At 34.0% G+C, this 142,222-nt stretch overlaps 15 protein-coding genes, 1 long non-coding RNA gene and 1 other non-coding gene across 17 annotated transcripts; 7 read left to right on the forward strand and 10 right to left on the reverse strand.

The window, feature by feature from the left end:
* Positions 1–3,414: 3,414 nt before the first annotated feature.
* On the forward strand, positions 3,415–8,577 carry LOC133701888 (probable leucine-rich repeat receptor-like protein kinase At2g33170). Its single transcript, XM_062126059.1, has 3 exons — positions 3,415–4,006; positions 4,580–7,568; positions 7,878–8,577. The coding sequence occupies exons 2-3, from the start codon at positions 4,634–4,636 to the stop codon at positions 8,261–8,263; spliced, it is 3,321 nt and encodes a 1,106-aa protein (XP_061982043.1). The 5' UTR covers positions 3,415–4,006; positions 4,580–4,633; the 3' UTR covers positions 8,264–8,577.
* Positions 8,578–14,235: 5,658 nt separating this feature from the next.
* LOC133701990 (uncharacterized) lies at positions 14,236–14,640 on the reverse strand. Its single transcript, XM_062126177.1, has one exon. The coding sequence runs from the start codon at positions 14,638–14,640 to the stop codon at positions 14,236–14,238; it is 405 nt and encodes a 134-aa protein (XP_061982161.1).
* A 968-nt stretch (positions 14,641–15,608) lies between these two features.
* LOC133701159 (S-protein homolog 21-like) lies at positions 15,609–16,524 on the reverse strand. The gene has a single exon (XM_062124988.1). It carries the CDS (start codon positions 16,284–16,286, stop codon positions 15,861–15,863), a length of 426 nt encoding a protein of 141 aa, XP_061980972.1. The 5' UTR covers positions 16,287–16,524; the 3' UTR covers positions 15,609–15,860.
* Positions 16,525–18,354: 1,830 nt separating this feature from the next.
* Positions 18,355–23,281, reverse strand: LOC133701991 (uncharacterized). The gene is made up of 6 exons (XM_062126178.1): positions 23,189–23,281; positions 22,998–23,084; positions 21,949–22,098; positions 19,802–21,399; positions 18,503–19,383; positions 18,355–18,414 (listed from the first exon to the last, which is right to left on the reverse strand). The coding sequence occupies exons 1-6, from the start codon at positions 23,279–23,281 to the stop codon at positions 18,374–18,376; spliced, it is 2,850 nt and encodes a 949-aa protein (XP_061982162.1). The 3' UTR covers positions 18,355–18,373.
* Positions 23,282–26,024: 2,743 nt separating this feature from the next.
* On the reverse strand, positions 26,025–27,515 carry LOC133700371 (uncharacterized). The gene is made up of 2 exons (XR_009843385.1): positions 27,264–27,515; positions 26,025–27,040 (listed from the first exon to the last, which is right to left on the reverse strand). It is a non-coding gene; the product is annotated as an uncharacterized LOC133700371 (long non-coding RNA).
* Positions 27,337–27,532, reverse strand: LOC133702429 (U2 spliceosomal RNA). The gene has a single exon (XR_009843722.1). It is a non-coding gene; the product is annotated as a U2 spliceosomal RNA (small nuclear RNA).
* A 5,538-nt stretch (positions 27,533–33,070) lies between these two features.
* Positions 33,071–33,475, reverse strand: LOC133701992 (glycine-rich protein 23-like). Its single transcript, XM_062126179.1, has one exon. The coding sequence runs from the start codon at positions 33,473–33,475 to the stop codon at positions 33,071–33,073; it is 405 nt and encodes a 134-aa protein (XP_061982163.1).
* A 3,899-nt stretch (positions 33,476–37,374) lies between these two features.
* LOC133701993 (uncharacterized) lies at positions 37,375–38,274 on the forward strand. Its single transcript, XM_062126180.1, has 3 exons — positions 37,375–37,494; positions 37,923–38,024; positions 38,170–38,274. The coding sequence occupies exons 1-3, from the start codon at positions 37,375–37,377 to the stop codon at positions 38,272–38,274; spliced, it is 327 nt and encodes a 108-aa protein (XP_061982164.1).
* A 3,335-nt stretch (positions 38,275–41,609) lies between these two features.
* LOC133700454 (LRR receptor-like serine/threonine-protein kinase RGI1) lies at positions 41,610–45,866 on the reverse strand. Its single transcript, XM_062123994.1, has 2 exons — positions 42,446–45,866; positions 41,610–42,361 (listed from the first exon to the last, which is right to left on the reverse strand). The coding sequence occupies exons 1-2, from the start codon at positions 45,465–45,467 to the stop codon at positions 41,841–41,843; spliced, it is 3,543 nt and encodes a 1,180-aa protein (XP_061979978.1). The 5' UTR covers positions 45,468–45,866; the 3' UTR covers positions 41,610–41,840.
* Positions 45,867–50,914: 5,048 nt separating this feature from the next.
* On the forward strand, positions 50,915–56,562 carry LOC133701003 (inosine triphosphate pyrophosphatase-like). Its single transcript, XM_062124754.1, has 9 exons — positions 50,915–51,140; positions 51,229–51,293; positions 51,385–51,448; positions 51,548–51,557; positions 53,754–53,785; positions 53,869–53,981; positions 55,905–55,981; positions 56,078–56,199; positions 56,290–56,562. Exons 1-9 carry the CDS (start codon positions 50,999–51,001, stop codon positions 56,307–56,309), a joined length of 645 nt encoding a protein of 214 aa, XP_061980738.1. The 5' UTR covers positions 50,915–50,998; the 3' UTR covers positions 56,310–56,562.
* A 1,962-nt stretch (positions 56,563–58,524) lies between these two features.
* Positions 58,525–63,485, reverse strand: LOC133701629 (probable pectate lyase 8). The gene is made up of 7 exons (XM_062125619.1): positions 63,246–63,485; positions 62,657–62,710; positions 62,017–62,094; positions 60,042–60,684; positions 59,848–59,951; positions 59,486–59,624; positions 58,525–59,376 (listed from the first exon to the last, which is right to left on the reverse strand). The coding sequence occupies exons 1-7, from the start codon at positions 63,362–63,364 to the stop codon at positions 59,155–59,157; spliced, it is 1,359 nt and encodes a 452-aa protein (XP_061981603.1). The 5' UTR covers positions 63,365–63,485; the 3' UTR covers positions 58,525–59,154.
* A 24,966-nt stretch (positions 63,486–88,451) lies between these two features.
* LOC133700899 (purple acid phosphatase 23) lies at positions 88,452–93,316 on the forward strand. The gene is made up of 8 exons (XM_062124630.1): positions 88,452–88,855; positions 88,991–89,182; positions 89,730–90,066; positions 90,698–90,915; positions 91,054–91,244; positions 91,847–92,128; positions 92,725–92,850; positions 92,938–93,316. The coding sequence occupies exons 1-8, from the start codon at positions 88,585–88,587 to the stop codon at positions 93,064–93,066; spliced, it is 1,746 nt and encodes a 581-aa protein (XP_061980614.1). The 5' UTR covers positions 88,452–88,584; the 3' UTR covers positions 93,067–93,316.
* A 5,328-nt stretch (positions 93,317–98,644) lies between these two features.
* LOC133701447 (uncharacterized) lies at positions 98,645–103,590 on the forward strand. Its single transcript, XM_062125368.1, has 9 exons — positions 98,645–100,775; positions 100,865–101,203; positions 101,291–101,377; positions 101,765–101,917; positions 102,177–102,340; positions 102,420–102,567; positions 102,736–102,858; positions 102,976–103,063; positions 103,217–103,590. The coding sequence occupies exons 1-9, from the start codon at positions 98,772–98,774 to the stop codon at positions 103,402–103,404; spliced, it is 3,294 nt and encodes a 1,097-aa protein (XP_061981352.1). The 5' UTR covers positions 98,645–98,771; the 3' UTR covers positions 103,405–103,590.
* A 4,352-nt stretch (positions 103,591–107,942) lies between these two features.
* On the reverse strand, positions 107,943–109,838 carry LOC133700500 (9-cis-epoxycarotenoid dioxygenase NCED6, chloroplastic). The gene has a single exon (XM_062124046.1). It carries the CDS (start codon positions 109,823–109,825, stop codon positions 108,011–108,013), a length of 1,815 nt encoding a protein of 604 aa, XP_061980030.1. The 5' UTR covers positions 109,826–109,838; the 3' UTR covers positions 107,943–108,010.
* A 7,586-nt stretch (positions 109,839–117,424) lies between these two features.
* Positions 117,425–125,358, forward strand: LOC133701467 (3-ketoacyl-CoA thiolase 2, peroxisomal). The gene is made up of 17 exons (XM_062125394.1): positions 117,425–117,655; positions 117,795–117,866; positions 118,870–118,958; positions 121,257–121,402; positions 121,678–121,754; positions 121,846–121,930; positions 122,073–122,199; positions 122,287–122,385; positions 122,478–122,545; positions 122,657–122,764; positions 122,842–122,919; positions 123,053–123,185; positions 123,268–123,364; positions 124,138–124,261; positions 124,343–124,451; positions 124,844–124,927; positions 125,008–125,358. Exons 4-17 carry the CDS (start codon positions 121,313–121,315, stop codon positions 125,115–125,117), a joined length of 1,389 nt encoding a protein of 462 aa, XP_061981378.1. The 5' UTR covers positions 117,425–117,655; positions 117,795–117,866; positions 118,870–118,958; positions 121,257–121,312; the 3' UTR covers positions 125,118–125,358.
* Positions 125,359–126,995: 1,637 nt separating this feature from the next.
* On the reverse strand, positions 126,996–134,949 carry LOC133701466 (uncharacterized). The gene is made up of 9 exons (XM_062125393.1): positions 134,794–134,949; positions 132,807–133,847; positions 131,902–132,478; positions 131,718–131,804; positions 130,382–130,612; positions 129,205–129,281; positions 127,677–127,773; positions 127,441–127,539; positions 126,996–127,343 (listed from the first exon to the last, which is right to left on the reverse strand). Exons 2-9 carry the CDS (start codon positions 133,835–133,837, stop codon positions 127,278–127,280), a joined length of 2,265 nt encoding a protein of 754 aa, XP_061981377.1. The 5' UTR covers positions 133,838–133,847; positions 134,794–134,949; the 3' UTR covers positions 126,996–127,277.
* Positions 134,950–136,032: 1,083 nt separating this feature from the next.
* On the forward strand, positions 136,033–141,845 carry LOC133701783 (dihydroxy-acid dehydratase, chloroplastic-like). The gene is made up of 14 exons (XM_062125870.1): positions 136,033–136,643; positions 137,377–137,448; positions 137,665–137,712; positions 138,364–138,518; positions 138,600–138,794; positions 138,864–138,975; positions 139,139–139,208; positions 139,315–139,373; positions 139,481–139,604; positions 139,725–139,795; positions 140,508–140,609; positions 140,923–141,003; positions 141,219–141,377; positions 141,452–141,845. Exons 1-14 carry the CDS (start codon positions 136,125–136,127, stop codon positions 141,500–141,502), a joined length of 1,818 nt encoding a protein of 605 aa, XP_061981854.1. The 5' UTR covers positions 136,033–136,124; the 3' UTR covers positions 141,503–141,845.
* Positions 141,846–142,222: the final 377 nt, after the last annotated feature.

The following is a 142,222-nucleotide window of genomic DNA, read 5'->3' on the forward strand; positions in this document are numbered from 1 at the left end:
TCAAAGTATTTTGTGTTTAGAAATACATTAAAATAAAAAAAAAAATTTTAAAAATTATTTTTGATATCAACACATCAAAACGATAAAAAAATATTTTAAATAAAAAAAATAAAAAATTTAAAAAATACAATTTACACTGTGTACGTAAAGTGCTTGCTTATTTTCTCTTACTTCTCCTGTTCAAACATAAATAATTAATATCTAGAATTTACTTTTACTTTTCCAAGCACACCAAATCAAGATCAAGGTGAAAAATATGTCATTAAAGGCAGTCAGGAAGAGAATTTGATTTCGAACTAGTAATTATTTTTTATTTGTAAATATATTAAAATGATTTTTTTAATTTTTTTTATATTTAACACCAACAAATTCAAATCATCATAAAACATTTTTTTAAAAAATATTAATTTAATATTTTCTTGAAATAAACACCTTTTTAAAATGAATTCAAATGCAAAAGCAACCAATATTGTCTGGATAGAGAAGAAATAATTATCTATTAAAAAGGACAAAATAAAAAATACTGATTAAGCATCCACTAATTCAAGTTCAGCTAATAGATGACACCTTTCTTACTTTATATTTCATATAATAAAATTCGAAACATCATCAATTTTAGTCTCACGGATTACGCTAAGACCTCTGCAAATGAATGAATAATGCAGCATATCTGAATATCTTCAAAACACGGGTCAACACCGACTTCAAGTGGTTAATCAGCATGCGAAATCAAAGAAAGAAGGCTCGTCCTGCCGAATCATGTAGAATTTTTGCACCAGAACCATGACTGCCATTTTTTCCTTGTCTTCCTAACGCTCAAGAGGTCGTTAACCTACCGGAACAGATTAGGGTTTATGCCAGTGGAGAAGAGCCGAACACAAAATGAAAAATCCATGGGAGTCAACAAGCAAATCCTAGTGATGGGGGCCTCGCATGTGCTTCAATTCAGTGTTTTTATAGAGTTATTTCAGGACCCACAGATTATCCTCTCTAGATTGCATGATTACTTGTCAGACAAGAACCCCCAAAACTGGATCGTCTGATATGGATGTATTGGACAGCTACTGAAGCTGTCTCGGCCATTTTGTGGGTCCCCACTCCTTACCAAGAGTTTGGTGGGACATTTGTATAATTCTGGAGGGCCCCCCAAGTCCCATCATTCATGACGTGCTCTATCTTAATCCAATTAATGTACGAGCATGATCTTAGTTTTCACACGCATATCAGGAGAGTGTTTTTTTCTTTCTTTCTTTTTCATGACATGATTATTGACTGTAAAATATAATTTATAAACCAGCCCAGTTCTTTTTTTTTTTTTGTAAGAAGAATTGCTTGGAGGATTTTTATGGAAAAGAGTTATCAAACGTATATTACCTTCTACGAGCCAAGATTTTATATGTATATTTTTATAAGTCTTTCCTAAAAAATATTGAATCAATAAAAACATATAAAATTAATAAAGAATAAGAAAGATTAGGTAATAAAAAATTTATCGAACACGACATATTCTAATGGAGGTGTGCCCGGTCTAGCGGTAGCTAGACCAAGCCATGGTTAGGTTTGACAGTGTGCTAAGCCCCGGACGTTGAGTTTAGCGATGTTCAAATCTAAAGGTTATGAGGTGTGACCAATGCTAGTCCCATATATTGTTGGGTTTGACAGATGATGCAAGACACAACTTGGGTCTGGTGCAAGCTAGACCTAGTTGTTGGGTTTGATAGGTGTTGCCAAGCCTAATAGCTTGGCATGATGCACTGGTTAGGTCAACAAGGTGGGCCTCACACGTGTTTCTCGAGTATCGAGCCTAAAGATTTTTTTCACTGGGCATGGCCAGATTCACTACATATATATTCAAGCATGATACTTGAATTTAACATCGTCAATTTAATAGATTTTTATATAAAATCTTAGAGGATTTACTTCTCAACAAATAGGCTTAATTAAACAAGTCTACACTCCGTCAACACCATTAGGTGTATTAAAGTCTTTTATGACTCGTCATGTCTCTCCTTTTTTGCCTGATAAAATGAGTGGATTACAACTCACAATACAATTTAAAATACACAAAGGTGAAATTATATTTTAGTCTCTCATCTCCATAAAAAGACAAGACTCATAGGTTCACAATCTTCATTTTCTATTGCATATATATTTTTAGAGCATCTCTCTATAATATTATTGTATTTCTTTCTAAAAAGGATATTTATTTGAGCACTGAAAAGTCCTCACATCCACTAAAAAAAATCTTTTACAAGTACTGGTCACAAGCTACTTTGATCTACCAAACATCAAGTATAAGCTATCAACTACATTGAATAAAAAGAATGAATGAGGTTATTAAAATCAATTGATTAACCAATTATACAATCTGAGATTCATATTCTTAAACTACTTGGATTTTTGAGACCTCATCATCATCTTTGTTTAGAAATTAGTAATGAAATCAATAAATAGCATATTTTCAGGAACATATCAAGCTTTAAAGGTTTACTCATTGTATCAGCAACTTGCTCCTGCATATGACAATGCACCATCATTAAAATTCTTAGCCTTCAAGTCCCTTTGGTTTGGCATCATCAATAACCTTCTTTTGTCCTTCTGTGAGTTTTGCTCCTGCTGCTGCTACTGTGGAGATCCCTTGTTCTATCAAGCTTTAATATTCATTCAACCGCAAAAAAATTATTTACGAGCATACACAAGTGATTGTAGTGTCCTTCAAGCTTTGGAATTGTTGGTTGTACAAAGTTATTTTTAGTTGTTATTAATATTTTGTTTGTTTTTGTGTTTCAAAAATATTTTTAAAAAAATTTAATTTTTATTTAATTTTTTTTACTTTAAATTAATATTTTTTAGTGTTTTTAATTTATTTTGATGTATCGATATCAAAAATAATTTTTTAAAAATAAAATATATTATTTTAATATATTTTTAAGTCAAAAACACTTTGAAAAATAACCACAACTACACTTCCGAATAGACTTAAAAATTGTTGCTTCTCAGGTTTAGATTAAATTATAAAAAATTATGGTTAAACTGTTTTTTAAAATAGTTTTCCATTTATTTTTATTTATAAAAAATTTAAATTAACATGTTTAGATTTTTTTAATAATTTTAACATGCTAATATTAAATGTAAAAAAAATTATTTTAATATATTTTTAATTACAAATTACTTTTGAAAACATCTTCCATCGTATTACGAAAATTGTTACTAATCAGGATTTTCACAATTTCCCTTTTCAGTTTTTACGAATTAGAATGTGGAATTTGGAGACTGCAGCCCCAATCTACCCTGGTGAAGAAAAAGTCCAACTTTTTTTTTGGATTTGGACAAGAAAACTTTTAACTTTTGTTGCCTAACAAAAAGTCAGTAACAGTTGAAGGCACTAAAAAAAAGGAGAGAAACTAGCCAGCCAAGCCCACCTCCACCTCCACCCTCCACTCCCTTCCCCAGAGAGAGAAGCTAACGATAACGCCAAGCAGACTCACCCATTCCTTACATATATTGATAGAGAGAGTGAGTGAGTGTGAAAGGTACAACCTTTGCATCCATATATAGGTTAGAGAGAGAGAGAGAGAGAGATGAAATGAGAGCTTGCCTTGTCAGCCATTAGAGCTTCAATTCGTAGCTCGGGCCCGACCCTTTTTAATTTACATAAAGATTACACAGTTTTCACTGTTTTTGTTTCAATATCTCATTAGAAAACCATAAAAGATCTCTCCCTTTTCCTTTTGCTTGTTTATTTTTTTGAAAAGCAAATAAGAAAGAGAGTGGGAGAAGGAAGAAAAAAAGATATCTTTCTTGCTACAAAATCCTAGGCCTTTTGATCCTAAGATCCCCACCATTTATGCTGAAAGCCGAACTGGGTTGGCTGCAGTTTTCTCTATTGATTCATGAATTCCATGGTTTTTTTAGCCTTATGGTCTCAAGGAGTCACGGGGAACTGGTGCAGTTGTTGCCTTACTATCTCTTCTTCGACGAGTGATTGGTTATCTGGCTTTAACAGGTATATCTCTCGTTCTTCAATTGTTAGCTTATTCTGTGTGTTGATTTGCTTGCTTAAATTGGCGTCTCTGCTTGTCTGATATGTGAATTCCTGCAGAAATTTTCTCTTTGGTAATTTGGCTTCTTATATTTAGAGTCGTTGCCTTGTTTCTTCTAAATGAGTACTGTTGCTTCTATGTTTGTCCCGGGATTAGGATTTCTATGAATTGTACGTGATTGAATTTCCAGGCTCAAAAAATTCCTACAAACTAAAATTCCACATTAAGAGATTCAACAAACCAAATTCATATTTAGTTTGCCTTGAATTCTTTGAATACTGAAACGATTGGTGTTCTTTCTAGTAGTAATTACTTTTCTCTATCATACTCAGTACTCACAGTTGAGTTCCTTTTAACAGGAGAATGGTTTGTTAAACAATTTCTCATTATAAAAAAAATACCACAATCGTTTTAGAGTTCCCATTCTTCTTCCAGTTGTTAAATGTTGCACTATTTGGTTGATGTTTGTCATAGATTTGGTTCTTTGACAATTCACAATTGTGATCCAAATTTCTAAAGTATCCCCTGATGTGCAGGTGTTTAAATGATGATATTATTCTGAAATTTCAATAAGGTGGAGGGATACCAATATGTCAGCATATTTCAGATCAAGTGGAGTATTTGAATTGGGGATTGCTGGAATTTTGCTTGTTACCTTCCTATTGATATTTACCACAGAGGGGTTGAATTCTGATGGGCATCACCTCCTAGAGCTGAAGAATGCCCTCCATGACGAGTTCAATCATCTGCAGAATTGGAAGTCCACTGATCAGACACCATGTAACTGGACTGGCGTGAGTTGCACTTCAGATTATGAGCCTGTGGTCCGGTCTCTTGATTTGAGCTCAATGAATCTTTCTGGGACACTGAGCCCCGGTATTGGTGGTTTGGTCAACCTAAGATATTTTGATCTTTCTTACAATGAAATCACTGGAGATATACCTAAAGCGATCGGAAATTGTTCCCTGTTGCAATACTTTTATTTGAATAACAATCAGTTGAGTGGGGAAATTCCTGCTGAACTGGGTAGATTGTCTTTTCTTGAACATTTGAATATATGCAACAACCAGATATCTGGTTCACTTCCAGAGGAGTTTGGCAGATTGTCTTCATTGGTTGAGTTTGTGGCTTATACCAACAAGCTGACTGGCCCGTTGCCTCGTTCCATAAGGAATCTTAAGAATTTGAAAACAATCCGTGCAGGGCAGAATCAAATTTCTGGTAGTATTCCTGCTGAAATAAGTGGTTGTCAAAGCTTGAAATTGCTTGGTCTTGCCCAAAATAAAATTGGAGGGGAGCTGCCAACGGAGCTTGGGATGCTTGGGAACTTAACTGAATTGATTTTATGGGAGAACCAGATCTCGGGGTTAATACCAAAAGAGCTTGGGAACTGTACAAACCTTGAGACTCTTGCTCTATATGCAAATGCCCTTGCTGGACCAATACCAATGGAAATTGGGAACCTGAAGTTTCTGAAGAAGCTGTATCTCTATCGGAATGGATTGAATGGAACTATTCCAAGAGAAATTGGGAAACTTTCAATGGCAACAGAAATTGATTTCTCAGAGAATTTTTTGACTGGCAAGATCCCAACTGAGTTCAGTAAGATAAAGGGTCTACGACTGTTGTACCTCTTCCAGAACCAACTTACTGGTGTCATACCAAATGAGCTTAGTATCTTGAGGAACCTGACTAAGCTTGACCTCTCAATTAATCACCTCACTGGTCCTATTCCTTTTGGGTTTCAATATTTGACTGAAATGCTTCAGTTACAGCTTTTTAACAACTCTCTGAGTGGTGGCATTCCTCAGGGGCTTGGACTTTATAGCCAACTCTGGGTGGTTGATTTTTCAGATAATGATCTGACTGGAAGAATACCTCCTCATCTTTGCCGTCATTCTAATCTGATTTTGCTGAATCTGGATTCTAACAGGCTTTATGGAAATATCCCGACTGGGGTCCTGAACTGCCAAACATTGGTACAACTTCGTCTTGTTGGAAATAAGTTTACAGGTGGCTTTCCTTCAGAGTTGTGCAAATTGGTGAACCTTTCTGCTATTGAACTGAACCAGAATATGTTTACTGGTCCACTTCCACCAGAGATTGGGAACTGCCGAAGGTTGCAAAGACTTCATATTGCAAACAATTACTTTACTTCAGAGTTGCCAAAGGAATTAGGTAATCTGTCTCAACTTGTGACTTTTAATGCATCATCAAATTTGCTCACCGGAAAGATTCCACCTGAAGTTGTTAACTGCAAGATGCTTCAACGACTTGATCTCAGCCACAACAGTTTTTCTGATGCTTTACCAGATGAGCTTGGAACTCTTCTTCAATTGGAGCTTCTTAGGCTTTCAGAAAATAAATTCTCTGGAAATATACCCCTGGCATTAGGAAATCTCTCACATTTGACTGAATTGCAGATGGGTGGCAACTCATTTTCTGGTCGAATTCCTCCCTCATTGGGCTTGCTTTCAAGCTTGCAGATTGCAATGAATCTCAGTTATAATAGTCTTACTGGCAGCATACCACCAGAGCTTGGCAATCTTAATTTACTGGAATTTCTCCTGCTCAATAACAATCATTTGACCGGTGAGATTCCCAAAACATTTGAAAATCTGTCGAGTTTACTGGGATGCAACTTCTCGTACAATGAGCTCACTGGGTCTTTGCCTTCCGTATCACTATTTCAGAACATGGCCATCAGCAGCTTTCTTGGAAACAAAGGGCTTTGTGGTGGGCCTCTTGGCTACTGCAGTGGAGATACATCTTCTGGTTCTGTTCCACAGAAAAATATGGATGCTCCTCGAGGTAGGATCATCACAATTGTTGCAGCCGTTGTTGGTGGTGTTTCTCTCATTATGATTATAGTGATACTATATTTCATGAGACATCCCACTGTGACAGCCTCTTCGGTACATGATAAGGAGAATCCATCTCTAGAATCAAATATCTACTTCCCTCTAAAGGACGGAATCACTTTCCAAGATCTGGTTCAGGCCACCAACAATTTTCATGACAGTTATGTTGTTGGAAGGGGAGCTTGTGGAACAGTCTATAAGGCAGTTATGCGTTCTGGGAAAACCATTGCTGTGAAAAAGCTTGCTTCTGATAGGGAGGGGAGTAGCATTGAGAACAGTTTTCAGGCTGAGATTCTGACTCTCGGAAGGATTAGGCACCGAAATATTGTGAAACTTTATGGCTTCTGCTATCATGAAGGTTCCAATCTGCTTCTTTATGAGTACTTGGCTAGGGGGAGCTTGGGTGAACTGCTTCATGGGCCCTCTTGTAGCTTGGAATGGTCAACTCGATTCATGATTGCTCTTGGAGCTGCTGAAGGTCTTGCTTATTTACATCATGACTGCAAACCAATTATTATTCACCGTGACATAAAGTCAAATAATATTCTTCTAGATGATAACTTTGAAGCCCATGTTGGTGATTTTGGTTTGGCAAAAGTGATTGACATGCCCCAGTCCAAATCCATGTCAGCGGTCGCAGGATCATATGGGTATATTGCACCTGGTGAGCCCTTCCTCAATTCAGATTTAATAAAATTATCTTTCTTTTGTTAATGATGGTTTTATTTCTTTTTAAGGTTGTATAAGTTATTTATTTTCTTGATATTTCTCTGCTGCTGATATAGTTTAACTAAATAAAAACAGTAGTAGATGTCAACTTTGTTTATCAGAGAAGAAAACTTTCATTTCTGTTTTATTATGTTCTTAACATTCACACACCATCTGCTTAGCATAGTCAAACTCAATGGATGTTAGAGAAGAGATTATATATAAGCTTCTAACTCATTCGTGGCTTGTCTCTTATTCACTGCAGAATATGCGTACACAATGAAAGTTACTGAAAAATGTGACATCTATAGTTATGGAGTTGTTCTATTGGAGTTGCTAACTGGAAAAACTCCTGTACAGCCACTAGATCAAGGAGGTGATCTTGTGACATGGGCAAGACATTATGTTCGGGACCATTCATTGACATCCGGGATACTAGATGATCGATTGGACCTTGAAGACCAAAGCACTGTTGCTCACATGATTAGTGCATTGAAAATTGCTCTACTTTGCACGAGTATGTCACCTTTTGATCGGCCATCGATGCGGGAAGTTGTGTTGATGCTTATTGAGTCTAACGAGAGAGAAGGTAATTTGACTCTGTCTTCGACTTATGATTTTCCGTGGAAAGATGATATTTCACGAAAATAGGTGACCATTTCCCAGATTTTATTAACTGAGATGGTTTTTTGGTGCTGATTCTTCCTGATATGATTTGCAACAGCAAGTGATTACATCATGTACATTTTTTGATAAGAAAAGATCCTTACCTTTTCCGTTATGGCTCATGAGGGTAATTGATGTTACTCTCAAAATCTGTATTTTGTCTTGCAATCAGTATAGGCTCGACCTTTTGTACAAATAGAAGTACCAACCCCCCATACGTGTATTTTACTGATCTTGGTGTGATAAAGTTTCATGAGTACTCACTAAATACCAGTTCCTGTTATTTCTTCTGTCATTAATTTTAATTTTTTAAGCTATATATAGCTGTAAAGTCTGAATTGTAGTTACTGTTACTCTGTATCTCCTCTGATTATAATTTACGAGGTTAACATAACTTTCTGATGGTGTTGGTTGCTATGGTGAAATCTTACTAAATGTCCCTTCATATATGGATGCGAGAAGCGATTCTTTAGACATTGCTTTCCAAATTTCTTATATGGGCATGCCTGTAGCCAGATTGAAGAGGTGGACTTGGTAAACCAACTTCAATGGAGAAATGGGTAATTTGAATGGACTTTTAGTTTAAATAGTAATGGCTACTTGATAGGTATTAAGAGATTATGAATTCAATCATTATCACTTGGTTTCTCTGTAGATTTACAGGAAAAGATGGAAAAGAACACAGCAAAAATGGGTAACCATGAAAGAAAAAGAAAATAACAATCAACCAAGCAAGCAGTATTATTGCAATAATGTCTTCCTTATTATTTATGATTGTTTATTGAATTGGAAAACTTCCATTACCACTGATACGCCCGATTCCAATTGCCGTTCCCGTTGCTAGAATAGAACCCATCCTCCCTGAAAGGCCACATGAAATGCTTTCTGCTGCTTCTGTTCTCGTCTCTTTTTGCACTAAATGCATCAATATCTGTTTTACGGTGGAACTGTTGTTTCTGAGACAGATATTGGACTCCGAGGTCCTTGGTTTTTGTCCTTGCAGTAAACCATCAATTTGTTTGCCGGGTCACCAGGCAAGTCATTAAATCGATGGATAATAATTATTAATCAATAAAAAAGAAATTAAAAACTACACAACCATTTGTTATCAAACTGCTATCTCATTGACAACCAAAACTCTGTGATACAAATATTATATTCATCATATTGTACGTACATGCTTATTTTCCAAACAAATTCAACGACAACAACATAAGTAATCTATGGATATAAATGCATTTGGTACGAGAGTAGAAACTAAAAATCACTCAGTTTCCCATCTGTATTTTCTCACCCACTTGGCTTTATCCCAGCTAATAAAGAACCCATCTTCTTCCACCATCCAAAACAGAGTTTCATGATTCCCATCTCTACGAGGTTGAAATGCATGCCAGGATGCAAAAAATCTTTCCCAGATAGCTACACAGTAGTGTAGCTTCCTCTGTGACACCCTCCATTTGTAGACTTCACCATTAACAAGTGACTGCTCTCCGATATCAATATTGTTGGATGAGCAGCTGACATTCATTGCTTTTGAGCTTTTAGGCAAGGCATTGATAACGTGAACAGTGGGTAAAGGATGGTCATCATGCTCATTTGTTGTTGCAGCACTCAAAAAGCACAGTTGGAGAACAAGGAAGAGAAGAAAGTTGATCCAAGAAGTCATTTTGTTAGGAGTGGTGCTCTGCCTGATTAGTCTGCTATCCTTTTTATAAGAACTTTGAAATATTGGAATTAATCTTAAAGTTTTAAGAAAATATAAAACTGAGTTTATTCAAATAATGAGTTTTAAAAAAATGCATGAATGATTGTTTCCACTAGAATAAAAAAGTTTAGTCAATGTACTCGTCGTGGGATTAGAAACTTAGCAATAATTTCTTTTTTGTTAAGTATATAAAGATTTAGTTTTTAAATCGAGATAGACAAAAATAGATAAAGAAGATATGTTTCTTTCATATCTTTTTTTTTTAAAAAAAAAGTAGAAATCCATTCAAATATCATCATAAAATATATTTATTTTATTTCCATTTCTTGTCTTTCTAATCAAACATATTTCTATATAATTACACCCTCCATTCAAGGAAGGAAAGAGACATTTCCTTTTCTTTTTGTGCGGCTCTGCATGTTGTTGATTAAAGGATAAGTACCGTTTAGAAATCATAATTCTTATATAATTAAATATTAATTCTCCCAGACAAAACTTTCCCGGCATGCGGTTCGAATCACTCAAGTGTTCATGGATAAAGAGACCGTAACCATGATTCCATGATGACAGTCTAAATAGTTATACCTAACGGGCTAACACCAACGAAGAACAAGTGGAGTAATCTCTTATGGGACGAAGAAACACCAGTTAAATATCCAGGGATTGTTGGGGAGGTGGGTTGCTAAGACAGTGGAAATTAAGGTAGGCATATGCAATTATGATCCTGCGGAGTTAGAGTTGGACTCAATTTAGCATGGATGGGTTACTAAAGAATAGTCATCCAAGAGCATATGGAGGGGGCTCTCAATGCTGCCGTCTCTGGGCGTTTCTGTGCTGATGGTGAGAGTGAAACTGCTATTCATTTTACTGTGAAGGAAATATGTTCAAAGGGAAGGGAGTTTCTGTGCTGATTTGCTAGCAAATATTGGAGCGAGTGGGAACTGTGCATCAGTTGTTTTTCACCTTTTTCTAGCAGTAATCACCCTCCTGGTCCTGCGTTGTGGAGTTTGCTCTGTGCGGGTTTTTGTGCCTCAGCTATATTGCGTGTAAGGAAATGCAGTGAAGGTTAAGATTGAGGTTAGGTATACCTTAAGTATGCATAAACTTCACCCATAAAAAATAGCTTTTCATGTTTTATTTTTTTATTTTTTTCATGTACAAATCACAATCTCTAATATAGTTACAAACATGCATTTAAAATAGGTTATATTTAGTTTTCTCTCATTACTTGAGATGTTTTTCTTTTTATTATCATCATCTTTTTTTTTTATTATACAGTAAGGAATATTTTCGGAAGCTTATTAAAACCTCGTTTGTTTGCTGGAAAATAGTTTCAATTTGAAAAATAAATTCTAGAAAAGTGAATTATTTTTCGATGTTTGGTAGTATCATGAAAAATAAGTTGGATAACACTTTCCAGTGTTTGGTTATGTCATAGAAAATAACTTATTAATTTTTTTTTTCAAGTTTATTAAAATAATAAGGAACAAATCTTACAAATTAAAAAGTGAAATGAGAATGAAATTGAAAAAAAAATATAATTTCATAAATAATCTAAAAAAAATAAACAATAATCAAAATAATAGAGATCAAATTTAACAAATAAAAAAATTGAAAGATGATGAAATTAAAATAATAATAATAATTACAATTTCATAAATTATTTCAAATAAAATAAGTAACAATCAAAATAATAAGGACCAAATTTGATAGATAAAAAATTTTAATTAAAAAATGATAAGAGAAAAGCAAATAACAATCATAAAAATAAGGATCAAAGTTAATATAAAAATCAAATTCTAAAGGATGAAATTGAAAAAAAATATTCAAAACAATATATATATATATATATCGATTAAAAGTTAATATGACATTTCTAAATTTTTACAACTTCTGGAAAGTATTTTCTACCCAAAATAAAAGAAAAATACTTTCATATAAACCAAATCAATTTTTCTTTTGACTGAAAAGTATTTTTCGTTGATCAACTTTTCTAATGACAAATAAATACAAAAAAATTTTAAAAATAATTTTAAAAAAACTATTTTCCATCAAATCAACTAAACGTCTTTTCTCTGAATAATTTCAAAGGCAAATTCCCGTTTCAGTCTAGTATATTCAGAGAATTTATCTAGATACTAATCTCAAGGTTTGAACTAAAGAAGTTAAAAAACAAAAAAAGAGGAAGCATATCTTCTTAACCATCTAACCAACCCTTTAATATTCACTCATTATTTCTTTAATATAGAGACTAAAGTAACAATATTTATTTTTTTACTAAAACCTCAAAAGTAAAAATAAAATAAAATATAATTTTTTTATTTAAAAATAAATATAAAAAAGTAAGAGATTAATGTCTAGATTCTTATTAATTTATTTTCCAGATATACAAGTTATGTAATTTGTTTTACATCCTTAACATTAAATCGGTAGATATGGCAGATTTTAATGAATCATGATACCAAGTTTTTTGGGTACCCAAGATCTTATACTGTAAATCATATATTATCGCTGAAATTGTAGTATATATTGTCTTATATTATAATGACCTTAATATTAATATATGATAAATAATAATAACTAAAAGTATGTTAATCACAGAAATTAATCCGAGTTAGATATTTGAAAAAAATATTATTTTTTAAAAAATATTTGATAAAATACAATATTTGATTTTTTGGCTTAATCCGCCTTTAGATCAAGGAGCTTATTAGCCTCCGGCTAATAAGGAAAAGGTTTTTTTTTTCAAATCCAAGTTTGACTCTGATTAGATCCTTAGCGCTTGCGCTAAGTAAGCTAGTTAGCACCTTATGTAATTTAATGTAAAATAAAAAAAAACCGAGGCGTCAAGTAGAAACGAACAAGTCTTATGGCATGATTACTATTTTTTCTCTCTCTCCTCTATGGAAAGAAGGGACGATACATGGTATACCTAATCGTTTGGTGTCAACTAGACGTACGTAAGTCGGCATAGCTCTATGTATATGTTCTTTGGAGCTAGAACCCATAAATAGAATGAAATGAACGCCATTTCTATGAAAGGTTTATTAGGTTTATCACTTGAAGATAAGTTTTTGGAATAATTTTACCTGCTCCCATACCTTTCATCTAATTCCGATCAAAATCCAGTCCGATTGGGGTTGTTAATATAATTTTATTTTATTTTTGTCACAGGAGTTTATTTTATATATAAAAGAAAGGTTCGGATTAATTTTGTTTTTTAAAAGGAGACGCTATTGTTAATCCATTTTTTATTTATTAATATGACTGTCCGGATCAGTTTACGCATACCTCAATTGATCCTACGAGCCTTAAAGTTAACGATCACGTAAGTCTCCAGTAGTAATAAGGTTTGTGGGACTCAAACTAATAATTTTTAAAAAATAAATCTAGAATCTGATCAGATAAGTTACATCCCTCATGATTTTGTTAATCCATTTTATTGACCCTGTGCATGTTAGTTACCACATTAAAGAGATTCATAATTAAATTTTAGAATTGCAATTCCAACATGTGAGAGTAGGAAACGAGTAGCCATGAACACACCTTTTAATATCCCTTTCGTTCCTTGCTTACCAAGGCATTGTTTCTTGGGTTATATATGAAAGATACGAGAAAACATCATTGGAAAGGGGAGAGGATAGAGGAAGGGTCGCAGTCTAGCCATATTTTAACTATAAAAAGCTTGATTTTAGCGCTAATTGATTTGTATTGGAGATAGATAGTAGTTCAATGAAAGTGATGGTTCTGATCTTAAAAAAACAAATCCATAATGACAATGTCTTCTTATCTTGCATTCAAAATCAATTCGAAATACTATGCACAGTGCAGTACGGTTACATCAAATAATACAAGTAGCAATAACAATACATTTATTATTATTATTATTAGATAGAATTGTCAAATAACCATCTCAACCTAATAACTTAAGCTTTTAGGTGAGGTCTTAGGATATAATTTATATTATTTTATAGCATACCCTCTCAAATGAAAACCATTTAAGTTTGAAACTTGCACAAATCCATTTTATCTTATGCTTAATTTTTATCAAATAAATGAGGATGATGAGATTTGAATTCGTGACTGCTTGGTTATCAAGACTTTGATACCATGTCAAAAAACCATCTCAACCTAATAGTTTAAATTTTTAGATAAGATCTTAGGATATGATTTATATTATTTTCTAACTAGAATTGGACGTGCTAGATTAATGCACTTGCTCCGACAATACAGCAAACACGAACATAAGAAATCACTCAGTTTCCCATGGATCTTCCAGCACCCAACTGGCTTTATCCCAGCTACGATAGAACCCATCTTTCTTCACCAACCAGTACACAGTTCCATGATTCTCATCTCTAGGTGGTTCAAAACCATGCCACGATTCAAAATATCGTTGCCATTGAGCTGCGCAGGAATATATATCCTTTCCCTTGACTTTAAATTCGTAGGCTTCACCCACAGAAAATGAACGCGCACCCAGTTTGATGTTCTTGGAAGAACAGCTGACATTCAGTGGTGGTGAGTTCGGTGGCAAAGAATTGATGATTTGAACGGTTGGTAGAATCTGCTCGGCCTCATCTTCAATTGGTCTCGCACTCAAAACACAGAGTGCAAAGTTGAAGAAGAGAAGAAAGTGGATCCAATCAGTGGCCATGATGTATTAAGAGAAAGCAAATTTCTTTCGACAGTGTAAATATATTATTTATCAAAATACATGCAGTAGATATCTTCTGTAGAGAGAGCATATATAATATCGAAAAACTTGCAATTATAGAAAGTTATAAAGTCCAGCATTAATTTTCTTTTATATTCTTTCTTTAGTAATTGAAATTTCCACATTTTCTTATATAGAAAGTCCAATAAGAATTCAAGAAATTTCTGAATGTCTTTCCAGACATCCGAAGATTTCTATTTACATGGTGGTTTGAGAATTAAAATATTAATTACTCGTAATTCAGTTAATAAAAATTCATAAATATATTGATTCTTATCATATCATAATTAATGAATTTTTTCATGTACTAAAATATTTCAGGAACTAAAAATTACTAATCAAATATGAATTTAATAAAAAAAAATATATTTTATTAATCAAACTTGAGTAATTGTACTACTTTGAGTTTGAAATTTTTATTATTCAAAGATTCTTTGAGAATAATTTATCATTTATTTTTAGTTGATTTTTAAATATGTTGATATTAAATATTAAAGTATTCATATTAAATTATAAAATTCAACATGGTTTTATCCCAAATATAAATGGACCTCACATGTTTTGATATCCTTGATATTTATTTGTAAGTATAGCTGTTATTAATAAAATGAAATTAAATTTAGTCCCGTTACTGTCTTTTGCAGGAGAAGTGCTTTTTGTGCAGGAGGCTGTGTTTGAAAATATAGTTGAAATTGTATTTTTTAAAATTTTAATTTTTTTTAATAAAAATTATTTTTTTATATTTTTAAATTGGTTTGATGTGCTAATCTCAAAAATAAATTTAAAAAAATAAAAAAAAATTATTTTAATATATTTCTAAATAAAAAATATTTTAAAACGTGGATGTAGGTGATAGAAGAAAAACTTATTATTTAAGCAAACACTAATTTAATTATTGAAAAACAAAGTTGAGAACTTCTATTAATTAATTAATTAATAATACTCTCCTGCAATAAACATGACTACAAGCTGGGACGATCTCTTGGATATCCGAACCTGTAACAAAATACAAGGGGGGACTCCTGCAATACTGCTAACATATATATTGCCAAATGCTGATAACTATTGCATCATTAGATTTGCAAATCCTCGAAAGTACATGATTAATTATTTTAGCAACAGCAGAGAAGCCATGTTGCCCAGAAAATGAAAACATATAATTATAACCATGAGAAGTCTTTCTTCCAGTTCACTTCATCATTGCTGAAATAGAACCCATCCTCTCTCACCGACCAGGAGCACTTCCTGAAAAGGCTGCAACGCTGAAGATCCCTTGGAACCTTAAAGGCATCAAATTTCCTCCTCATTGCATCCCACTTCATGGTGCACAAGAAATGAGTCGTGCCCCAGAAGTTGGTCTTCAGGCTCCAACTGAAATCATCACCTTCCTGGAGGGCACGTCCGCCGAGATCATCATTGTTTGATGAGCACCATATGACCAGTGGCAGTGATGAGTTGTTTTTGAACCCATTGATGACACGAACATCGTACTCTAGTCCATAGAAATATTCTTGTTGATATATTGACATGAAAATGATGCCTATGGCCAGGCTAACTACAAGAAAGATGTTAGTGAGAACCTTCATTTTTGTGACTGGTGAGATGAAAATCTCGAAGACTGAATATAGGCTGGCAGATAGATTTGTTAAATCGATTATAAGGGTAGGACTTGACTCCAATCCACCTCCCTCCAGATTCAAGAGATTGCCATTTAAAGTTGAAAACCGTTGGTATAGTTTTAAAGCATATATGAGCTGTATTTGGGAAGCCTGATTGTCGATGAAATCTCTTCGTATCAGAGTAGAGATTTCTTTACCTTTTCTAATGCATATTTTTTTGGTATCTATAGACTTTTCTATAATTTCAAAAAGTATGCATTACCATGATAATGATTGGTTTTAAGGTTAAATAACATTTATTTATTTGTTGGCACATGTCTATATGTTCCTTGGCCTAGTACTGTTTATTCCTCTGCATATAAAAGATACAATTAAAAAATGCATATAAGATTATAATCTAGGCTTGCGCCGCCCTTGGCACAGCAAAACAGAGTCAAGGTTCCGAGCTGAGCTCTGATTTTGTATCGGTTTAAATAATTTCATAAGCACGGTCGTTTAGCTCTTCTCTATTCTTAAAATGAAATGTAATTTGCCTCGTGTGGACTTCCTAATTTACTTCTAAAATTTGTGCTGTGTTATAGATAGGATTTCAAATTAATCTTTTTTTTATAAATATATCATGCAACAAAGATAAATTACAACAATAGCTTCGAAGCATTGTGAACTTCAAAAAAATTAATTTTTTTTTAAATTGAACTAAATAAGGGATACTAATTAAAACTTAAATAAAAAATAATGAAAAGAAAAATAAAAAAAATAAAGGAAAGGGTATTAATTAAACTTTTTTAAAAATAATCATAAGTTAAAAAAAAAAGATATATTACCCATGATTGATATATTAATCAACTCAATTATACTGAATTGAAAAGTATAATTGGAAATAGAATCAGTATAGAAAAATATTATTTTTTTTGTTTGAATAAAATATGACTTGTAATGGAAATAACAAGTCAAAAATTAATAACACATTTTTGTTTGCGCGAGAGAGGAAGCTTTTTCGGGTTTTTTTTTCCCTTGAATCAGATTTGCCTCCTTTCATCCAAATAAATAAATAAATCGGCTTCGCCACTGCCCCTAGATTAGCCCATGGCTTCGCAAATGCTATTGCGCTCTAAATATCCATTAGATTGACACACAGAAACCCAGCACTGAAACAAGGAAAAGCTAAGCCCACTGACCTAGGAAAGCATGCCTAGTGAGTGTTGTAGGATGAGCTAGGCCACTAGCGAAGGACAAAATTGATTCTCTTTGGAAATGAAATTGATTTTACAAGAATATGAAAAACAATGGGCTGACGGCCCATTTTATTACTATATTCTTGTTTGTTTTTTATATATATATATATATATATATATATATATATATATATATATATATATATATATAGAGAGAGAGAGAGAGAGAGAGAGAGATTTGCTTTTTTATATAATTCATTAAGATTTCTATCTTTCCCTTTAATCATATTAAATCACATAATACATGTTAAAAATATTTACATTAACTAATAAGATTATTACTTAAAAATAATATATATAAAGATAAGCTGTTCTTTTAATCCTTTAGTAACCAAATATAATTTATTTCCATTCGCTAAAGGATTGAGCATTGTAACCATAAGATCTTGTTGAACAGGTTTAGTCAGCCAGATTAAACATTGCATTTACTGACAGCCTATATTCCAAGCATAAGCTGTTGCATGTAAAAAAAAAACTCCAGTAATTAATCAAGGAATAACTAAATAATAAGAAATTGAAACCTAAAAAATCCAGTTCTTGAAAAAAACTACATAGAGAAGTCTTCATTTCTTGTCCATCAGGTTTCCTCAAGCAAACATGATTAAAATGACAAATCTATAATTAAGAATTAATACTCGTTTCTGTTAAATTTATAGCACTTGGAGTTTCGAATTACTGTGATTATGGGTCCGCTACATGCCTACATGGGTTAATTCTTTCAAACGCTATACTGGAGAGGGAGAAGCGATACCATTTTCACAGCACGTTAAATTTGTACTTTAAAAAATAAAAGAAAAGGAGGCAAATAAACATACCTGCTCAGCACTTAATTCTTTTATTTACATTCATTCCTGCAGTACCTGTACAATTAGAAGTCAGTAATTTGGTCCTTCGTCCTCTGTAGACAATTTTCCACTAGAGAGGTAAAAAATGGAACTTAACCGTTACCAGCCAAGCCTGTCAAGTGAGCAATGACATCTTCAAGGCGAGAAAGGTGGCTCGAAAATATGTCATGAAGTTCGGAGGATTCACAGTGATTTTCTTGCCACTGAGAAATACCATCACCAATAACCTTCAGACCATTCTGGAGTAATTCCAATCCCTTGCTGATTCCATCAGGGAGTTTCCTTCTCTTGTTTGATACTTCGTCAACATCAATCTCCATACTTTGACATTCCATAGCATCTATACCTGAAATCTTCTGAACCATTTCTTTCAGCATCATACCTTCCTTCACAAGCAACTCAAGCTGCTCAATGCTAGGTGTAGTGGTAAGAAGAGCTGCTTCCTTATCCAGAAATGCCTTCAACTCAGACATAAACCTCTCCTCGCTTGCTTCATTCCCTGACACCAGATCATAAGATAGCGATGCATTTTGTGGCACAAATCTCCATAGCTGATTGCAAGTAGTACGAGCAGCAAAATATCCAAATGCCGCAATTGAAAGATGGACAAGTGCCCAATGCCGCTCCCTGAATAGCATGTGATACAACTCCCACACAGCAGAGCTATTTGCACAATCATCACTCTCTGTCATCTCCATGTCTCCAAGTCCTCCCATAAAAAGAGCAAGATATGGTTTGCATTGATACAATTGGGTATTTGATGCTGCTGGCCCTGAGACAAACAGGTTCTGAAGCTCCAATAGGACTCCCTCCATCTCATCAGATTTGTATAGATGCTTCATATTTGACACAATTCCCAACATTTCACTTAAAAGCTCATGACAGTGTTCCTTCATTATTTTCTCGACAGGGTTTCTGAAGTTACGAATTATAGCAACTAAAAACTTAAGGGTCTTCACATCAACATCAGATATGCTAACCTGCCTAGAAAATATAAAGTTTCGTCATATAATTTTAACTAATAAAAAAAAAAGGCATGAGGATAAATCTGTTTAGGGTTTCTCTCACGCATTTACGATTTTAAACTAGAGGATCATTCAGAAAAGTTTGGTGATACCATTAGCAAGACTATGTTAAGAATAAGATAAAATGGTTTGAAAATAAAAGAAGGAATCAATCATCACATAAGAGTGAGAGAAGCGCTGCAACAGCAAAAAGGGGATGGTGAAGCTCTGATTTTAATCCTATATATGAAAAACTACTTGAGAGCTATAAATGTTAGAGGCAATGTATAAGCTTCGTAGTTTGGTCAGGATTGCAAAATGTAAATGAGAGAGTTCCTTTTCCATTTTATCAGAACAGCTTATATGTTGTATGTAAATAAAAGAAACTGGCTACTCACTGTGCCTGCAAGGAAGCAGATAGAGCATGAACTGGAATCCCAAATGCACCAGAACTACAAGTAGTCAACACTTTGTCATCAAAACTCCCTATGAAGCCAAAGTAGTCAGTAATGATCTTCTGTTTTGCAGCACTTCTGATGTTATCTGATAGTGAATTTAGAGGGAACCCTTCCAAGAGCAAGGCTGCATACAGAACTGATGACAATTGAGATCTTCCGTCACCAACAACAGAGCTGTAAACATGGTCTGCCATAGGTGGTGTACTTTTAGCAAGCAAGCAGATTATCCTTGCCACTTTCCTCAGAGGAGAACCTGGAATAAGAACTGATTCTGGTGATTCCAGTAGCTTCATTAATGAGCAAAGTTTATCAATGATGCCTTTCACCATGTCCATTTCAGCATAACGCACTAAGAAGCACCAAAGTTCCATTACAATCTCCCAGCAAAGAAAATGTGGATGGAAAAGATTTTCAAGCAGGAAAGCCTCAAATTCAGCCCAGGCAAAACTTGAAGACACCACAATCATGAAGGTTTTTAGTGCATGCAAAAGAGCTGAAAACATAGGTTGCCAAATCAATTCCAGTGTTTTCCCCGAACCATATGGCACAGGAATCTGCAAATCGAGAACGAAGGAGTATACATCTTCAACAACTAACATATCCAGAAACCATCTGAGTTTTCTAGTGATCATGATCTTTATGTCATCTTCAAGATCCATAGAATATCTTAGTAAATTATGAAACAATGCAATCCTGCCAAGCAACAATAATCTTGCTTCAGACATAGCTTCACAGCTCACAGAAAAGATTTCAACCATTGAAGTCATGTGATAAAAACTACTTGAATCTCCATGCATAGAATTTGAGCAGAAATCATCATTGAACAACCAGTCCAGAAGTTCAAACTTGAGCTCTTGTTTCACTTCAGCTGAATTGAGTAAAGAATTCAGCAATTCTATTGATGTCTTCTCCAAAAGTTCTGACAACACTTCACTAGCTGTGTTCAAAAGTTTTTCATAGCTCAGTAAAATTCTAAAGGATGAGATCATTATGACACAGAGGGTCACCTCCTTGTACACCAAATATGCTTGGCATGGATAGAGGGAAGATATTTTCACTGCGTTGGTAAGGTAAAACTTAGATGGAAGAAATGTCCTCCTGGCTTCAGTTAAAGAAATGGTTTCCTTCAATAAAGAAGACCAAGCCCCGGCTGCACACCTGAGAGGTTCATTCACCAGTGAAATTAGGGTTAGAATAATATCCTGCACGCTTAACATCTCTCTTAACACCCTCTTGCCTTGCTGAAGCAAAGTAATCACACCTTTCCATGACACATTGAGAATGGTTACCAGACTCCCACCATCATTTGCTGCAAGGATCCCCAGTTCACACAATTTCTCTGTTGTACATTTTGTTATGTTCGTAACATGATTCATTATATTGGCTCTCTCTGAATCTGTATTGTTTTCATCCTTCTCAGGTCTTGCATCACAAAGATCCCAATTCACAGCATCAAAATATCCTTTGCATAGTCTCACTACAGTATCAATCACAGTCTGTGCAGCCTTTAATGCTTCTGAGCCAAAGGAGTTGATCCTCTGCTTGAGAACGGTAACAGAATATTCTTAGAAAGAGATACTAACTAAATCCTCTAAGCAATGAATTAATATCATAAAGCGAAATTTCACCTAAAATGCAATTCAAATGGACCACCTGATGATAGCCTTGGTATGATCATTATGGTCGTAAAGATGTAATTAAATGCCTCGAAGGCTCAGAGTACAATTATGTTTCATGGTTGTAGACAGCTATGGATGTCACAAAGGCCATGCATGATGGAATTTACTCAGAAGAAAAAATTAGAGTGGGAAGGAGATGAAAAGGACTCACTGATATGGATCACGGTTTTAGGATTTTCCTAAAGATCTTCACTAAAAGACAGAATCATTGAAGATGTTAAATATTATGATTTCCTATAAGCCTGAAAACAGATAATCTACCATTGACTTTCACCGCAAGTAAAATTGTTGCGTGTAAAAATTGTTAATGAGGTTATGGGCAACAGGTATTTCAAGCAAGCAGCCTGATCCCAAGTCACAAGCTATTCGATGATGTAAAAGCACAGAAGAAAATAAAAGACCTGGTACCTTAATCTCTGATACTACATCTTTTATCAAATTTAGCTGTTCCAAAATGAATTTCTCAACAATAGCTGCTGATGCATTGTCAACAAAAACAGGGTGTCTTTTCAAAGCAACCATACTGGCAGCAGAGAGACTAAATAAATCCAAAAGAAGCTGCAAAAGATAACTTTAAGACGTCAAAAAACAAAACCAATATATGATAATAATCACTGGGATCTTATCACAAAAATCACATTTCAGCTCAAAAAGCCCATATTTTACAAAAGCATAAAACCCAATATTATTGTCAAGAAGAGAGGATGTTCATCATTGGAGAACTTGCAAATATATTGCACAAAAGGAAAGTTAACTAATTCAGCACAAATTAAGCACCTAAAAACGATATACTCAAGAAGTAGTTATGACCAGTTATTAGACACATCAGATCAGCATTAGTAATTTTCTCACATACTAAATATGCACTTCTATGGTTGGCTGCTTTGCAGCAACTCCAAGATAAGTTCATGACCTGTTTCATTTTGGTAACCAGTAGTTTAAAAGATGTTGGTTGATGCAAGTTAAATAATTTTCCCAAAGCTTTTAGCATGGAGACAGACATTATAGCGAACGACTCACTTTCTTCTTTACAAATTCCCATTGGGGATATGCACAACTTAATATGCAAGATTGTCATTTAATGTATAGCTAATGATATAACATAGTTAAGCATTGAGAAAACAAACATTTACATAGGCCTGCAACTGATTGAGTGCATTCAAATATTATTATATTCTGCAAAAGTTGTCCTTGCTAAGTAATAACACACTACTGGTTTCTAAAAGTTCAGAAAACATACAATTAAAGACTGTCAGTGTCATTTTAGTTTCTATAACAATAAACAAAGACCATAAAGTCATGTTGGCTCCAATCCAGCTCGTTCCGGGAAGCCTCTTTGCTCAAAAAAACACAGATCAAGAGTGGGAAACCACATGCTAATCATGGAGAAAAACCTAAGAATACTATCCTAAACAGAACAATCTACACCCATTGGCGCTGCAGAGATCAGTACATACCTGAAAGAATAAATTTGAATGTTCTTCTTGAGATTCTTCAGTTGACATCGCAGTCATTTTCAGATGTTTTCCACACCACCCACTTACCTAATGCACACACGGTCTCAATAAGGTCAAGAACAGACATACCACTCAACAGAATGTCTAACAAGAATACCAACAAACAGAATTAAGCTAAAGTGAAACTCTACCTTTGTCCCGAGAGCAAGAAACTGTACTAAACATCCAGACACATCTGAATCTACATATTTCGCAGCCACGCTCAAAATAGTCTTGTTTAACATGCATTGAGATATATCCAAGCAAGTAAAGTCCTCCCAAAATGTCCAGCTTCTTGTTAAGGCAAAATAATAATAATAAATCTAACGACAAAGATATTCAGAACATCTATCGTAAGCATCCAAAATCATAGGAATCCAAACTAATCTCCAAACCCTAATTTTTTATTTTACATCAGTGATGCATTTTCCGAATAAATAAAAAGTAAAAAAAATAGAAACAAGTAAAATGGAGGATACTGTGAGGAATTCAAGAAGAGAAGCCAAATCCGACATCTCCAGGAAATCAAAATCCCGAAGCTTGTTAACCAGTTCAATCTGGCTCTCAACAACCTGTATTATTAGCATTCGAAACCTCTCAGATTAAAAAATACACAAAATCATAAATGAGATGAATCATTTCGTTGCTGTTTTTGAGAGATCTAATTTCGATTTTGGTAGCCAAACAACAACAAAAAATAAGAAGGCAAGAAATGAAGAAATTGAAGGAGCTAGGTTACATCTGAAGATTTGATGGCTTGCAGAAGATCCTGCAACTCCTTGCTGGAGCTTTTTCTCTCCATTTTCCGCTTTCTTTGTTTCCCTGTTTGAGTTTGGTTTTTTGTTTTTTGTTTTTTGTTATTTTGTTATTTTGTTTTCCCGCCTTAATAAAAATTGAAGTGGAAAAGGGCTTGTCGAAGTTGTATTTACAATTGGGTCCTTTTTTCAGTTTTTTTCGCGCTGTTGACCTTATTATTAAATCTCTCTTCACAAACACACACACACACACACATATTAGAATCATCCATGATGAAAAGCTATTAAGCATTCCTTGGTTTATTGTTTTCATCTTGCTAGCTTGATTCCTTGTGTTTACGCTGTGGGATAGAGTTTTTTTTTTCTCGACACAAAAAAAAATTGTGGTGTTAAACTGTTACTAATGGATTTCTCACTAAAAACAAATTTAATTACAAACTAAAAGATTTATATATACATTCAATTAAAAATTATAAGTGTTAGTAATTGGATGGAAGGTTGAGGTAAATATATTATTTCTTAAAAAAAATCAATTTTTGTTTTGTTTTTAAATTAGGCTTTTAAAGTTTTAATTGATTTGAATTAATAAATTTAAATTTTATTTTCTTAAATTGAACATCGACTCAATATAAAAAAAAGTTATTTTTAATATCGTGAGAGACCCATATTTAACCTTCAAAAATAAAACATAAAACTCAATCTCATGTCAACTTAATATAAGAAGGCTAAATTAGAAATATAAAAACTCAAGTGATAAAAAAAAAATTATTGGAACCTACAATAAATTTTATCTTTTTTTTTATATTGCATTTCCATTATTTTTTATATTTCTTTATTTCGTATTGCTTCAAGTTTTTATGATTTATAGAGCATCAATTTTATAAAATCAAACTACAATAATTGAGAAGCAAAAGGGCTAACAAAAAGAATGATGTAAATGACAAAAAAAAATCCAGTAAAAAAATAATGAATGAAAAAAAAAAAGCTTTGAGGTGGTTCACTGTTGACAATCAAAACACAATTTCATGGTTTGCTAAATGCAAATTTCATAAAATCAAAACATAATTGTTAAATAAAAAGCAAAATGAATTAATAAAAAAATACAAATAAAAACAAGGACCAAAAGAAAAAAAAAAGTGTTAAATGGGAAGTAAAATGCCTTTATGTTAAAGTATTTACCTCACATCGATAAATCCACTCATCAAAAGAGCCCCGAATCAAACCCCCCTCCCCTTTGGACTCCCTAAAAAAAAAGGATGCAAATAAAAAAAAATAATTCAAAAAAAAAAGAAGGATGTGAATGAAAAAAGAATTGAGATGGTTTATTATTTATAATTCAAACACCTTTTTATGGATTACAAAGTCGATTTTATAAAATTAAATTATAATTATTAGATAATAAACAAAATGATCCAATAAAAAAAAGATGCTAGGATCTAGTGAAAAAAAAAAGAATGTAAAAGAAAAAAAAAAGATTCAAAGTGGTTTGCTGTTTTTAAGAACAGTGTCTTCACCTGATATCATTTAATGTTTATATATATTAAGTAATACTCTAAAAGGTGTGGGAAAATTACTGTAGTTTTTCCATGCCTTTTACTTTTTTATTTTTAATATATTATATTATTATAATTATTATTATTATATTATATACTAAAAATTAAATGAAACGCTAAATAATTTTTTTTAATGAATTTTTTTGTTTGATCCCGTGTTTGATGGGTTAATCTGGTTTGACAAATTAACTCGAATTTTTTTTAATTAATTTTTTTCATTTAGTTTAGTTTGTTAATGTTAAATTTCTTTATATTTAATTATCAAACTTTCATGACACGTATCTCGGACTTGACGGGTTAACCCAGGTAATTTTGAGTAAACCCGTCAATTGTTTTTTTTTATTTAGTTATCAAACTTTCATGACACGAATTTCAGGTTTGACGGGTTAACTTGGTTTGAAGGGTTAACCCAGTTAGTTCAGATTTTTTTTCTTTTTTTTATTAGTTTTTTTCTTCCTATCGATTTTTTTCTTTGTTTTTTTCTTTTTAATTAATCCATTTAATTATCACACTTTTATGACATGACCTTATAGTCAAACCCACATCCAATGCTCTAAAGTCCGGTGTTACAGCCAAACTCACTTAAACTTAAGTCATATAAGTTTAATGTTATTATTAATATTATAAATAATATTTTTAGATCAAGCGTTGCAGCTAGACCCAAGGCTTCTGAATATATATTTATAGAAAGACCTAACACTCTTAGATCTTAGCATTTTTTGATATTTTTTATGCAAGAAAAAAAATTAACCCGCGGTATATGCTTTTGTTTTTTTTTCTTTTTAAGCCTTCTACTTTGAATAGCACGGTGCAATCCACAGTAAAAAAACTTGTGTCTTTAGTTTATTTTTTTTGTCTATAGTTTCTTAATATTAAATTTTTTCTATTTAATTATCAAACTTTTATGACACGGATCTCAGGTTTGATAGTTTAACCCAGTTGATTCAGATTTTTTTTCTTTTTCTTCATTAGTTTTTTCATTCCTGTAGGTATTTTTTCTCTTTACTTTTTTCTTTTTAATTAATTTTTTTTTAAATAGTTCATTAATATTAAATCTTTTTTTCTATTTAGTTATTACACTTTCATGACACGAATTCCAGGTTTGACGGGTTAACCTGATTTGGCGAGTTAACCCAATTTATTCAGATTTTTTTTTCTCATTAGTTTTTTTTCTTTCTATTAGTTTTTTTTCTTTGTTTTTTCTTTTTAATTAATTTTTTTAATTATCACACTTTTATGACACGACCATACAACCAGACCTACATCCAATGCTATTCGGTCTGGTATTACAGTCAAACTCACTTAAACTTAGGTTATACAAATTTAATGTTATTATTAATATTATAAATATTACTCTTAGATCAGACGTTGTAGTCAAACCCAAGACTCTTAAATATAGTTTTACAGAAAAACCTAACATTTTTAAATTTTAATTTTTTTTGATATTTTTTATGCAAAATAAATTTATCCGCGGCGTCGCGGGTCATACAACTAGTATATATATAATACTCGCATGGAAATTCGTTTAGTTTTATATATATCGAGGGTGCAACTGTTTGTGTATTTTTACGCAGGGACTGTAGTCCACCTTCCTTCACTTCAGGCTTGGATCGATCCGAGCAGTTGGTTGCCTTACCAGACCCGAGCTCGCAAGTTGAGACAATGTCCAATCACACCATGAAGCCGAAGCCGTCACCTGGGTCACAAGCCCGGGTTACCAAACTCGGCGATTGAATTCAGTGTGCAGAGTTCTCATAGAGTACAATATGGTATATTTTTCTTCCGACCAGGAATATGTTTGTTCTTTATTAGAAGTTCGATTTTCACGTTTTCAAAGAAAAAAGAACAGGAAAGGAAACAAGACGGATCATATTTAACGTAGCAATAAGTATGCTTTAAGACTGACAGATATCACCAACCTCGTTCCGAAAATTGCGGAGTTACGCCTTGAGTTCTTGCCAAGAACAAACAACAACGCTTATACTAGACTTAGTGGGGCGCGCCAGGCTCTTGCAGTAGTGCAACGCATGAGCGACGCCCGAGAGCCCCAATAGCGAGCTACTGTGATGGACTCTCCCCCTCAAAACATTAATTTAATATCGTGTGGACCTATGGCCCACATATCAGATATTAAACTGATAAGAACAGATACTACACTTGATCTTAGCCAAAAGGCCGAGAAAGGTATGATTTGTTAAGATACTAGCTTTCGTTTATATACACGACTCGTCTCGCTTACATGGCCTCTTTAGCCGATGTGGGACTATCGAAACGCATTAACATGGCTTGTAAGTTGTAACTTGTAAGAAAAACCAAGAACCAGCAGTTTTTCTCACTTGCAAATTGCACAAATAAAAAGAGAATTTCTCTCTTTTGGATGCCTTCCAGTGTCGAGCAATAGATTAAGAAGCAGAATCACTGGTTTTTGGCTAGAAGGTGGCGATCTTGCTGTCAAGATCAAGGCCATGTTGGTCATGTATGGGCTAAAGCTGTTAAACGACTGTCTTTTTTAAGCTAATAAAGCTGCTATAGGAAACAGTGTAGGTAAATTTAAGAGGCTCCCAATTGGGGTCCAGTAAACAAATTTGCGGCAGAGGCATATTTGTTGGTGGGTTATCTCAAGAAGGCAAGTAAAACGTTTGAATTGCGATTGTCATGCTCATATCATCAAGAGAAGGTATCTTCCTTGTTAACTTTCCTTTGATTTCTCAGTAATTAAACAGCTAATTGGTGTTATGGTAACGCATGCCGTTAAATTGGATAGTTTGTCATAGAATACTTGATTGCTGAGAAAGTGGTGGGATGGGAGAGTTAAGTTGAATTTATCGTTTCAGTAGAATGAGAAAACTGCAAGCATAAATCTTCAAACAAAATTTTTGGCCCCTCTTGCTGCTAAGAACTATTGAAGTTATTGTAACTACGAAGGAATTGTTTTAAGGTTGGATGCAATGCTATTGATCAAGGACACATTTGAATTAGATATGGGCATGCACAATAACTAATCAGCCGAAGTAGCTAAAAGAAGCTAATCAAGCAGAAGCAAGTACACAGCTTATTTGATAATATTCCAGTTAAGAAGATTTGATAATTGTGAAGACTTGCAATGTTTGTATCTGAAAGGAATTTTAGGGAAATAAAACTGCACGCCAAGGTGTGAGTTCTGAAATACTAGGGCACATGATGGGATGACAAGAGCCACAGAGACAATTATACATAATCAATATTCGAAGAGAGCACTCTGGTACGAAAATCTCTAGTAAATGTTTTTGCCTGATGGATACATAAAAGTGGGCAGCTCTGAATCTTCTGATGGTATTAAAACTCTACTTAATGATTGTTTATCTTAATAGCCTTTCTTTTTGTGGGCTTCTCTTCATACTTCTTTGCATTAAAACGAGCCTTTTTTTCCCCTTCTAATCGGTCATCATGCTGGTAAGTTAAGCTTTTGCAGGTTGCATAAATGCTTGCACAAGTTAGTCTAATATGCTTTTCTTACAGTTTGCTTTCCTGTGTGTGTTTTAGTTCCTTCTTTGCATTTTGGAGTCATGAGGATGTGATTTTGAGTAATGGGATCAAATTAAACTAGCAGCTGTTTCCAATCCAGCAGAAGAGTTTTCATTGTGACGTTTCATCTTCCCCATTTTGCCAAGTTTAACTTGAGATATTAACAAATTCCGTGGGCATTGGATTTAGGAACTTCCAGTAGTTGAAAATGGTTTCGGTACAGTGAAAACTTACAGCAAAATGAAACAACGGCCTAAGAAGTGCCATATGTGGACGATGATGGTTTCAATCTAGAATCATGTGTTTTCTGTAACAAATACAATAGAAGAGCAATTGGCCATGTACAAACCTCGATCTATCCATTCACAAATCTTTTTTTCATTTGCTGCTTTTATTAGGGAGAATTAAAAGCTAAACAATTTTGATTGCCATTTTGATTTCATATGTTGTTTTGTAAATAAAAATTGACATCGTTTCATTTCTTTTGTACAACAATCCTTTTGTTTGAAGATGATCATCTGACTGTCCAGTCTTCCTTGCCAAAATGTTTGAATGTGGCTGCGCTATAACTAAATAGAATTGCATTTACTTGGAGCAAGGAGCATATGTCTGCTGAGTGCTAGTTTTATCAAAGAAGAGGATAGATCCCAAAGGGAAAATTGCCTTGGAGCCACTGGAAAATCATGAGAAAAGCCAGAGAGGTAGTGGAAGTTTTGAGTAAGATACTGAACGATGCCTTGCTGCTTGTAGCACATCATTTTTGTCCTTGATTTTGTTTTCATTTATTTTTTGTCCTGTTTTATTTTTATTGCTTGCCATATATGCGAGAACAATCTTCAATTGCTTTAGTGTTCTTTTAGCTATGATGGTAGATGGCTGGTGCCAGGGACTCAGGTTTGGGAACTCGAAGGTCAGCTAATGAGGGCAGAGGTGTACCTGTCCATTGCAACAATGAAATGCAATCGGGGCAGAGATGGTTATATTAAAGAATTATCATTTTACGTAAATACGCAGCTAATTAGAATTCTGAACTGTCAAAATCGTCAATTTTTTCCTAAACGCTCATTTCAGCTTCTTACATTATTTAAAAATTCTAACACAACTTTCAGTCATGCAGGGAAACCAAAATTAGATCAGGGAGTGTACCTCTACTCCAAGCTGTTGAGTTTGTGGAAGCTCCAGGATCTTTGTTATTCCACATGCTTACATGGTCATTGTGCAATCATTCCTGGAAAACGCACATGCTTTCACCACTCAAGTGCCATGACCATCGTAGAGAGAGATTTTACACACAGATGCAGAGAGTTATTCTTAGAGAGTTTTTTAGAGTCAAGTTCTGATCCATGTACTGGCTAGTTGGTTTTCCTTTTGAAAACTAGCTAGCAAGTTCATGGACTGGAACTCTCAGTCTGAAAAAACTGATGAGCTGGTTTTTTATTGGCAAAGTTCCCGTTGATTTAGAGGACATAATCCTGCATTATGCAGTACATGATCATGATATTACCTTTTCCCTCTGTTATGCATTGACAGTCATCAGTTTGCACATGTATTAGAGTCCGTCTTGCTAGTGGATTCTATATTTACATGTATGACAAATGCAATGTTTTTCCTCGAATTCGCTTCAGATTGGAAAGCAGAAGTTAGGGCATCGTGGGAGTATGTATGCATGCTCATTATGCCCCTACTGATGCATGCATATAATTGGTAGAAAACTGCATGCAGGTAATGTATGGGCAAATTTACCTTGGATTTTATGTCCCTGATGACCTGAGGTAAAAACAGTAACAAGGACCGAAGTCTTTCACAAGTTGTTCTCACGGGGATGGATTCATGTAACATTACTTTTCAGAGATACACATGTGCCACGTAATGGATTGATGTGCCTTCTCTTTGGCTTGCTTTCAATATAATGAACTTGAATTTCAAGCATAACCAAAAAACATTTTATATCAAAACTAAATTAAATATGAAGCAATTCTATTATTTGTTTATCGTCCTCTCTGTGCTGTACATTTTCTATTGTAGGGTTGATGGTTGTGATCCTGATTATGGTGGCTGTCGATGAAGTAATGATGCGAGTGGTTGCAATCGTGATGATAATGGCGGGGACTTTGACGGTGGACAAGATCAATGTGGTGGTGGTGGCCGAATGGGAAGGTGGAGGAGGGCAGGGTGGATTTGGCAGTGGTTTTGGTTTTGGATGTGGCAGTTATGGAGGAAGAGGAGATGCTGGTGGCGGTGGAGTTGGAAGTGGCAGTGTAGGTGAATGTGATCATGGTCAACGGTGCTCCTAGCTAGGATGTCAAATGTGTGTTGGATGCAGGGCCAGCTTGGTTTAATTTTTTAATGCTCGCATCAGTGCCTATTCCATGATGTTTCCATTTTGTAATACACGCACAAACCCTTCAATTTTGTGTGCATCTAGCAAAACTGTATTCTTTCATTATCTTAGTTAATGTCTTGTAAGTTTGTTTTCAGGTGGTAAGGTTGTTGCATTAGCAGTCCATCTCAAGGGTTGCGCATGCATATCACTCTCATACATGCTAGCTACCGTAATTCTCGTAATGTTTATCTTGTAGTAGATGACAGTGTCTTGAATAAATACACAATAATTATATATATATGTGATTGCTACTGACTTAATTATCTTACACTGTCTGAATTTTGCTTTCAATGGGTTATTTTAGTTGCTTTCATAGCATTTGACTAGCTAGCTAGACACAGTCAGGCCTGTGACAGCAACAAAGGCAATGCCTGTCTCCACCATTTTGACTTTTGCTTTTCTTTAATTTGGAGTTAATGTATATATACTTCTTCTGTCTGGGATTTATTGTCAATAAATGCACATTAGACTGATCTGAACTGCGCTGCATGACACTGCCTGTACAGGTGGTTTACATGCAAAATTCGAGTTCTGATTTTATCTGTAATAGTCGAATCGAAGAAACAACTTCTTAGAAAGATTAAATAACAAAAGCTGAAACTGCATGCAAATTTTATCCTTTTAGAGAGAAAACGTATGATTGGACTCTCTTATATATGATTTTAAACTGTGTTTCAATTCGCGAAACTACGTTGAATGGTGGGGGCTATGACATCCCAAACTTCAGAGAAAATTTTACATTTTAGTGTTAGAATTTTGAACATGTTTAATTATATTCTTCAATTTTATATTTTTTTTACACCCAAATTAAAATCAATTATTTTCTTATCCATCCTCCAATTCTAAGTTTTTGATTTGAAGTTGCGTGCAATACGTGTATTTAGTTTATAATGCTAATTAGGGGTATTTTACTTTGGACTAACAATGGAAGGGGGAGGGGATTCATTAATTTCTTGGTATTTGACTACTTCTCAAGGCTTTGCTAATGTTGTTTTCGTGTTTGTTATAGGAGTAAAAATAGCTTTCTCTCTTTTTCATTTTTTTTTATTTTTATTTTTTAAATTTTTTTTATAATCAAATTGACCGTTTAATTAAATCTTCAAACATTATATAAAATAAAACCAGTTACTATATAAAGAACATATATACAGAAAGAAAAGGTATTTTTTTGTCTTTTATTTTTATTTTTTTAGAGATTTAAAAGGTTTAGTTATATATGGAAAATATTGTTTCTATATAGAATAAATAAATTAAAGACAGTATTTTTACCCTTCTAAAACTAACTCTTTATTTATTTCCATCATAAATAATTTCTCTAATATATAGTTGTTGTGGTGGTCGGAGTTTGGGTGCTCATTGATGGATCTAATGGATGAAGTTTTAGGGTTTTGGTGGCAGGTTTGTGGGGTTGGGGATGGTGATACAGGTAGTTGTTTAAGGAGATGTGGTGGTGGTTCCAACTTCCAAGTGAGAAGATGGAAGGGTGTTTTAGTATTTTACTGGAGATAACCAAATCGCCAAAGCCTGGCATGCATGCTTGGTTCTGGTTTTGTTTTCTAGTTCACAAATCACACAACTAACTAATTATGCCAAGAGACATGTAATTACAATGACAAATCCCAGCTGGCCGGGACAAAATTAACACGAGGTTTTGCTAAAACACGAAGGCAACAACTACAATAATCATTGAAACATAAAGATAACAACACATACAACATAAGATGTGTCCAAGGAAACAACTATTTGACAAGGATAATAAGTCGCACTTAACACAACAACCTGTCTCAGATAGTTCACTAGAACACCAAACCAAGCAAAAGCATTAAGCTAATTATTGACTTAAGGGGATGGTAGAGTCGAACCACCAGCACCACCAGCTGCACCTCCTGCACCACCAAGACCACCAGTGCCAAGGCCAGTAGCACCTCCTGCACCACCAACCCCTCCAACCCCTCCATATTTGCCAATTCCACCAAGGCCACCAATAACTGGCAGACCACCAATGATACCAGCGTAACCTCCCATTCCAGCAAAGCCACCAACACCACCATAGATGAAATTCTTTTTGTCTTTAAGGCCAGTGCTGCTAGGTGAATCGGCAGCTGGTGCACTAGCATGCAATACTTGCTCTTCATTAGGGACAACATTATTGCTATCAAGATCAGCATCACTTGGAACATTACGTGCTGCAGTTGCATGCACAAATGCTAAAACAAGCACAAAAATCACAACCCAGCTAGCCATCGCCCTCTCTCTTTCTCTCTGATATACTTTTGAAGCAATACTTGAGCTAGTGTTGTTGCATGGATGTGGATTTTATAAGGATTTGAAGGGTGGGTAACGGTTGAGGATAATAAAGGGGTTATAGTAAATGACAATGAGACATAGCTCTCGTAATCTCGAAAAGGGAAATTCTTTGAAATTAGAACCAGAGAGTTAGGTGAATCAAAAGTAGTGAAATTTAAGGAAGTCATGTGTCATGTCATCCAAGTGAATTGCCAGTTTTTTCTGTGGTGTTATGCCTCATTAAACAGTGCCAAATACATACATTTTTGTCCTCTGGGACAGAGTACGGATTAACAGATTCTGAAACGATCATCCTATATATATATATATTTGCTAAATTGCAGAACTAAGCTATAATTAATTCAGATTTTTATCTATATAGTTATTTTTATACGATCCATTTAAACTCTTTCTCCAAAACAATGACTAATAAAAATAAAAATCCTATTCCTAAAAAGAAAACAGAAATCTTCAAGGATATATTGCTAATTTTTATGCACCAACGGCTCCTGATATGGAAGCATATTCTGTAGAGATCGAAAAGACTAACTGTAAACATATATTTTCATATCTTTTAAGTTTAGGATTCCCTTTTCAAAACTAATTTGAAATTAAGTTAAATAAATTCTATCATAATAGAAATTATTAATTTTCACACGTAGAAAATTGGGATTGAATTCTAAGCTGGGAAGGCTGAAGACTCTCTCGGACCTAGTATTGAAATCCATGCAGGTCTATTACGGCATAAATTGATTTTGGAATTTTTATCGTGGAGATGTGCTGAAAACCGTTTCAAAATACAAAACAAAAATGAAAAAGAGTTCTGCGTCAAATCTAGCCTAGAAAAGATTTTAGGGTAAACTATTTCATATCAATTATCTCCCAAAAAAAAAAAAGGCAAATCGATCAAGGAAGGAGGGAGTTGCAAACAAGTACTCCATGAATATGATGGCGGATGCTTTTTGTTAATAAAAAAAATTAAGATTTTATGGTTTTTTTTCCTTCAAAAAATACTAACTCCTAACCATGGAAATCTATATTATCGGAATAGAGACTTTTGTAGAATTTCCATTTTGTGATTAATTAAAAAATTTTCATGATGTTGAATATAAAAGAAAGTACATTATGGGATTAATTATACTGCCGATTAGTTTTTTTTTTTTTTCAAAAATAACAATTCGTACGTAATAATGGAAATATATATTCTAGGAATAGAGATTCTTCTATAATTCCTATTTTATAACCAATTAATTACATTTATATTTTTTTTCTTTTGTAATAGTCAACCGTACGTTGTGTTAACATGTGAACCAGTCATATAATGTAGAAATTTTTCTAGGATTGCTATTGTATGGCTAATTAAATCATATAATATAGAAATTAAGCTATATTTGGAAACGGTGAATATGCCAATAAAATTAATGCAGGGGATATGAATATATGGAAACCCTGCTGAACCTCTCAAGAAATAAAAAAGTGTACTGTACTGATAAAAAAAACTCACCTACACTACCATCGCAGAAAATCATAGATGTGAAACAAATGGCTGTAAGACATTCCTCTGTCAAGATATCGGCCATCGCAATCATGGTCATCGCTCTCCTCTTTGCAATAGGCACACACACACACACACACACAAATATATATAGAAACTGAAGCTGTTGCTTGTGTTTACTTATCTGTGATATATATATATATATATATATATATATATATATATATATATATATATATATATATATATGTTCCTGTAAACTTTCGTTTCTGTACGTCTCGTAATTAATCCCTTTACAACTTCACAGTGAACTAACATCCTTTTCTAGATCACACCAACAGTAATTGGTGAAGAGATTACATATAATTATAATAAATAAATCTATCAAACAGACAACTTTCAAAACACTTAATCTCTTTTGCAAGAGTACTCGAGCAAAACCTCGTTGGCTGCGTGCACTGGAACAATGATTTTCCGGGTTGTTATATATGTTTTTATTCACTTCTTAGTTTAGATAGATAGGATTATAAGTCAAGATAATTAGATTAAAACTTGAGGACCTCGCTCAAAGGCGTAAAGGGTTGGTTCTCATGAATCTTCTGTTCAGATGATGGACTAACAACGAAATATGCAAAGCTAGTGAAATCTTGAGGTATAAGGTTCCCGTGGCCTGTAAAAATGCCCAATTATTCTTTTTAGTAAACTATAATTCAGTCCCTGTGTTCTTTTATGATCAAAGTTGAAGGTTAATTATTTTTAAATGTATTTTGAATTTTTTCTATAGTAGGTGAAATTAAAGATTTTGATTATAAAATTTAGGACATTAATTTTAAGAAAAATATAATTAAGTTATCATAAGAAAAAACCAATAAAAGGACTAAATAACAAACAAATATGAAAATTGGGATTCAATAATGGGTTTTTAAAACCAAAGGATTAATTGATTATTTCACTAAAAACAGTGAGATTAAAAATAATTTGTTCTTTTTATTTTTGAGAGCACCCAATTATCCTTTAAGAAAAACTATCATATTGACATGCGTGTGTGTGTATTACCTTGTGGAAGTTAGAAAATTAATTTTCTCCTCCTCTAAATACAATCAAACTCTTAACAATAGAAGATTATGTTTATCTTTTCAGAGAAAAAGGAAAAGGAAAATTAAAAACGCTTACTGATGCTTTGCTTGCAGGAGAGGCTGCGCTGGTTTGCGTAGAAAGATGTGGAGTCCATCCTGACTGTAATGCCTTTTGCAATCGCCTTGGTTACAGAGGAGGCCAATGTCTTCCACCAGTTTACGTGCAATGTTGTTGCAATCGGTGATGGATTTCTCTTTATTATTAGTGGCAAGACAGTTGTTGTAATGCCTTTCTCGAGGAATAAAACAGGATGGTTATAATGCCATTCTCAAGGAATAAAATTCATTATTCGTCTCTTATATTTTTTTCACCTTGCTAACCTTTGCTGTGTTTTATTCCTAAATATAAATAAAAAAAGGGAAGAAAATATAAAGAGACATAGAAAAATTACTAGATTGGTGTTCCCTATGGTATGATGTAGATTGAAATAAAACGTTTTTTAATATAAAAAATAATAATAATTAGACTTGATTAGCGTATATTCTGTTAGTTTAACCATGGTCAAACTAAACCTAAAAGAAATCCAACTAAGCCAAAAATAAGCTTGATTTTGTTTAGTTTGACCAAGTCAAACTTAACCTTATATTGAGGTAGCTTTGATCATGATGAAACCAGGTCACAAAAGAATCCAACCAAACCCGTGTTAAACTAAATTTGATTATGGTCAAATCCAATTCAAAAAAAATACAACCAAGCCCAAGGTGGGCCTGATTGGATTTGGTTTGACCGAGTCAAATCAAAATCTATATTAGGCTAGTTTTGACCTTACAGAAGTCCACGTGAGGAAAACTAATGCTATATTTTATATATATATATATATTTCTTTTTGAACCCTTGTCATCCAGTCCCCCGGAAACAAAGTTATGATGAGAAGGTATGGACCGAGCCATGGAGGAGAGATGTCCAAACAATTTGACCTGGCACTCCTCAGCTCACTTACTATTCAGGTTAAGCCTCTAAGGATGAATTGATAAGCTATGGAAGCATAGAGAAAAAGGTGCACAGAATGTGATCCAATTCTCCCGGAAATTAAACAAAGAATGACCCGCGAAAGATGGATCACCACAATGGAGGTAACCGACCAGAGGGTTGAGAAGCATTCCAGAGACTGACAAGTGGAAGTGGTTCCATTAGGACCTGTGAAGTAATTTAACCTTGCTGGTTTTCACTTGAAAAGGAGAACAACAATCAAAAACTAGCTTAGCATATTTAGCATACCAAGAAGATGTCAACCCTGAAAATTACTTCGATGCTTTCCAAATTCCTTACTGCCAGAGGGAAAACGACAAGCATTGGGAGCCCGAGCCATCGTGTTTTTGTCACTGCCACTTCTAGACCACTGCAAGTGAGTTGCCTGTAATTTCTGGCATATATAAACATGTTTGTGTGTACGTGTGTGTCTGAACAATTTTGTTCAGTTTTTTGTTCACAGTCATTCATATTTTATACCTTAAAAACATGTAAGAAAGAGATTAGTTTTCTCGTACAAATTTTCTTCAATTCAATAACATTCTTGGATTACGATACATTGGTACAACAATGGCATGTTCCACTAAACCCGTAGAGAAGACAATGTGTGTGGTCTCTAACCAATTCAAATCCTGAAATCCATCCACTTTTTTCACTGAAAATTACAAAGTAAACAAACGGGCCATGCTTTTGTTTAACTAATTAAAACGCATCATGATCGATCATTCATTTTTATAACATGTGTATGAAAGATTTGGAGTATATAGTGCTTTTTTTCTCCAAAAAACTTAACAAGATCTGCAGGACAAAAAGGATAAACAGACAGCAGAGGCATGTCAGAGTGTAACAGAGGCAGCAGAATCAGTTAAAGATGGTGCAAGATCAGTGAAGAAAGCTGCTGAAACTGTAAGAGCAGTGTTAATGAACATCATTCTGTACAGAAATGTGGATATATATATATATATAGACTTCAAGCAAAAGAACGTATGAATTGTGCATAAATTATAGAGAATATTAATAAATCTGTAATTGTTTTGTGCGAGTTGATCAGGTGACAAATATGAGTAAGGAGGTGACAAAAAAAGTATCTGAAACTGCAGAAGCCATCACAGACAAGGCTGCTTCAATTATCAAGGAAAAAGTAGTTGGCAAGTAGATTGATGCTTGCAATCATGATCAAGAACACAAAGAGACTAATATTTTCATTTCTATTAGTTTCTTAATTCCTTCAACTTTTTGTAACTTGCCTTTTCGCAAGTTAATAAATGTTCGATTTTCTCTGTTTTTTACTTCTTAATTTAATTTTTTTAATTTTCTCTGGAATACTAACGTAGACATTATAATAAACTAAAGACCTTAAGCTAGATGAAACGCCTCTTGGGACGTTCGTGCATGATCTTGGGTTTAGATGCTCTGCTTCTGCTTCAAAATATATTAGGGCCAGGTGAGCTATGGCTGTATCATCAACAATATCATATTATACCTAGAACTGAAGTTGCTGCAATAAACATGCATGGGCCGGCAACATTTAGTGGCACCAGCACATGGCTAATTAAGTGATCCTAGGTGGGAATTCTGTGAACGGGCAGACACTACATCATCTAACCTGACGTCCATGCCCAATTAAGTGATTGAGTTGAGAGCTATTACCATCTATCATTAGAAACACCATATAAAGGCAAAGTAACCCTGCAATATATAGAACAGACAAGTTACATTACGTGGCAATATACAAGATGGTGCGCGCGCTTCAGCATTGCCAAGTCTCCCCACTGCCTGGCACGGTCTCTGAGAAGTCACAACAACTCTTCTTTTTTGAATTCCCCATTTCTGAGGATCATTTTCATCAGTATGTCATTCCAACCCTTAAGCATTAACACTTTCTGTCACTCTCTTACAGTTCTTCTCTTGGCTGGAAACTTGGCATTTCCTTCCAATTCCAGCAAGCCTGAAATTCGTTAAAAAGATGGCGACTCGGTCACACTAATCTTTGCTAAGTGTAGTAATGATTTTAACCATCTTGTAGAAAATTATGCCAGAAATGCATCTGATTTCCATGATCTTCTAGCTCAACTTCGCCAGGGTCCATGTCAAACGACACGCTGTTATGGTGCTACCATCTCAAATTTCATAGATGGAGAAGTGGTGCTTTTGAATTTTGGGTGGGAAGGTGTGAAAGGGTCGAGTTGCTTATGATAGATGAAGCAACCATATCACTTGGCGATTTCATAGATGGAGAAGGGGATACTGAAATTGGTTTGTCATTACCAAAGGCCAAAATGGACGCCTTTGCTTCTATCTTTGCCTATGGCCTGAAAGAATGGGAGCGTCAAACGTTCTCAGTGGAAGAAAATGTAGTAGACATAGGCCATATATATTTTTCAATTTCTCTACTAGGAAGAATTAGCCGACCATTAGGCCATGAATAAATTTGTCAGCTAAAGTCGTATACTCATATGTGTCGTAGTTTCATGTTAAATTTACTTTCTCACTTCTTTTTTTCTTCAGTCAATAGGCGATCTCTAGCAACTTTTCATTTCTTATGAGCAAGTTTTCACTCTTCCTTGCGCGTACATCGTCCTTTTTTGAGTCGGCCTCACTCTGCTTCTCAAACATTAAAAAAAAAAAAAAAACTCTCTCCCAGACTGCAGAACACTACTCTCGATCCGATAATGATATTATTAACCAAGCAAATCAGGGGTGAGAATGAAGTCAAGTCAAATATCTCTATTTTACAGGCCAGGATGAGCCTAAACTCGATTACGGGAAGGCAACTAACTAAATCTGTCTCCGTATTAAATTTCAAGTACAAGAGTTAACACTGATTTCCAATCAGGCCAGACCCAATCCCATAAAAGACTCTAAGATCCTTCACGGGCCTTTTTCCTTTTCTCTGATAATTTGAGACCGAGTAAAAATTTTCAGTCCGTCTTCGTTCTTATAAATCTCAATCCAACTCATAAATTGGTTTAAGATTAGAGCTGCTTGGGTTGAATAGATTTAACACCGAACCCATTTCTTATTCAATCTTATTCGAGATTAAAGAGGAACTGTGGACCAATTTATGTTTCAAAATTTGAAAGACGCATCTTCTAGATTGCAAATTTTGATATTAACATGAGTTTCAGATAATTAAAAGAATAATTTACATTGATCACTAGTTTGTTTTTAAACGGTAATGGTGTAGTGTCATGAAATAATTTCGCCTAAAAGGGCAAGAAGGATGGCAGAAAGGACCTAGCGAAGCAACGAAACTGGGGTTGAAGGGAAGCATCAAAAGTGATGAGCAATGTCCAGTTCTCTAGTCCGGATCAGCGTGCATCCACCTCAACTAATTTCATGGATCCTGAAATTAACGACTATGTAAACTTTCAGTTGTTCAGAAGTTTATGAGACTCGAATTAATGAACTTCAAAAGCAAATCTAGAATATGACTAGTTGAGTTACACCCCTCAGGATTCTATTTCTATAGTTCCTTTTTTTTGTTTTAGTTTAACGTGGGTGTCCGGGTCAGCTTGCGTGCACCTCGATTAATCCCACGGGCCCTGAAGTTAACGACCATGTAAGCCTCCAGTGGTCATCATATAAGCAACCACAAGACTCGAATCTAAGACCACAGAGAAAACAAATCTCTTGATTCCAAATTTTTTTTACTGGCCACCACTTCTTAATCTTGGCAGTGATGGTCGTGGACTCGTGGTCTATCTCTTGAGGCACAAAAACTCAAAGAGCAGCTGCAGATCAATTATCCAGTAATAACAAGCATAAGATGAAATTATGAGGCCATGCATTGGGCAACGTGGTTGCATATGATAGTGCAAGACACAAACTACAGTCTTCACTGCTGATGATAGTGCAGTCCTTTCCAGGCGTAAAGTTGTGCCTTTGCTAAAGTAGCTCAGCAGTCTAAGATCTTTGGAAAGGTACAAATGGACTGTGTGCGAATTTGGAATCTAATTCTTTGATGTTAATTGCCCAACTGGGAAATGAGAAAAAGGTTAAACCCAGACCCCGTTTATGCACGGACAGGGTGCCTGGTCATGAAGGGAATCAGAGACCCAACCCATCATGAGACCCACCCCATTGGAGTTTAATGGTCAATCCAATGACTTGATGTTTGAGTCAGTCAATCTTTTGTGAACTTTCCACTTGATAATTCCTTTCTATCCATCCTAGAAATGTCTTAATTTGAATACTCTTCTCACTACTCAGCTTTCTATACTCTCTCCAGTGAACCAGAAAGCAGTCCCGAGTCTTTGCTCAGCCAGCAGCAGGGCCCCTGGGAGAAACCTGAGCAACTAAGAAGAGATGCTAGCTTGGTGCTGGGGTCCAATAGACATGGCCTTAAACCCATCAATTAAAGACCAGTTGTCCAATGATATGATGTAATGTTTATCCATCTGGTTTTCCAAGAAGCTGATCACTTATCCTGTAATTGTATTGATCTTTATTCTATCACTGTCTATGCTATCTATAAATTGGGACTTAAGATTTGTAAGAAAGCAGAAGTTATTCAGTGTCAACCTGACCCTTGTGGAGCATTACAGTACCAAAAGCTAAAGCCTGCTATTATATTGGCTCTATTCGTTGTACTTCATGTAGTAATAACGAATGCTATTGACGTTTCCATCTTTACATTATAAAGAACAAAGAGTTTCAAACTGACGAAACATATAAGAAACGAGCTTCTCCTCTACATAGTTTTGTGACCATTCAAATTTCTCACTTGAAACCTGTTTTGGAGTTAGAAGACGATGAGTATAGTAACGAGGAAACAGAGAAACTTGAGTTTTTGCTCTTTGGATACAGACTTTGCGTTACTGGCTTTGATGATGATGTTGCTGGAACTACTCCACTCGATTTCTTATTTTCTTGATTATCAGTTGCCGGTGATCCCTTAAGGAGAACGTCAACCTTTGCATACTCCTCTCTTTCATGTTTGATCTCCTTGAGCATTGCAGCCACGTCTTTCATATTTGGCCTTTCATCAGGGGATGAATTTACACACAGCAAGGCGATGCCTAATGCTTGCATCATTTCTTCAATTTCTGACGCCGGTCGAGAGAGTAGGCTTGGATCTAACACTTCAATTCCTCCCCTCTTCTGTCTCACCCAATCCACCACATGTAGTCCATCTGGTATTGTTGGATCAATCGGTTGCTTGCCTGTCAAGACTTCTAATACCACCACACCATAGCTATAAACATCACTCTTTTCTGTGATCTTCATCATGTATCCATATTCTGCATACAACCGAGAAATATTAGTGCAGGATTGTATAAATCAAAAGGGACATATGAGAACTGAACTGTAGCAAAAGGACTTACCAGGAGCAATGTATCCGTAAGATCCAGCAACTGTATTGGATGACCGGGCAAAGTCACCATCATCAACAAGCTTGGCAAGGCCAAAATCAGCAATGTAAGGCTCAAATTCAAGGCCAATGAGGATGTTATTAGCCTTGATATCCCTATGAACAATTGGAGGGACACAATCATGATGCAAATAAGCAAGACCTTGAGCTGCTCCCAGCAAAATTTGGTATCTAAGTTCCCATTCCAATGCATTTCCTGTTTTTTCATGGAGGAGACTACCCAAGCTTCCATTAGGCATATAATCATACATAAGCAATCTTGTATTTCGATTCCAACAACAGCCCAAGAACCTAACAATGTTCTTGTGCCTGATGGAACCAAGTGTTTTCACCTCTGTCGAGAAGGAATCACGGACACTACATTTTTCATCATTGCATCCGTTGGATGCAGCCATTGTATTTGGCCAAAGTTTCTTTACTGCAATTACTTCACCGCTGTCCATATCAGCACGATAAACAACCCCGGAACATCCTTTCCCGATTACGTTGGTATCCACCAGGCATCTCAGTATTTGATCGACCGAGAAATTCAATTTCTGGAATGGAGTGAATTGCCAGGGCCATGAATCGCCCAACTCAGAATCATCATCATCTCTGATTGTTCTTCGTGCCCGCATAATTGCAATTGCTCCCATAATCACCATTGCTACAGTCAATGTGATCAACAAAGCAAGAGCTAGCTTAAGCTTTCGTGATTGCCTTATGTCATTCTCATTTCTTGGTAGCCCTGTCCTGTCAGCATCCTTCAAGAAACACGAGTCCCGGATTGAAGAACATAATCCTTGGTTACCTACCAAGTCTGTCGGCGATAACTGTCTAAACAGCTTATTATCAGGGAGATAACCGGTGAAGGCATTGTAAGATATGTTGAGAGAAACAAGGTTGTCAAGCTCTGCAAGTGGACTTAAATGTCCCTCAAGCTTATTATGCGAAAGGTCCAATATTGATAGCATAGTCAGTGAAGATATCTGAGGTGGGATTGGTCCTGTAAGTCGATTGCAGCTGAGATTGAGGGCAATTTCAAGAGTTTCAATTTGACCCAGTTCCATTGGGATGCTGCCAGTGAGCCCATTGCTGCTGAGATCAAGCAATTGAAGACTAGATGATAGGCCAAGAGACAAAGGTATTGATCCAGAGAATGAGTTCCTACTCAACATGAGCTTGTTCAGTGATGTGAGACGACCAAAACTTGCTGGTATCTGACCAGTAAATTGATTAGCTGAAACATCCAGGACCTGGAGGCCGGTTAGAGAAGACAATGAATTGGGCAGAGGACCCTGTAAGATGTTGTTGCTAAGGTCTATCATTTGCAGTTCTGTGCAGCTTCCAATCTCACCAGGCACTGGCCCAGAAAGGCGATTGCTGGAGAGATCAAGAAAGTTCAAGATCCCAAGACCTCCGATTTCTTTAGGAATGGTACCAGCAATCCTGTTGTTACCAAGCCTTAAACGCACTAGAGAGCTACAGTTACCAATTTCTGGTGGTAAAGCACCAGAAATGTCATTGGATATCATGAGAAGTTTTGTGAGGTTTTGAAGCTGAAACAGGCCAGGAGGAATGCTACCGGTGAGTGAATTGTGGGACAAGTCTAGTGCTTGGAGGCTACTGCAACTAGCCAAACTTGAAGGAATGCTTCCTTCAAGCTGGTTTTGCCAGGCAAAGAACACGGTGAGCTTCGACAACATTCCAAGTTCAGGTGGGATCAAACCTGAGATCTGATTTGTGTCAAGTTGCAGTTGCAAAAGGTTGGTAGCATTTGAAAGATCGGATGGTATTGAACCAGACACGTTGTTATCACTAATCATAAACTCTTCAAGCTGAAAAAGGCCTCCTATGGAAATAGGTATAGTCCCGGAAAGAGAATTCAAAGAAAGATCAATCATTTTCAAGCTAGTACAGTTACCAATCTCTTCGGGGATAGCTCCAACAAGACTATTTTGCCACAACAACAGTTGTTCAAGTTTATGAAGTTTACCAATCTCCGGAGGAATGGATCCAGAGAGACTATTTTCGTAAAGAAACAAGTTTACAAGCTCAGAGCAGTTACCTAAATCAGGAGGAATCTCACCAGAAAGCATTGTCGTATAAATGGACAGTGTTCGCAGCTTGCTTAGCTTTCCCAATGAAACAGGCAAAGAACCTGAAATTCTTGTATCAGCCAGTCCCAAAACAGTCAATTTGCTGCAATCTGCAAGCTCATCAGGAACTTTTCCGATGATGTCTTTGTTGCCTCCAGCTCTAAGGACTTCAAGATTGGACAGCTTGCCTAGCTCAGGTGGAATATATCCAGCAAGACGGTTATCGAAAAGAAGCAGATTCTTGAGTCGAAAGCAGCTGCATAGCTCAACTGGGATTTTTCCAGTTAACTGATTTGAGTTCAAAATCAAGTTCTCAAGATTTTGAAGCTTGCCAATACTAGCAGGTATGGTTCCAACAAGACTATTATAGCTAAGGTCAATAAACTTGAGTGAGAGACAGTCACCAATATCAACTGGGATAGTTCCAGTGATATTAGCATAAGAAATGACAAGTTTACTAAGAAAGTGAAATGAAGAGAGGTTCAATGAGAAAGGAATCTGAAGAGGAACTGACTGAATGTTTATCTCAGTGACAAAACCTTGTGGAGAGCAAGTTATGGAGGTCCACTTGCACGGTGTGGAATCAAGATTGTTCCAATTAGATAAAGAAGAAGGTATTGAAGGAGAGGAATGTAGCCAAGAAAAGAGAATAGAGGCTTCATGATTTGGTATTGCAGCAGCAGGAGCGAAAAGAAGAGCTGAGAGAAGAGTGTTAAGGATAAAGAAAGATAATGAAGTAGGAGGAGGAGGAGGAGGAGGAGGAGAGAAGAGGAGGATTTGCCTCGAGCTGGGTATCGACATTTGCCTCAATTTCCAAAACTTTCTCCTCGGGTTTGCATCATTGGGTTTTGCTACTTCTGCTTCTCTCTCTCTCTCTCTCTGGGCGCGCTGAAACATTATATTTCTTTCTCTTGCTTCGAACTCAAACTCAAAACAAGTACTATAGTGTTCAGCACCTTTGCCTAGTGATGCAAAACCAAAGCACAAACAAAACCGTAAACAAAAGAAAAAATAACCCTCTAAGATATCATTGAACAAAGTGAAAAACCAATGCCTAGAGATCAACAAACTGCTGCACCACCCCCACCCCCACCTCCACCACCATCACACACCCTCACCTATAGGATCCCACTGGTGTCTCACCCTCTTTCTGACATACAAAAAAATAAATAAGGATTTTGCTAGGAGGGTTCACGCGCAGAGAAGAGAGGCACCATATGGGCACATGACTTGTAATATCTTTCTTTGTTTATTTGCAGAGAATTGTTTAATTTGTATTGTTCAGCAGAAAAACAGGTTTGGCTTTATTCTAGTTTAGTTTCTTAGACTCCATTACACTGAAGCATACACACATAGAAACTGTAGTAAAGAAATGGAAGTGTGTGCATGTTAGCACCATCTCTTTAGGAATTTTTAAAAGAGAAACAGACAATGGGCTTACTCTAACACACATAGTTAAGTTTGCGGAACCTAGCTAGTTGTGTGGTGCCACGCTTGGAAGTGTCATAGAAGGAAAATATACAATACAATGTATACACACGTATATATTGTGTATGCATTGCGTCTGTGTAAAATTAAGATGCAATAGTTACCATTCTTTTCAACAAGAACATCCTGTTTTTTTCGTATTGTCTGATAATCAATCAATCAAAGGTATATAATGTGTCACTTTATTTTGAGGTTATGAAGGATAAGTATATGAGTAGCAACTGAATTTTGAGTAATACTATGAATAACATGAATCTTACATTGAACATGCCTTTTAAAAATAGCTAATCTAGGGTATGCATGGGAAAATTCCCTTATATTGACCATGGATTGTATTCCATGTGCTTTTAATGTTTTTTTTTTTAATGCATGTAGAATGATCTTGTTTTGTAATTATTATCATAGTTGTTAAACCTATTCAAGATTTAATATGATTATAGCTTAGGTTATTAGAATATTAAATCAACTCAAATTAATCTAAAATGATATTGTGATGAATTTTTTAACTAAAATAATGGAGCTTTAGATAAAGATTTTGAAAAAATTAAAATGATATTATTTTATATATATATTTGAATTGGCATGTCATCAAATCAATCTTTGTAAGTAGATCATATTTAATAATTATAATTTTTAAATTGAGTTATGTGGAAACAAATACCATTATTTGATAGTAAAAAGAAAATGTTGTGGAAAATATTCCTTTTGAAATCAATTGGATGGTTGAGAGGGTAATTGTGGTTATTTTTTAAAATATTTTTTACTCGAAAATATATTAAAATAATTTTTTATTTAAAAAAATTATTTTTAAAATCAGTACATCAAAATTATTTAAATATATTTAAAAATATTAATTTGAAGTAAAAAAAATAAAATTTAAATTTTTTTTATTTTAAAATACAAAAACAAAGTTCAAGAACTTTCAACGTCCCTTAGCTTGGGACTTTCCCGATGGTTTTCAGGCCACCTCCATTTTCGAATATCATGTGAGGTTTCAAACGGTTTCAAGGCGGTGGACGGTCAACATCAAAACTGTTAAGAAAGCTTCAGGCAGAATAGAAAACTTCTGAATAGTAGGATCAATCTGGGATTTTCTATACTTAAAATTAACCAACTCTTGATCGGGGGAAGAAGCGATGGAGATTGAAGAACCTCCTCTCGTCTGAACGGGAAACATACTTAAAGAACGGCACAGTAAATCACCAGATAAAATCGATCAATCCATCCAAGAATATCAGTAATTGAAAGGTAATTACCAAAGCACCTAACAAGTGTTTGTCAAAAAGTTCCCGACCAGATGAACAGGGGGGCTTGATAAAGTATTTAGTTCTGTCACCACCAAGATTATAAGATACATAATGCATTATGGACCACTTAATATTAATTAGTTCTCTAGTGCCAAGAATTTCTTCGAGGATAGAGAGTGTGCTAAATACATATTTTGATTTCGAATTCTCGTCAAGACAGAAAGCTTAGTACAGGGTGTTACAAACATACCTGTCCTCACAGTGGTGTACCGCGCGCTTCACTCATTTTAATTTCCGGAATGTTGGTTTATTTTAGAGGTGGATGTTGATTTTTGGAGGTGGAATTCAAAAAAAAATTTAAAAAAAAAATTAGGGTTAAGTTTTATATATAATTGGATTGTTTCTAAATACAGTTTCAACTATAAAAACTAAAACAAACATAGTATCAAAAGTTCCTTATATGTAATAAGGGGATTTGTTTTCCAGAAGAGCACAAATCAAGTTTGAAATCTAAATTATATTTTTAAGTTCATTTATTTATTAAAAACAACCCAAATCCAAATAAAATATTTTTCATTTGATTCGAGTCATCAAATTGTAACTCTAGAAACAAAAGTACTTTGAAAAATGCAACTATAATGTAAAATCTTACAACTAAGTTTGAAATTTGATAGGATGCTTGTGTCATGTTTGATATTATAGTTCAACCATTCTTTAAAATTTTTATTTTTTCATATTTATAGATTATTTTGATGTACTGATATCAAAAATAAATTTTAAAAAATAAAAAAAAATAATATTTTGATATGTTTTTAAGTGAAAAGTACTTTGAAAAGTAATATTTAACACACTTCCAATTATTTTTTAAAGTATTTTTTGTTGGAAAATATATTAAAATAATTTTTTTTATTTTTTAAAATTTATTTTTAATATTAGTGAATTGAAATGATAAAAAAAATATAAAAAAATATAATTTTTAACTTGCACTGAAAGTAAAAAAGTGTGATCAGGATGATGGTACGATGATCACTTGTTCTACAAGCTTGAATAGTGTAAGATCATGCGCAGTACTAAGCGTGGGTAAGTAATTAATCTACATTAATTAAGCAATTTTACAAATATTAACCTTATTTTAAGTTTGATTTATCTGCATTTTACTGTGTCCAGTCACGCTCTAACGGAGAAGCTACAGCCTACATGGGTAGCAATATTTTTGCTTTAAAAAAAAAAAGACCTGACAGACATATATTTAATATGCAGGAGCATCCTTCGAACGAAGAGATTAGGTAGAGATCACAATCAGATCCAATGTTATTAATTTGTGTGTTTTTAAATTTAATATACTACAAGAGAAGCTCCAAAATTTCTTAGGATCATGTATTTCTTTATGTTTACCTCTGGAGAATAAAGACTTTTAGGAGAAATAGTTTATTTTTGTGCTTTTAAGATATTTTAAGAAATTTTAAAAATTTTTATTTAAAATTATTTTTATTATTATTTTTAAATTGTTTTGATGGGTTGTTTTAATGTTTTGATATTAATAATAAAAATATATTATTTTAAAATATTTTAAAATAAAAAATAGTTTTAAAATAATATATATAAAAAAAAGTCAAGGTCTGCCTGCACCGGCATCTCCAGTACTGCGAGTCACCAATAAAGTAATATATTCAATTTAATGAGGGACTTGAAAAATATTTAACTAATCAGTCTAGTCAATTTTGATTGATAGTCAAGACTCAAGACAGTCCTCTCTTTTATTTATTGCCACTTGATACCCCCTTTTTTCTTTTTCTTTTTCTTTTTGATAATAAACTATCTTAATAGCAGAGGGATCTCCCATAATTTTTAGCCCAAAGTTCATGATCCATGTAAATGTTGACTGTGGTCACAAGAACAAGCCAAGGGCTAGCCATCACGAGGCCAAGGAGCTCCAACAAGCGACAAGTGGGTCAATCTTACACCCCACAATCATCAAAAGAAGGGGAAAGGGGAAGGAAACAAAAAGGAGGAAGAAGAAGAAGAAGGCAACCTTACTTGTGGGTAAAATAATTTAAAATCATGATATGAACTTGGAGCACCGGATTCGATCGGGGATTTTAGCTTTAACATCAGCACATCCCTGATTTTGAGGCCATATCACGTGAGGAAGGGAATCCAAATTCTGTAGCCCACTAATTGCCTGACCAAAACCAAATCCTGTTTCACAATCTTATATTATTATATGCCATAAACTATGCTGTAGAATTATAGTATATTGTTTTTATATGGATAAAGCAAATTATTTTGTTCCATTTAAGCCTTGATGCCCCCTCGGATTGTTTACTTTACTTTATTTAGGACCATAAAGGGCCAAAAAAATAAAGCTAAACGGCGCAGCTTCAAGCCCCCTGTTTCAAGGGTCGTGGCCTCGGGAAATCCCCCAATGGGAATCTATACACGTTTTTGTTTCTGTCACAAACCTCACAAGTTAGCCCGACACCAGTGGCCAGTGTTAACTTTGGAAAGTGGTTGGATGTGGGTATAAATAATATAGCTGGAAATAAGGGTGAGTAAGAAAATTAAAAAATTAATTAAATTGAAAAAACTGGAGAAAAAAAATTAAACCATGAAAAAAAATTAATTAAACAAATTTAAAAATTTTAAAAGATATTTAGTTCGATTCAGTTTCATAAACCTGAAACTAAAAAGCCAAACCAAACTGAAAAAAATAAAAAAACCAAACCAAACTGAAATCAAACTCATTAGAAAGTCTAAAAAAACCCAAAAAACAATATAGTTTTTTGTTTTTAATATAAAATAATTGAACCGCACCAAAACTGAACCGAAACTGGTCGGTTTGAACCTGTTTTGGTTTTATTTTTTGTATTTTACAAAATTTTAGTTTGGTTGTTTTTATAGATAAAAGTCAAATCGAACCGAAAATAATCGCCCCTAACTGGAAAACATGCTACGAAGAGAGAACTCACAATATCTGGCTGGTGGTTGACCTGGCCCAAGGCCCGGGTCACCGGGTCATCCCAGGTCGACCCCCAATATTTTTTATAAAATAAAATAATATTATTTTTGTTAAAAAATAAATAGTCAATGGATTGTTATTGAATTTTTGATCAGGTCAACTCAGATTTTTATCTTCCCTTATTTTCTTTTAAATTCAACTTGGTTTCAGCTCTAAATCAGCTGGTTCATGAATCGACCTGCTGGTCTTAAAACCATTCTATCTGGTCTGAGTAGTCACCGTTGGATTAGGTTTTTATTTTATTTTTCTCTTGTTTTCTTTTTCTGGTGATGATGTGATAAAAGAAAGCACCCACACAGTCACACTCGCTCACTCTGGTTAATACACTTGACGAGGTCCGGCGTATCACCAAGGCCTTCTATTACAAGTGGGCCTGGGCTGGGTCAATGTGTCGTCAATGACTTAATGACCTGGTTTATTATTTTTGGGTTTGTGAAGGCCTCTTGGGCCTATTGGAATAGGTTAGAACCTTGATTTCTGTGACCTCCTCCTCCTCTTCTTTTTTTATTTTTTACAGTATTACATGCTATGGCACAGCTGCAACTACGTGGATCTTTTTGCCATATTCTTAGTCCATTAAGCATCTTTGGACTCGATTATTGGGCCTATTTTTTCCCCTCTCTGTTCAATTAACGAATCCATTTCTCCCTGTCGTTTCTTACTTTGGAAAAGCAATGGAAATGGCGGCGGCAAAAGCAGCGTCTGGGGTGGTGGTGTCACGGCCGCTGACATTCGTGACCGGAAACGCAAAGAAGCTTGAAGAAGTCCGTGCAATCTTGGAACAAACCGTTCCTTTCCAATCTCTCAAACTTGACCGTACAATCTCTCTATATACATATCCCTGTCTCTCTGTAGAAAATATAAAATTTATGCTTCTGGGTTTGATTGTTGTTGGCGTTTACAGTACCCGAGCTGCAAGGAGAACCTGAAGAAATCTCTAAAGAGAAAGCTCGTTTAGCTGCCGTAGAGGTACATCATGTTCTATCTCTGTGTGTGCAATTTATTTTTTTGTTATGTGTAAATAAATATATAATGTTTGTATTTCTATTGGAAATTGAAGGTGAAAGGGCCTGTTTTGGTGGAGGATACTTGTCTTTGCTTCAATGCCTTAAAGGGTCTTCCAGGTACTAATGACCTTGTTTGTTTGATAACTTGTTCGTGTTTATTTATTTTTGTATGATTTTTTTTTTCCAGTTTATGATTTTTCGTGCATTTGTTTGCAGGGCCATACATGTAAGTTGTGATATTTTTTTCTTCTATTATCAAGGTGAAGTTTCGTTCTTTTAACAGGCCTTCTGATTATGGATTACATATCGAATTGCATTTCTTTTCTTGTCTACTTCCATAAATATCGATCAGAGGAGTTTTAGAATGATTGTTGATGGGAGGGAAAATAGTATCTAGGGAAATTCCAACTTGATGAAAGAAGGCCAAACATGCCCAAATCATACTCCCGTGCTAAGCTGAGATTTCAGTGGTTAGCATGGATTATCCCCATGACTGTATTCAGAACACTTCACCAGAGCCATGAACCATCCCATCTTTCCAATATTAGAAGGAATGTGATGTTGAAAAGAAAATACAGTCGCGAGGAATATTTCATTGGTTAACAGTTCAGGATTAAGATTTCTTGGATCTTCTCAAGCGCCTGGATTAAGCTTTCAGTAACCTTTTCTTCTCAAAAGATGTTCTGTTAAGTTGTTTAATCTTTTTCTAAAGAAGTATGATTTATCCATCATAATAACATGCAAATAGGCCAAGGTAACAGTGTTGACATGATAATCGACTCTGTCAACAGATATAACTCATCTCTTCACCTGCTTAGAATGTTCATGAACGCAAAGGTTCCATTTTTTCATTTTATATGCAATTCCAACCTTGTTCTGTTCATTGAGGTAGAGTAGAAAGAACTGGAGGGGGTCATTGTTCCTAATACTGCGTTGCCCTTGCCACATTAACTCCTCCAGAATATCTAAATGACATAGGAGATAAAGGTGTTTGATGCTCAACTTGCCTTATGCTTTTTGCACACCTCGTCTTTCGTTTTTTTTATCCTTTTGTGCCTGATGACTTAGAAGATCTTGCATGATTCTACCTCTTCCCTTCTTTTTTTTCTTCTTTTCAAAGGAAGATTAATGAGGTCTACCATTTTTGTTTGTATTTCTTTGTAATGATATTGGCAAGGTTCCTATCTCCTCTATTTCTTTGAAAATAAAAAATTATTAATTTTATCAAGCTCGACCTCGAGTTTTAAAAGATTCAACAGTTCAGTATCATCAGACAATAAAGCGTTCATCTAGTAGTTTTTGTTGGGGTTTCCGGCACCCCATGCGCAGACCGGTGGTGTTTTGATGGTTGCTCATAGGAGGGTTAAGCACACTGACACAATATTTTACGTGGTTCCCCAAAACCGGGTACGTCCACGGAGGCAGCAGATTGTATATTATTGGAGGAATGATACAAACCCTCACCTCAACCCAGTACAATCCCACAAAACCCAGTGTTTCACTCTTCACTCGGTGTTTCTCTCAACTCTGCATTTTCTCACTCTCACAGTTGCACTCACCACTCTTCTCTCTACACTTGCTTCTTGCACACTCAGCACTTTCTCTACTCTGCACTCTCTCCCGTCTCTCTCTTTATAGGTGAATGGAGAAGCATTGACAGCAACCCATGTGCAGAACCAACTACTACAATGACAAAAGTCATGGTGGTTGGAGAAAGGTTGACAAAAATATTGACAATTTGCTACAAATCTCCACCTTGACAAGATTTTTCCATGCAATCCTCGTGATCAATCAATGTTGCCTTTAACGCGCCATATGGCGCTGCACCCTAAAGGTGCTCAACACCGAGAGATGTTGACCAAGTCCAAACAATGTTGGAACTTGATCCCTGAGACACATTTTGTGAGCATGTCAGCTGGATATGTAGCAAATTGTCCATATTTTTGTCAACCTTTCTCCAACCACCATGACTTTTGTCATTGTAGTAGTTGGTTCTGCACATGGGTTGCTGTCAATGCTTCTCCATTCACCTATAAAGAGAGAGACGGGAGAGAGTGCAGAGTAGAGAAAGTGCTGAGTGTGCAAGAAGCAAGTGTAGAGAGAAGAGTGGTGAGTGCAACTGTGAGAGTGAGAAAATGCAGAGTTGAGAGAAACACCGAGTGAAGAGTGAAACACTGGGTTTTGTGGGATTGTACTGGGTTGAGTTGAGGGTTTGTATCATTCCTCCAATAATATACAATCTGCTGCCTCCGTGGACGTACCTTGTTTTGGGGAACCACGTAAATCTGCTTGTTTGTGTTTGCTTTCGGTCCAGTATGCACAACAGTTTTTTGGTAGTATTTTCAAGAATATAGTTGTAACGATCTTGTTTTGTGGTTTTTCTCTGCCATCATCTAACGAGACTATCAATTCACGCAGCAAGCAAGTGGTTTCTGCAAAAGATTGGTCATGAAGGTTTTTCTTTTCATAGTCTTTTGTTCCTATCATTTTTGTTGGTTTCTTGTACAAAACACCTTATGTCTTTTCTCCTTTCGTAGGTCTGAACAACTTGCTGATGGCATATGAGGACAAATCAGCCTATGCTTTATGTGCATATTCTTTTGCTCTTGGGCCTGATGCTGCACCAATTACATTTCTTGGAAAAACTCTGGTACATTTTCAATACTTACAAGAATGTAACAAATATTCCTACCCTGAGTCTCTTTTCTTTTAAGGCCATGTTTGTTTCCTGGAAAGTAGTTTCCGGAAAATTATTTTCCAAACTTTCCTGTGTTTGTTTGCCGTTAGAAAAAGTAGTCAACGGAAAACACTTTCCGGTCAATGGAAACCACTTTCCAGTCAAAGAAAAATTTGACTTGGTTTCTAGAAAAGTGTTTTCCCTTTTAGCTGTGTTTGTTTTTCGGAAAGTGGTTTCCGGGAAACCATTTTCCAAACTTTCATGTGTTTGTTTACCTTTAGGAAAGTTGGTCAACAGAAAACACTTTCCAGTCAAAGGAAAATTTGGCTTGGTTTTCAGGAAAGTGTTTCCTGGAAAATTTGGGCGGAAAACACTTTCCGGAAGTTGTGAAAAATTTAGAAATATCATTATTTGTTGATTATATTAAATTTGATCCTCAAACTTTTGATTGCTATATATATTTTATTTTGAATATTTATTTTTAAATTTCATCTCTTAAAATTTAATTTTTATATTAACTTTGGTCCTTATTTTTATAATTGTTATTTGCTTTTTCCTTATCATTTTTTTATTGAAATTTTTTATCTATCAAATTTGGTTCTCATTCTTTTGATTGTTACTTATTTTATTTGAAATAATTTATGAAATGTTAATTATTATTATTTTAATTTCTTCATCTTTCAATTTTTTTATTTTGTATTTGATCTCTATTATTTTGATTATTATGTATTTTATCTGAGATAATTTATGAAATTATATTTTTTTTCAATTTCATTCCTATTCAACTTTTTAATTTGTAAGATTTGTTCCTCATTATTTTAATAAACTTGAAAAAAATAAAACATTAATAAGTTATTTTCCAGCTCATTTTCCATAACATAACCAAACACTGGAAAGTGTTTTCCAACTTATTTTCCATTACACTACCAAACATCAGAAAATACTTTCCCGGAATTCACTTTCCAAAAGGAAATTACTTTCCAGTAAACAAACGGGGTAAGATTTAATGCATCTACAATGCAAATAACTGTTCCTGAATCTTTTATGCAAAATAATTTCTAGCCTATGTTATTTAGGAGGCCACTGTGCCATTTTAATTTGAAGGGAATTATGACCGAACTTTGACTACGATCTTTCTCTTAGCAGTAACTTATCCTATGAATTTTATGCTGTGTCAGTGATGCGTGTAAGAGCTGTCTATTAATAATGAATCAGATAACTTTGTTGGTGGCTATTTCAAGAAAAAGAGCACACACATGCTGCCTTGACCCTTTTGTTTCATATAATTTCCTGGTCAGTTAATCAAAATTTTCAAATATCAAAACAGATACTTCTGGCTCCACCTTTTCCATAACACTTGAAAAATGTTACGAAGAGTTGAAGGATTAATTGCATTGGGAACATGTATCTAGATCACTTATATCTACTTCAATTACGTTTGCTATTGAGTTTTTTTTTTCCTTTTCTTTTCATTTTTTTTTCTCACTTAGTCAAGGCCTACATCCCATTCTTAGTCATCTGAATACTTCTGGATGGATGATAATCTTGCTGAAGTTCTTGGTTGAAAAATGCAATAGTCTATCATAAGAATAAAAAAATCCTGGAAGAAGCTGCATGATGCTTTTTATTTACAATCCAGACAAATAGATGACTAAGGAAAATTCCATAAAATAGGATTTAGGAGTCACTGACTCATTGCTTTGTCCTTTCCTGTCAAGATTATTGAACTCAAATCAGGAAAATGATTTTCTGCTGTATGCTTAAGTTGAGAAATCATAATTATTTTAATGAACCAAAAATATATAATTTCAGATACAGCTATTTCTCAGGAAAACTGACAAATACTAGTTAAAAGTTTAAAATTAACAACATACAATCTGTGGCTTTATTTTTTAGGGGAAGATAGTTGCAGCGAGGGGACCTAATGATTTTGGATGGGATTCAATCTTTCAACCTGATGGCTACGAGCAAACGTAATTTTCCGCTTTGATTCCTGCTGTTTTGGCCCAGTCTTGCTTGATAATTGAACCAAGAGGCAGCTAGATTATATTAATTTTCTTCTTTTACAGTTATGCAGAGATGCCAAAGGATGAAAAGAACAAGATTTCTCACCGTTCCAGGGCTCTTGATTTGGTTAAATCCCACTTTGCTGAAGCTGGATACATTTTCGAGACAAATGACTCTAAAAGGAGTGAGCTATAGTAGATTTTTGGCAGTTAAAAAAGATTTACTTGTGCTGCAGGATCCACACTTGCTTATTTCCATGATTGTCTTATGTTAGGAAAAAAGGACGAGGAATAGAGAAGGGTTCTTTTAGAGGGGGGGGTCAAGAAGAAGGATTTCCGACAACTGTACTACTATTCTGCTGCGTAGAAAAAGTCAAAGTAGCTGTTTAACATATATGAATGATTTCCCTCTGAACTGAGGTGGAAAAGTAAATGTTAAAACCTTAATTGAAAAGCGAAATTTTACCTCTGACTCTCTTGGATGATCACCTGTTTTACCAGGAAAGGATGCTCTGGTTAATAGTTAATATGAATCTTTTGATATCTCATTGCAAGTTTGCTGATTATATTATTGCATGTTTGTTACCTTTTAATTATGATAAGTGTTTTTGACAAGGCTGGTCGGGTCAACCGAAGCACTAGAAACCTGGTCAGGTTAATTGGATCTTACCAGGTTAATATCTTGTTTGTTGTACCAGTGTTTTAAGACCCTGGATGAGTTCAGCTTGACATTGAATTGTTAGCGCTAGCGTTTGAACTCTGTAGCTTTCACCTCTTTAAGCAGAGATTCTCTATGTGAGCAGATATCACCAGCCTAGCGGCTTGTACCAAATGTTGCAAAAACAGGCGTTAAAATTTCCATTCCTAGGCCACCTTTTTCTGCCCAAACAAGTCAGGCACCATATGTAGGTGAAATCCAGAGTTTGGGATCCTTCTATGTCTGCTTAAAAAAACAAAGGGCACAAACATCATATCCATTGCACACATTTAGTCTATTATAATGTTATGATAGCAATTATAAGTCTATATTTATGTCTAAGAAAATTGTGAAACAGTTTTGGTTCAATTGCTGGGCACTTCTATGTGACAAGCAGCATTCAATCCTACTATTCTTACCCTACTCGTCCAAGTTGTAGCCATCAATCATCTTTTTCATAATAGAGAAGTTCGCCTGCCTTAACTCTTGGGATTTCTTTTAGATTTTGTGGATGACGATCATGACAATTGACAGATAGTCTTCCCCACAATCATAAACGGACAACTTGCTATCCTTTCTGGTATTCATCTCCTAGACTTGTTGTCCTAAGATTCTGATCTTACTAGAATCTCAGGATTCCCGAGAATAATGAACAAGCAGAAAGATGCCCTCATACAATTCTGTTCATGATTTCTTTGGTAGAATTCATTCGACACCTAGAAAACTTCCTACAAGGACTAGCTTGTGTTTCCAACATTTCAACAGTTTGTCATTTTCCATTTTGTCCATAACATTTCATTGTATTTTAAAAGGAATTCACTCCAATGGTGGAATCTGTACATTTTAGTGTGAAAACAATAAAGCCATACGGGGAATTAATGAAGCAGAGCAACGAACGATGCTAAATGTAAATGGCTAACTCTGGAGAAGGGACTGAGATGACAGCGCTAGCAACGTTCACATGAAAACCATGTATTGTTGTTACATGTACAACTTGGCTAAAAAATTAAATTGGCCCCATTTCTTACAGGTACAGAACTTCTCACATGCCATATGGGACCCTGACTCACAGCAAATCCATGCGTTTTTATCATCTTTCCATGTGAATCATACCTGCTAACCACCTCTCCTTCGGGTTATCCTCTTCCTTCTGTAGCCATCGGCTAAGAAGCATCACATGTTGAGAGACTTGTGCATAAATCAACAGTTCCATTATTGCCCAAAAACCATGGTGGTGGTGGTGCTTGTGAACCACATGGAAGGGGACAGGGAGTTCACCACGCCATTGTGAGTGGAGGGGCGTCAAATGTCCAGTCACTGTTTCTTGAAATGATTTTTAAGGGGTTTAATTAGCTGTATTGAGAAGATCTATATGCTCTGAAATTCCACCCAAAGCAGCAATGCAGAATGTGCCGTTCTGGTGGTGGTTCAACCTTAATGGAAGTTTTGCTTATTCAATCTACCATTTGGAAGTAGGGAAATTTATAGCATTTACATTACGGTTTCAAGCTCATGAGTGATCTTATTATCATAGATGCTCTGTCGATTTAGATTCAAGATATATTTACTGAAGTAAGAAGTCCTCGCTCCTCAAGGCCCTGGCCAGCAATGAATCACAAGGGATTCCATTGGACAGGTGATGATGTTAGTTATTAGTTGGTTAATAGCTTTATATCATGTGTAGGCAGCTGGTGCTCACATGATAAAATCATTTCTACCATAGAAAGAACAAACAAGGGATCATTTGTAAATTGCACAAGAAAAAGTAAAGATACGCAAAGCTTCCATTGCCAAAGAAAAAGCAGAAAAAAGGTAAGAGGTAAAGAACTTCATTGCTATTTCTTTGCACTCTGTAACAAAGTTTTTCCATCGACTCAGATTTGAAATCCATGGTACTGCTTGCTTGTATCACTAGACAGATAAAATTAAAAAAAAAAAGGAAAGGAAAGAAAGAAAGAAAGATCACAAATCATTCAAATCCTATAGACTCAAAAGCCTAGACAGTATGTGGAGATCGAACAAGACTGACACTGTAGATATAGATGCATGACTGGTAGCTAGAAGTAAAGGAGATGTGAAACTGGGAAGGGCAAAAGAAATGGAAGGAAAGAGGTGAAAGAAATAAAATGAACAACGCTTCCGCGCCTGCTCTTCTGGATAATGGTATAAGGTGTTGGTTTTCATCTGAAGCAGGCCGAGGTTGAGAAATAACAGAGACAAACTGGAATGGAGATGCCGAGATGGTATAGGTATGACATGTGTAAAAATTGTACACTTGCCAATATATGTGATGAATGCAGATAGATATGACTGAAACAATGGCTGAGACACGAGTAACAGGCAGAAGTAGCAGGACTATATAGTTGTAAGAAAAAATTAAAGGAAAAAAAAAGAGAGAAAACCAAGTGGCCTCTTTTTGACCACTTAAATTTGACTGAAAAGACTAGCACTGATGGCCCCTGCGGCAGCCAAGAACACCGGAATTAGCAGTCATTGCTCCGACCATGGAAGAAGACTTGGCACCCAAGCTTGAAGCGCGAGCATAGCTAGCTGAAGCTCCAGCCCCGGATGGAGTGAAGTAAGCTCCATTCGCCAACAGGTCTCCTTCTGACCTCCAATTCCAGCTTTTCCATTTGCCTGGAGCTGTATCCACCCTCTTTGTCACCTGGTCAAACCAATGAATCATCAATAACCAGCCTATGCAAGGTGCATTTCACCGCAAACATAAAAGCAAGGAGACAGAGAATGAGAAGAGTTAACTGGTTGTATAATACCTCCTTTGCAAAAGGGTTGGCTGGAGCATTATATCTGTTGCCCTGGCTGTTGATGGTGGGTTCTGCACTGCCACCGATGGCATACATTTCCCAGTGAGTGTAGTCATTGTTTACCACATGGAAGTACCCATGTCTACACCTGCATAATTCATGAATTCAAGCAAAAGATGGTTTAATTTCTTGAATTAGGCAATTTTCTCCCTTGGTCAAGTTAAAGAAACTATTTCTATATAATCACTAGTGGTCAATTATTGGGGTATAATTCCCGTCGTGTAAATTTTACAGGGCAAGTTCATAGTAATAAAGAGGTAATTTCGGGAAGCCAAAGTCCTTTTAATAAGAAAGATATAATTAAATGTTACCTTGGCATTCTCTGGATCAGTCCCTCTCCAAAATGGTTGTACGCAATGGTCACTTGCATTTGCTTGTCTCTGGTATAAGAGTCACTGTGGCCCAGGAGCATTACCTGTATTAAATGGCATGCAAAACAATATTAGCTTCCATCAACAAGAAAAATAAGTAACATTGAGAGTACCAAAAGGATCAGCAAGCTAACCTCATTATGGTGGGTGAAGTGATTGTTGGAGACGGTGATGGCAGTCGAACCCATAACAGCATCAACCAGGCCGTCAGCACAGTTAGAAAGGGAATTGTGATCCACCCAAATGTGACTTGATCCAAAAATAGAGATGGCATCACCATCAGCCATTGTCCTCCATCCGTAATGAGATGGTGAGCTACGCACCATAGCATTGCCAGTGGGTTTGCAGTCATGGATGTGTAGACCATGAATGATCACATTGGTAACAAATTGGATAGTGATGCACCCACCATTAGCAATGTGAACATTGACCCCACGGCCATCTATGGTCTTAAAGCTGTTCATGATAAGTTCCTGCTTCAATTGAATCACCATGTCCCTTTTGAACACGATCCATAGAGGAGCGTCCTGGATCACGGCATGGCGCAAAGTTCCAGGCCTTGGGTTCACAGGGTCATGGTCACTAGAATCAGTAACAACATAGAAGCGACCATCACGGCCACCGATGGCATTTCTGCCAAAACCAATGCCACAGTCAGCAAGGCGCTTGCGGTTCTTGTGCCAGTTGGGGTCACAACGCCAGCAATCATCAATAGGATTGCCTGTTCCACAAGAGAAGTAGCCTAACCTCCTCCTTTCAGTACTGTTGCGGATGTTCCTGCAATCTCAAATTCAATGCTCTATCAGTATCAACATTAATATCATGAATGCTATTCAACCAAAAATTAAAGCTCATATTTGATAATTACAATCCCATTTTTGAACTTCAACTCCGTTTCCCATTTCCAAAAGGCTACACAAAATAATTTTATAATTTTAATCATTAACATTTTAATTACTATTTTGCATCAGATAATTATTACCGATTTCATTTCAACACTAAAATCTGCTGACTTTTGTGTCGGTGGAAAAAAGGCCACAGCTAACTCGGACATATGATTAGTGGCACCAGGAAACAAACAATTTGTCATATTGTGAGGACCATCAGGTCTTTTCAGTTTCAACGGGTAGAATTATCTTGGCTTAGTGTACATGACATGTACGTTGTGTTTGTCCAGCTTCATACATGAATGAAGCTGTCACCTCAGATAGACAATGCGAATTAAGAACCCACATGCTCTCTGCAATCAACTCCATGAAATTTCACAAACCCATCTTCAGCTACTTGAAAAAAACCCAATTAAATAAATTGATCTGCAGCTGAGATTTTAAAAGGCCTATCAACAAAAAATGGAAAAATGACAAAAAGTAGAAAATTGGGTCTCTCCCTTTTATAAAAGCCAAACTCTTTTATATATATATATAATTTTATAAACTCCATACTGGTAGGTCACGGTCAATTAAATCACAGCTAAAAAAAAGCATCCGACTAAGACATCAATGGTTAAATTATGTGAAAAGGAGGTGTCTAAATCAGTCCCATGTTAAGTAAATACAGTGACCGATAGAGATATTAAGTATAATTGTGTTCATAAGAAATCAAAATCTGTACCTCTCAAGTATAATTTAATTTACATGAATAAAGAAAATATACAAAAGAATGATATTCTTGAAACACAGATCTCACTCATTCACTGCCCCTACTACAACAACTACAGTAGCTGGCAGGTAGTGGAGAGAAACAGCGTGAAAAAGGTCAAAATATGAACAGCATATCAGATTTAGGAGAGGAACGTGGGAGGAGGCTGATTCCACATATTCCCACTGTCCCTTTTATTAAAGTGCAAATCCCACAAGAAAGATTAAGGCAACAAGGGAAATTTCTTCTTTTTTTAATTTTTTTTTAAAAAAACATTAACTGGTCTAGTGGTAGTAAGTAATTACGAGAGTAGCATTTTCTAAACACCTACCATAAGCACCAAATCCTCGCTCAAGTAGTGAATTCAGTTAGATTTCAAGTGCCAAGTCGGAATGTAATTAAAGGGCAATAGCAATATTATTAATTAATCGCTCCTAAAACATTAACGAGAGGGTAGAGAAAGTGACATACATCTCTACCATTGAAACCACCTCTTCAGGATCAGCAGCAACTGCTTTCTCATTAAATGCATCAGCCTCTTCTTGAGACCTAAAACAACCACCAAAAATTAACAACCTTCGAGTATTAAGTTAAATCAACCAAACCCAATTAAGGACTAGTGGAAAGGTGTGAATCCCAGGAAGGGAGTGGACAACATGTGGGACACACAACGAAAGTAATATGTACAGAGAGGAGAGTGGAGTGTGTGCATTGCTCAAGGCGTCGGTCACTGACTGCTAAGTGACACCGTTAAAACGCGTTTCTCCAGGAAAGTAAAACCACAGGGTCGACTCGAGGGCGAGAACATATTTTTATGACTAAACTGCCCTTATTTTGTCCTCAAGTGAGCAGTGAAAACAAACGTGGAATTCGGGAAAAGGTGTGAGGGCAATATTGGAAAGCAGGACTCTTGGGGTTTCTCGTTAATCTTAACCGAGGAATCCAAAGGTGGTGGTAGTAGCAAATAACAGAATAAACGATCCAGATCTAATGATCTCAACGGCCAAGATTCCTACGGTTAATTTGGATAAATAGGAGACATCTACCTGACCAAAAAAAGACAGTACATATAAACAACGGCTCAGAGTAACCGTTAAAATTAACGTTATACCTGGCCGCCATTGTTGAGTTGCTTGAGCTCTGTTCCTTCTCTGCTTCTACATTCCTGAGAATACAACAAAAACCCATAATGTAAACATTTTAGGAGAAAAAGTAGTGGAATTGAACGGTCTCTCTCTGTTTTTTTCTCCTTCAATCTCTCTGTTAAGTTTGTGTGCTCCATTGATGAAGAGAAAGCAACTCCCCTTGGTTTTATGAAAATGGGCATTAATGGAGTTGAATCAACAAGCAGAGAACCGAAATCTTGGTTTTACAGATTTTCATTAAAACACCATAGATTGTAGCTTTGTTTTCTAACAATCATGAGATTTTCAACCCAAAAAAAAATCGAGTATATCAAAAATATTTCAATTACAAGCTCAAAAGAAGCTCATTGCATAACAGTTAACATAATTTCAATTTTGGCAGAAGCTGGGAGAACAAAAAATAAAAATACAAATCAGAGAAAGCTCTGTTTCTTCTAACCCAAATGCACACAAAGCAAGCACAAAGACAGAGAAGTTGAGCAGCTAATTCTGTGTCTTGACAAGAGAGAGGCGCATATGCGTAAACATATACATTTTGTGCGTTTATATGTTTACCTGGTAAGAGCAGAGATCCCAACAACATCGGGTCTTGAAGTAGCCACGACACCAACGAACAACAATACAATCACAGCAGAAAACACACAAACCCATTTCTGAGGCACCGCCATTGTCATTCTCTCTCTGCTTCTTTCTCTCTCTGCGTGGAAAGATTTGAGAATAGAGAGAAATAAAAGAAAACGTAAAGGGCAGGGAGAGAAAAAAGAACCTAAAGTATAGAGTCAGAGTTTAGAGCTCCAACATAACGGCCTTCTTATAGACCCACCCATGCAGTAACAACAGTACCTTACAACATAAAAGTCTCTAAACAGTACATTTAACGCCGTTAACTAGCTAATATAACCCGTATAACGTTTTCCTTTTTCCTTTTTCTTTTTTCTTTTTGAGCTTTGACGATTGACATTACCTGCTGGTTATTGGTTAGTTGTTAGGTTCCATTTAACCTAACCTAACCCAACACAACACCCTGCTCTTCCTCTTAACCACTAACCAGGTAACCCTTCTCCCACGTGCCACTCACACACATGCACGAGAATTTGCCTTCTTTTTTATGTTTATATTTGTTCTCATATCAAAATCAAATGACTACTTCAAAAAAAAAAATTGTAAGTGTTGTTATTTTTGTTTTACATGTGATAAAATATTTGAAATAAAATATATAAGTGTTGTTATTTTTTAAAATGTGATAAAATATTTTAAATGAAGATTAAAAACTCTACAAATATATCATAAACTTGACAAATTCAACCATCATATACATTAATAAATAAATAAAAATAAGTGTTGCTTGTTCAACGTAATGGGACAAGAGTGAACTTTTTGTTTTGTTTAAATGACAATCAGGTTAAAAATAAATTAAAAGCACTATCATTTTAACATTTATCTAACCCTGACTCAAATGTGAAATAATATGTTGTCAACCAATTAAATCACAACAAAAATTTATGGAGTGAAATAAAAAGATAGCAACACATTGTATTGACTCTTCATAACTCACGAAATTGATGACCCAAGCAATGGACACAACCATAATGGATTAACCCAGTTGGACAATATGCTTCTTCTTTTTTCCTTCTTTTATTCTTCTCTTGACTAAGCTTTGATCATATCTCAACTAGCCTCGGGTTCGATTAAATAATGGAGATGAGATTTAAGAAATAGATAAGTATTGAATGATGAAATTGAAAAAATATTAATTTTGAAAAAGAACGAAAAAAAATAAGGAAACGTGAACGAATCTCTTAGATCGAGGTTAATCATTTAAACTCGCAACTTGTAAAATCCTAGATTATGGTTTAATAAAGAAACTCAATCCTCAGCCAATTTAATGTTGGAGAATCAAATCATAAAAACAAACTCAATTAAAAAAAATCTCCAAAGCAAAAGGAATTGCAACAAAAAGAATGAAAACCAAAGCACATAGGAAAATGATTTGGAGGATGACATAGTAAAAAAACTTAAATTCTAAAAATCATCCAAAACAAAACTAATAGCAATTAAAATAATAAGGATAAAATATGTTAGATTAAAAAAATTAAAGGAGGATGAAACTTAAAAATAAATAAACGTTGAAGGATGAAGCTGGAAAAACATTATTTTTAAAAAAAAAAAACTAAACAAACCCATGTGAATCTCCTGGACCTGAGTTAATCCCTTAAATTTGCAACTCGTGAAATCCTAGATTTTAATTGAAAAAATAATAATGAGGATTAAATTACATAGGAAAAAAAATTCAAGGATGATGAAATCATAAAAAAAACTTCAATTCAAAAAATTATTCAAATCAAATTAATAACAATTAAAAGAACAGAGACTAAATTTGATAGATAAAAAATTAAAGGAGAATGAAATTGAAAAGAAATTATAATTTAATAAATTATTTCAAATACAAAAAAAATAATTAAAAAAACATGGATCAAATTTGAAGAAAAAACAAATTGAATGAATGATTTTAAATTTTGAAGAGACACGCGTGAAAACCGAGGATGAAAGAGAAAAAAAAAACTCACTAACACCAAACTAGAGCTAAGAACGCCACATGCACCGCCCGGAAGGGTATGGGTTGTTGAAACGTATTTGACCACACAAAAGAAGCTTGTTGTTAATGGCGATGGAGTTCTTGATGTACGTCTACCTATTATGCACGTATTAATGGTTTTTTTAAAATATATATTTTTTATTTGTTAAAAAATAAAATTGTTCCCAGGCAAACATAAACATAAACATAAAAGAATGAAAAGACAACATTGTCCCCGGTGATGGCTTATTATCTTGTGCTTTTTAAGGGTATAAACATCTTTTTACTATGCAGATAAAAATAAAAAGATGTAAATGACCTTTGATGATAATTGATTAGTTTTTGCTTTCTAAGGGTATTTATGTAATTTAACAGTGCAAACATAGCAAAAAAAAAAATCTTAGTTGCCCCCGGTTAATTTCACAATGACCGATGAACAATGCGCAGATATTATATTACCCTTAAAGACAAGCACATTTGTTTTTTTTTTTAAATAATCATTACATTATAACGACGTATAATAAACTGAGTCTTAAAACCACAATGTTTTAACCTTCCAATTTAGCTGTTTTGATATTTACAAGTATCAGGGGTATTTATGGGTTTTTCATGCTCAAAAACTAACTCTCGGCATCTTGGAAGTTACTGGGGTCATGTCAACAACCTCTTTGATCAGAGAGAGCTTATCGTAAATTTCTAGGAAGGTAGAAACTCCATGCTTGATAGTAAATAAAAATTGTTTGCGTAAGTTATCAAGTGCTAGTACATATGATAGTTACTGAATTTATAGTAAGATTTTTTTCTTGGACTTGATAAAAACAAAGTGCAAACATTAAGAAAGTCCCCTATCTATAAGGGTAATTTCAAATAAGTCCCTAACCCTTTTTCTTGTCTCGATTATATTCCCAATGTATCAACGGATTATTAATTGGATTCTTTTGCTGGTTTAAGTTAATGGAATAGTTAGGTATTCGTGTGAAAATCATGTGATTTTTTTTTATCTCGTTAAAAGTCAATTAATTACTAAAATCTTCTACATCACATGATACATCGTAATATTACACCATAAATTAGAAGATGAGGGGAAATTATTGTTACTCCATGCATCATAGTCTTTTTCACAATTCACTATGAACTTTCACAATTGATTTCTTTTTATTTTAAAACTTTTTTTAATTTTGCCATTAAATTGCCAAATTAGAGGCTAATTTGGGTTAATTTTTAAAAAATAGTGAGATTAAAAGAGATGGAATCAAGGTGACAAACACAAAGGAAATAAGTGGTTCTAACAAAGTTTACATGAAATGTACATTTTAATCCCCAAGCTTTCCCAGTTATAAGCATGCGGTTCCTTCAATATTCAAAGATTAAGAACAAAGTCAATCCGGGTCTAAAACTTTATTTTCTTTTCTTTTTGGTCCATTGTTTGAGAGAGGAGAGGGAAAATGGTCATATTCCGATAGTAGAGAGAAAAAATCATTATTTACATTGATTAGCACCATGAAAAAAGGTTATTTTGATGTTACTGAGTTTTTTTCGACGATGAGAGTTTATCCTATGTGTTTTTTTCCCTTGAACTTGCCTTATATGGTAGATCCAAGCCCTTAAATAATTTTGGTTTTGGGTTGATTGTGGGTTTTAAGACACTTTTTTTTGGGTTTTTTTTAGGCAAGGAATACATTTCACAAGGTGTTTAGGGTGTTTTTTTTTGTTGAAATATGATTGAAAATGAGTTTTTTTAATCCGAGACATCATAGCCTGATTTTTCGGCGACCATATGTCGCTGAAATTTGATATTGTTTTTATTAAAAAAATTACCCATCACAACTAGATTTTTTAATTGTTTTTTCCCCACTCTTGTCAGTTGATATTTTGTTAATTATTAATTAAGCAACATGATTTGTTTTGATTTTGTATTTTTTTTTATTAATTGCCTCGGTATTTAGCCAATTCTCAATTTTATAGGTGTTTATTTTAGATAAAAAAAATTGTTAAAAAAATTTATGTAGCCCAATTAAGTTCATGACCCAATATATGAGTTTGACGGGATAATTTTGATTGATTAGAAATTGAGTTTCATGATTTTTTTGGTTGCACAAATAGTTATTGGTTTATTTAATTAAATGCGTAAATGAACTTTTTTTTATTTGTGATTAAGATTTTTGTTATATTAAAAAACATGCAGAAAATGTTGTTGTATTAAGAGAGAAAATTATCTGACTCGCGATGAAGTACGAGTCAAGTAGCTAGTAGAAAGTAAAGTAAGAGTTTTGAAATTTTTTTATATATATAGTTTGGTATATCTCATAACAAAGATTTTAAAGAATTCATTGGTTTTTTTTTTTTAAAAAGGAAAAATAAAGAAAAATAAAGTGAATTTCATACGACTACTAAACAGCTTTGTCACTAAAGGTGAATTAAGAATCTAATTGAGAATTTATAATTAAAGATCTAGCAAAGATATAAACAAGAATAATAATAGGCTGGGGATTAAGTTGAGACAACCTTCTAAGGTAAATTTATCCGAAAACAAATCATATCTCATGTGGATTAGTATGTATAAAAATATATTTGGCAGTGTGGTAGTGATTATTTTTCAAATAATATTTTATGTCAAAATACATGTCAATGATATTTTTTTTATTTTTTTAAAATTATTTTTGATATCAGCATATCAAAACGATCTAAAATATACAAATCATATTAAATTTTAGTTAAAAAAATAATAATAGTTTTTTTGTCAAACATGGATGATTCAAATTAAATGAATTTTGGTTAGAATATGGGATATTGTCCCGTGAATGAAGATGTTTTTTTTTTCTCTTTCTATCTAATCAAAGAAGTATATTTATTTACTATTTGTTTTATTTTATTTTATCATGGATTGCTTCTCAAAGTTTTTTAATTTAAAAAATATCAAGTTAATAATTTGTATGTGTTTTTAAATAGTTTTAATATGCTAATATAAAAAATAAAAAATACATAAAAAAATTATTTTGATATATTTTTAATTAAAAAATACTTTTTATAAAATACAATACGAAATATTAGCATATCATAGACAAGTTCACTACAAGATATCATATATTATAATTGAAAAATCAACAAATTTGACTACACTGTCTATGCTCTAAAGAAAGAAAAAACAGAAGGAATTGGAATATAATTTGCAAAATATTTTCTATCAAAATAATATAAAAAAGCACTTTCAAGAGCTAAACAAAATTATCCTACAGTGTCTCTAGTCTCCATTTCACACCATTAGAATAGCTTCCAAAGGCATTTTGAAATTCTCTTCCAAGTTCCCATCTCTCTTTCTCTCCCTCTCCATGATCAGTTACTTGCCGTGGGGAGTCACGACGATGACGATTTACCGTGGAGATGCCACATCAGCGAGGGCAGCAACGGTGTCCGTACAGAACAGGCAGATTGTCACGGTTTCCTGCTGATTTTGCGGTGGTTGGATAAAAGCAAAGTCAATTGCGTGTTTACAAATAAAATTCCGAGGAAATGTGTCTTTATTTATTTATTTCCCTTTCCTCTCTATTATGTTTTCTCAGGCGCCAATCGCGGCATTTAAAGCCCTTTCCATTGACCAACCGAACTCATCACCCGCTTCAAAACTAGGTTATTTGGAAACGAAAACCTGTTTTTTAATAATTTGATTTTTTAATTGTTTTAATGTGCTGATATTAAATATATTTTTAAAAAAATAAAAAAAATATTGAAATGTATTTTCTAATAAAAAATATTTTAAAAAATTTCAATCTGAGTCAAAATCTCGATAAATTGAGAAATCTTGGAATACGAATCCATTGCGTCACATCTAATTATTAATTGGGTACATTAATTTTGGGTGCGTGCATGTGAATTTTACAACCTTTGACGGAGACCCTGACCATGCCATGCTGTGCATTTCGTGTAGACCTCTGCTTTCAAATTAAGGTGAAGGAATAAAGATGAACGTAGAGATCATGAGTGTTGACCTCAAGTACTCTCCATGGTTTACGAAAATGGATTTTTATTTGCAAGTGATTACGTAATTCAGTCGAAACTAGACATGTTACGTGATTCTTGTTTTGCTAAAGGTTAGATATATTTATTGTCTTTAAAAAATTATACATGTAGATTTTTTTAATATATTTTTATGATTTAAAAAATCTAAGTTCAAATAAAATTTTTTTATGTATACATATAATTAAAGAAATTGAAAATGATGTGTGTGAATAAATAAATAAAAAATCATTACCGACATCTAAAAATAAAACTTGAAAAATCAAGAGACAATTATATATCAAGATATTTAATTTTGAAAGACAGGGCGTTCATCCAGTTGTGTTTGCTAAAATTTTTTATTTACGCAAATAATAATATAAATAAAAACACAAATTAAATTGATCGAATAAAATAAATAAAAAATATATCATGTAAAGCTGCGCATATTAGAAATATTTTTTGATTTTTTTTATTTTCAAAAATAAAGTTTATCCATAAAAAAAATAGATGAATAAAAAAACTTTTTAAATTTAATGCATAATTAAAAAAAATCATCATTTAAAAGAGACTTTTGAAAATTTAAAAAAAAACAGAAGGGGTACTAATTTAAGTATAAATTAAAAAATAGATAAAAACCATAAAAAAGAATCATTAATTTTAAAAAAATAGAAAAAAACTCTTTCAATCTTACATTTTCATAAAAAAAAATTGAGATTAATTAGTTTTTAGTTAGAATTAAATAGCTCGAAAAAATATATTTACGAACCAAATTAAAGAAACACAAAATTTTACACAGCAGCACATCTACAATAATATAAGGAGATTAAAAATGAAACGAATAACCAAATCTTTTTAGAGTAATATTTTTTAATGAAGTAGTTTGTTTTTTCCAATGACAAGTAAAACTGATAAATCAAGAGATTTGGCCTGGACTCTCAATTTAGTCATTACGGAGGCAGCTTTTGACTGTAGCCTTTTTTGAGAGTTACTTCTCTTGGCTCAGGTTCTTATTTTTTTATTATTTTATTTAAAAAAAATGGTTTAGATTCATATTCGAATGGACAAAGTAACATTTTATATTGTAATTGATAGATAGTGATTGGCTACTGTATTTTAAGACAGGAAAAAGAAAAAAGCGGATGGAGACAGAAGGGACTGATTCTATCAACTAGCCATGTTAAATTCAGGAAGTGCCCAGTTCCTAATGGACCCCGAAGGATAACTACATTTTCAACACTCCGAGATATTAACAAAATTTTCAATTACCAGTTCAGATTTTAAATTTATTTTTTAAAATTACTAGTTTGATGGTAAAAAACTCAAAACTACTAGAAATTTATATAAAAAAATAATTGAGATAAAATATATATGTTTTTTTTATTTTTTTATTTTGAAATGATAAAAATTCATTGAGCAATAATTTAAAAAATAAATTTATTTTTATCATTTTAACCGAATATACTTATATTCTTTATATATAAATTTCTTGTATTTTAAGATATAAACCGAACATAATCTAAAAAGTAATATTGAGGCGCGCGGGTAACTCAAACAAGAATTTAAACAGGTGTTCCTCTTAATTGATGATGATTTATTAAAATAAATTATCCGTGGCCAGAAATCCAAGGAGGCACCAGATTTATTTAATTTTTTTTTACAGCAATTTAATTATATATATTCTAACACTACAACATGTTTGCTTTGAGGCCAGTTTTTCCATTTAATTTTTTCGAGACCTTCACTATTACCTTTCCGGGGGCAAGATTATGTTGTCACGCATCAATATTCCAAGTGGTTCCCATCATGGCTATTTCTCACGCTTGTACAAGATTTTATTACAGCTCGACCATCGATCATCATGTACAAAAAGGTACACACAACATTATGATCTACTTAGCAGAATGTGGACCATCGATTATGTGGACCAATCTACCACGAGTTAAAACGGGGTTATTATTTGTTTTGACTTTTGAGTTCTTGAAGTTAAATTCCATAATTAACTTGTAACTAATCTTTAATCATTGCATGGACCCATCTGTCCCTCAATCAAACGGTTGTCGTCAACTGTTGTGTGAGGGGATTGTCTGGGTAGCAAACGCAAATTTAAGATAATTATTATGACAAGCTTGTTATAAAGCATTTTAATCTCCAAGCACTGATTAATTATTATTTTTTTTATCAAAGCAAATTAGTTATGAAAAACATAGCTTAGTAATTGATCCATGCAATGACATACTGGGTCACTTCCGATAAAAAAAACCTAACTCGAACCAAGTTTTAATTTAAATCGTAAAAATATATATTGACCTGAATAAATTTTATATATATATATATATATAAAGAAAAGAGTGAAATGATTTCGTTTTAATAACAATGATTAACTTAATGACACAAAAGTCTAACAACTATGATAGTATATAGTTGAAATTATTAGTTGGATTTGGACAAAAGGCTTTATCAAATTTCTAGATTTAAGACGAAATTTCACCCAACCAATGCCTAGAGTTTTCAAGCCTATTGCTTTAATCACCGTCCCTTCTTGCCTAATTGGTTTCATTGATCACAGATAAAGCCCGCAATACCCATCAGAGCAAAATCCAATTTCATACGTAGATTTACACGCAAGAAAGACATCGTATGTGGTGGATAGATCACTTTTTACTCCATCGCATCCTTTACATAATGAAAAGGAAAAGCTATAGATTTCGTAGGCCAGGGATTCAAGGCAAAAACATGGATTTTATCTTTGCATCTGTGTCCAAAGCGAGGCGCAGCATAGACCCTGGAGTCTCTTGACCAGACCTCAAAATGTGCTACAAGGAATGTTTTTGTAATGGAAAGCAACAAATTATGATTGAGCAGGAATCCCGGATGCGAGCCAGAGAGTGATTGCATCATTATAAGTTGGGTCAAGTGGTCGGTCACCGGTGGCAATCTTGGATCCTCATGGGCACCAAGTCTTGACGTCCGTTCATAAAAAAAAAGAGGTTTCGATTCGTTTTTAGAAAAAAGGAAAACTACATTTTAGGCTTCAATTCGGCTTATCAGGTGTTCATAGCTTGGTCCAAGTCTTGCCGAAAATGTTGTGCTTGTCTGCAGATAGTTTGCTTATCCGTGAAGTGAACTTGTTCGATATCTCTATCATATGGTCAAATTTCATATCGGCACACATGATGAATAACAGACCGAATTATTCCTTTGGAGGTTCATGCAGGGACGGATTTAGAGGAGCCAACACGGGTCATTGTCCCTTTGAAGCTCCCAGATTTTCCAAATCTGCATGAACTGGCCCTCGTCGAAGCTAAAATATATATTTTGATCCATAAAGTTCGGGTCTTTCACTGGATTCGTGGATCCATCCGTTTTAAGTTTTTTTCAACACACGAGAAGGGGGAAATAATTAACTTGTAGCAGAAGAGATGGCTTGATAAAGTTACTGAGATGTTATCCCAATAAAACATAAACTTGAATTATTAAGAATGTTGTAGTCGATGGCATAGCCAGAAATTTTCTTTGATAGAGTCAGACAGTTAACATTATTTATTAAGAACAATTTAATTTCTTGGATGGAATTAGATGAATCTTATGATGGAGTTGATATTTTTTTTCAAAATATATCCAGTGTAGAGTTAGAAGCCAGTTAATATTTGTTTGTTAGGGAGCATATATATACCTTCAATGATATTTAATAATACCAACTACGTACAAAACAATTTATGATAGTAACTTAAAATTAAAAAGAACAATAATATAGCTCATTTAGGGTGATGCGGGGCCAGATTATTTATTTTGCATCAAAATTTTTTTTCAGGGACCGGGTGCATATTAAAAAAAGGAAGAAAAACCAACAATTAGGGTCATAGATATGACCGAGTGAAATAAATTAGTTTTATTTTAATTAAATATTAAAAAAATTAAACAATGATAACAAATAAAACAAATGAAAAAAAAGATCACAACATATTAAAAATAAAACAAAAATTTAAAGAACAAAACAAAAAAAATTTAAAATTTCTTTTTTTAAAGGTGACCCCATAAAAAAAAAGTTGAGTCAAGCCGAGCTAATCCGCCAAACTCATGGTCTAGATTATGAGATTGGAATAGTCCAATAAAAAATAAAATAAAAAAAATCATAAAGTCTGTATTAAAAAAAACCAAAATCAAATGATGAAATCAAAAAAAATAAAAAAAAATCAATCTCAACCCGTATTAACTTTTTAAATCCGTGATTCGATTAATAAAATCAAAAGTTTAGTTGGATCAACTAGATCACGGATATCAAGTTATCTAGGTCTCAGCGGGTCAACACCCATTGTAGTTCAAAAAATAATCTAGTTTGAGCTAGATTTTGAATTGGAAAGTTATTAAAATAATTTATTGGATTGAGTTTAATAACTATAAAATATTTAGTATAGTGCTTATTAAAAATTGAAAATATTAAAATATAAATATAAAAGGAATTTTTTTTGAAATAGTCAGGAGCAAGAAAGAAAAGACACTTGTTTTTTTTATCCATACAAGAAATATTTAAACGTAAGTTCCGTTTGGAGAATTGAAACAAAACTTTAAATGATGATACACTTGGTAGTTTTCCGCTCAAGGAAAAATGCAAGAATGAGAAAACATGGCAATTTGATTGTTTTATTATAATAGAATGCGTGCAAAAGATTAAAAAAAAAACAAGAAGAAAAAGAAGCACTTGGCATTCAATTTTCAGAGAAAACTACTGAATTGACCATAAATAGTTAAGTTTTACATTATTTTCAGCAGTGTCTTTTTGGTAATAACAACTTAAAAACCTAATCTGTCCAGTACATGTCTTAATATACCTTCAATTTTTTTTTGCATTCAGCAGTGTCAGTTGATCCCAGTGAACAATATCTGACCTCCCAGTGATTGTTGTTGAATCTAATTTTGTGTGTGTGAGTGTTTTAATACTTCTCATTGGTTTAAGATTACCTTGAAATGTAATTGAATTTTAAACATAATTTCTTGATACGAGAGATATAACGCCAACATGATTGAGAAATTTGATTAAGATATTTTCACTGATTCTGCTCATAATCCTCAAGTGTGGTTGAAGATTGTTGTAAGTAATGGACTCCATAAGAATTAGGTTTATGATTTGCCTATAATATCAGTCCTAGAACTAAATGCGAGCTACACTATTTCAACTTCAAACACGCCACATTCTGTTTTTAGTTATTCATTACATGAATTTGATGAGATTTTGTAGAAAAGGGTTTATGAACAAATAGCTATTGAGATGAGTAACATGAGTGTAGAAATACTGGAATACTGGAACAAAATATGATGTATTGAGCTCAGTTAAGTGTAGTTATATGTGTACTTTTTAATCCCCCCTTTGAACCTTTTGGTTCGGCATCCCCCCACTCCATCTTCAACACCTCTGATGTGTTGTATTAGATATATACAGTCCATATTATTGATCTAATTGTATTTTAATTGAGATTTGAATGGCTTCGTACTCTATTTTGTATTTAATTAAATTTGCTACTTAAATTTTTCAAATGTGAAAACTCATAGGCATGTGTAGTAATCCTTTAGCTTATTTGTTGTGATATTTGTACAAGTTAATTTTAAAATGCTTTTTGTTATAGTTGTGGGTTTATTATGAACAAATAATTGTTAATTCGAGGATCATAATAAACAAGAAAAAAATTAATTGAAATCTCTGATGAAATTGCCCTTTTCACCTGTGATTCCGCATAAATATTCATATGCCCGTTCTAGAACTTCAGGCAAAACCTATAGAAAGTGTAGGAACTCAGTGAGTGAATCGCCGACAAAATATTTTGTCAAAAAAACAAATGTTGATGAATTTGCTGATAAAAAAATGAGCGGTAAAATATAATATTTTTAAACTTAAAAATTACGTTCATGAATCTCAATGTATTAAAAATTACTGATGAAATAAAAAACTTAACGAGAAACTTTCCGGCTACAATATTTCATCAGCAATTTTCAGTGCCAGCAAAATATTCAGTACTAGATATATCGGTTTTGCTCGAGAAGCGACACAAACATGGAGGCAATATTCATCCCTTTTTTTTCTTTTTTTCTTTTTACGATGGGCCCTTGAAACACCTCTTTGTTGAGAAGAACCTAACCGGTATTTAATCGTAATTTTTTTTAAAAAAATTGACAATTTGTTTTATTTTAAAAATATATTTATTGATTAAATGCAAAATTAATTTGAAGGAAAGTTTTTCCAAGAAATCTCCAGCCTCCAGGATTGAAGCTAAGGGTCAAAGTCAACTACCACTAATCATCTAAAATTGATGGAAGTTCTCAATTAATACAATTGAAAAGGTTGATATCCTAATATTTTTTTATAAAAAAAAACCATCGTGTTCAATCGAAATACATGAAAATTTGGTGCACCAACAATGTACTTTTCTCTCTCTGTTTTTTATTTTCTCTACCTTTTTTACCCCCCTCCTGGCTCCTACAAGCGTGCACTTGGAAAAATGTATTAAACTCTCTCTCCCAGTCATCTGGGACCATTTAACAAACACCTAGTGCAAAATCTTCCTCTCGAAAAAATATCACAATAAAGCAACTTTAGACAACCCAGAAAGTCTGGGGGCGGTGGATGTTTAATTGGTGGCAACGGTTGTTTGCAACCTTGATCGAAGATTTGCGACGGTGGTGGTTGTTTGTGTCACTGGTGGCATTAGTTGTTTACATCAGTGGTGGTAATGGTGAAGTGGTTGTTTCAATTAGTAGTTTGACAGTGGTGGTGGTTTGAGATGATAGTGATAGTTTTGACCCGTCAAAAATCTGATTATTCCATATTGTTGTGTTGGTTGAATGGATTTGTTCATCCTATTGCTGGAGTTGATTGAATTTGATATGGGCTGTTGTTATGATGATATTTGGGTGGCAATATTATTTTTTAAAAAATGTTTTTGTTTTTATAAGATAATTATTATATTTAAACCCAGTATTTATTCAAAATCAGCCCACAGCTTTTCTTTGCAATAAGATAAAAAACCTTGATTATTTGTGATCTCCCTTCTAGATTTTCTATATTCGTAGCTTTTCTTTGCAATAAGATAAAAAAGAATGTAAGGATACATATAACTAGCTAGTCGTCCACAGCTTTACTAAGAATTTTTATTTTTTTTTTATTTTTTTTCAAAGTAGTGCTAGGGACTGGGGAGGGTGGTGTGAAATAAACGCACTCGAGTCAAATACAATCTGCACATTGAAAAGGTGAAATCCTCAGTCAAAGGAAAAGTATTTTGAAACTGGCTTTCCACATGCAAATTGTCAACGTTTCATAGTCACTAATTAAACTCTTCCTATATGGATTTATAAGCCATGACATGGACATTAATTGATCGTAGAGTTTTTCTTGGTGCTTGCATTTAATTTGCATAGTTTCATTTAATCTTTTCACAATTAATTCACATTGGTAGTGTCGAAATTGCTTTCCCATTACTTTATATATATATATATATATATATATATATATATATATATTTCGTTATATGCTTTTACATGGATGTCAAGCATGGATGGAATACGACAACGCATCACAGCTAGCCAATATGAGAATATTCGTCCCATGAATTTTCGCACATTGACAGATAATTGAATATCAATGGAAAATGTCCCTGTAAATAATAATTTGATTTGATTAAACATGAAGGAAAAAAATCTATTCATATTTAGGTATTTATTCTTATATATATATATATATATATATATATATATATATATATATATTTGATCTTTTTCTATAAGTAATTAACTCATTCAACTTCTGGTTAGATTCATGAATTTAGAATAATATGTATTATTGTCACACTTATGAGTATTTAATCAAATAATTTTGTCTAATTTAGTCAACTGAATTATAATTAATCAATATATATGAACAATTATTAGAAACATCGGTTGAGTATTCATGGGAATTAATTACAAGGGGAATGGATTCGTTTTATATTCACCGTCCGTTAGTTAATGATCAAATTGCTCAAAGACTAAGATTGTTTTTTATATATAAAAAAAATCGTTATTGAATTCTTCATTGTATATACTTGTGATTATAATTGCTGCGTTTACCATTACTAAAAAGCAGATTCATGCCCTTCAGTGCAACATGCAGACACGTTATGGAATCTCCATGGCTAATATAGCTAGCAAAGACATCATTGATCATGTAGCAGTTCGACCCATGCACTAACGCAAAGCGCAAAATTATATCATATATGTTAAATTGACAAAAATAAAAAATGATAACTAGATTATTAAAATTTACCCGAGTTAACTTACCAAACTCGAGTCAGAAGATTATGATAATTCATAAAAAATAAATAAAAAATTTACAAAGTTCAATTCTCAGTTAACTCGGTATTGAAGGATTAAATTTAAAATTTTTAAAAAATAACAAAAAGATGATTCAAGTCAACCCAAGTTGACCTGCTAAACTCAGGCAAGGAGATAATGATAATTCATAGAAAGCAAATTGAAAAAAAAATACAAAGTCTAATTCTCAATCAACTAAATATTGAATATGAATTTTTTTTAAAAAAATCAATTACAAAAGAACCATAAAAAAACTCAAGTCAACCTGACTTGATTGTTGGTTACATCAATTTTTTAACATAAAAAATATCAAGGTATTGTTAATGAGTTTTCTAGTAGATTAAAAACTTAAATTGCATGGGGGTTGACTCAATGTGACTCGATAAACTTGACTGGTTCAAAGATAACCCGAACACAAAAAAATAATCTGTGTTAACCAGAGTTAACCCGCGACATATTTCATGCTTCTCAATTAGTTTATGTTAAAAAATTAAACTGTATGAAAGTTGACTTGATATAACCCGATAAACTTGATCGGTTCAAAGATAATTCGAAAACAAAAAAAGGATTTTATTAAACCCGGGTTAACTGATGACTTGGATCATGAGATTGAAAAAAACAAACCCATTAAAAGATAAATTGTAAAACAAAAAAATTATTTAAGTGAATAATACTTTATAATGAGGAGAATAATAAATTCTTCTAGTCAATTAATTTATGTCAATTGGATATAGTAAACGTAAAGTATTGTTCCCTCCTAAACTTATAATTGTAGAAATATGGACCAAGTAAATAGTAGTACCAGGTGATAATATTTACAAAAAGCCACCGTCAAGGTTGGATAAAGAAATTTAATCAAATCATTTTTTATTTTAAAATTTTTAAACCAAACTAAATAAAAAAAACTCAATTCTATCCATTTAGTTTGATTTTATATTTGTTAAAATAAAACAAGTTCACTTTAAATTAATAAAAGTTTACACGATATATTTTTTATAGGTTTTGATTTAATAAATTTTCAATTTGTAATAAATTATTTTTAAAAAATAAAATAAAAATAAAATCGAACTAAACTGATGTTTTTTAATTTGCTAATTATTGAACAAATTTAAATAACCGTTCGATTTAATTAACTTCAACTCATTTTCTTACAAACATTCCGAATAACTCAGTTCATTTACTCAACTCTTAAGCATTGAAGCCAGCCAGTGTAGGAAAGTGGAAGGGACCCATAATTTTTTACACAAATGATGAAGCAACGACCACAATCACCGACCACACATGCATGCAGGATTGCAAATGTCTCCCTCGCATGCCCCACTCACCACTCAACTCAGTACCCAAAAATCAAATCAATACTCCAACGTACGCAATCCAATTACATCCTCCCCCTCCCTCTTGATTGGATGACAACTTTCAACTTTTATTCCTCTTTTCTTTCTATCCAACAAAGAGATTTCTTTATTTTTTTTATTCCTTATATTAAATTAAAATGTTCAGCCAATCATTTTTTTTATCGGAATAACATTATTTATCTCTCTATAGAAAAATAATATCAACTCGTGCTTGATCTAATAAATAATTTTTAAGATTTTAAATTGAGATTTGACCCTCGCGTCAATTTGTTAGATTGTACCAAATTTAATACTTATATTTTATAGAAGGAGGGGAGAGTCTCTAATCTTTGCTTGCGGAGTGATTTGCGGGGTTTTTTTATGCCACGTCAGAACCCTTCATCATGTTTCTTTATTTTAACTTAGAACCTTGAAGTAATAATAAAGAGCATGTGACAGAGGTGGCCACGTTGGTGTCCGGTCTGTTTGGTTGGTGGCCTTGGTGCAACAATACTAACGGAAGAATCTTCTCTCTAGAACAACAATGGCTGTCTAAACGTCTTATCCATACCTAGGGAGAGAAACTCTCTCTCTCTCTCTCTCTCTCTCTCTCTCTCTCTCTGTTCTTCTTCTTCTTCTTCTTTTCCCTTTTGAGTTGGGTGGTTGACAGAGGAAAAAAGGGCAATGGCTTCCTTTCTTGCAACTAATTTTCCGTTAGGTGGGAATATAGTATAAGAAAGAGGGGGATTCCAAATTGTAATTATGAAGGTGGTAAAGTCTTCATTTGTGTGATTTACAAGAACAAAAAAGGTGTAAAAGTCCCCACCTAGCTCCTACAGGAAATATTGTAGCAGCCAGCATTGCATAAAAAAGAGAGGTGTTTCTGGCCTTCTAGATCACTGCCTCCATTTCCTTGGTCCCCATAATTTTCCTGTCAAGTAATGTACGTACGTTTGAACACTTTACTGGTGCGCGTGTATGAGGTGGTCTTCATTTTCTGTGCTTTTCTTCTCGTCCTCGTCCTCGTCCTCTTCCTCTTCTTTTTTTCAGTATAACCTATATATTCAGATCACCCCACTAAAACTTGTCGCGACTTTTATGAATTGACCCATTAGCTTATTAACCTAGAAACTGTATCAAGTCGGGTTTTATTTCCGATTAATCTTGATATTGATCAAGTTGAAGTTGAATTAATGAGCATATTCAAGTTGAACTATCCAAATTCTGATATACTAAACCAGGTAAACTACAATAATTTTTTAAAATATTTTTATCTAACATAATATTATTTTATTTTTAAAAATTTTATTTAAAATAATATTTTTTTTTAATCAAAAAATATCTTTTTAAATTTAATCCAATTATCCAAAGACTCATACTTTTAGTCAGAACCACATACTAAGTCTAATAATTATAATTTTTAATGTTTTTCAACAAAATTACTTGGGTTTCTATGTATGGTTGTCAAAATCACAAGTTAAGTCATAAAATAGTATGATTTTTTTTTTATTATATGATACAAATAATTATGCACCTAATTAATTTTTTTTATTATATGACAGTTGATATATTTGAAAACATGTATATGCTTACTAAATTCATTATATACATATATAGTGCCGGTTATCATGTAATTTTTTTAAAGTCGCTAATAATCCATAATAATTCTAATTATTCTTGTTTAATTTCTTATCCTGCTGCTTTCCTTTCCTTTCCTTTTTGTCCTTTTTTTTCATATCAATATTTTTGTGTTCATCAATAACAATGATAGTGGATAATATTCACTAAAGTCTAATAGTGTATTATATATATATATATAACCATTAATTTAACACTTAATATGAAACATAGATTAATCGAGTTTTTCTTAAGATTTTCTTGAATCACTGTCTTGGTAGAAAAACAAGACACCTGTCTTGTTGTGTCTTTGTTTTATAATGAATTCTAACGACTAGAAGTAAAATTGTGAGCTAATGAAGTTTCAAGGACATAATAATTGTATTGTAAGGGGTTTTTAAATTAAATTATGTATGAGTTTTTATTTGAACTATATATTTTAAGGTGTTTAAATTTTTATTTTAATTGTGTTATTTTATTGTTTATTATTTGGCCGAAATTATCTATATAACTAGTTAAGAAGTTTTATTTGTAATTTTATAATTTTACAATTTGAATTTACATTATATTTTATATCATATTAAAAAAAACATTTTTACCAACCTTATTTCGATACTAATTGTTATCTTTACTTTTTCCAAAATAACAATAATAAAAAACAAATGTGCGGTTGTTTATCGACATGGAGTGTTAGGTGTATAACCTACTCAATATGATTTAGAAAATAAGACATTTGTCCTGGCAGAATAAAATAAAAAACAATTTCAGAAAGAGCACAGTAAAATCAATCTTTTAAGAATTTACCAAAGACATTTCGACTTTGTGCGTTGACATTATGGATCATGCCTTAATAATTGATATATGGCTGGTTTCACCCTTCCAATTAACTTCAATATCTCCACCATTAAATGAATTCCAATGGCTTATGGTACGCACCTCTGTTTCACGAGGACTCGAGTATAAAGTCCAGCTCACGCATTCTGATCATATTCCACGGATCAAATTGAAATGACTAATCAATTTGATGAAGGTTTTGACAATCTTGCCAAGGTTTACGGGATTGGCAGAGCGAGATTGATTATATTTTTAGATATTTTTTTAAAATTTTTTTAAAATTTTTTAAAATTTTTTATACCACAATATCAAAAACATTCTCGTGAATAATGAATCCAAGTGTGCACGCAATCTTATTTGTAAATTTAAAATGATTTAAGAAAATTTTCAAGTAAAAAATAATTTTAAAAATATCTTATACTACAACATCAAACACACTACGTCTCACATGAATACCAGAACCAAGACTTTGTGCAATTTTGCTTGTAAATTCAAAAGGGCTTGAAAGGATATGGCGCAATTCGCTGCTAGAATCCAGTTAATGTCTTTAATTATGCACAACAGATTACTGGAGCCTAAATTACATTATTGAATGCAATGTTGATTTTTTAAGGTAATCTCCTATCAAAACAAATTATTGAATCAAAACAAATGTTTTTTTTTTCTTTCTGGGAACCAATTCCATCCTCACATCCTTCACGGGCTCTTACTTTCCCAGGTACTGTCAAAATCAAAACATGCTCCCCTGATTCAAATGGAATTAATTTGCTGTTCATTTAGCTAGTGTCCAGACTCATGAGTGTGATGTCATCTGCCTACCTTACAAGGGATCGTGCCTAAGGCAATAAAAGTAAATCGAAATTGCAATGGAGAAGCTGCAGAGAGGCTAACCCCACAGCCACATGGGTTAATCATCCTTTGTCTCCACCTTGATTCCTGGTGATCTTTATTGCACAAGAAGGGAATTTGTGTTGATCTGCCTTTTTCCTAAATCTTGGAAATCCTGATAACACAGATAATTGATTATGATTACATACACATTCTTCACATCTAATCACTAATTTTGTCTCAGCAGCCATTATGCTAAAGATCAGACTACTCATTGCTCCTTTTGTGATGATATCTACTTTAAAATACTCTCCCTTGACATAAATAAATTCGAAAAATCAAAGCCATGATAATTTGTCACTAGGACGTACTCTCTTTTTTATTATTATTATTTTCTATTATAGTTTTAAAAACTAATCCAGCCCAGATAAGGCAGGAATTAGTTCGGGTTCATTTTAAAAAATATTTTTTAAATAATAAAAATGATATTAATTTAATAAAAAATTAATGAATTAAATTTTATTCGAGTTAACTGTACTGTGAATTAATATAGTTTTTAATCAAATCAATTTTTTTTTATTTCTTCTTAAATTCAAATCGATCTATATTTCAAATTGGACCTCTTAGCCGGTCTCTATTTTGAAACTATAGTGTATATGATGAATTTGGTGAGAGGTTAGTAAAGCCTAACCTATCCTTTCACCTTTCGAAGTAATAAATCCATTACTTGTCCATTTTTTCATTTTATGCAGGAATAATTTTACTCCTCTCAAAGTAGCAATTGTAGGGGTATTTTAGAATTCTAACACAGTAAAATAAATTTTTTTTAAAAAAATAACACATAAAAAAAAACATAATTTGAACACAACTATCGTTGAGAATAGCAGTTGAACACAATCGTTATTGGAAATAACGGTTGTTCCAAAAACCATGTCTTTCTCGATTCAATTAACATTCATAAAAATCAACTTAAATTTTTATGGATATCCAATGACCAAGAAATGATATTTAAGTCCGGATGACAAAAAAAATGGGTTATTGAAAACACACCGGATTTCTGTTTTTAACAAACCTAGTACCGTTAAAAAGATATCGATGAAACTATTTTAACCACACCTTAAAAGACTACCAAATATGATAATAATTTGTTTGAAGTTTTGTTCAAGATTAATTTAGAGTTACTTACAATATTTTTTGATGTTTTTTCAAGATGTAGCTTGAATCATTTCATTGAGTTTTTCTAACAATATCGAGTGTGTTGAAAATAGAGTCTCGATGATCTATTTTTCTTTTCTTTTCTTTTCTTTTTCATTTTTTTATTCTGCGACATTGCCTTTATCTTTTTTTTTTCTTCCTATGGATCTTCTATCTCCATCTTTTTGCCATTGGATCATCTTAACAAATTTTGTTGGCTTTTGTTGAGGTTAATTAATTTGTAAAAAAAATGTTCTGAAAGGTTCACTAAACAACTGTTGTCTCAAAAAATAGCAATGTAGAAAAATATATTCTAAGATACTATCATTATTTCAAATAACAGTTTTATATAAAAACAATATTTTCATTTGAAATGTGATTATGTTCGAACTATATTATTTTTTAAATATTTTTTTAACCTATTTTATATTTTCAAAACTTTTAGGAAACCATGCTATTTCTTAAAAAAAGAAGAAGAAATGATTTGTACTTATTTGACTAAATAGTTAGGCCTATATTTCATTGAACTTCGAAAACTACAAACGAATTCGACAACCCCATAAATCCACAACGTCCTACTTTCAGATCAAAATCACAGCCCTCTGCAATGTGAAAAAAGATTTTCAAATTCCTAGAGCCACTCGAACCCAAAGGTGTGCTACTGGGTGGTGGACATCACTAAAGCCAGCCAACCCTACTCTCTCACCTTTCGAAGCCACCCACACCTTCCTATTAAATGTGTAAGAAGCTTGCAAAATCAATAGCAAATAAATAATTTATGTAGCCTCTCCTATTAATTAAGCCCGTATTGTTCCAGTTAGAAGCCAGATCCTTTCACATGTGGTAGGTTTGGTGTCTTCGTGATCTAAGTTTCTCAGCCAAAAATCTTACACGAGTATAATATTAATTCTCACCCTCTATAATTCATTCCCTATCTATAGAGAGAAATAAAAATAAATTCTAGCTCCCAACAACCAGCAAATCATTTTATCACCCACCTAACTCCTTACGAATCTGTACCCAGAAAAAGAAAAGAAAAACTCTGCAACAAGTGTCCATCTCTGCTTAAAGGTGCATGCAATTTGCAGTGGATGTTATCTCTTGAGATATCTTAATGGGATCTGGATAAAATATGGTATGGAGTTTCGAAATTTACAACGAATTGCTTATGATTGGTCATGTGATTCCAAACGTAAATTAGGTTAATCAAAGAATTAAATAATGTCTATGCACAGTGACATGTGGGGTGTGTCGGCGTTGGCTAGGTTGTTCTCTGTACAGTTTACACATAAAAACAAAGATATCTAACGTCGAGGAGATTCCAAAGACAATATCGCACACCTTCTGATCTGAATTTTGATGTAAGCTTGGAGGGCTCTTCACGCAGTTCCAAGATAAAAAGGAAAAGGAAACCTTGCTGGCCTAGTCGACGTCCCCATCCAGTTCATACACGATTATACATCACAGAATTTGTACATCACCAGTCACCATTAATGATGAACAAACTCTTTATATCGATCTTGGCTGTGTCTAATTTATGTCCGCATGCACACTTTCCAGGTGCTGATGCGCACATAGAAGCAATCGGATTAGGCAAATAAAGAAGGGCTTCTGCTTCCCTGGCCAAAAAGATCATGGTGTATGACTGCTGGCATGCCAATCCATTATGCTGGCATTTTTTTCTTCTGCGGAATATTTAGTTTATTGGTCTCACAAGTCACAACCTACTATCCTGAAAAATCAAAAAAGAAAAAGGAAGTTAGGCCCACGTAAGTCAACCCACATGAGCCCATGTGCACTCAGAAACTAAAGCACACAGCGCAATTCCACTGGCCTTGATTGTTGGCTGGAACATGCAGAAATGTCATCGCCACACAATGAGTCGAGTCCTTGTTCCTAGCTAGGTTACTTGCTCCCACGTAGAAATACTCGACAATTCCAAATTATATGGTCTCATACACCTAATTTCCATATGCATCACATTTTGGATCAGTGGCTTCCTCGCCCCACTAATCCCCCACCTCATCTCTTATCGACAAGAGTTATGTTAGGTATAGACTTGGATAAATGGGGGCTTGTAGAAGGTTTTTGCCTTGTAGTTACGTTAGGAGTATGATTTCATTTCATGTACTTGAGTTGTCTCCACCGAATTATTTGTTTTGTGATTCTCAGAATGCATTAATACTTAATTATAAAAAAAAAAAAAAGGAAAAAAAGAGACGTGGTTATACATGGCCCTGCAGGGCATCAATTAGGTTTAAAAATAGGTACCCTATGGCTCTACCAACAAATCGAGATTAACACTTGAGCTAGAGCTCAATATACCATAACGCGACTAATTATTCTCTTAATCACTCCTTCAGCTGCGGTAAGAAGCTTCTGCAGGATTATAGTCTCTAATGAGAATAGGCATGGGTGCTACCTAATGTAATAAATTCATTCGTCATTTGCGAATTAGTCAAATAAAATTGAATGTGGCTTCCGCTTACAAGGGGTTAGGAGTAGAGGGTTAAAGAGTGGAGAAAGTTATGGCCCATGTTAGGATGTATTTGCAGTTGCGGTTGAATTGCTGTTATGTTATTTTTTTATATATTTTTAGATTATTTTTTTATATTTTTAGATTATTTTTATATAATAATGTTAAAATAAATTTTAAAAAATAAAAAATATATAATTTTAATTCATTTTCATGTGAAATGCATTTTAAAACACAAAATTTACCATACTTCCAAGAAAGTATTTAATCAAGATTTATTATGTGTTTTCGAGACCCGCTGGCCTTTGGCCTTGATTATTGGCAAATTTATTCTTTTTAGAGATAACCCAAGCCTGTTCTCCTCTTCTTCTTCTTCTTTTTCTAGACTGAACCCTCTTCTCTACTTGCTTGGTTTATAACGGGAAAATGAAAAAATATTTGTATTAAAAGTTGAAAAATCCTGAGGAGAGTGTCAGGACAGGAGCTACTTATTTAGCGTTACCCGTCATAAAATGTAATAGAATTTTTGGTAGCGATCAGATTTTTTCCTTGTTTATTTTCTCCTGGGCTCGTGGGGCAACTTACAGTTGATAAGAGTCAGATAAATGGGCTTGGCTGTGCAAAACATCTAGCTTTCTTAATGCCATGAGCCAGCTGCAGTCCAACCCTTCGGTCTACTTAAACCGGGCAACAAGGCAATGGTCCAAGGCAGACTGAGGGCCCATTAAACATGAAAGCCCCGTAATATGGGCTTTACGAATGGCCCGGCCGATACCAAAAAGCCCAATTGACTTCATGAGTTTTCAACAAGGAGTCCATTCACGAGGATTGCTCTCTCTCTCTCTCTCTCTCTCTCTCTCTCTCTCTCTCTCTCTCTCTCTCTCTCTCAATCAAATTTGATGTATTGCTGGAAAAGTTCCAATTAATACGTGTCATTAACAATCAATATATTCATGCAAATGAAAAAACAACATATAAATAACTAAATATAGAGTGCTTCTTGTTTTTTCGAATCTTTAAGTTATTAGTTAATGTCAATTGTGTCTTTAGTTAAATTAATTATATAAGGTAGGAAATATATATTTATCTATTTTTTAGTTTTCAATTAAACATGTTTTTAATTTCAATTTATTTATTTATTTTTGATATGGTAACTAAATACTATTTTAATTAATTATAAAAATAAGTAATTTCTCTTCATTATTATTAGAAAATTATTCTATCTCCTACACTGATTAAAAAATCAAACAAGCTATATATTAAAAGTTTAAAAAATTATACTTGTAAACTTTTTTATTTTATATTTTTTTATAAAAATATACGATAAAATCTTATTTGTACCAATTAACCTTGGAGTCACTCAAAATTATAGTTATCAAACTCGATTTGGGATTGACCTAGCCAAGAAGCCGGGTCCTGGGTTGCACGGGTTAACTCGGGTCAGCTCGAATCAACTTGAAAAAATAATAAAATATTTAATATTTTAATATTTCATATGAAAAAATTGAGAAACAATCTATGTGAATATAAACTATATATGTTGTAAATAATAAAATTTAAAAGATTATTTCAAAATGTTTTTTATCTCACATTAAAAAAAAAATTTTGTGAACGTAGAGTATATATATTAAAAAACTTCAAATCCCAAACTAAAAAAATAAAATATTCTTCTAGCATTTATATTTATACAATAAACTTTGAAAATGGTTAATAATCAACTAAAAAACACAACAAAAAATATATATCTGGCTAAAAATATATATATTCTAAAGAAAATATAAGATTTTATTAAATTTTATCAGATCACCCGAGCCACACAAGTGGACTAGATTTAACCCTTTTTTTTTTTTTTTTTTTTTTACTAAAAGTCAATATTTCATTTTATCCTAATCAGTTGAACCACTTGTGCATGACATAGACCCCCTTGAACCATTTTCCTAACTGTTAAAAAAACATGGGTATTCTTTTATGGTAGCCATCACATCACGAAACCTCGAAGAAGCATATTCTAGCACCCATTTTTGAGATACCAAACTTCGTTTATAATCCATAATTGTTTTAACCACTTAATTTAATTAATAGTTTATAGGACATATTTAAATTTTAAAAAAGTCAAGATAAATCAAATGAGTTTATTAACAAAAAAAAAAAACAATGATATAACTCTTAACTTGATTTATTGTATTGGACTAAAGTTTAAAACCTTTTCATCTCCAAAATGTTTATAATTAAAGATTGTTGTTTTAGATTTTTTTTATTTTCTTTGTTATTTTCAAAAAAAAAATCTCATTAAATTTGTAATAGTTATTTAATTTAGATTTTACTAAATAAATCAATTTAACTGACTATTTAAAACAATTTTGTTCACTGTTGGAAAGGAATTACTGGCATTAAGAGTTCATCAAAATTAAAATTCTCTCTATAATTTAACTATAATTTTAGAATTTATAAAAAAACTTCTTTGATCATACTGCGTCAAATACACATTTGGAATTTCATATTTTGTATTTAACTAGCAGCTAACACAACCAAATATAAGATGAAAATTAACGAAAAGATACCGAAACAGTAATCCTTTGTACTTTTCCAAGCAGCCGAGGGAGCTGTCAGAACCCACCATGGTGAACCTCATCACTCTATACTCATAATTCTCAATCTTACAATACCAAGATCATCAAGAAAAAAACAGTAAAACTCATAGACATGAAGCACCTTAAACTATGGCTACTCATAAACACTTTCTTCATTACTATAATAACAACACAGAAGTTACTTGCTCAAAACCAGATACCAACAACTCTCGATGGCCCTTTTAAACCAGTAACTCGCAGGTTTGATCCTTCATTACGTAGAGGAAGTGATGACTTGCCAATGAACCATCCAAGACTTAAAAAGAACGTAACTTCAAACTTCCCTGAACAGATATCACTTGCCATCTCCTCACCAACTTCAATGTGGGTTTCTTGGGTCACTGGTATCTTTCTTTTTAATTATTGTTTGTTGATTTTCTTGAATTTTTTCTTCTTGTGTTTTTGTGATGTTTTATTTGGTGTGATGTGGCTTGATTTCTGAGTTATGGTTTGGTTTTCTTGGATTATAAATGGTGCAGGGGAAGCACAGATTGGTTCTGATGTGATTCCTCTTGATCCTGCTTCTGTGGCAAGTGAGGTTTGGTATGGAAAAGAAAGTGGAAAGTACGCAAGTAGAGGAAAAGGAAATTCAACTGTTTATACTCAATTGTATCCGTTTGAAGGACTTTCGAATTACACCTCTGGCACCATTCACCATGTGAGAATTAATGGTAAATTAAAAAAAAAATTCCCTTTATAGTTCTTTAAATTGTTGAGTTTCAATGTTTTAAATTTTAAATTGGGATTTAGTGAAGGTGGGATAGAATGAATTATAGAATACTCGTTTGTGTCATAAGTTCATTGTGGATAGGAATGGCTTGCCGCCTTGACCTGTAATAAATTGATGCGCGTGTGCAGTGACGTGGTTTCTTTGGGAAACTTCAATACGGTAAGTAATTTTTTTAGCCATCCATGTTAGCTAGATTGTGTCTAATCTCTAACCATTTTAGCGATTTCTTTGATCCATTAACGTGTGAGCTGTTGGTTAATAATGATGAACGTGGTGATCAGAAGTCAGCAAATTATGAACAAAATGACTTAGAATATAGCCACTGGCTGTCCAAGTATGCCTAGTTTCTTTACGCATCATCCATGAACATCAATGCAGACTAGGTCTCTTTGAATCTGGCATTGTTTTTCAGTGAGATTCTCGCACCTAGATGACCACACAAAAGAGTTTTATCATAATTTGTTGGAGTTTTTCTTTTTTCCTTGCAGGTCTTGAACCTGGGACGAAGTACTTTTATAAGTGTGGAGATAGCTCTATCCCAGCTATGAGTGAAGAGCATGTCTTTGAAACATTACCTTTGCCCAGTCCAAATGCATACCCTCTTCGAATAGCCATTATTGGAGATCTGGGGCTCACAAGCAACTCATCAACAACCATAGACCATGTGATCGTGAATGATCCATCAATGATTCTAATGGTTGGAGACCTAACTTATGCAAATCAATACCTTACAACTGGTGGAAAAGGAGCTCCATGCTACTCCTGTGCATTCCCTGATGCGCCTATAAGAGAGACGTATCAACCCCGCTGGGATGGCTGGGGAAGGTAACCTTTCTGCTATGCCTGAGTATGTGGATGGTTTTGACAAAGAAAAGTAGTTTTACTAAATTCGCAGCATGGAAGCCATCAGAGATGTGAATGCTTATAGTGTTTCTTTTATTATGAAAGGCATCCTGTCTGATCTGATTTTAGATTATCTAAGATCAGCTGTTTTCTTCATTTGCAAGTCTACCTCCTGTTTTCGACGGATTGGAATCACCAATTGCAACCCAGATCCAAAAACAGTGTACAATAGTCAGGCTATCGGTACTTTGGTAGCTAAGCTGGGCTGGAACAAATTGACTGTGTTCTCCCTACTGTGAGGATCTTTTGTTTGCCTTCAAGCAGTTGTACTTTTGCTTGTTTCTCTGTTGTGCATAAGCCCATCTTCTAATTTCCTAGCCTTTTCTTGCTTTCCATTAAACTAAAATTTCTCATATGTACTGAGTCATCCACTGTTATTTGATGGTTTAACTGCATGGACAAATACTTGGAATTACTAGAGCCTTCCAAAGTAGAAAAGCACAAGTAAAAGGCTTATAATGTCCATTAAGTATTCTATAAAGTATTTCCCTATTGTCTTATTACAACAAGTTTTCATGGTCTTATGATTGAAACTGTTTTAATTGGAGTTCAGATTCATGGAGCCACTTATCTCAAGCAGTCCTATGATGGTCATTGAAGGGAATCATGAGATTGAACCTCAAGTTTCTGGGATAACTTTCAAATCATATTTGACTAGATACGCAGTTCCATCGGAAGAGTCTGGCTCTAACAGCAACTTCTATTATTCATTTGATGCTGGGGGCATACATTTTGTAATGTTAGGAGCATATGTTGACTACAACAGCACAGGTATGAGAGATTCCTTTTTTTGATCAAAATAATCCCCAACATATTTAAACTTTCAGGACCATTGCATTCCTAGGATGCTATCTCTTTTCTGAGATTGAAGCACCACAAAATTGGTAAATTCTATCAATCTCAATTCAGGTGCTCAGTATTCCTGGTTAAAGCAAGATCTAAATCAAGTAGACCGCGCTAAGACCCCTTGGCTGGTAGCTGCCTGGCATCCACCATGGTATAATAGCTATTCCTCTCACTATCAGGAATTTGAATGCATGAGGCAGGAAATGGAAGCGCTTCTCTATCAATACCGTGTTGACATTGTCTTTTCTGGTCATGTAAGTTGGGTTCTGCATATTTAGCTCTCATGGATGGATATCTACTTGCAAATTCTGTTACAAATCAAATCAGATAAAGAATGATAATTGGTGAATAAGACTGTTTCGATGCCTATTACTAAAGTTCAAACACACTTTCTCAAGCATCAAGGTTCAAAACATTCTGTTTTACAGAATAGCTTGCTGGTTAAAAGGAATTATGTTCCCAAATAAAACTTCATTTAAGAGTCTTTTAAAAACCCTTTCCACCAAAGGCAGAATTCAAGTTTAGTAATTGTTGCTGGGAGTTCTCACATCGTGTTCACAAAATTTATATGATGCCTCAGAAACAGATGCGTCAAGTAGTTGGATATCTCAGATGCATAGCATTCTTAATCTTGTTCCCTATCAATTTAAGAGCTCGCTTCCCTTCTCAAAGACAGATGAGCTATTTATAGATATTCCAGTTATATCTTTCGTTTACATTATATTTTATATGGAGATGTTTTGGAGGCATGGGAGGAACTAGGAAGCACATGGATATACAAATGAATTAACTATAAATTATTGCCAAGATTATCATCTATTTTATAAATGAACATCAAATACTATCTACTTTACAGGTGCATGCTTATGAGCGGATGAACAGAGTTTATAACTATACATTAGATCCATGTGGCCCCGTTTACATAACAGTTGGCGATGGTGGAAACATTGAGAAAGTTGATGTCGATCATGCTGATGAACCTGGAAACTGTCCATCAGCTGGGGATAACATACCAGAATTTGGAGGGGTGTGTCATATTAATTTTTCTTCTGGTCCTGCTGAGGGCAAATTTTGTTGGGACAAGCAGCCTGAGTGGAGTGCATTTAGGGAGAGCAGCTTTGGGCATGGAATACTTGAGGTATGGTCTTAAGCCTATAGTGTCATGAACTCCTTCATGTAGTTTTTCCAGTCAGTTTGTTTCAGAACTTGGGAGTGCTTTGATTCTTGAATTTTCTATCATGTGATACACTGGGTGTATTTTCATGTACATAATATACACCTTGAAGTTCCAGATGCTTGCTTAGTCACGTCAGCCTCATTTTATCGATTGGCCGGGCAACGCTTGACCAAAGTCAAGGCCTCGAGCCTGAAGTTTAGACTTGGCTTCAAATAAATCTCTCTGTAGAAGGATCTTTTGCCTCTCCAGAACCTTTGGTGACACCAGTTGTTTTCCCATATGAAAATTCAAGATCGAACCATTTGTTCCGCTGTTTGTTTTCTTCCATGTCTTTTCATTCAATATTTGTTAATGGACATCCGACAGCAGAATTGCATGAACAAATACATATACGCAGACACATATCCATGAGTATCAGTGTATGTGCATATGTAGTTGATATTAATTTGCTGATCTTGTTAGACCAATTAAGGCCTGCAAGAAGCTAGAGTGGCTTCATTTAGTTGCAGTTTGAATCTTTTTATTTCTTGAATATTATCCTCTTGTTCTTAATGCAGGTTGTGAATTCCACATATGCATTGTGGACTTGGCACAGAAACCAGGATATTTACAAGGACGATAGTCACGGTGACCAAATATATGTTGTGCGGCAGCCTGAATTGTGCATCGCTTCAACTTTAGAAGTGATTTCCTAACTTAAGATTCAACTCCAAACTGCATCATCATTAGGATTTGACATTCCCATTATTTTGTTTTAATCTGTGCAATAGGGAAGTGGCAAGCCTGAAGACGGAGGAGGTCTAACAAACGAAGCTGCTGATTTGTTAGCTAGATGGACGCGGTTCGCTGCATCGATAGAAATGCTCACAGTTGCTGTTATTTGGACATCATTCTACTGATATACAACAACCCTTTTGCTTCAGGATCTTGCATTGCTCCTTGTTAACACCATAAACACTACTCGTTGCCATCTTGTCACACACTGCTCCGATAATGCAGACCAATGTATTTACGTTACAGAAACACAAATTAATGGTTGCTACTTGTGATTACCAGAAACATCCTCGGAAGTTGATCAGAGGGAATCATCTGATTTTTGAATTCATGAAAATATATATAATATCTAGAAGATAAAAAGATTTGAATAAACATGGTATCATTGTCTTATTCTTACACACCGCTCCCATGCATGATTCAGATTGCAGACCAATGCATGCATGCCACAGAAACACTTCCTTTTTTAGAAAGAAGGGGGGAAATGTGTTCTTTGGATTTTTTTTCACGAGGTGTAACCTCGTAGTCCACATCTTTATAGATTTTTTTATTTGCCCAGAATATTTAAATTATTTTGATTTCTTAATTATGACTTGTGTTAAAATACTTAACGAAAGCTGCTAAATTCTATGTAAGATGATGTTTTTTTACAGAATTAAAATATGATGAAAAGCTTAAGAACAAATAGGGTTTCTTTATTGAGAATTCTTTACGAGTAATATTAAAATAAAAATTGTTTGATGATAATACTGAGATAGCAACCGGCCACGTCATTGTAAATGTGGTCACGTGAGCTGGACACTGCAAATATGCAATTATGTATTTATGGTTATGGATGGTTTTTTATTCCCTGCCGAGTGGCTGTAGCCTAAGAGCACCATGAAAAGTAAAGCCTGTCTTCATGTCACGTCTCTCTCTCAGGTTTTCGTCCCCAATTCAGTTTCAAACCCTGCCACATAGGATCTCTTTTGCCACCTTCCCATGTAGGTGCTCATAGTAACACTTTACCATTTTACTCGTTACACTCCAGCCTTCCCCTACCATTTCTTTTCCTTTCCTGTTTTTTCCCTTTTCTTTTCTTTTTTTGGGAAAATCTTTTCTGTTTTTTAATCTCAACTATAATTGTTTTTAGCAATATGATTTACGTGATATATTTTCTAAATTGAATTCAATTTAGAGATTTTAAAAAAGTCTTCAAAATAAATTTAATTTTTAAAAATATTACAAAAATAAATCAGAGGAGTTATCTTCTACGTTATCATTCTAATAAAAAAAAATTAGTATTAAATCAACTTTCTTAAAATATTCATCTAATTTTTTTAAGATATTTGAAGAAATAAAATGAAAATAATGAGGGTGATATAGAAAATAAAATAAATTGAATTTTATATCTTCCAAACATGTAAATTCAAATCAAATATTATAATTGAATTTAATTATAGTAAATATGTAATTGATTCCAAACAACCTATTTATGTATATAAAAATTAATTGGAGTCCCTTTTTTTAATCATTACGTAACAATACTAAGATTATGTTTGATGTTGGCGTTCAACTGTGTTTTTTCAAAAATTAATTTTTATATATTTTTTAATAATATATTGATATTAAAAATAATTTTTAAAAAATATTATATTAATTTATTTTTAAATAAAAAACAATTTTAAAAATAAGTTTTATTGCACTCTCATGAATAAACAAGCAATACTGGCAAACCACTGTTTTCTTTAAGGATGACATTTTATTGAAAGAATGATATTAATAATTTTGCTTTTTTTTTATAACTAAATTGCTATCATATTCATTGACGAATATGTGATAGTGAGACTCTTTCTCCTAATAAATGGAAAAGATAATTTAAATGATTATTTCTTCTTCAGCGATCATTATATCCAAATCACTAGAGAAGGATTGATTTAACTACTAAAGAAAAGCCCTAACTTTATATGAATATTTATTTTTTTATTAATGTTATTGAAGTGGAATAAATTTTTAATATTTAATATTTTCATTTCTAACTTATACATATCAATTTTTATAGCACTTATTTTCATATCAAAATAAAAATAAATAACCTTGTTTTTAGAATTTAATATTTTTTATATATATTTTATCCACAAATATATTAATTTAAGTATTTAAAAAATAATTATTTTGCAAGTATTCACATTTCTTTGTTATGAAAAAGGATCTAATATTATAAATACTTGATAAACTCATTATTTAATCACTAAAAAACTCTATTTCTAAACATAAGAGCAAGTGTATCTGTGTCCAAGGCAGAATCACTTTGTGTCTTGGCTGTTTTGCTGGTTCTCCTTCGAAGGAATTTTATCTTCAACTTGAAGTTTGAAGAAGATTTAGATGTGTTTAAAATAAATCCACCCCTTAATTAGCTGACTAGTGCTTAATTAAGAGATGACATGAAATAGAGAGGAATGCTTTCCTAAATAAAATCATTCACTGAAGCCTACTTGCATGTGTTTCTCTGTTCTGTAGCCTCATTTGGTGCGTCCCTTTTTTCTCCCTTGATGATATGCAAATTCTTAACTTCCTATGAGAAAAAACGACTCCATACCATCACTTTAATTTTAAAAAATTGCATATGCATAAATCATGATGTTTCTGTTTCTAACTTTCATCTTGAAATGCAGTAGCTGTCTTGATGAAGATGTTTCTTCTTTGTTTTTTTCTAATTTTTTCTTGGGTACATTTTTTAAACTACTTTATTATGACTTCCAGAATCTTGCTAGCTAACCGGTCATTGGTTGATGATGTGCTAAAGAAGGTCAATGGATTGAAGCCGATTGCTGATGAACTGGGTGGATAACAAATGAACTAGCTTGTAAAGGTTTTAAAATTTACGAGTTTCATGCCAAACGGTGGCAGTTAATTGCTGCTACTAGAATCTCAAGTATACATACACAGCCACAAAATCTATAGAAGAAGAAGCCATTATAAGTTCTCAGTTTTGGGAGACACAAGGCAAAAGATTGATGCAATTTACCCTTGTTCTTGCTCGGGGGAAACAAGCTGTTTCCTGCCTTGATGAGCGATGAATTTGTACTTCATAATCTGAGCCATTACCGGTATCAAGGTATTATCGGTTCTGGATATTTCACCTCTTTCATGTGTTGCTACTGATCGTTGGCTGCTTGCAAGAAACTTGAACATTATCAGTTGTGTTGTCCGTTGGAGCCATTTGAATGGCAACATAATATATAGAAACAGTCAAGAAGCATCATTTCACAGAGTCATCCGTGTCAACAGTCATGGATGCTAGCTTCTACAAGCATCATTTCACAAAGCTCAAGCTCTTTTCCCTGCTTTGTTAAAGCCACTATAATTCAGGTAGTCGGTATTGTGCGAGGTTTCGCTGCTTTCCCTTTTGTGGCTCGATAATCTGTTGTCAAGAACAGCGATTTGGAATGCGAAGACAATTTTTACTGCCCGCAAGCTGTTCAAGGACTAAATTTAAACCCATGAGAAGGTTTCGTTTTTAGATTTTCTTCACAGAAAAATAGTGAGGTAAATAGTAGTGAGAAATGATGAGAGAGAGAGAGAGAGAGAGAGTCATTACAAACGTAGAAAGTGAACGTTTTAAAGGTTTTTCAAATTTGGCATGCACGAACGATCGAGATTTTTTTTTAATTTAGTAATTCTAACAATGATTAATTTACAAACTTATACAGGTCAACTTGGAGCAATGTACGTGTCATAAGTTAACCTAAGTTAATAAAAAAAAAAATCAAATTTCAATCCAGTTAAGTGGATTATACATTCATTAACTTATTTACCCAAGACGGAGCCATAAATTTTTTATATCCTAAGCTATTAAATAAATATATAATTTTTTAAAGATCAATTATTAACTTATACATATAATTTTTTTAAGTTAATAGTAAAGTTTTAATTCAAATATACTACCTAAAATATTAAAAAATAAATTTAAAAGTATATAAAATTAAAATAAAAATAAAAATAAACTCATTATTAAAATTATATCTTTCGATATTTTGTGGAATATAATTCATTTATAATCAAATCTGAATCGATATTGTAACAACCCCTCAACCGGGATAAAATTACAATCTCATGTCAATTGAAAAATAAAATAATTAAATTTTTTTCCTCTCTCAATTCCTTCTTATTTCACTTGATTCTTTATTAGATTAGTGTTTTATAAGTTGAATTTTATAAATTTACAATGTTATTCTTTCACTTTTCTTATTATTTTTTCTTGGATTTTTTTTTTGTTTTTCCTTTACTTTTCTCTCGCCTTTTCTTTTCTTTCTTTTCCTATTCGACACCATATAAAAGGAAGGAAAGAGCTGATTTGTTTTATTTTTTAATGGCAAATAACTACTTTACTCTTAATGAGTCATTTTGCTTTTATTTAACGGTTTTTTTTTAACATTATCAAGCTCCGTTCATCCTAAAATTTTAACCAGATTTTATTCAATATATTTTAAGAACCCTCATAAAATTTTAGCTCAATCTGATAGTCGAATTGAAAATTACGCTCAATAACGTAAAACTGGTTAAATTGTGATTTTTTTTATCAAATTTCTGAATTTCTCCAAAAATTCTGAAATTTTAACTTAAGTTAAAGTATTATATCAAATACTCCATATAAATTTTCAAAAAAATTTAATAACTCAATCGGAAATTATGAATTTTATTTTACATAAAACTAATTAATAAAATATTAATAAAATCTTTACCTTGCTTGTAGCTTATCCAAGCGTTTTAAGATGCCTCCGCCCTTGCATTTACCTGACAATGGACCGAGTCAAATTAAATTAACTTTTATTTACATTCGGCCTGACCTCATAGAAAGGATTGGCGGGTATCGGATCCAACTGTAATAAAGTGAAAGAGTTTAAGCTGGTTGTAGTTTACAGTTATGTTCGCGCTCTCCTCGTATTTTTGTCCACGTTATTTTAAGCTCTCCCTTTTTAAACTCCGTCTCTCATGCAACGCTCTCTCTTTCTCCATCAAATCCTCCAAACTCTAACAAAATTTAATCTCATACTCAATTTTCCTCTTTTGGCTTTCTCCTCTTCTTCAATGGAACAATCTTCAATTCTTTACATGTTCACATAAAACTGCAAATTTCAACAAACAAGAAGGTACCCATTTCAGTACATGTTCTACTCTATTTCATGTACATAGTTTAGTATCTTTGCCACATCTAATCAATCTTCTATAAAGGAAATTCTCTATTTCTTAATTTTGTTTTTGTTCCTTGCCCTTTACTTTGCAATGTGAATAATGCATTGTTGATGATATATCTTGATCCTTTGGTTGTTGTATGGATTGAACCTGGTTCATTGTTTCATTGGTTGATTCATAAAATTAAGGATGAACTTTTAGTTTCCACAAACTGTTTGATGGATGATTATGCATAAAAGATCAAAGTGGATCGTGGCACTGTAATTATTTTTATTATTCTTTTGAAGCAAATTTGTGTGTGAGCAATGGATTTAGCAGGAATTGTAACATCAAGTGGATTTGATTGAAGAACTGGTGTGTAAAGATTTTTAATGAAAATGTTTTTTTGGTTGTGAAGAAAGGGAATTTGTGTATTGCATAATGATGCTGATAGCACTTTGACTTTTTCCCCCCATTAAAGATGACAGCAGTTGCTAATTGCTATTGAGAAAATAAGCGTTGAATGTTATTTTTGTGCATAGGGGCTGTGAGTACTATGATCTGGTCCAATTTCGAGTGCGGTGGGAATTTGGAAGAGCATTGAGAAAACAAGGCTTGACAGGCTAGTGAATGTTCATATGCAGCTGTATTTCAAGTGAATTTTCTTTTATAGACCATGACACATGAGACGCCTGGTAGCTCAGGCCAGCGGTGCTTTGGAGATAAAATGGAAGTTGTGACTAGGGACGGAATTCCTGCAGATAGAAATGTACATAATATTTCTGTACAGACTGGTGAGGAATTTTCTCCCCAGTTTGCTCGAAGAAGAGTGCTAGATCATAACCAGCCAGGGCAAATGGGATTCAATTACAATCAGAACAATCCGATGGGTTCTGAAAATCATGCCGCCACTCATGGGGTAAGGAGAAAGGATTCTGATTGTGATGCTTCAGATCATGTTTCCAGGATAGAAGCCACAGGACATGCCGCTGAACTAGAAAATAGGGCTTATACTGATAATGCAGGCAGATACCACTGGGAGTGTGTTCCCAATGCACTAAAAGCAAGTAACTATGTTGATGAAACAAATAATTCTGGTCGAGCAACCTTAGGTCCGACCAGTTCACCTAACTGTGTTCCGGAAACCCCTTGGCCATATCAGCCTTTTGGAACTAGAGTTTCAGAATGTGCTTTCTCTGGAAAAATGAAATTTCTATGCAGCTTTGGGGGGAGGATATTGCCGAGGCCAAATGATGGGAAGCTTAGATATGTTGGTGGAGAAACAAGGATCATATCCATCAGAAAAAATGTTACATGGGAGGAGCTTGCAAAGAAAACTTTGGCAATTTGTGACCAACCTCATACGATCAAGTACCAGCTCCCTGGTGAGGATCTTGATGCACTTATTTCTGTTTCTTCTGATGAAGATCTTCATCACATGATAGAGGAATATCAAGGGCTTGAAAAAAATGGAGGCTCACAAAGACTGCGTATATTTCTTGTTTCTTCCGGTGAACCTGACAGCCCAAATTCTTTTGAAGGTAAGACCTCACAACAGTGTAATGCTGATTGTCAGTATGTTGTTGCTGTTAATGGCATGCTGGACCACAGTCCCCAGAAGAGCTCTAGTGGACAGAGTTCTGCAAGCCAACTAGGAACTGCTTCAGATTATAAGAATCAATCTCCTCCTGTGAGTCCAGTTAACATTCAGTACAGAGATCATAAGAATTCTAAAAGCTTATTTTATGTTGATCAACCTTTCCCTGACAATAATAAAAATACCGGTACTTTTGCTGCGGACAAATTTCCATTTGACACTGCATATTATAATAATCTTCCTCATGGGCCGATTCCATCGGTGAATCAAGCTTGTTATCAACAATATCCAGGGGAAACTGATCAGACTAGCAAACAACTTGAAATGCATCTTCATAATCGTAGCCAGAGCGGAGATTTCCTTTCTTATCAACAACGTCCTCAAAATTCTATGAATTCGGACTGGCCTGCGATTATGGAAAGGGCATTTTCTGACTCACAGTTGCAGGAAAATGGCGAGGTGTCAGAAAAATGGTTGGAAGAAGCAGTTATTCTGCTGTCCCTCAGGAATGATGGAAGGGGAAAATCACTTTCACTGAAAATGTCAAATTCATCCTTAGAAAGGCCAGTGCTGGCGCCACATATAATGGATGAGAAACACCAATTGATTGAGTTCGAGAATCATTGCAGTGAAGAGCTGAGTTATATTGACTTAGAGCAAGAGGTGCTGAAGTGGATGAACAGGAATGCTAACTATTCTGATGTAGACAGACAACAGTATGAAGGAAATGTTGAAGTTGCACTGAATGATAATGCCATGGAGCATAGGAACTTACCGAATTTAAACTTCCCACCAAGTGCTTATCATCATCCTCTAGATTCTCAAGCATATGGAAGGATGGTTTCAGCTACTCGAGTTAACACTTCCGAAAATTATGCAGATGCTATGAGGGAGCACCCTAAGAGTCACCAATCAGACACTAATGCACCTGATTTTTTTGTTAAGAGCCAAAAGGTCGCCAAGGAACAGCACTGTACTATGACTGAGAGCATAAATGGTCAACGAATTCTCCATTGGGATCCTGAATATCTACCTTCTGCATCTCTTGGATCAAGGGACAAGGGACCAAAAGTCCCCAGCTCTGTGAGTATAGCTGTCCATAGCAAGATTTTTCCGATCTGAACTAAAACTTGCAAATAATAATTTCCTCTAATTTCAAAATATCTATTCAGAAATCCGACAGGAGTGCTTCAAGTAGATTGGATTCCTTGTGTCATGAAGACCCTGTGAATTATAATGAAAAGGTCGAAAAGATTCATGACAAGGGACTATCATATAAGGAATCAATCGATGGAGATGCTCTATATGTCCAGTCACAGCCTTTAGATAACAATCATGATGATAAGATAGCAGAGCCAGGGGTAATTGTTGAGGATGTTACTGGAACTACGCCTCCAGATATTCCCTTTTCTTTGAATGTTGTCCCACGGGTAGAAGAAGAGCTCGCAGAGGGATTTCAATCTGATGGAGATATTGAGGTAGAAAGTACGGGTCAAGAATATGAATCTGAGGTAACCTGTATCCTTTTGATTTGGATTCTCTTTGTATGATATTTCATTTTCTGGTCTGTTTCACCTCTCTGACCCCTTGTTTTTCAGGATATTGAAGGTGAAGACAAAGACGTAAATGATTCCATTAGTGATGCTGCGATGGCTGAAATAGAAGCAGGCATCTATCGTTTGCAGGTTAGGATATAATATCTCACAAGTCTCACATGTTTGGTTTTTTTTTTTATTATTCATCAATCAGAAAATATCCTTTAGTACTCCCATGCCTGTTCTGCAAGCCAAATCTGTCAAAGGTTTCATTTAGCTAATTGTAGGGGAATGTTTTGGCCCCCGATGCCAGTTCCAACTGTTTTCACACAAACCTTCATTTCAGTGAAAAAGAAGTCTGAACTTGTAAGCCCCTAATAGTTCAAATGTGACCTGAATCTCATTACTTTTTTATTAAAATGTGCTCATGACTTCAACTCTCTACCATCATCTAGATGTTACATGGTTATGGCATTTTTTTCCATTTCAAAAGGGATAAATTAAATTAACTACAAGCTTCACACTCTTGATTTGCAGATCATAAGGAATGCAGATATTGAAGAAGAGCAGGAATTAGGATCTGGCACATTTGGAACTGTTTATTATGGGAAATGGAGAGGTACTGATGTTGCTATTAAAAGGATCAAAAGGAGTTGTTTTTCAGGCAACTCATCAGAGCAAGAGCGATTGGTTAGTCCTTGTAATCATCAGTTTTAGAACAAATAATTCCTTTCCATCATAATTTCTTTCACTTGATAATGGTGGGCTGTTCATGGTAGAAAAATTCATGTAGTAGTCTAAGATTTCATAAAATAATGAGTGAAAAAATCAAGCCCAAACAACTCATAACCTTTTGTTGAATTAGAAATCTTAGCAACTGGATTTCTTCTTAGATAAGCTTTAGAATCTTTCTGAGTGAAAATCTAATTAACCCTCCCTATTTATGCAGAGTAGAGACTTCTGGAGAGAGGCACGCATCCTATCAGATCTTCATCATCCAAATGTGTTAGCATTTTATGGCGTGGTCCCTGACGGCCCTGGGGGAACAATGGCAACTGTGACTGAATATATGGTAAATGGATCATTGAGGCGTGTCTTACAAAAGAAGGATAGGTGAGTTGGTGGCCTGCGAATCCTTTGCTGCTTGTACCTTTTATCATGAAATATGCTAGAATCTTTCTTCGTTGCACAGATCACTTGATCGTCGAAAAAAGCTTATAGTCGCTCTCGATGCTGCTTTTGGCATGGAATACCTGCATTTGAGAGATATCATTCATTTTGATTTGAAGTGCGACAATTTGCTTGTCAATTTAAGGGATCCCCAACGCCCCATATGCAAGGTAATGTTTGCAGAAACCTCTCACTCCTTACTCCGTCCTTTATTCTATTGTCTTCTATTAGTTCTGATTCTGTATCAAAGCATGCTTTTCAATTTCCAAAAGAGTTTCTTTCAGCTTTATTCACTCTACGTCAGTCTCATTCACACATGTAATTCACCTGTTCTCCAGGTTGGAGATTTCGGATTGTCAAAAATTAAAAGGAACACGCTCGTATCTGGTGGTGTGCGTGGAACCCTTCCATGGATGGCACCAGAGTTATTGGATGGCACCAGCAACCGAGTCTCTGAGAAGGTTAGCACAGTACTTGTGTAATGGAGTTTCGAGTATATCAAGAATGAAAAATGTAACTTCTTAATAAAGTTTTTGAACCACATTTTCCAACAACATTTGAGAAATCTTCCTTTACAGGTTGATGTTTTCTCGTTTGGCATCGCAATGTGGGAGATCCTGACTGGTGAAGAGCCATATGCCAACATGCAATTCGGCGCTATAATAGGTCAGGTTTTTCCCCTCCCTTAACCCAGAAACTCTATAACCCGTAAGCTATCAATAATTACAACACGAGAGAGAAAACAAGGAAGAGAGAAAACAGAGGAAAGGAAATTGAAAAGATAAAAGATCTTACACATTGTGGAATTTCTGGATGAAGGTGGAATTGTAAGCAGCACGCTGAGGCCTCCTGTACCAGAACACTGCGATGCAGGATGGAGAAAGTTGATGGAAGAATGCTGGGCCTCTGATCCAGAAGCCAGACCGTCGTTTACAGAGATAACAAATAGGCTGCGAAGCATGTCAGCAGCACTCCAGCCAAAGCGACCTAATTATGCAAATAGATGAGAGCCATCCCTTGTAAAGTCGTGCAAAAACCTTCACATAACAAAAACATTTACTGGGAAAATGTTGCAGCAGAGTTCCCAAGTGGCTTTGATGCGATCGAGCCACATATAGTTGTAGATAAAAATCCTTGTAGGCCGAAAAGAAAATATGAATATGTTCAATAATGCTTTCCTACTTTGATGCCAAGTCCTTAATTCTGTTTTATGCTAGCAATTCAACGATTCTGAGTTTGGTATTTTGATATGGAGTAATTTTTAAAAGTATTTTTTAATTTAAAATATATTAAAATAATATTTGTTTATAATTTTTTTATTTTTAACAAAAACATATTAAAATCATTAAAAATCACTTAAAAATATCAATTTCATATTTTTAAAATAATAATCATCATAATAACAAATTGACACTTGACACTATGAGAGTGCTATGCAAAAATAGACTCTATTAACCTCATTATAAAGAGCGAAAAAAACATCTCTTTTAGTTTTAAATAATGAATAACTAATTCAAAATTTAAAGTCAATCATGAAGCAAATTTTCATTGGATGAAACCCATTATCAGTCCAATAAAAAACAGTTGTTAAATTCTGATCGGTCGGATCAAAAACTTGATTAAAAAAATTCATAGCTAGAACCTAATTATAGACAAAATTGACTTATAACCGATTAACTTGATATGATAATATTTTAATAAATAAATAAATAATGATTGATGATCAATAATCCACAAGTTGAATAATGACTTAACGATACAAGTTTTTTTTTTGTCAGTTGTTGGACTGGGTAATATTAATAATTTTAAAAATAAATACAGCGATCCATACATAATATTATATATGTATATCTTAATAATCATCATAATAACTCTAGCAGATGTTTATCTTTCTCCCTCAAGGTCTTAGAGATTGTCCAAACTTGGTCACAACTTGTGGGTGAACTTCATAATCCTGGCACGGCGAGGGGGCACTCCAATGAGGCTATGTTGCTGGCGTGATGATTTGGAGAAATGGAAGTTGCTAATCTCAGGATCTTTTACTGGTGTGGAAGACTGAGATTTTGATGAGGTTTGGGGTAACTGTGGTGGAGGAAGATTTGCTGGTTTGGGTGTGGAGGATTTGTGGTGTTGGATGTTGGAGATGACAGCGACGCTAAGATCAGGTCGTGCTTGGTCTGACGGCTGTTGGAGAAGAGGGGAAATTGAACCGCTGATGTTGACATTGGAGTTGGTGGGCAGATGACGACTTTACGATGGCTGTAATGGGTGTATGGTAGCTTTGGGTGGCGCTTCCAGCACCTGCTGGAGGAAGAGGCAGCGTTGTGACGGTGTCAACTGGGGCAGTGGCTGTGAGATTAGGCTGGTGCTGGTTCAGGCTGCTACTGGATGTTTTGATTTATTATGGGTTGATTCGGGTGGAAGAGGTTGACATTGGTGGTGGCTGCTGGTTTATTCTTGGATGATGAGTGGTGGGCTGCTGTGATTTTAGTGAGGAAGAGGGGTGGAGTTTTATGGGCTTGTGGTGTGTTCGGTTCAGTTGGTAAAGTGAGGGAGACGAGAATTATGGTTTTGGTTGTTGCTGGTGACTGATCAGTGGCTAATGGCTGTGGATATGGGACTGTGATGTGGTATTTGTCTTGGTTTGGTGGAACTGACAGGTGGTTATGGGGTGTCGGCCACAGGAGGAGATGGGGACTGGGCTGTGATAAAAGGAGAAGGAACTGTTGATTTTAGCGAGGAAGAGGGTTGAAAGGTAAAGAAACAAGTTCACGTATTGATAAATCAAACCTTAAGCAAACCCCAGTACATGTTTATATTAAAATAATATTTTTTTTATTTTTAAAATTATTTTTAATGTTAATATATAAAAATAAAAAAAAATATCAAAAAAATAAAAAAAATTTAATTAAAAATAAAAAAAATTTAATTTTTTCAAAAATATTTTTAAAACACAAAAACAAACCCTCCAAAAATTAAATCAAGAATAAATGGGAACCAAACATGTTTATGTTTTTTAAATTAAAACAAAAAACACAAAATTAAAAGCTTTAAAATCTTTTTTTTTTTTTTTGCTTTAGAAGAACTAAATAGGTTTTGCTAGCATGGTTGACAAAAAAAAACTAGAATGACGTACTGAGGTAGCTGAGGGTAGGTGCCGGGTTGAAAATATGCAAGTTGGATTGGAATTAATGGGCCTTTATCTTATCTCTTAATGTTTCAAATGCACTTTTGTCTCCCCCATTATAATTCACCAGCAATAGACTTATACTAGCTTTGATACCCGCGCGATGTCGCGGGTTATTTTTTTTACATAAAAAATATTAAAAATTTTAAATTTTAAAAATTTAAAAATTTTAGGTTTTTCTACAAAATTATACCCAAGAATCTTAGATTTGGCTGCAATGCCTGACCTAAGAGTAATATTTATAAAATTAATAATAAAATTAAACTTGCATAGCTCAAGTTTAAGTGAGTCTAGCTGTAACACCGGACCCAAGAATACTGGATGTGGGTCTGGCTATAAGGTCGTGTCATAAAAGTGTGATAATTAAATAGATTAATTAAAAAAAACAAAGAAAAAAATCAACAGGAAGGAAAAAACTAATGAAGAAAAAGAAAAAAAAATTGAATTAATTGGGTCAACCTTTTAAACCAGGTTATCCTGTAAAACCTGGGATTTGTGTCATGAAAGTTTGATAACTAAATAGAAAAAAAATGACAGGTTAGAATTAACCGGGTTTACCCATCAAATCAAGTTAACCCGTCAAGCTCAGAATACGTGTCATGAAAGTATGAAAGTCTGATAATTAAATAGAAAGAAAATTAACTTTAACAAACTAAACTAAATGAAAAATATAATTCGTCAAATCAGGTTAACCCATAAAATCCGAGATTCGTATCATGAAAATCTGATAACTAAATAAAAAAAATTAACATTAACAAACTAAATCAAACAAAAAAAATTCATTAAAAAAAATAAAAAGAAAAAACAAAAGAAAAAAACAGTTATATAATATAATACAATATAATAATAATAATAATTATAATTATGATGAAAAAACTTGGGGAAAATTTTTTTAAAAAAAAAAAGTGGGGAAAGCTAAAGCTAAAGCTAAATTCTCAACCAACTCAATATTGAAAAAATAAATTTAACAAAGATAATTTTTTTAAAAAAAACATGTGGGGGAAACACTGTAACCAAACAAAAACCATGTAAGGAAAACACTATAGTAATCCATAGTATTTTTTTTTAAAAAAAAGAAGCTACAAAGCTAATCTCTCAACCAGCTCAATATATAAAAAAAAAACCGACAAAGGCTAAAAAAAAACACGTGAGGAAAGCTACAGCGTTTTAAAGAAAAAGATAAAAAAACTAAATTTTTAACCAGCTCAATAGTAAAAAAATAAATTCAACAAAAATAATTCTGAAAAAGACAAAAAAAATGTAAATAATGACAATTTTGGAAAAAAAGAAAAATAAAAAAAACATATGGAGAAAGCTAAAACTAGATTATCAACCAGCTCAATATTGAAAAAATAAATTTGATAAAGATAATTTTTAAAAAAAATATATGAGAAAACACTGCAGCAAAACAAAAACTATGTAGAGAAAACACTGTAGCAATCCATATTATTTTTTTTAAAAAAAACTACAAAGCTAAATTCTCAACCAACTTAATATAAAAAAAAATCTACAAAGACCATTTTGAAAAAAAAAAGAATAAAAAAATCATAAAAAAAACAATGTATGAGAATATTATAGCAATCCACAATGTTTTAAAGAAAAAAACTACATAATCAGCTCAATATTTAAAAAAAAAATAGCAAAGATAATTTTGAAACAAAAAAATTAAAAAAAAACAAAAAAAAAAGAAAAAAAAATCAATTTTGGGTAAAAAAAACAAAAAAACCTGCTAAAAAAAATCAGCTAAATAAAAAAACCCAACCCGCTACAGTCAATATCCCACGCGTTTTAGATTTCTTTAATATGGTTATGTTTCACTGTAATCAGTCCTTCTATAGCAGTCATCCTATGAGATAATTAAAAGATATTTTTACCTCGAATTTATTTAATATTTTTGTAAAATGGGCCAATGAAATAATTGATAGAAGACTATTTATTCCATGAACACAGTAAGAGAGAATATTTTATTGATTATAATACTCAACACTTGCTTCATAAAGCAAATAAATAATGTTCTTAAACTTAAATAGAAATATTCTTATCAATAAATACAGACAATTCTCTCTTTTATTATCTATGTTTTTCTTCGAAATGGTCACTCTTTGTTGGTCCTGTTTTTTCTAATAATCTCAGAAAAAGGAAAAAAGAAACACAATAACTACTGCTAACTTACGTTAGTGTTATAATGCTAAACATAGAGGAGAAGAAAACAAATATATATAAAGTGAACCGATATATATGTTTGTTTTTTTTTTCCATTTAATTATCATTTATATATAGAGATGCGTACACATTTAACAAGGAAAGCTTAATTTTATGACGGATTTGTTTGGTAGCGCGGCAGCCGAACACGTGCTCTGCAGCTCCAAGAGTTTATTTTGATGAAACAGCAGGAAATGAACAAGCATGTACATTAAGCAAAGCTATCACACAGATTGTTGTTTTAAATCAGCTTCGCTGACAAAAGTACCATGGAAGCCATAGGGCACTCTAGTGGGCATTTTCACTGAAGCTACTTGACTCATGCTCGATGAATTCACTATCACCAATTCTGACCTCCCCTTTTCCTCATCTCTCACGAAACCCATTATGAAGCCTTCGCCGTCATCATCACTTCTTCCATTATCGCCAACATTTCCATTTTTGGGCACGTAACATGGCTCACCACCAAACCTACCAGCACCATAAATAAATTTGGTCACCTCGTCAGTCTCCAAATCAACTTTTGCAATTCCACTACACTTTGGCCAAGGCTCTGCAATTGCTAGGTAAACGAACCGGGTTTTTTGACCTAGAAACCTTCGGTTTACTTGACCCGCTTCCAAATTCATACCCCCGACAATAACCCTTCGAGTTGACTCTCCTGTCCTCAGATTCAAACGGATTTCAGACAACTCACTTCGAAGCGGGTGTTCAGATTGGTTGAAGATGGAATCAGGCGGGTCCATGCACGACCCGATAACAACAATAATCTTGTCTCCGTCACTAGAATTCTCTTCCCATGCATTGCACAAGTGGAAACAAAAGCAATCCGGAACGTCAATCCACTGAATTCTTGAATCATCGACAGCTTTTTTTGACAAGACTCCAAACCGTGAAATCTTGCTTTGATCATAAATTACGGGTGACCCGCCTCGAATCATCTCCGATAACTTGAACACGACTTGGTGATCCGGGATCACCATAAAATTTTTTGTGATTGCAAAGTCGTGGATCATAGTTGGCTGGTCCAATGTAACATCCAAGTCACATGACTTCTTAGCGCATGCATCAAATCTAAAGTACTTAAGATAGGGTTTCTTGATAACGTTGTAACTAAGTGCATGGAGCTCACCAGTTACAGGGTCCACCTTAGGGTGTGCAATCATGGGACAATCAAGTTGATCATCAAAATTGAACCGTCCGATCGTTTCCAAATCGCCGTCACTCTTGATCTTAACATTATAAGGAAGATCATCCTCTGACATCGCCAGTAATCTACCGTTAAAATAGACAAGCCCGGCATTGGCTACACCGCTGCCACGTGTCCCATCAACAAAGCCGACTGCAGCTCGAGCCATGAAAAGAGCCAGCCGAGCCAAGCCTAAGTGACCATGCAACTCACCAATTGGCTTAGGAAACAAAGGCCTTCCTAGTTGGGCTTCTTGCTCGAACCGGCTTGTGCGGGTGTATCTACAGCTGTAGCTGGCTCGGTTTCCAGAGCCCAAGGTAACCGCATGGATCATACCATCACCATCAAACAAGTGGTGTCCCCCTGTGGGTGCATGCAGAGGATTAGCGCCGTTGCGTAGGTAAACCCCACGTAAGGTATCGGGAATCTGCCCCACAACTTCCAGACTGTGATGAACCGGACACTCTTGAGCCGGCGAAAAATTACCCGACATTTGAACCGCTGGGTCAATCGTTTTCGGCAATACAACTTTTTTCTCAAACGGTACAATTAGCGAGGTCTCAATTTTGTCTAAAACAGCAGCTGCAAGACTTTGAAAAGGATTTAGATGAGTTGGGGGGGTAGTTCTTTCTGTTGGGATGGATGTTGGTTCAGATTCAAGAAATGGAGGTGCCGGTTCTGGCAATGGTACTGGCGGTGCCATTGGCAGTTTTATGGGACTAACATTTTGCTTGAAGGGGTTAATGAGGATCTTGCATGTGATTAATGGTGAATGTTTGGAGATTGAGGATGCGGGCCTGGGACGGGCGGTGGCGGTGGCGGTGGTGGAGAAGTTAAGAGAGCCTTGCATTGCTAGAGACTTTATAGAGGCAAAAGGGGGGTGTATAAATTTTGCTTCGTCTAGGGGGGTGCTTTATATGAAAGTCGGAGGTAAATTTGGTGCGGTGGGGGTGGAGCGCTAATAAGGAGGTGAAGACACGTGGATATAAGCTTAACCGACAACATTGGCTAATAAATACATACAGTACTTTCAATTCAGGTTTTGGTCAACTTATTTGAGCTGCGCTCAGCTTCGGTTTTGAGTATTCTTTCAATAAAAAAATTAAATATGCAGATTTTTTTACATGTTTTTTATATTAAAGATCTAAATATAAATTGAAAAATTTATACATGTGTTTTATTCAATAAATCAAGAATGATTTATGTAGATAAATAAAAACAAAAATCTTCAACAAAAAAATTAAAAGAAAAATATAAATCAAGATGTCACAGTATAAGTTATTTACTCTCTTATATTTAATATATTTATTTATTAAAATTATTTTATTATTAGATCAAATACTAATATAAACAAACACACATCTAAAATCTATTGAATAGTAAAGGGAGACAAATAGAAGTGGAAAAAAAAAACTAATGATGGATGATGGATTTTTTATTTTAAAAAAAAACTATTGTTAAACGATGAAATTATAAAAAACAATATATATATAAAAAAAGATTTTAACCCAAGTTAACTCTTTTAATTCATGATCTAGATTATCAGACCATAAATATTATACATGAAAATATCATGAAACTTAATTTCAAACAAATTAAACATTGAATGATGAAATCGAGAGAAAAAAATCACTCACACAAGTGGATCTAGAATAAAAGGAAAATGATAATTAAAAATGAGGGTGAAAATTAAAATGAAAAATAAATTAAAGGGGAAACATATTTTTTTTTGTTAGAGGGTTAAATTGAAAATAAAAATAACTCTAACAAAATAAAATAAAAATCAAAAGAATAAGGATCAGAATAAAAAAAAACACCATAAATTGAATTGAATGATGAAATTAAAAATCAATAAAACTTTTACAAAGAAGCAAGAGAAAAATATTAGAAATAAAAAGGATAAGGACTAAATTGAAAGAAAAACAATATGTGATAAATTAGAGTTTAAGGATTAAATTAAAAAAACAAATAAAACTTTTATAAAAAAATCTAAAAAAAAATTAAAAAATAAAAAAATAAAAATTTAAGTTGAAATATCAACAATAAAAAAAACCGACATGTAATTTATAAACGAGAAAAAATAAAAAAGGCTTACTAGTGATAAAACAACCAATTATCATCAGTATGCGCAACCCATGAAAAAAAGAACATGTCAGCATATCAAATGGTATGATAGAATAATAATTTTAATTGATAAAAAAAAAACATAACATGTGCCCATCAAATGACACAAATAACCATCATAGATCACCGCGGCACCTGGCACCTTTTATTTTTAATAATATTATAGTTCTGTTAAAAAATGAAAATGCTCCTAGTTTACCGTGAATAGAACATAAAAAACTACATGAAAAACTAAAATGCCGTTAAAACAAAGTTAAACAAATTCTAGTGCAATGGACAAATCAATATTTTTACTATGCAAACAAAAAGGAGAAGTCGAGAGGGCCCAAAAAAAAAGTTTTTTTTATAATTTTGTTACTAGAGTTAATGTAGTCACAACAATGTGCTAAAAAATGCAAAGACTAGCATGCCTTGATGAATTTTACAATGACCAATTTGTTACATGTAAACGATTCTTGTACCTGTAAGTAAAGTTTTATGTGTTGGGAAATAAAGGATAACATTGTAATTTTTTAATAACAATCAGCAGTAATTTGTAGCACTACATATCTAGTGCTATGGTGAATCAACACGCTCTATAAATTTTTATTAATATGTGCAAGATACTATATTACGGGGAAAAAAATTATTTAACATAATAGATCAATATATATGATCGAAATAATATTATCCTACCAAATAAAAAAACAAGAATACAACAACAATAAAATAATAAATAATAAATATTGTAAACTTTGCAAAAATAATTATATATCTATATAATCTTATAAAAAAAAACAAGACAATAACTTTAAAATAAATGAAGCCCCTAAAAAACATCTTATCGAGAATATATAAAAAATAAATACTACACACACAAACCTATTATAAAGAAAGAGCACACAAAATCATAAGACAATATATAACTTTAAATTCAATGAACCAAGATAATAAAAAATATTAATTGTAAAAAAATTGCATGCACAACAAAACATAATTATGTTGTAAATAGTACAAATATAACGACCACAGTAAAGTAAGCTAGTAACTCATATTTATTAATGAAAAATTGCGTGCAAATCATGGAAAACACAAATATCAAGAAGAAGAAAAAGACGAATATGTTTGATATTATAGTTGTGTTTGTTTTTTAAATAATTTTTTATACTAAAATAAATATTGGTGATTTTTTTTATTTTTTAAAAATTATTTTTGATATTAATATATCAAAATAATTTAAAATATATTAAATATATTAAATTTTTTTAAAAAATAAATTTTTTAGTAACGTTTTTCGAAGAAGAAGAGTTGCTTGTGGATTCAATTATTTTTTAACAGTCTAACCATGATAGCGATTTGATCATGACCTTACACCATGTAGGGGTAATGCTGCTGTAGTCGGGCTGTAAAATGAACATGTGTCCCATCTTCAATTTACTATGGTGGACAGGCACGTGTGGGAGCCACAATCTGTTCCATTTTTCTTATCCGTAGATTTTGGATTTTAATGATCAAAGCATAGGTACTCTTCACCGTACAGGTGGCACCCGTTGGATTGTGACCATTCATTCCTCTTTTTCTGGGCCCCGATGAAGGAGGGAAGGATGTGCCCATCCCACTTGTCATTTTTCAATGTCATTGTCCTCTAGCAATGCAATGCACGAGACAATAAGTCATGATTATGATATAAATAGTACAGATATATAACTATCATAAAGTAACCTAGTATATCATATTTATAAAAGAAAAATTGCATCCAAGATTATTTTTGGTATTACCGAATTTTTTAAAAATTATTTTTATTTAAAAATATATTAAAATTTTATTTTTACATCAATATATCAAAATAATCTAAAAACACACAAAAAATTAATTTGAAGCAAAAAAAAATAAAAAATAAAACTTTTTAAAATACAAAAAGAAACACGCCATAAGATTAGAAGAAAAGAAAGGATAAGAAATAAGAAATTTTATTGCTCTACATGATTAACAACCATATGAAATTTAAAATTAAAAAAAATAAGAAAAACAATTACCTAAATTACGTTCAAAAAGTTCATATTATATAATAACCATGCATATAAAAAAGTCAGACCACCCATCCACGGGCGGACTACATGCTTGTTATATAAGTAATTCACTTATCATAAAAGTGATTTATAAAATATTATCTCTATATATAGTGATGAATATGGGCAATCTTATGTTATTTTATGAACTTTATTTACTTTTTGGATCAAGCATGCTAAAAAGAATTTGATACCGCATTTAATTAGTTATATCTTTGGAAATAGAGATTGCTAATGTATTATCTATCTAATACCCAAGATTAAAATTACTAAAATAACCTTTTTCTATTACTACTAATTCAGAGAACTTTTTTTTTGTATTCGAGCAAATTCATCCCCGGAAAGTGTATTTTGTTGGTTCAAATAAGCGAGTAAAATCTTAGTTGTTCCAGATTTTTATAAGAAATATACACCCTGATTCGAACTCAAAGCCTATTATACAGATCTCATACTTTTTGTCATCAAGTATTCCTCTTAACTAAGAGAATACTTTACTCACTGTCCGTATTTTGAAATTCTGAAATCCATCGTTTGCTTGATAGCCACTCGATTCCTACAATGATGATATATTAACACACCATCGATCTTCAATCTTCAACGATTACAATTGATGTTTGGGGAGAGGGTCGCAGTCCAGATTAATGCGATCAGTATTTCCACCGATTATAATTAAAGTGGTAATTAGAATGAGAATAATTATTAGTGACTTTAAAAAAATTACATGATAACTGGTACAGTGAATGTATGTGATAAAATTAGTAAGGATATACGGATTTTCAAATGTGTCAACTATCAAATTACAAGCTGACTGATTATAATAAAGAAAAACAAATTAATTGCACAATTATTCGTATCGTGCACCTTTCTTTCCACTGTGTCGAGCTAGCTGCTAGGAGAGGGTGGGTTGTGGTCAAGGTCAATATTTGACAGCAGAAAAAGGATAATCACTGGCGATTGAGAGTTGGGTTTAGTTACGATGTTGTGGTTGTTGATTCATTTAGAAATGTGATTTAACAACTATTTCAAGAAACAAGAAACATAGAGGAGAAAGAAGGAGACGAGGAAAAAAAGTGGTGAGAGAGAAAACAGTGGGCTAGAGTTTTTTTATTTAATATGGGAGAAAGAAGAGTTAATTGAGAAGATATTTATAATTTCATTAAACTCGTAAAATTTGTAGACAAATTATAATTTTACATGATTTTGATAGAGTTTATCAATTTTGTATAAATCAAATTCAATTTCTAGTTTGATTTTAACAGCCCTACATAGAAATGCACTTGATTATTATAGTCATCAGTTTTAGTTTTAGTACGGGGCTCGACGCATGAGTTTTTGAATAGCTATATTATATATATATATATATATATATATATATATATATATATATATATTAAAAACGATATTATTTTAGATAAAATTTTAAAAAATAAAATGATATTATGTTTTGATTAAAAATATTTTATATGTTTTTCATATGACAGATGATATTGTTGCCTCACATGTCTAAAGTAAAAATTACTCTTATAAAGTACAATTATAAGTTCTAAAAATAAAATAATAAATGCTAACTGGTTCAAATCATATATCCATGAACTTTCATTCAACATCAATTCCTACATTTTTTTTTTATTGCAGCACAATTTTATTTTTATGGGAAATGTCAACTCTTATTAGGTTTTCAATAATTAAGAACTTGAACGCGATCATCATATATATATATATATATATATATGTATGTACTTTAGATAAATATTTTTTTTTTATTAATGTAGGTGTTTTGGCTAGTTTGTTCACATATCGACTAATCCTATAAACTCTAAAATTAACGGTCATGTAAGCCTCCAATAACCCTGAAGTTTGTGAAACTCGAATCGATGAATTTTAAAAAATAAATCTAGAAGTTAATCAATTAAACTATACCTTTTATAATTAATAAATATAGTAATTTTATTAGTATGGGAAATGATTTTTTTTAATGTGGCTTTCAACCTCAAATGCAACGTAAATGTGGGTTTACGGTGTTTGATTTTGTTTTAATGATCTATTTTTTTAAAATGTTTTTAAAATTATTTTTTTATTATAAAAATATTAGATTAATATTATTTTTTTTTTGAACAAAAACATACTGAACACGCGAAGAAAAGAGAGTTAAGAACGATTAGCCAGAAACAAGCCTGGTGGGAAAAAAGGCCATGCACAAGGATTAGCACGTGCCATGGGCAAAAATTGTGATTCCAAAACCGAAAACCCAAACCCCACCTCTGGTTTTCCCTGTTCCCTGTGATCTCACACTTTGACCTTATTTTTGTACGTGCAATATTAACAATCGATCGCTACTTTCAGGTGGGCAGTGTGCTATCTGTTGACCTTCTATTGCTACACGTTCGAGAAATCACGTGTGTAAAGACAGGTGTCTAACTCGGGCTCCATAACCCACATGAAGCGCAATGTGCATATAAGGATGTGCACGAGGCCATGTCAAAACAAATTGGTACGCCTCATTCAATTGGGATACTATTAATTAATTATTTTTCTTGATTTTATTATACGTCGGAGTCTGCAGTTTTCACTCCTCGTCTTCTTTCTTTCTTTTTCAGTCGTGGTTGCGCGTAACATGCAATTTCACCTCTTGGATCGTGGCTGTTTTGCGCAGATTTTGTCACGTATCTGAGTTTAATAGATAAATTAAGCTAATGATTGAAATTGTAGTATTGGTTATATTTTAAAATATTTATAGTTTACAAATGTTTAATATACATGTTATGTTATGGCTATTTTTCCTATCAAAATTAATAAACATTTTAGAAAATTTTCCCATCAATATTAATATACATATTATGAATATTTTTCCTATTAAATACTATCAAAACAATATTAGATTTCAATTTCTCTTTTTCCATAAAAAGATTTATTCGTGAACAATAAATAAACCATGAATTTTTTAAATAATAGTTTTAGAATCTTTATTCTTTACTGTTTATTTTTAAAATATTTTTTTGTAATATTATTGTATTTTTTTAAGAAAAAATCATTGATTTAATTATTAAAAAAAATCTTTAAATTCAGGTATTAGTTATCTACCAGCAGCTATCTCAAAAGAAGAATAGACTAGATTTTCAAAAGCAAAAAATTAGCAATTATCCAAATCATAGATATTTTCCCCAAGACTACTTTGAATTTTCGGGACAACATCACACATCATTTTGCGTGCAGTAGAAAGTTCACCAACCCAAAATGCTAGATAAATTGAACTTTTCTAAAGACGAAGAGACAACCTACTGTACACAAGAAATCTTTTTTTTTTTTTTTTTTTTTGGATCTAGGCTAGCAATACATTGATTAGCATAGACAAGATTTTAGTTATTTTCGGTGGTTGTGGTGTTCGCCCCACATTTCACTTCTTAAATCAAACATTACAGTACTTTTCCCCCCCCGTCATTGTCTTACACAAGCACTTGCTTTTTGTTACAGAATCAATTAAGATCCAGGAAAACAATGCTATGCGCCAAGAACATCTTGCTAATTAGCATGTGGGCTGCCGAAACTCTTTGTCTGCTGCTGTACAATATCTGCTGCAGAGAAGTAGAGGATGCCGTTGGTTTGCTTAGAATCCATGTAGCCTTTTTGTCTATGTAAATTCTCAGTTTTGACGTTTCATAATGTTGTACTAAACCACTGTGGTGACCTAAACTTGACATATTTTGTATCTCCATGCTCTATGCCAACCACAGCCTATCCTCGCTTATCTAAATTTCTGATTTCACATGTTTATTTTTTATAAAACTATGTCAACGCTTTAAAATCCGTGTGGTATAAATTATTTTTTATTTAAAAATACATTAAAAAAATAATAATTTAAAAATAAAAATAATTATTTTTTTTATAAAAAATATGATTCAATTACCATTTCAATTGTGATCTTAGTTATAAAAATGATGCAGCAAAAGAAGAAGATCTAGAAATTAGAAAGACAATTTAGATATTAAAAAAATAATCTATAATATTTTAAATTTATTTTATTAATAAGTATAAATTAATTAATGAAAAAAAAAGTCTTCAAATAGGGTTGATTAGCGTTTAAAAGATAGGAAGTTTTAGTAAAAAAAAATCTTGAAAAAAAACAGAGAAAGAAACAGAAGTACGAAACAAGTGCAAGTAAAAAAGTGGTGTGACGCGCAATGATTCCCTGCAAACAGAAGTACCAGGTGGCCACCTCTCCATGGACCTTTCTTAACATACACGCAAATAGAAGGAAGATAGGAGAGGAGAAGTAATTAGAGGAATCCAGGGACCTTAGCATTTCTTGCCACTCCTTCGCCTCATTTTACCGGCAAATTACATCTCCAAACTCCAGTTCTCTTAAATGCCGCTGTGTTAAAACGACATCGGAGCTACAAACTTCAGTAGGAGTGAACGATCGAACGGGCAACTCTCCGTCGATTCCACCTCATAAAGTCACTGTTCATGATCGGCAACGAGGAGTGGTTCACGAGTTCCTTGTTCCAGAGGTACGGAATTTAGACTCTGATTGTTTCCCGGGAAAAAAAATACTACTAATATAGATAGCTTGCAAGTGAATCGAATTGCTGTTATAATAGAATCAGGAGATTAAATGCTATGTTGTTTGTGCTTTGGGTGGGAATGCAGAACCAGTATATATTGCACACAGCGGAATCACAGAACATCACGCTTCCATTTGCTTGCAGGCACGGACGCACGGTAATATTGCTCTCTGATACACACTATTGTATAGAATTGCTCTACTTTTTGATGTTTTTGTCACACCCACACTGTGTGTACATATAAGAAAGTAGATTTTAGAGGACAGAGTTATTACTTCACTAAAACCAGATGGCTATGGTCCAATAATATAACAATTAAACTGTGCCTGCCTATTATCAGGAAATGTTTTCATGTGACTGCATGCTGCTTCAAGTGTTTTTTTTTAATGAGCTGCTTCTGCGTTCATTTACGGTGATCAGCCAGTAAAGGCTTTCAAACTTGAGGACCTGTACCTTGTATCTTCTTCTTCCTGGCAAATAAGCCTCATCGTATAGCAGTGAGGCCAATTATTGTCACCTTGGGACCTGTTTCCATTTGGCATAAATGTGTGTCCTAAGGTTCAATCCAGAGGATTAATGAAGTTTTAAATTTTATCGTTACGAGTTTGCCATGGAACGATTTGAAAGGCTCATGGTCAAATAAGATCTGGGCATTTAAAGTTTTCTGGTCAGATATGATGTACTGTCTCCCTTGTTATGGTCTTTAATTTTAGCTTATTATGAAATCGAGTGGGGAGGGAGAAAAGAAAAGGAAAGAAGCGCATTCACACCTTTTATCCAGTAATCATCTTCTCCAACGAATGATTGCCCTTTCGCTCTCTGTTTGTTTGTTTGTTTATCAATTCTTTCTTAGCTTTGTTTTGGTGTTTTAAGTAACTTATAGCTAGCTCACTGCAGCATGGCGTTTTCAGTGTCAATTAAACCTAGAACTTAAGTTTATACAAAAGAAAGTGCTAGTTTTATTAGATATCTTGCATGTGTGTTAAACCCTAGCAAATCAATATAAAAACTTACTTTACACTCTCTGATAGGCCATTTGGTGATAATTTTCTTATGATTTTTTTCTGGAAACAGGGTTGCCTGTGTATTTACCCGGCAGCCTGTGGCTCTTGCTATTTTCTGGTTAAAATCGTTCGAGATAAAATGCTATGTGCTTGCAGGTTGTTGCACTAGTTGTGATGTACGTGTAAAATCAGGACAACTTAGACAGCCAGAAGCTCTAGGGATCTCTGTTGAGTTGAAGTCGAAGGTCTGTGCCCTTTATTTTGGATTCTTTTATTGCAGTAACAAAAAGATTCTAAACATGACCTTTAATTTAGATTTATGGACATTGTGCTCTAGGGACCTTGTAGAAGGGCACATTTTGTAGAGGCAACAACCTAAACTTCTGTTTAGTGGATGAGAGAGTTCAGGGGAAAAAAAAGAGGAAGAAAAAGACAACGAAATTCTGAATTGCATATACCAAGCCTCTCAATAAAGCACGATATGATTTCCTCGAATAAATATTAATATAAACTAAAAGGGTTTTTTTTTCAATATATCATGTCGATTGAAGCAATGTTTTGTTCTCATTTTTAATTTGATACTTGAACTTTTATTTTGTATAATTAAATTATTTTAAGCCAAAATTAGCACCCACTTGAATATTTATTTTGGGGAGGGTTGAATTCTAAAATAGAGGATCAAAGTGAAAATCATGGATAACAAGGATGGCGACATTGCAAGTTGTTTGGAAAGTACATTTTCATCCCTTATCTTTTTTTTGTTGTTAGATGACCGATCCCTTTAATCTTGACAAATTACATTTTGGTATTAAATTTTATTTTTCTTGTTTTTTAGTTCTTTTTTCATAGGAAAAGAGAGAGGAGTCGCTGGATTGCAATAAAGAAAGAGAAAGCTTTTTTGTTTTTGTGACAATTTGACCACCAAACATGTTAAAATTGGTGTCAACGGGTTCTACTAAGCGAGGAGAGTCTTATAATAGTTGTTTTAAGTTTCAATGTAGCCTAAAAAACTAGAATTAAGTCAAGGATGAAGTGTTTTTTCTGGTTTGATTTTGTGGTTTAGACTGTTTTTTTGGTTTATTAGTTTGACAGGTTGGTTTCTTAGTATTCTAAAGGTGTTTGTACGATGTTGTGTGGTTGAAATGGGTTAAAAAATAATTTTTAGAGTAAAAAATTGGTAGGCTCAATTCTCCGGTCATCACACTTGTGGTTGGAATCTGGGCTGGTAGACGACGCGTTGTCTGACTATTTTTCCCAAAAAATAGAGGTGATCAACAAGTTGTCATCCCTTTTAAAAAATAATAATAAAAATAATAGGCCCAGACACACGGGCTTGAGCTTTTCTTGTCATGATACTTGTTTATTTCAATTAATACCTACCTTTTATGTCTATTTTTTAACTATTTCTTAAGTTTGTTTTTTAATTAATACCCCTCCCTCCCATGTCAATTTTCTTGGCTTATTTAGCTTTTTTTTAAAACATTAATTATTATTTTTTTAATTATTTTGAATCTGTTTAATTTTTAATGAGATTAGTATGATTCATCCATGCCTTATATATATATAAATTAAAAATATTTATTTTGTTATGATATTTTTAATATATACAACCTTGCATGATATTTTTTTTCTTTTATTTTATTAAATAAATTTTTATTTGTTTCTCGACTTTTATTACAAATTAATTTTAATAAATAAATTCATTAAATATAAGTAGGTAAATCACCTATGTTGCACTACTAAATATCTTCAATTTTTTTTTCTTATTGAATTATCTCGATCTCATGATTTAGGACACATGATATACATGTAATTTTGATATATCTCATATTTAGATTACGAATTTCATGTTCTAACCCAGCTTTACTTGGGATAATAATTTTTTTTTTGTTGTCGTCTTATTTTTAGCTGGCTACACTACATAAATTTAATCAACATATGTTTTCTATTGAATAACCACATATAAGAATAAAACTTTAATAGTTAAAATGCTCATTAGAAAAAAATAATTGAGATGGAAAGAAAAACATAATAAATACAGTGAACACTCACCATATTTGCAAGACAATCAAATTAAAAAAAAAAATCTCCGAATAACCTAACAATTATGTAGTCGAAACAAATTTTAAATTGTCAATGTATTTCCTATGTGATAACAAACTCCTCATATTCCATAAAATTCATAATAAGAAAAAACCCGAATAAACGCTATTAGTTTCCTTAACCATATAACAGTCAAGGGGTACATCGGAAAGTTTAACAAATTCGAGACTTAACATTCAGGAGTCTTAAACTACAAGTACTAGAGTGGAAAATCACGAAAATATATGGACTTACCTATAATCTAACCTGCTACAGCAAAGAAAGGAAAGAAGAGTTGACAGACACGTGCCAGTGGACAGTGGCTCAGTATATATTTAAAATATTATTTTATCCAAAATCTTAGAATTCCCCCCCTTCTGCTATCACATGTATCTGCAACTGCCAAGAGCCAACATGGAAAAATATATAAAAGCCGGTCCCCTTTTTTGTCTATTCACCAGCGGAGATTGTTACGCATCAGCTTCACCTTCGTTTTAGACAGAGAAAGAAGGGAAAAATGGAGAAAGCAATCAACAGGCAACGTGTCCTTCTCGATCACCTCCGTCCTTCTTCTCCATCCCCTCACAATTTTGAATCTACTCTTTCTGTAAGTTTAATCGTTTGGTCGATATTTTAGCTGATATTTTGATTGTTTCCGGTTTAGTTTAGATCATGAAAGTTGAAGGATCGATTTGAAATTTTGAAAGTTATGAAATATGTTGCTTTATATTGTTTTTATCAATATGTTGAGAGATATATTGTTTGCTTGACTTTAAGGTGTTTTTTTTTTTTAATACAAGTTGGATTTTCATGACTAAATTAATTTATTGATATAAACTGGAGCATTTTTAATAATTCGATTTTCATTGTTTGTGAATTCAGGCATCTGCTTGTTTAGCTGGAGATAGCGCAGCGTATCAAAGGACTTCGGCTTTTGGAGATGACGTTGTGATTGTTGCGTAAGTAGTTCGTAGTTGAAATGAGATGGTCTTGCTGATTTGAGCTTGATTTCTTATGCATTTTAATTTATTTGTATTTTTGGTTACAAAGAGCATATCGAACGCCTCTTTGCAAATCGAAGCGTGGTGGTTTCAAGGATACCCACGCTGATGATTTACTTGCACCTGTTTTGAAGGTTTGTTTTGAAGGTTTAATTTTGAATTTGGTTTTAGTTTAGGTTTAGGTTATTATTTGATTTTGATTGTAATTTTTCCATTTTGGATAACAAGAATTGTGTTTGTTGTTGTTGTTGTTGTTGTGGATATTGGTTGGTGTAGGCATTGATAGAGAAGACGAATGTGGATCCAAGAGAAGTTGGGGATATTGTTGTGGGTTCGGTGTTGGCCCCAGGATCTCAAAGAGCAAGTGAATGCAGGATGGCTGCATTCTATGCTGGTTTCCCTGGTATGTTTCTTGAATTGCATCTTTCGAGGGGCATTGGTTGCATTACTGCTTTATTGCTAACTTGATCGGGTTTTGAATTCGGTCCAGAAACTGTGCCGATAAGGACTGTCAACAGGCAATGTTCGTCCGGGCTTCAGGCAGTTGCTGATGTGGTTGCTTCTATCAAAGCAGGGTTCTATGAAATTGGTAAGAGAAATCCCCTGAAATGCCTTTTATAGTGTAGTATTTCAATGTTCTGTTAATTATTAGGCTTCACAGTTTTTATCATTTCATCATAGGAATTGGAGCTGGGTTGGAATCCATGACAATTAATCCAATGACATGGGATGGAGATGTGAATCCAAAGGTATTTTTATACTTCTCTTTATATAATTAGTTTCAGAAGGTTTGTTGGTGAGCTTTTTTTTGTTATTTATTGATCTGGATGGGATTCTAAAGGTTATGTTGATTATGGCAGGTAAAGGATTTCCAGAAGGCTCAAGATTGCCTTCTGCCCATGGGTGTTACTTCTGAGAATGTGGCACATTGTTTCGGTGTGACAAGGCAGGAGCAGGATCAGGCTGCAGTAAGTGCAATTGATTTGCTATGCAGTATACTTCAATATGATTTGCTGTATTAATATTCTTAAATGGTTGTTGATAGGTTGATTCTCATAGAAAGGCTGCTGCTGCTACTGCTTCTGGAAGATTCAAGGATGAAATCATCCCTGTCCCTACAAAGGTATATATTTAGTTGAATGGTTTGAGAAAAAAATCGATCCTGTTTATCTCATGTGCTTACATGTTATGGTCATTGTTGTCTCAAGAATTGAATATGTATTATCTGATTTTTGTTGGTATTTTTCTGTTTGAAGATCGTTGACCCTAAAACTGGTGATGAGAAGCCCATTGTAATCTCTGTTGATGATGGAATTCGCCCAAACACATCATTAACAGAACTGGGAAAATTAAAGCCCTTGTTTAAGAAAGATGGGACCACCACTGCTGGTATGCATCCTGTGCGCTTTCTTATTTTCATTTGTTTTCAGTTTGTTTTGATCCACTTGATCATGTGGTAGTTCTTCTTCAGGGAATTCTAGCCAAGTCAGTGATGGTGCTGGGGCTGTGTTGCTCATGAAAAGAAGTGTCGCTATGCGTAAAGGGCTACCAATTCTTGGTGTATTCAGGTATGTAAGTCCTAGAAACTTATTGTTTATCTCTATCATAAAGTGCAATAAACCAAAGGTAGTGGCAGATGGATGTGGTGGGCGACAAGATTATAAATCTAACACATCGAAGCACCAAGTCTAGAAACATTTCTTTTACTTTGCTTTGGTTATAAGATTTTTCTTGAATTTACAGAACACCCCCCCCCCCTCCAAAAAAAAAAAAAAAGAGGTCATGCGCCCACGCAACTGTGGTATCAATGACTTGCTCAACTCCTAACTTTCTATGAAATGGTCTCATGTTCCTAATTTGTTGGGTTAGCTACCAGATTGCATTTCTTCACTGGAGAGGGGGGAGGTTGCACTATCATCATCATGCTGACCAGAGAATGTGGTTGTTGGATGAATTTGCTTCATGTTTCCTACAATAATCATTTTATAGAGGAAATGCTGTCCAACATACCTGTTGGCATGTGATCTTTTGTATTTGATCGTTTTATTTTAGTTCAGAACTTTTAGTACTGAAATAAGGTGTCTTGAGCTTTTGGGTTCAAGGTATGCAACCTCATTCAGGGCCAATAATTTCTTGCTCCAGCAATTCCCCTGCAGCACATTTGTTATGTAGTTTAGGAAGATAGCCCTCTGCAAATGCATATCCCATTGTTTGACTTGAGAAAAAAATGTTTAGATGTCACTTGCCATCTACTTTGTCAGTTTTCATGCCCAACAATTAATGATGAGAATAATTAATGGATTCTCCTCATTTTTCCATTTAAATTATTTTGGCCATGCAGGACATTTACTGCTGTTGGTGTAGATCCTGCCATCATGGGTGTAGGCCCAGCTGTTGCAATCCCGGCTGCAGTGAAGGCTGCTGGTCTAGAACTTGAGGATATTGATCTTTTTGAGATAAATGAGGTAAAAAGAAAATGAATACTTCAGAGTTATACTTCAGAACCTGCTTCAGGGTCTAACTAAATTTTGTTGTTCCTCATCAAGGCATTTGCTTCCCAGTTTGTTTATTGCCGTAAGAAGCTGGAGCTTGATTCACAGAAGATCAATGTCAACGGGGGTGCGATGGCCTTTGGACATCCTCTGGGTGCAACAGGTACATTCTTGTGGATAATTGAAGTTAAAATGAATTCCACTCTAATTTCTGGTGATAGTTATTCGAACCATCTTTCTATTCTTCAAAAGCACTATTAATAAGCTGGCAGGCTGGTAATAGCTAATAGATTGGAGTCAATGTTTTTTGGGGAGAAAGAAGGGAATATGCACATCCAGTTAGGTGTTTTAATTTTGCAGGAACACAGTATCATTGTATCCACGGTGAAAACAGTTTCTTGCTGCATGTAAATCTGCTTAAGAGTTGCATAGAGCATCAAAAGTTTTGATTTTGTTAACGGATCGTTGTGATTTTCAATTTACTCACGGAAATGAGGTGGATCAATTGTTAATCATTTGATCAGAGACTAATTAATTGCCTGTTAACTGTTACAGGTGCCAGATGTGTGGCTACTTTACTGCATGAGATGAAGCGCCGTGGTAGGGACTGTCGCTTCGGGGTGGTGTCAATGTGCATAGGTATTCATCCTCTCCATCTCTATGCGTGTAGTGTTGCTGGAACTTATGCTTATATGATCAGCTGTTGTGACTAAATGCAGGCACAGGAATGGGAGCTGCTGCCGTTTTTGAAAGGGGGGATGGTTGTGATGAGCTCTGCAATGGTCGGAAAGTCGAAAGCAACAACCTCTTATCCAAGGATTCACGATAGACACACTGGATACAGCATAGATGTGCGATGATGGCATATTGCAGAAGCTTCGATAATGCAGTTTAGGGCCACTATATTATTCATAATGAAAGTGTAATGAGGTAGTTCTATACTCGCTTAAACAAAACTAGAAAGGCAGATGGCATATATTTTTAAATTCCCATGCCATGAACCACTCCTCACACTCGCTAGCCTTTACTTTTTATATGAATTCAAGTATGCATTGCACCTCCTTTGGCAACTCTACCCCTCCTTAACTATAGCGACCAGCAAATTCGACCTCAAAAAATGTCAGCTCGGAGGATCAGACATGCACATATGTACATTGTTGTGGACGGTCGGTCCCCGTAAAGCATGTTTGAACTCGTCAGGGAATGCCCAGAAGTTTCTTGGGTTAATCACAGAGATGAATGATCATGGGAGCGGTGTCAAACGCTGGTGCCTTGGATCACTACACAGGCCCACCATCCCAAGTTACTCATCTGGTACATATGCCATACAAGAGGCAATGGCAAAATGCAAAGTTTCAAGGTCAGCATGTAGCCCTTCTGGGTGTAGACATAATTCAGACTATTCTTTCGATTCTTTCAATCTGGACACAATTGCAGAACCACGCAAGACAATAAATTCTATCGATTTACAGCTCAGTAAACAGATTAAGCTATTGGCGATACTCGGATCGAAAATGGGATTAATCTGTCTGCCAACTTCTAAGTGCTTGCCAGATGGTTTGTTCTTAGTATCCTGGTACTTGTTTTTACATGCAGTGATGAAAAGCATACTTGGATTGGGATAGTGATAACTTTTTAAAATGTTTTTTGTTTCTTGAAAATATATTAAAAAAAAATTTAAATTATTTTTCAGCATCAACATATCAAAACAATATAAAAACATAAAAAAATAATTTGAAACAATGAAAAAAAAAATAATTTTTTAAAAAATATACTTTGAAATACAAAAATGCAAAAACAGAAGTTCTTCTCAGGTCGGATTTTGGCAAACCATCCACACACTAGCTACCATTCAAGAGACTGCAGTCTTACCCTTGAACTGGAACTCGAGACGATAACGTTGAGAACCCTAAAGGTATTATATATATATATATATTGTAAACAGAAGTCGAAACGAATGAGTTTTTCTAATTTTGATATAAAAAAATTGGGAACAAAAAACAAAAAATAACACCGAACAGCCCATGAGTTAACACCATTTAAAAGAGACGTATTAAAAAAACAGGGTCAAACAGATAGGAGTCGTTAAACCCTAGAGATTTTTACGCCAGGAAATCTAAACCTAAATTACTCACAGAAGATTAAACCCTATTCTTTTCTTTTTACAGAAATGGGTGTACAGATGAAAGCATTGCTCATCTACTTGACAAAGAACAATGCGTATTGTCATTTACAAATCCAGAAAAGCCTCTACAGCAAGTTGAAATTTAGGGTATCCACGCAAGTTGAACTAATCTCACTAAGAAGTCAATAGCAAGACTTGAACGGACGACCTCAAGTTAAACCATTTTCCTTATCACTTAACCGAGCCCTTCGAGGACTTGAAGGTTGAATCTAAAACGAGCTAGAATGAAGGTCTAATCTTAAAAGTTTTTATGTTCCGATACATCTTGTGGCAGTTCATGAGCATCACATTTGCTCTTACTCCTCACAGCAATCAAATAGGACATGAAAACTTTGGATTTCATCTGTCTGTCCGTTGATGCTCCAGGTTATCTTTTCAAACTCCTTAAGAGTGCAGGGTGTTATTTCCCTTTGCGATAACTTCGTCAAAAATTTTGGTCAAGGACTCCACCCCTAAATCACAAGGGTTTGGTTTGGTTCAACCCCAGTCTACAAGCTAGCCCAACTGATAGCCACAAATCAATTTCAAAATAACAGAAGGAAGCCTCCTGAAGACCATCTATATTAAAAATACCATCCACATTAAAATTCCGATGACCCCCCAACATATCAACATGCGATCCAATATAAAATGCATCATAAAAGAAAGAACGCACAGGTTTTCTCCAGAATTCAAGTGCACCGATTTCTGTTAGAATAGCAAAAACAGACATGTATAATCATTACCTTTCCTAAAGGTCAATAGCATATCGACCTGAAATGGGGCATCATCATAATTGAAGCACCAAAACTCAATAGTGCAAAATCAAGAAGTTATAGATGATTTGCAAATCGGGCATGATGTTTTTCTGCTGAGCCAAGGATCAATACACTGCACCAACAGAATGAATAAAGCAATCAAATGCTTGTGGTTTATGATAAAACATACAACAAAATGCTTCTTAAGTTGTAAAGAAAGAGATTCATACATCTTTGTGAAATTTGTGTAAACAAGGGAGATGACGTATTTTTTCTCCAATAGTTGGGGCTTCAAGGCAGACAGCACAGGTCTCTCCAAAGTTATCAGTCTGCATGATATGCATAGCAGAAGACAAAAAAGGTGAGCAAATGAACATGCAGAAAGCAGTACATGGTGCAAGCTAAATGCTTTCTTGACTTGAAGCATCCATGACATGGATTCGTGCTTGGATGCTGATCAGCATACCTGTACCACAGACTCTGGCAAGCAGTTAATTTGATTGGCAGATGCACCATGTTGAGAATTGTTCTCATCAAGGGCCAACAGCATTTCATAATCATTCCTGCCAGAGAAAAAAAAGGAGTAAAGCAAGAAGCATAATATATATCTTAAACCTATACCCACTATGAACATTTTACTCAAAAAGCTGTCACCCAGGAGTCAAGGGAAAGGAGATGCAGAAATAGCATGCACCATTAAACATTAATAAAGAGAGTACAATAAAATAGCAGATATAAAGATCTAGATCACTATCAGATAGTACAATTTAGGAGAAAAATGCCATAAATGGGGCAGCACTTTAGAGGATTGACTCTCAAAAACTTGTTCTGTTGAAGGGGATTGAAGTTTCAAACACGACAAAATTATTGACTGAAACCCAAATTGGACACGCACAACCTGTTCACAGAATTCCAAAGCTTTTTTGCATTGTAAATAAAAAGTATAACATAGAATGGCGGCATTTCATCGAACACTTAAAACCCGTCCACACACAAAATATACAGTTGAACCCAGGAATCCTAATTCATCACTGAAACTTCAACAAAATTGTTCAAATCAGTAGAGTGTTATCTATAAATCCTAACTTTGTCAGATGTACTCCATATTCACCCAACGATTTAAAAGTGAAAACCACCTAGAAAGTTTAGAGAAAAGAGAATAATAATCTCAACAGTTGAAGTCACACCAAAGTAACCATTAGTTTCCATGAAGATATATCTGAACTGGACATATCATCAAGCTTCATACTACTACATAGTGTAACTTGCCTGCCTAACCACCAAACTATTTTTCACAAAGTAACTACTTTTCTAAACCATGCTTCTTAGTTACTTTAAGAATATAAAGCAACTGCTACTACACACACATACACCCATAGGTAGCAAAGCAACAAAATGTTCTGATTGTGAAAGAAATTCCGAATAATAGTCAAGGAATTTATGAAAAGAACACTTATGAGTGATGACTGTTACACACGAGAAGCTCAAATTAATAATTTCACAGACATTTAGCAATGAAGCAAGTAAATCAATACTAAGGACTACTTAAAAGAATCACCCCTTATACTGACAATCTATTCAACTAACGTTATCTGCTTGAAGGCATCTATGAAATTTGCTGCCACCACAAGCAATTTCAATTTGTCACTGGGTTTCAGGTTGAAAGGCAAATGCCAAGCAATTTCAATTTCAATCACATGATGGCTGTAGTCTCACTCACATCAATAAGTTCAAGAGATGGACAGAATTCAAATCAGATATCTTTACGGTCTGATTTTTCAGCTCAAAAAGTGAGTCTATCAAACCATTTTCATCCAACCAAATTACAGGCGTATACGTGGTACGGTTTATTGCCAGCAACGACAGCTAACTCTTTTAAGCTGAATAGGTATAAAATACAGGGCATAGAGTCGTCTTTCCAAATGCTCAAGACAATCATATATAATAAATCAGTGAGCAGAGAACACAACTTGGCAAACATAAAAACATCTTACTCATTAAAATCACGCTGAACATGAAGCATGCGAGTAGCTGTCATTGAGGCCTCTAAATTTTCCAATATATTAAGTCTCTGCATTGAGAAGCAACCAATCAATGTTACACATGCCAACCATTCACAGGATAAGATTTCTCAATGACAATAATTACAAATCATGGAGTTACATGAACAGCAAACCAGATGTAATTTGCTATGCAGGAAAAAAGTCATCTTACTTTTTTCTCATACAACCACAAGAAAGATATATGATTATACAACAGACAAAAGAAAAGAACTGCATGGAGTAAATATTAACTTGAGATACTTTCTCATCCTAAACTAATGCAGTAATAACTCCTGAATCAGTGCAGGTGATTGAATATGGTTGAAGCTTTGAAGATTTGTATGCGGTCCATGAGTGCCCAGATGATATTCTCTCTATCTCTCTCTTTTTGATAGATTCTTTGCTTACTGCCAATTAACTAAATTAAATTGCACCAGACTAAACAATCAATTCAGCCCCCAAAATCCTGATTCTTACTCCCAAACCCTTTTTAATAAACACCCATTCTCCTCTAAAATAATCATTTGGCGTCCCACCATTGTTTCCCTTGCAGTCAATCATAAAACAACACTCTCTTGCTTCTGCACCAGTCAATCATGCTCTCACATCAAGGCCATCAGATCACGATGAAGCCTTGGTGACAGATGAGATATTAATGATGCTGGGTGGAGAGAGGTGCTCAAATTGCATATTGAGAAGACTTATGATTATGCTAGTGCTTTCTCAAAAATGTGACTGGTAAGGCTTTTAGTACTAGGTAGAGAAATTGAATTAAGGTATGTTTATCCTATGTTATTTCTTCTGAAAGTTAAAATGCAGGTGACCTCCAGGCTTTCATATAAAGATGTATAATCAGATGACTAAAACAACATATAGTTGGTCACAATCCTCATCAATCAAAGCTTGGTGCCAGTGGCATGCAGTGGTAGAGCTAGAAGATTTTTGCAGGAGTGTCTGAAGCAAAGGGAGATAATTCAATAGGGGCATCATGGGGCAGCCATGACTCTCAAACCCATCCTCAGACAAAGGCTCTGCCAGTAGTGGCATACAAAGTAAAAAACTGCGGAAGAAAAGGCGGATAATAATAAGATGAAAAAAATGAAGGACAAAACACAAGAGAAAAACATACCATCTCTAAATCCATTCCCAAAGGAAATTGGAAATTCAACCCTCCAGGGAATACTGCGGGAAAGGGGTTCCTCTCTCTTGATATTCTTACAGGAGTCCGGTTGGACAAGCGACTCCTCAAGCCTGATGCTCGGGTAGTAGTAACTTGAACCTGGTTTCCTCTCCTATTTGAAGGGTTCTGAGAGGACCGAGGCAAGCGCTGTCTTGATGAATGTGCTACTAATGAGTTTCTCTACACAAAGTGAAAAACAGATGAAGTTATGGACAACTTATAGCATAAATCTAAGCAGGACCAAACAGCTTAACTGGAAAAAAAGGGAAGTCAAAGGAAAGCATCACAACCACCTAATTAACAACATTAAGCAAACACTAGTGGATATAAGTATGTGCAGTAGAACATTCAGGGGGTGGCATATGCTTCAAATTGCATGAGGACTGTTTGATTTAAAACATGTTGAAGTTAGCAAACTTTAATGCTATTTATTAAGACAATATAACCCAACTCAGGCCTTCATCGGTTTACTACATAGTAACACTCACTCCTCCAAGGTTCAGGCCATTTAAGGCATTCCAGCTTAAATAGAGAGAACATAGTTGATTTTAAGATCATAATTGAAGGGAGAAAGGTGTGTGCCTTGAACCATCCAACGCGGTAGTCAGACCATCAGGATAAGAGCAGGCAGAACCATTGTTGCAGTTAACAGAGAATCAGTATTTTCTTTTTCTTGTTTAATTGCAATTCCCCACTACCCTAAAATATAAGCTAGAATCCTTACATATTAAGCATTTCTTTTTCATCCAAATACAAGCTTGAACTTCTTAATCATTCCAGTCCAACTTTCATGGTTGCCTGAGTTTACTAATCATCTTCTGATTCTGCACGCCAAGGGATTGAACTTTGAAGTTCAATTTTACCCAACTAACAGTGAAGTAATAGTTAAAACCCATATGTGCACATGCACGTACCAGTTTTAATAATAGAATAGAGCCCCAAGCAGAAGAATAGAAATATCACACTTTCCCAACCCAGCCACTCATAAAAGAAACTAAAAATAACATAATGGAGGAATTAAAATGGAAGCTGCAGAACTATTCCTTGAGATTTTAAAAATAAAGCTGGTCCTAGGTCCCTAAATTTGTTTGAACAAGAATACCCCATCAATAGCTTTTCTTATTCTCTTAAAAAATAAACTCTGAGTGACGTGCAAATTATTGTCATAGATAATTATGAGATGCTATCATTGTTATCAAAAACAAATCATAGATACCGTCATTGATAAGCATTTACTAGAGCTTTCATGCTCAGCAACCCACTGAAATCAAACCAGCGCACTTACAAGATGTGGAACAGGATGATTGTGACCAGATGTAGCTGGGAGTGCATCTTCCTCCTGCTGCAGGACCCATGCTATATTTTCATCAATCTGTTGTCAATAAACATGAAAAGCTGACAAATAGAGTCTCTAACTAATTAGGTGACGTCAAGGAGGGAAAGTGGGAATACAATTGAAGAGAACAAACCTCGCCACCTCCAAATATTGGTTCCTCATGATATAATCGTTCTTGCAGTTCCCGAGCCAACATCTCATCAGCTTCCACTTGCCTTGCCGTAACATCTGAGTCCTCATTACTTCTGGAACCTATTAATTGAGGATCATTGTTTCTCACCTCAGTCAACAACTCATCAATTTCATAAATTGGTTCTAGATTGCCATCATGTTGATGATTGTATACTCTAGATGACCTTGAGCTAGATGATTCCCGAGATGAACCAAGAAACAAAACTTCTGTGTCATCAGGAACCATTGTAGAGCATTCACCTTGATTTCTTGAAGTTAATCCATGCGTAGCAACTAGATTCCCAACATGATGTAGTTTTCCACCACTGCTACTATCTCTTTCCACTGATCTGTCATCATGTTGTTCATTTGTAGAACATCTGGCATGATCATCTCTTCCCAAAATACCCTGTTCCATATAAGACAGTGGCTGATCTTGTGTCTTGGATCTTTTGTGTGTACTTCTCCAGCCACCAAATAATGCATCTCTATGGCCATCCCTGGATTCACGGGATGCTTCATTATTAGTCGCAGAACTTCTGCATACACATAATATGCTGTCAGGCATGAGAGATAGAGTACCCATAAGAAACTAACAGGAGAGGAATCATTGTCCAACTTATTAATTATACAAGGAGATGGAAGGATTAAACTGAAGAGTTTGAACAGAAAAATGGAAAAGAAATCGAAAATAGAAACTCAACCAGCAGATAACTCTCCAGCACTTACGTGAAGGTAGAGCTCAATTATGATTCCATCAAATCCCGGGAGGGAGAGTTTAGGGAAAATCCTATCCTTCAGCATTTTTGCATGAAGTGGGAATGAAGGCGATCCAACCAGAAATGTGTGCAAGATAGATGAAATTACCTGGTCATGTTGGCATCATGCTCCTTTGATGCAGAAGGATGGACTATTGCCTTTTTTCCTTTAGCTCTATAACAATCATTGTCTTCAGCAACTATTTCCCTAAGATCTGTGTTAGGTGGACCATCAGACAACTTGTTCCTGGCATGATTTCTTTCGTCACCTGGGGAGCCATCCTGGGAACTTTCAGCTAATTTTTGGGCTCTAGTGGCTATATTATGTGGAGAAATACATCCATTTCGCACTAATCTCTTTTTCCCACCAACTCTTGGTGAGGTAACAGATAGATGACAAGCAGGAAGCTGCTTTTCGATTTTGGGTTGATGACCACTAGCACGAGCAATCTCTTTCACATTATTTGAAGCTGAACCAGAACCATTACATGTATTCACATCTATTTTTTCCTTCCCCTTAGAGGTGCTGCCAGATATTCTTGAAGGAAGAGGAGCCAGCTGTACAGAAGAGCCACCATTAGATGATAATTGACCTTCTCTTGTTTCTTTAGCTTGGAGATCTTTTGATGCACTGTGAGGAAAAACAATGTCGAGTAATCTGTCAGGCTCACTCATCTCAGTTAAATCAAAAAGATCATCACCTTCCATGCAAAATGGTTTTTTAGAGGAATTTGTAGCACGGCTAGCTTTTGATTTTTCCATATACTGTGCTCCTTTAGAATGCCTATTCTCAGGCCTGGAGTTATTAACTATTGCTGGCCTCCTAAATAAAGGCGCATTCTGGTGGGGATGGGAATCCAAAGCAGAATTACTTGGAGAATCATATTCATCAACATTAATGGGACTATTTTGAGGATGCAAATGAAGTCTTCTGTTGAGCCCATTTTCACTAAGAATCCTACCCCTGCTTGTCCGCGGCGGATTAAAACTCTTTTCATCCACAAAGCCAGACTTTCTTAGACGACCAGGAACTGACGAAATACTTTCTTTTCTGAATTGTGCACCATTTATACTCCTTGCAGCTGCTCTCTCGGGAGTGTCGGGTATTTCAAATACCTGATCAGAATTCATATCTTCCATACTCTATCACCTAAACGAGACCACAAAAAAAATGCAAGCAATCCAGTCTGTCAATATCAATTCATCAAAGAGCAATTTCCAGTAACAATCAACTTTGTCATCACCCAAATACTGAAGCAACAAAAGAACATAGACAAATGCACTTCAAAATACTTAAAAAAAGAAATTCAACAATTAAATGACTAGAAAGTCACAGAAGGCATAAAATATCCTGACATGTAGGAGGCAAACTAATGAATGATTAGCTGCAGCATCCAGCAGAAGCAAAAAAGAAGCTAGCAGGTTACAGGTAGACTTGCCAAACATACGTGATGCCAAACTTCAACACTACCACAAAGGGAACTCCTTTACATGAGCTTTTATATTTTGGGGTTTAGAATTTAGAATTCCCGAATTAGCACATAATGAGATGCAATCATCAAAGCATAAAAAGTATAATATAGCAGTAAACAAGGAAATTACTCAGAGTAGAAAAGAATGACCTGAAAGAAACTATAGCTATAAATGATAAAAGATCAAACTTTCATATTCAATTCACTAAATAACAAATACCCAGCTAAAATTATTGACACCAAAACCTATGTATAAATTAACAAAAAAAAAAATTATAATCAAAACTAAATAAAGAACTAATTCAATTGAAAAATTATATACAAAAATTTCCAATATAAGAAAAATAAATCATCAATCCAAAAAGAAAGAAAAATAAGGTTAATTTAAAATATATATATATATATATATATATAATTCTTCAAAAAGAAACGAATTTTTTCATCGAAAGAAAAAAACTCAAAGAATCGAAATCAGAGACAACAATAATGAGCGATTAATTGAAGACGTGAATTATTAATATTGCAAATATTTAAAAATAATAATAATCGAAACTTTAAACCAAAACGGAAAATAAGACTTGCATTAAACGATCAATCAAAACAATTGATTAATTTATTAATTACCTGATGATGCTATTAAAAAACTAAGAATCGAAAATTGCACCAACAAAATAATTTCCATGCGCTTAACTGATCCTTCAATCTCTCTCTCTCTCTCTCTGTATTCAGGTTTAGGCTGCTGTCAGCGGTGTAATGGGCCGGGTTTAGGTTAGGTCCAAAACAAATTGAAAGCTTGACCTGACCACGATCAAGACCAAGCCCAAGCTCAGCAGATTCACCTAAATTTTCCAGTTTCCACCACCACGACACTAACTTTGTCCTTGTAGTTACTGAAACTAGTAACTTAGTCCTCGTGGTCTTAAGACTTATATCGTGCACCACTCAAGATTTTGAAATTCTTTCACTTAGAAATATTTAATTTCTAATTTTTTTCAATTATTAGATTTTGGATTAAAAAAAATGTGAGATTAGTCTTACAAACTCGACTCAAGTTAATTTATCAATTAAATGACCAACCAATCTAAAATCTTACTCGAGTTGATTTTATTTTTAATTAGTTTTTTTTTACATCTAAAAATACTGTTTTTTAATTGTTTTACAATATAATTTAGGTTGATCCATTAAAACACAAATCAATCCATGATCAAATTCTTAAATCATATCAAACTTGTAAATTGGGTGAAGTGATAAAATTTTATTTAGAAAAAAATATTTTTTGGATGGTTAATATAGGTCAAGGTATTATTTGAATAATATTAATACTACAGGGACTGATTAATTAGTTATGGTATGTTTGAGACTGTAGTTGCGGTTGTTTTTTAAAGTGTTTTTCGTGCCAAAATGCACTAAAATGATTTTTTTATTATTTTTTAAAAAATTATTTTTGATATTAGCGTATCAAAACTATCCAAAACACATAAAAAATTAATTTTTAATAAAAAAATTGAATTTTTTAAAAACACGGGTTTACCATGTTTCCAAACGGGAGCCTGTTTAAAAAAGTAATCGTAGTTGTTTTTTAAAATACTTTTCATTCGTATTAAAATAATATTTTTTTTATTTTTAAAAATTATTTTTAATATTAACACATCAAAATAATTTAAAAACATCAAAAAAAATATTAATTTAAAATAAAATAAAATAATAAAACATTTTAAAAAAATTTCAAAACATTTTCAATACAAAAACAGTCATGTCCTGAATTATAATTTGACTCCCACGACAACCCAATTTCAAAACCCTAAGCCCTGGTGGACCCCCACAAGGCCACAAAGAAAACTAAACAAAGTAATGCGGCGTCAAACCGCATCGCATTATTACCACATTAGCTAGGGCTATCCATCCTCATCATTTAAACAGCTACTCTCCTTACTTCTCCCACTCAACGCACCACCATGCAATCCACCTTCGTTTCCCCACGCGCCACCCCTCCAAAACCCAAAACCCCATTCCCCACCCGCCTCCCTCCCTCTTCTCTTCTCGTCAAAGCCCAGTCTGTTGCCGTAGAACCGTCACAGGCAACAAGCACAGTAGCACAAAAGCTAAACAAGTACAGTTCCCGCATTACCGAACCCAAATCTCAAGGTGCGTCTCAAGCGATCCTTCATGGGGTTGGTTTATCGGATGATGACATGTCTAAGCCTCAGATAGGTATCTCTTCAGTTTGGTATGAAGGGAATACTTGTAACATGCACTTGCTGAAGCTATCAGAGGCTGTTAAAAGAGGGGTCGAAGAGGCAGGAATGGTTGGTTTCAGGTTTAATACAATTGGTGTCAGTGATGCTATTTCAATGGGGACTAGAGGGATGTGCTATAGCTTGCAAAGTAGAGACTTGATTGCTGATAGTATTGAGACTGTTATGAGTGCTCAATGGTATGATGGCAACATCTCCATTCCCGGCTGTGATAAAAATGTAAGCTTTTCTCTTTCTTTTTTCTAAAGAAGCAAAATTTGGACCTTTTGGTTTGTGGGTTTGAGTGAAATGTGTGATTTATGTGTATTTATTGAGGGTTTAATCATTGGCTATTGGTGTGGTTGATTATGCTGATGTTTTTTTGTTTTTGAAAAACTTGAAATGGAATTAAGATCGCCAAAGTTGAACCCTGTTATGGCAATATGCTAGACTCGTCAATAACAGAATATTTTTTCGATATTTTAGTAATATTATTCTGTTTTCTTTTATTCCATCTTATTCTGTTTTCATTTCGGTCCTCGAGATTTCTGTAAATATCCAGCCCATAGTGTTGAAGCTAATATTATTTTTTTTCCTGGTACAAAAATAAAGCTAATTAATATATTCTTCCTTTTTTGGCTAAAAAAACATGTTCTTCTTTGCTGTATTGGCTGTAAAGTTACTCGAAGCTGATATATTTTTTCACAATCAAAATAGCTCCTCGTATCCAAAAAGAATGGTAAGAAAAGGCACTGAACAACACACAAAAAAAGAATAAAAAATAATGACAATAAAAGTGCAACTTTGTAGTGTGTAACTCGACTCTGTAAATTATGTTACCAGCCATGAGAAGATAGAACAGTGCCATCATTTTGGATTGTGTCTGTCCCTTTCCTTCACACAAGAGTCGATGTCCACCGTTCTTACTTCCATCTTCAACCATACACTTATTAAGTTGTTTCATTTTTTGTAGATGCCAGGCACAATCATGGCAATGGGGAGGCTGAATCGACCTAGCATCATGGTTTATGGTGGAACTATCAAGGTGTGAGTCTGAGACATCACCTTCCTTTTCCTAATTTCTTTCTTTCTTTTTTGTGGGCCACCAGAAAGTGCTGGTATACTTTGAAACCATTTAAGAATTATACTTTGAGCCAGGATTTTTTCAATGCTGCAAACCTCGTTTAAAAATCTTTGGATATGTATCTGTTCAATGATTTTTGCTGTCGACTTAAGTTATTGTACACCTTACCTTTTGCAGCCTGGTCATTTCAACGGTCATACTTATGATATAGTATCTGCATTTCAGGTAAGCAAACAACTTCGCTGTTTTGATATTGTTACATCTGATTTATTTTGTGACAGGTTTCAATGTTCATTTATCTAGTCTCTTTTTTATTTTTTTGTCTTAATTATGCGGAAAAAAAGCCTGTGGCATGGTTGGCAAATAAGCTAATCATATCCTTTTCCCATTACATTAACAGAATGCTTTAGGCTTATGTCAGTTAAAAATTATGGTATTCAATGCTTCATAGTTGGGGAAGAAGTGTTTCAAATGAGAATGTAATCATGCTTGGAAGCATATGCTTCATGTCCGAGATTGCTATGCTATCTAATAGAATGCTTTAGGCTTATGTCTGTTATAAATTATGGTATTCAATGCTTCATAGTTGGGGAAGAAGTGTTTCAGATGAGAATGTAATCATGCTTGGAAGCATATGCTTTTCATGTCTGAGATTGCGATGCTATCTGCAACCCAGCAATTGAATCATAACTTTGGATTCCTCAATTTTTATTTTTATTTTTTTGATAAAAATTTTCTTTTGAAGCAATGAGTATAGCCAAAACATGAACATTTCATGTTAAAAATCGAAAATTAATTATTTTTTTCATTTCATATTTTTGTTGCCCTCTCCCTCTCTTTTGTTTTTTGTTTTTTTCGTTTTTTTTCTCCTACCAGGTTTATGGAGAGTATGTAAGTGGATCTATTAGTGATGATGAAAGAAAAAATGTAGTTCATAATTCATGCCCTGGAGCAGGGGCGTGTGGTGGAATGTATACAGCTAACACAATGGCTTCTGCTATTGAAGCCTTGGGAATGTCTCTTCCCTACAGGTAGAAATGTTGCCCTGCAGTATCACTTGAATTGGTGCGTGTAAGCAATTTCTTTTCCTCTGATTTGCATTTTCCTCACAGCTCTTCAATACCTGCTGAAGACCAATTGAAATTGGATGAGTGCCGTTTAGCTGGAAAATATCTGCTAGAACTATTAAAGATGGACTTGAAACCACGAGACATTATCACTCGCAAGTCACTACGTAATGCAATGGTCATTGTCATGGCACTAGGCGGCTCTACTAATGCCGTGTTACACTTAATTGCAATTGCAAGGTTAGTAGCGTTCTCTCATATATCAACAATAATTGCATTTTATGGGGATGGCTCATGAGATATTGGCAGGTCTGTTGGGTTGGAGTTAACCCTCGATGATTTTCAGAAGGTCAGTGATGAGGTTCCATTCCTTGCAGATCTGAAACCTAGTGGCAAATATGTTATGGAGGATGTGCACAAGGTCTGAATTTTTCTTGCATGACCATTTGAATTATTCTAAGATAATCAATGTAACACTGTGCCTTGCGATATTTGTTGAACATGACATGTATGTAGAGTTTGCTGAACTGGATTTGCTTACTGTACTTTTCACTTTGTTTCCTTGTGCACAAATGGTTTGGTAGATTGGGGGAACACCTGCTGTCCTTCGCTACCTTTTGGAGCATGGTTTTCTGGACGGTGACTGTTTGACTGGTACAAAGTTTGGATTATATTTAGATTTTTTGCATCTATTTAATTTTTTTCTGGAGGTGGTTTTGTATGTTATAATGTTAACATGACTTGTTTTCTCTTTCTTTAGTCACTGGGAAGACATTGGCTGAAAATGTGAAAAATTGTCCACCATTGTCGGAGGGGCAGGTAGGATGCTGTTTTCTTTGTTTCTATTCCTTCTTTTTCTGTTAAGAAAGCAGTGTGTTTCCGGACAAAATAATTAACTTAACAATCCATTGTCTTCTGTCTTCCAGGAGATAATAAGATCATTGGAAAACCCTATTAAGCAAACAGGTCACCTCCAAATATTACGTGGAAATCTTGCACCAGAGGGTTCTGTAGCTAAAATTACTGGAAAAGAAGGGTTATATTTCTCTGGTAGTGTTTCTATTATGTACTTTGTTATGATTTCTTGATGTCAGATGTACAACTGAACATTTTAGTCTTGATTGAATCAACTGTAAGGATTAATATAATCAAACATTCACTGTTCTCCAGGTCCTGCACTTGTATTTGAGGGAGAGGAATCTATGATTGCAGCTATCTCTGAGGATCCCATGAGTTTTAAGGTGATCATATTCTGGGCATGTTTATGCATTCTTTTCCCTTCAGGCCAGCTGGCATTGTGTTTTATAACTACTACATGTTTTCATGCAAAAAGGTTTGATCCCCCAATAGGGATGCAGGTACTTTATAGGACTGATTGCATGTGTAGTCCATAATTCTGCATTTTTGTTTAGGGTATGTGTTGAACTGGAATTACCTTTGCATTTGATTTAGTAAAAACCGGTCACAAATAGAAAATTCATTTTTGTCAAGTAAAAACATGAATGTGTTCCCTTGCAGTTCCATAAGTGAAACCCATCATAAAACAGCTTGAGGCTTTAGCAGGTAGCATTATGACTCTTCTTTCAAAGCTCTTTTTACCTCAATTGTTTATGATACCCAACATGACTAAAGAGAGCTTGGATTTTAACCAATGCTCTCAAATTTCTTTGTTGTTGCATGTTATTTTAGAAGTTCTTTCACCCCAAAGCTGCACCTTCAAACCATGATAAGTTCCCAATTTTTTTCTGACTATATGACCTTGAGATTGTATTTGGTATGACGTTCCTTTGTGGCATAATCTATGTTCTTGAAATGTTATCTCTGTCGTAGCTTCATCCATGATTTTTGTTGGTATAGTGTTCATGGGCTTGTTTTCTACTTCGTGTTGGGTCATGTATGGTGACATTTTCTATTGGAACTGCTTATCTAATTTTTGGTTGCATTGCATCGTAGGGAAAAGTAGTAGTTATTAGAGGAGAGGGGCCAAAAGGAGGACCGGGCATGCCTGAAATGCTAACACCAACAAGTGCTATAATGGGAGCAGGGCTTGGAAAGGTACAGTTATATGAACCTTGGTTGTGCCTTGTAATTGCCAGTATTGGCTTGAATCATACGACCTCAGGATTTTTCTGATTGTAAGACTATATATTACTAAAAGAATATGCATGCTTATCTCGTGAAAGCCTGATTGGTCACTTGTTTGAGTGATCTTAGCGGGACCAAACTTCCTTAGACTTGAGATACACGTTTTCATTCGTCTTCTCTGTAAATAGGTTCTCCATAGCTAATTGATTTACTTTGCTGATAATGTTAGCATTCTTGCCTTCAACGTGATGGTTTCATTTGGTTATTTCTGCTGAATTTGCAGGACTGTGCATTGTTGACTGATGGTAGATTTTCAGGAGGTTCACATGGATTTGTTGCTGGTCACATATGCCCTGAAGCACAGGTGCCTTCCCTTTTCTAATCCTTGAGCTACAATTTCTCTTATCTTTTTTTTTTTTTATGGAACACTTGTATTTTATTATTTTTGGTTATTTTACGTGCTTGATCAAAATAAGAAAATTAGTGCTTTTCTGTAAGACATCTTTGTTCTTTTCTGTTTGCGGAGCCCTAGGAAATGTTTTATCATATTCTTAAGAAGTCTTTGAAAATCATTTCCAGGAAGGTGGTCCAATTGGTCTCATTAGAAATGGAGATATCATTAATGTTGATGTCAGGGAGAAGAGAATAGATGTTCAGTTAACGGATTCCGAATTGGAAGAACGACGGAAAAATTGGACTCCACCTCCATACAAGGCCACTCGAGGAGTTTTATACAAGGTAATGGAGGGTGTATCTAAGTGATATTTTTCTACATTTTGAATGTATTTACTGAAGATTCTCATTCATTCCAGTACATCAAGAACGTGCAATCTGCTTCAGAGGGATGTGTAACAGATGAATAGTGGGGAAGACATAATTCTGAAGACTATAGAGTGCGACAGGAGTCCAAATATATGCATGCCACACTGCTATATTGGGTGGCCTGTTGCGGCTCATTAGGATACCTACTCGGCCCGTTCAACCACAATGCCCTTTCTTGATTCAAGGACCGTTGTATTAATGAAAATTCTTGCAGGGTACTGAAATTTTCCTTAGTTTATGTCTTCCTTTCCCTTCTCTCATTTCTAGTCTTCTTGTAATCTTTCCCTGGTACATTTCTGCAACTGATGCATTTAGAATTGTATGGATTTGGGGTTGAATAACAGCAGACTTTCTGTTAATAAAACATGAGCTCTTATTATGTCATTGCTGCATCTCGTAGAACACTCCATTGATAGCCCATCTGTTTCAGTGCAATGTTTAGTGCAGTGCATGCCATTATGCATGTAAGGTATAGTTTGGTTTCTATCTTAAAATAGAAGAGATGGAGACCGATTGGGACAGAGGTATTTATCTTTCTGCCCTTTCTATTTTGAAATGCCAGAATTTTATTTTAAAAAATTTTCAAAGATAAATTTATTTTATATTTTTGTTTGCATTCTTTCAATTACATACATTTTTGTTTTTTTGTATTTATCTTTTATGTTTTGAAACACTGATCAAAACAACTTAAATCCCAAAACTGTGTGAAAATTGGGATTTATTAATCATATATATATGCTTTTTTATACACCTGATTTATA

The sequence above is a fragment of the Populus nigra genome, chromosome 8 (assembly GCF_951802175.1).
Source record: "Populus nigra chromosome 8, ddPopNigr1.1, whole genome shotgun sequence".
Lineage (NCBI taxonomy): Eukaryota > Viridiplantae > Streptophyta > Magnoliopsida > Malpighiales > Salicaceae > Populus > Populus nigra.

Excerpts from the sequence above, each read along its gene's own strand:
- LOC133700454 (XM_062123994.1), bottom strand. The coding sequence starts at position 45,467 with ATGTTTCAGCGCGCCCAGAGAGAGAGAGAGAGAGAAGCAGAAGTAGCA. Across the intron at positions 42,362-42,445 it reads TTACGGATACATTGCTCCTG|AATATGGATACATGATGAAG; the intron begins GTAAGTCCTTTT and ends GGTTGTATGCAG.
- LOC133701783 (XM_062125870.1), top strand. The coding sequence starts at position 136,125 with ATGCAATCCACCTTCGTTTCCCCACGCGCCACCCCTCCAAAACCCAAA. Across the intron at positions 139,209-139,314 it reads GGACGGTGACTGTTTGACTG|TCACTGGGAAGACATTGGCT; the intron begins GTACAAAGTTTG and ends CTCTTTCTTTAG. Across the intron at positions 139,605-139,724 it reads AGAAGGGTTATATTTCTCTG|GTCCTGCACTTGTATTTGAG; the intron begins GTAGTGTTTCTA and ends ACTGTTCTCCAG.
- LOC133700500 (XM_062124046.1), bottom strand. The coding sequence starts at position 109,825 with ATGCAAGGCTCTCTTAACTTCTCCACCACCGCCACCGCCACCGCCCGT.
- LOC133701447 (XM_062125368.1), top strand. The coding sequence starts at position 98,772 with ATGACACATGAGACGCCTGGTAGCTCAGGCCAGCGGTGCTTTGGAGAT. Across the intron at positions 101,378-101,764 it reads CAGGCATCTATCGTTTGCAG|ATCATAAGGAATGCAGATAT; the intron begins GTTAGGATATAA and ends CTTGATTTGCAG. Across the intron at positions 101,918-102,176 it reads CATCAGAGCAAGAGCGATTG|AGTAGAGACTTCTGGAGAGA; the intron begins GTTAGTCCTTGT and ends CTATTTATGCAG.
- LOC133701990 (XM_062126177.1), bottom strand. The coding sequence starts at position 14,640 with ATGGCCACTGATTGGATCCACTTTCTTCTCTTCTTCAACTTTGCACTC.
- LOC133700899 (XM_062124630.1), top strand. The coding sequence starts at position 88,585 with ATGAAGCACCTTAAACTATGGCTACTCATAAACACTTTCTTCATTACT. Across the intron at positions 89,183-89,729 it reads TCACCATGTGAGAATTAATG|GTCTTGAACCTGGGACGAAG; the intron begins GTAAATTAAAAA and ends TTTTCCTTGCAG. Across the intron at positions 92,851-92,937 it reads GCATCGCTTCAACTTTAGAA|GGAAGTGGCAAGCCTGAAGA; the intron begins GTGATTTCCTAA and ends TCTGTGCAATAG.
- LOC133701159 (XM_062124988.1), bottom strand. The coding sequence starts at position 16,286 with ATGAAGGTTCTCACTAACATCTTTCTTGTAGTTAGCCTGGCCATAGGC.
- LOC133701992 (XM_062126179.1), bottom strand. The coding sequence starts at position 33,475 with ATGGCTAGCTGGGTTGTGATTTTTGTGCTTGTTTTAGCATTTGTGCAT.
- LOC133701993 (XM_062126180.1), top strand. The coding sequence starts at position 37,375 with ATGTCAACCCTGAAAATTACTTCGATGCTTTCCAAATTCCTTACTGCC. Across the intron at positions 37,495-37,922 it reads CCACTTCTAGACCACTGCAA|GACAAAAAGGATAAACAGAC; the intron begins GTGAGTTGCCTG and ends CAAGATCTGCAG. Across the intron at positions 38,025-38,169 it reads TGAAGAAAGCTGCTGAAACT|GTGACAAATATGAGTAAGGA; the intron begins GTAAGAGCAGTG and ends CGAGTTGATCAG.
- LOC133701991 (XM_062126178.1), bottom strand. The coding sequence starts at position 23,281 with ATGTTAAACAAGACTATTTTGAGCGTGGCTGCGAAATATGTAGATTCA. Across the intron at positions 23,085-23,188 it reads TTCTTGCTCTCGGGACAAAG|GTAAGTGGGTGGTGTGGAAA; the intron begins GTAGAGTTTCAC and ends TGTGTGCATTAG. Across the intron at positions 22,099-22,997 it reads ATTCAAATTTATTCTTTCAG|CTTCTTTTGGATTTATTTAG; the intron begins GTATGTACTGAT and ends TATCTTTTGCAG.
- LOC133701467 (XM_062125394.1), top strand. The coding sequence starts at position 121,313 with ATGGAGAAAGCAATCAACAGGCAACGTGTCCTTCTCGATCACCTCCGT. Across the intron at positions 121,403-121,677 it reads ATTTTGAATCTACTCTTTCT|GCATCTGCTTGTTTAGCTGG; the intron begins GTAAGTTTAATC and ends TTGTGAATTCAG. Across the intron at positions 121,755-121,845 it reads GATGACGTTGTGATTGTTGC|AGCATATCGAACGCCTCTTT; the intron begins GTAAGTAGTTCG and ends TTGGTTACAAAG.
- LOC133701888 (XM_062126059.1), top strand. The coding sequence starts at position 4,634 with ATGTCAGCATATTTCAGATCAAGTGGAGTATTTGAATTGGGGATTGCT. Across the intron at positions 7,569-7,877 it reads ATATGGGTATATTGCACCTG|AATATGCGTACACAATGAAA; the intron begins GTGAGCCCTTCC and ends TATTCACTGCAG.
- LOC133701003 (XM_062124754.1), top strand. The coding sequence starts at position 50,999 with ATGGAAATGGCGGCGGCAAAAGCAGCGTCTGGGGTGGTGGTGTCACGG. Across the intron at positions 51,141-51,228 it reads CCAATCTCTCAAACTTGACC|TACCCGAGCTGCAAGGAGAA; the intron begins GTACAATCTCTC and ends TGGCGTTTACAG. Across the intron at positions 53,786-53,868 it reads GCAAAAGATTGGTCATGAAG|GTCTGAACAACTTGCTGATG; the intron begins GTTTTTCTTTTC and ends CTCCTTTCGTAG.
- LOC133701629 (XM_062125619.1), bottom strand. The coding sequence starts at position 63,364 with ATGACAATGGCGGTGCCTCAGAAATGGGTTTGTGTGTTTTCTGCTGTG. Across the intron at positions 62,711-63,245 it reads GGGATCTCTGCTCTTACCAG|GAATGTAGAAGCAGAGAAGG; the intron begins GTAAACATATAA and ends TTGTATTCTCAG. Across the intron at positions 59,377-59,485 it reads CCAACCCTTTTGCAAAGGAG|GTGACAAAGAGGGTGGATAC; the intron begins GTATTATACAAC and ends TGGTTTGACCAG.
- LOC133701466 (XM_062125393.1), bottom strand. The coding sequence starts at position 133,837 with ATGGAAGATATGAATTCTGATCAGGTATTTGAAATACCCGACACTCCC. Across the intron at positions 129,282-130,381 it reads TGGGAATGGATTTAGAGATG|AGACTTAATATATTGGAAAA; the intron begins GTATGTTTTTCT and ends TTCTCAATGCAG. Across the intron at positions 127,540-127,676 it reads TGCCAGAGTCTGTGGTACAG|ACTGATAACTTTGGAGAGAC; the intron begins GTATGCTGATCA and ends CATATCATGCAG.